The 144,179-nt window shown below is 43.1% G+C and overlaps 1 long non-coding RNA gene across 5 annotated transcripts; it reads left to right on the top strand.

Moving 5' to 3' along the window:
* The first annotated feature begins 48,193 nt into the window (after positions 1-48,193).
* On the top strand, positions 48,194-101,613 carry LOC128116497 (uncharacterized). 5 transcript variants are annotated; one of them, XR_008220483.1, is made up of 10 exons: positions 48,194-48,336; positions 69,343-69,518; positions 83,627-83,808; positions 84,534-84,757; positions 86,756-87,440; positions 87,602-87,906; positions 88,385-88,450; positions 88,612-88,753; positions 95,178-95,252; positions 96,778-101,613. It is a non-coding gene; the product is annotated as an uncharacterized LOC128116497 (long non-coding RNA). The 5 variants fall into 5 exon arrangements; XR_008220480.1 differs by having other exon boundaries at positions 86,756-87,906; positions 97,108-101,613; XR_008220482.1 differs by having other exon boundaries at positions 86,756-87,906; positions 97,068-101,613.
* Positions 101,614-144,179: the final 42,566 nt, after the last annotated feature.

Here is a 144,179-nt window from a genome sequence, read left to right as displayed (position 1 = left end):
CAAATGAGTCTGTCAGATATGCTAAGCCTATAGGCTGAAGATGATGCCCCAACACTGTGGAGAAACCTCAGGTGACTGTCCAGGCAGCTGGCTGTTTCTGTCAACTCACAAATTTTTTGGAAGTTGCTTCCAAACATTTCTTAAAACTGAATTTTGGTTTTTGGTCCAGTGTACCAAAACACATAGCTTTCACTGTGTGTTTTCACACAGCTAGAATCTAGTTTCCAGACCATTACAGCTTGTTCTTATTTGTCCCCACACTGCCTCCCCTTTCCTTTCTCCCCACAAATAATCCCTCCTTAGGCTTTCATGTTACACATATTCTATTACCTTCATATTCTTTCTCTCCCTTCCTTCCAGACCTTTATCTCCTCTTATAGTCTCCTTCTACTCTATACTTACACACACACATATACATTCACATATATATTCACACAATACACATATACATTCACACAATACACATATACATTCACACACACATACATTCACACAATATACATTCACACAATACACATACATTGACAAATACACATATACATTCACACTCATACATACACACATATACATTTACACAATATACATTCACACACATATACATTCACACACATATATTCACACAGTACACATATACATTTATACAATACACATATACATTCACACACATACATACACACATGTATACATTCATACACACATACATACACATATACATTCACACACATATACATACATACAATACACATATACATTCAAACAATACACATATACATTCACACACATATATACACACACATATATACACACATATACATTCACACACATATATACACACATATACATACACATATATACATTCACACAATACACATAAACATTCACACACATATGAATCCAGATTGACATGCCAGATGACATGTGATGTTTGTCTTTTTTGAGTCTAGGTTATTTTGTTTAACACACTGTTCTCCATCTTCATCTATTTTCCGGGGAACATCACAATTTCATTCTTCTTTACAGCTGAATAAAACTCAGTGTGTATATTTACACCACATTTTATCCGTGTGTCTGTTGACGGCCGTCTAAGCTGGGTTCCAATCCTTGCTGTTGTGAATAGTGCAGCAGCCGTAAACACGGAGATGTAAGTATCTCGGTGGGATATGACGTAGCGTCCTTTGTGTATGTACCCAGGAGTGGTAAAGCTGGGTCGCACGGTGGTTATATCGGCTGTATTAGTTTACATTCTTATCACCAGTGTTAGGAGGATCCTTTCTCCACATCCTTGCCAGCATTTGTTGTCACTATCGTGTTTTCAAGAGAAGCAAGATTCCTTTCACTCAGGTCAAAGCTATAGTGCAGGTTAGAGGAATGCGCTGTGAAGCATTGCCAGAAGTTTCTCCAGTCCAGTCCAGCCCCGAGGTCAGGATGAATCTCTCCCACCCAAGGTCCCCCAGCTGCTTATAAAATAATTACTCAGAGGCTTAATATTAATTGCAAATTGTATGGCCTATGGCTCAGGCTCATTATTAACTAGCTCTTATAACTTAACCCAGCCCATTTCTATCAATCTACGTTTTGCCTTGTGGCTTCGTGGCATTACCTGTTCTATTACATCTTGCTTCCTGCTGGCGGGGGCTCGCAGCCTCCCCTGACTCCGCCCTTCTTCTTTCTGTATCCCTGCTTGGATTTCCTGCCTGCCTCTAAGCTGCCTTGACATAGGCCAAAGTAGCTTATTTATTAGCCAATGGGAGCAACTTATGTTCACAGTGTACAGAAAGACATCCCACAACAGTGAAGATTGACAGTAGGCCACGTAAGTGAGAGTCCTCAGTGGTGTCTTTGGTTTTCTTGATGACTGCCATGCTGACTGGGGTGAGATGAAATCTCTGTGTCACTTTAATGTGCGTATCTCTGATATAGAAGCCTGGCACTAGGTCTGCATTCCTCAGAGGCAGAGGCATTTCTGTTGTGCACTCTACTGTATCCCTAGTGGTCACTACTGGATGCAAAAAAGTTGCTGCTGTGAAAAACAAGGCTATGAACAAGGTTAAACGAAATGGATGAACTTGCTGTCTGGGATGAGATTGTATGCCACAGGACAGCCTGAGAGGTGTTTACATACCCCAAATGAAGCAAAGTTCATGTTACTAAGCGATTCCTAGTCTTGCCTTCTCACAGGTGTGGTAGATCACTTGCCTCATATGTGAGGCCTGGGTTCTGTACTCAGCAGCAAACACACACACACACACACACACACACACACACACACACACACACACACACACAGAGACATACACACAGACACACACACACAGGCACATACACACATACATACAGAGACACACACACTCACACAGGCACACACACACAAAAAACACACACACAGACACACACACACTCACACACAAAACACACAACACACAAAGACATGGGGGTTTTCAAGGATTTCATTGAGGTCTAACTGGCAAGACAAACCCCAAATCAACACACTTGGGAGCTGTAGGCAAAGAACAGCACTGATTTCCATGGCTTTCCCTAAGGGCAGGCCTCGACCTTAGTAACTTTGTGCAGTAACACACTTGTTTCTTACAACAGCCTGGACCTGGCTAGGACCTGGATAGTCCTGTATTCACTACAGAGGATTTTTTACCTGCTCTGCCCTGCTCATAAACATGTAACACCGGGGACTTTGAAAGATGAAGTGGTGAGGGCGGGTGAGATGGCACCAGGCCTGATGCCCTCAGTTCAATCTATGGATCCATGTGGTGAAAAGAAACACTCAACCCCCTTAGGTTGTCCTCTGATCTCTACTTGCATGCCATGGCACGTGTCTCTCCACCACCATGCACAATTTTAAAACAAGTTGCGGTAATGAGAAGTCAACTAACTTTCTGACAGTTACCCAGCTGGCAAGTCCCCCCTTTTGGGTTCAGGTCAGGAATCCTGAGCAGCAGGAGGCCTCACCCACCCCAGCCTTCACCCTAGTTCAGCCTCATTGTCCCAGGAGGGGTCTGGGCTCCACTTGGAGAGAAAGACTCTGACAGACGCACAGTGGAAGTCCTCAGAAGAAAAGGAAGGAGAAACAACGGACCAAAGGGATTAAGGCTGAGAGGTGTTGGATCGTGGTATGAGCAGCTGCATGGGGTTGGTGACCTGGCAGCCTGTGGCAGAGATAACTGGTGAATTTACAGAGCTGGTTGGCTGTGGCTTCCTCCAAAAGTCTTATCTGAACTGAATCACAGAACAGCTGCCCGAATGGTGCCTGGGTGATCAGTCAGTGCAAAGTGGGGGTTGGGGGGTGGGAGGGATGGCAGGTGAGTAGTCATGCCTGGGAGGACAACCTTGAAACAAGAAGCCAAGTCCTGTGAGGGGCATATGTTAGCTTTTCATCCTGAATAGAGCTCCACCATTCACTCCTTTTTGCCCTTTGGTAGATGAACCCCACATCGTAGATGCTCATACTGGGCACATGTTCGTCAGTTTTATGATGATTCCCAAAGCCACAGATTCTCAATGAAGTCTGGAGCTACCCTGACACTGTCACATTTACAGAATCTCTTGGTGTTTGTCAGACTGTTCATGTGCTTCTGTTGCCTGACAAAGTGTTCTGGTATTCACGGGACAACAGTGAGAACAGGAATGCCTGCTACCATCCTGCACCATAACACAAATTGATAAACTGTCTTTTTTTTTTTTTTTTTTTTTTTGGTTTTTCGAGACAGGGTTTCTCTGTGTAGCTTTGCGCCTTTCCTGGAACTCACTTGGTAGCCCAGGCTGGCCTCGAACTCACAGAGATCCGCCTGGCTCTGCCTCCCGAGTGCTGGGATTAAAGGCGTGCGCCACCACCGCCTGGCGTTGATAAACTGTCTTAATAATAATAATAATAATAATGATAATAATAATAATAATAATAATAATAATAATAATAATAATAATAATAATAAAGCCCAGAGCCAGATATTGGGGTGAAAGCTGAAAGATCAGAGAAACAGAACAAGCCACAACCAACCTCACCTTGCCAACTCCTCAGCTGATCCTGTTTCCATGAATCCTCAGACTGAAAGCCTCTGAGTCCTCACCCCTGAGGGTCTCAGTGGAACTGCTGCTTAGCTCCTGTCTCCTCACGCCTTATACACTGTTCTCCACCCAGTCATGACACTTCCTGGGATTAAAGGTGTGTGTGCTTCCCAAGCAAAGGCATGAGATCTCAAGTGCTGGGATTAAAGGCATGTGCCACCAGGTCAGGCTCTGTTCCCAGTGTGGCCTTGGACTCACAGAGATCCAGACGGATCTCTGCCTCCTAAGTGATAGGATTAAGGGTATGTGCCACCACTGTTTGGCCTCTATGTCTAATCTAGTGGCTGGCTCTGTCCTCTGATCCCCAGAGGTTTATTAGGGTACACAATATATCACCACATTTAGGGTACACAATATATTACCACACACACTATCCTCATAATGCTGTTGTCTCCAGCTGGATGGATGCTGTCTCACTGGAGGCTGCAGTGGCTCCAGTTTTTCTGAGAATGACCTCAAACAAGGTTCTTTGTCCAGCTCTGCATTACAAATTGGACATAATGAATAGTATGTAGGGATGTGATGAGAATGGAGTGACATCATGTTCAAATTCCAGGACAGAGCCAGGTACCTACTTAACCCTCAAGAACACCTTGCTTTTTCTCTCTCCACCTCTTGTGTCTGCTCTCCTGTTCATCTTTTCCTTTCCTTCTCCCCTCTCATCTTCTTCCTCCATATCCCCTTTATCTTTCTTTCCTCCTTTCTTTCTACTCCCACTCTCCTGATTATGAATACAGTTTCAGATTGTACGTTTTTAGAGAGCATTTGCTCAACATTGCTCTAGTGTCTATCCTAATTTTTGCAATTCTAGGCATGACACTTATCAGTCAGGTTTCAGCAAAGAGGGATGGCATTTCATATTTAGATAAAGAGAAGAGTCCAGGGACTGAAGAGATGGCTCAGCAGTTGAGAGCACTGTCTGCTCTTCCAGAGAACCCAAGTTCAATTCCCAGAAACAACATGGAAGCTCACACCTGTCTTTGACTCCAGTTCCAGGGCTTCTGACATCCTCACACAGATGTACATGGAAGCGGAACACCAATGAACATAAAACAAAAATAAAATATAAAAACAAGAAGAGTCCATAGAAAAGGGACAATTATGAAGATTGTGGAGCATACAGGGAAGCCACAAGGGATATAGCAAAATTCTGAACCTAGCTGTAGGTGTCATTAATACTCAAAGGTCTGAGGAGGCAAGGACAGTTTATCAGTTCACTTTTGATGTGATAACTGGAAGTCTCAATAGTTCAGTGGCTTGTGGTAACATTTAATACTTGTACAGGGTCTATGAGAGCTACAGATCGGCGGTTTACCCGTGGCCTTGACATTTCTATACATGTCTTCTCATTTGAAAACTGAGCTGATATTGGTCTCTTCTACGGCATGCTTTTCTCATGCTGGACAGCAGTAAAAAGAAGGATGGAATTAACGCATACAGAAGGCATTAAAAACTTCTGCTTCGATGAGATGGAAATCACCTACACTCGCACTCCATGGACCAAAGTAAGTCACACGGCCAAGTACAAAGTCAGTGAAGTGGTTGTTGTACTTTGCAGAGAAATACTTGTGACCAGCTGATGCTGTCTCTCACAGCAGGACTGGGCACTGGAACTGAGGCAGGGAGGATGGTGCTGCCAGTCAGTGCACACTCAGCCACAGAGCACAAGGAGCCCATCCCTTTGCTCTAGCCACTTCTGATCTCTTTGCCCTTTGTTCCAATCCCACTAGAAGCCAAATGCGTGGGAGATTATTCTGTGATCCTTCAACGCCAGTTTCCTGGGACAAGAAACAGGATGGAAAAGGGCAGTGAATTCATTGCACAGGCACATAGAAGATGACTTGGTTGTTGTCTGAGCCATAATAAAGCTATTAAAGCTGCAAAAAAAAAAAAAAAGCACTATAAAGCATTTCTTAAAAAGCAGCAACTCTTCATTCCTAAATGACCAAGGCAAAATTCCAGGCTGACTGTTCATAAAGTTAAAATGGGGGAAAAATTAAGATGGCAATAAATCTTCCATGAGATCACACTATAAATCTAGGGAGAAACCCGTTCGGGTGACATAAGGCGTAACCTTTAACAGCTAATAGTCTTGAAACTGTTTGTGTCTGACCGTGCCGAGTCCCTAAGTGGACTCCATTCCAACATTGTCATTTATCTTGTGATATTTACTTTATTGTGGTAGGTTCCAGTGGTTTCTTTCTTTTTTTTTCCAGTGAGTCTGTGATAAAATAAACTCACTAGAGTAAGATGAATTCTGTCTTATTAACAAGTTTCACTTAGAAGGGAATGAGGCTGAGCTGGCCCAGCATGGGACAGGGGGGTTTGCATTTTTCATTGGGTATACCAGATGGTCTTCTGCTGCATGTATTCCTGTGGTGTTACAGCCAATATGATAGAAAAGGTCTGAATTCTGAAAGATTCTTGAGCAGAATAGTAGTAGAAGGAAAACAAAGGTCTCTACGATATCCCATACCTTGCTAATATCTTTTTGTTTCTTAAACTCTTTCCCTGTTCTTGAAGGGCATGATATCAAATTCTCTTGGCTGTCCAAGTACCTTAGACTGTGGGATCTGGAGTTTCTATCAAGACTGCCTCTGTTGGATAGAAGAACATACAATATCTTCTCCCTATATTTTTGCTTCCCCAAAGTAGGTACAGAATTCTTCCTTTGCCCACACTAGACATACAAGAGAAGTTAGTCTGAATGCTGGAGACATCCATGAATCTGTTTCCATTCTTTCTCTGCTTCTTCCCACATGAACTGGAAGCTTCCTGAAGGTACTACTCTATGTAGTTATTGTATTAGAGAAGTTTAAGGATAAGAGGGCCATCCTTAGCTTTGGCTTGAGGTTTTCTTTGCAGGTTTCATCATTTATGTTACAGAGGAGAGAAGCTTGGGAGCTTCATGTTGCATACAAGTCTACTCCAGAAGCCCTACTTCATGGGACTATTAGGGGGTGGATTTATACTTTGAGAGAAGCTATCTATCTATCTATCTATCTATCTATCTATCTATCTATCTATCTATCCATCCATCTATCATCTATCTCTATCTACCATCTATCTATATCTATTTATCCATTATCTATCTATATCTATCTGTATCTATTTATCTATCATTTACCTGTGTCTATCTGTATCTACTTATCTATCATCTAGCTATCTATATCTATCATCTATCTGCATCTATCTATTTATCTACTATTGCTGCCTGGGGGACCAGCCTCCAGACAGCCCAGGGCTCAAAAGGAATCCATGGCATCAGTGCATACTAAGACTTTTTTATAAAAGGGGGCTAGGGAAAAAGACACTCACACAATCTCTTGGTGGTTTTCTTCAGACCTTTTTTTCCTTTCAATTATTCTTTTGCATTCTCTACTTCGTATTTTCCTGGTGATTTCCTTCTCTCGTTATTGATGTTTTCCTTCTAACTCTGTCTTTATTCTTGATGCTTCCCTTCTAGTTCCTTCTAACTCTCTCATTCTCTATGTTTTTCCTTCTAACACTCTCATTCCTGATATTTCCCTTCTAATATTTTAACTCTCTCATTCTTGTTGTTTTCCTTCTCACTCATTTTAACTCTGTCATTCTCAATGTTTTCCTTCTAACTCTCGTTCTTGATGTTTTCTTTCTAGTCCATTGTAATTCTCTCTAATTCTATCTCCATTCTTTTCCCTACAGCCTGTATACCCCAGAAAAATCTTTCAGGCAATACAAAAATTGCAATGTAGTTACACTCTGCCACTCAAGCGAACAACTACAATGAATACAAAACAAACAACAAAAAATAGCATGCTTTCCATATCCGTTACATGATTAAACATTTTATGTATTACAGGTAAAGAACAAATTATCCTAAGAACCCACATACATTCATACACAAACAACTTGTTACAGATTAACTGTGTGGACAAGCAAGGTATTCTTCTCAGTCCAGTCTTTTACTGGCAGGCTGCATTTTGCAGTTACAAAAAAGGGCTAATTGTTTTATTACTTTTCTTGAAAAGTAATCTCATAAGGAATCTCAAACCTAGACTTTTATGTATGAAAAAGAATCAGTCAGCTTTACTGTCTTTGGGGTGTATACCCACTCATCAATACTTTGTTATATCAGGAGGTTGAGGGCAAAAATGGGCACAAGGAATTATCACCTTTGATCATCAACCACATCTAGCAATGAAAGTACTTCAGTTATCAACAATTGGGCTGCTTTGTATTTTTGACTCTAACCTAATGAATCTATAACTCAGCTATGTGTCTTTGTGAACTTTAGATTGTTTCCTGGGGTTATTCATCTTAAAACTATTATCAAAGCATCTGATCTAACCTGAAGTTATTTTAAGGCTTTCTTTTAGCTAATGATGCACACCCAAACCTATGACTGCATCTTTCAGCATTAAGAGAATTAGAGCCAGCCTGGCTCCTGGGGACTCAATTGTTTTCCTTAATCATTAACCTGAACTTCAATCTATGCAGCTCCTTAGGTAAAACTCATAGGCCCTAGCTGTATAACATTTCCTTGTGTTTATTTTTATTCATCAAAACTCTGTATAAGCTAGCATTATTATTATCAATTAGTATATCTTAGGGTGGAATCATTTTCATAACAATGCACAGGTTAAAATGCCCAGTAGAACAGGATGTTTCCATGAGATAGACGCACTACATTACAGGCAGTGGGGATCTCCCACACCCAATCATACCATGCCAGATACCAGAGAAAGATAGCAGCAGCAAATATGTAAAGGCACAGCAGAAGCAAAAAGACATTCTGGGGTCTGTGGTCTTAGGGCCTTGCCTGTCTGAGATTAACCCATCAGTGAGTTTCCACCTGGTGGGCTGACACTTTGAACTTCAATTGCCACCTGCTGCTCCTCTAACATGACCACCAGTAATCTCTCTATCATCTGTTTGTCTGTCTGTTTGTTTATATATCCATTTATCTACCTATCATCCACCTTCTACACTATATTTAACACTTGTTCATTTGATACTTTCTTAGACAAGAACCCTAGAGAAGCTGAGTGGTGGTGGCAAACACTTTTAATCCCAGCTCTTGGGAGGCAGAGGCAGGTGTATCTCTTTGAGTTCAAGGCCAGCCTGGTCTACAGAGTGAGTTTCAGGACAGTCAGAGCTGTTACACAGGGAAACCCTGTCTTGAAAAACAAAACAAAACAAACAAACAAGAACCCCAGGAGGAGAGGGGAGGAAGACTGGGCACCAAGCTTTATTCTAACCCCAAGGCATCTCCTTAGGCTTGGTATCATTTCCTCTGCCCACAGATGTCATTCCTGCACAGATATCATGGTGAACATACTAGCTTCATTCTTGCCATCCATTCAACTCTGGGGTGAAATTTAATACCCTCGAGTACCTGTTTTTCATTATCAAACAGGATTTAGTTCCAGCTAACATTCACTGTTTTTACTACTTTTAATCAAGAAGGGACTTTGGCACTCCTAATATCCTTGTATGCTGGGGGAATGGGCTGGGCCTTCCAGAACAACCCCCAGAGCAACACCATAGAATCATCTCGCTGGGAAGCTGCCATTTCTGCTGCTGTCATGGAGCCACGGAAGGGTTACAGGGGCTGGTAGTCCAGGGAGGAGGAATGGGCCATAGTATCTATTGCCTCAGAACTGTGCTACAGCTTCCAAATCCACACCTGCAGACCTAAACCTTCTACTGTTCCTAGTGCTTCCAGGAAGAGAGCACTGGACAGGAGGACTGCACTCTTCTTAGAGTGAGGTGAAAGTCCTGTGAAGAGCGGCAGCATCAGAACACCATGCCATGAAGTTTATACCTTCATTATGCTTTCCAAATCTTATGTCTTTGCTTGGCCAACCTCAATCATATTTAAATTTTAACTCCAAGAGGCTTGGGAAACTACCATTGTGATTTTTTCTGATTTTTGCCATTTGGGAAGATATGCTGAGATGGATGGCATGCTAGGAGAGTGGTGGTTTTTACTAGGAACCTACACGTAATGATATATTTAAACTTACACTCAGGCTGTAGGTGTATGTGAGTGTACATATACATATATGTGTGGGCTCATAATGGTTTGCAAGCCAATACTAATCTGTTGTGTACAATAAACAGTATTTTTTCTTTTGAGACAAGGTTTCACTGTGTAGCTCTGGCTGGCCCAGAACTCACCATGTTGACCAGGATGATTTAAAACTCAGAGATATACCTGCCCCTGACCGCTGGGATTAAAGGTGAATATCGCCATACCCAGCTAAAACACTATTTTTATACCCCATTTCATTCACCGAATTTCATTCAATCCTTTCCCATTTTATTAGTCTACAAAGCTAGATGTGATCATGGACTTTTAGATCTCTGATATGATTGCAACACCAAATTGACAAACCGTCCACCAGAGGAAAGGTGACTGCTGGGCCCTGGTGAACCATATCCACTCTACACAGTCATCTCTGGAAAGGTCTTTGTACATTGCAGGGTTCTACAAGATGCTGCTGTTCAGAATCCTCTTTCTCCCACTCTCACACATTGTTTTGAATCATTATTATATGTGGATTATTTGTTTGAAATGTCACTGTTCTCAAGAAGCATCCATGATTTTCACACATGTCTCTTTCCATTGACTCTTTATTCTAATTCAGTATTCTGGACTTGGGGAATGTCAGGAGTGTTGATCACACTTGAGAAGAGGCCAGCAGCCCCTTCTCACAAAGGGCCCCTCTTTCTTACTTTCAGGTTGGTGGTTGGGCTGGGCTCTTAATTGGAACTCCTGACACCTGTAGCTGGAAGACGTTTGAATTGCGAATCTTTTCTTTTCTTTTCTTTTTTTTTTTGGTATGAATTGCAAATTTTATTGAGAATTTCATACAGGCATATAATGTTTTGACCAGAGCCACCACATTCTTTCCTCTTCAATTCCTTCTTATCTTTCCCAACTTTTCCCTCTCAACTTTGTGTGCTCTCTTTCTCCCTCCCTCCCTTTCCCTCCACCCCAAATCGATACAGTCCACTTAGTGCCGCCTGTGGGGCACAGGTGTGGGGCAATCTACTGACGACTTGGTAAGCTCTCAGGGGTTGTTATCTCTGAAGAGAACGTCTTTCTCCATGAGCGGCCATCATTGCCAATGGCTTCTCAGCTATGGATGGGGCTTGATGACCACCTCCTTTACCTATGCTGGGATTTTAGATGGCTTGATCTTGTGCATGCAGTCACAGCCACTGTGAATTCATGCATGCGATAGCCCTGTCATGTCTAGCAAGTAATATTTCACTGTAGACCTCCACTATTTATGGCTCTTGGACTCTTTCTGCTTCCGTCTTCCTCAGTTATCTCTGAGCCTTGAGGGGAAGGGGTGCAATATAGATGTCCCATTGCAAGTCTGTTCATCACGGGGGCTTTCTCCCTCTACCAGGACACACTAAGGTTGCACATTTTCTAATTCACATCCTATGGTGTGTCTGACAACAGCAGAGAGCAGGAATAATGACAGGCTTTACTGAACACTTATCACAAACAGGACACAGCAGTAGGTGTTTTGCAGAGTCTCTTGTTAATTGCCACCGTCGTCCATGCTGCGGGAATTACTATCTGCACTTTGCAGGCAAGGAACAGGAGGACCAGAAACTCTAAATGATTCAGTGTTGTATATTCTGGTGTCAGGGCATAGGAGTCGTAGGGAAGGTACCCAGAGAAGCAGGGTATGCTTCTAATATCCTTTACATCCTGCTTCCCAGAGAAAACATTTGAAACTGCCTGGATTATAGCATCGAATAAAATGAGACTTGAATTAACTTGAATATTGCACAACATACATGTTTTTAGAGAGAAAAAGCATTGCTAGTTCTTTTTTTATAGCAATAAAACTACTGTCCTATGGATGGCAGATGAGCTATCTCTTCCATTTCTGCCCCACTGCCTTCTCCATGAGCACTCTCTTCTTTCATTCCTGCAGATATGTTTTTTTCCCCTAAGCATCTGTGCTAGAGACTGCCAGTTACCCCCAACTATCGAGCCCTTTTCTTCTCATGGCAATAGGAACCTTGATTTTTTTTTCCAATTAAGCACATTGCTATCAGTTCAGACTCCATTCTCCAGCCTTTTTCAAGAGAGATAACCCTGAGACTGTATTCTGGGTAATGAAACAGAGGGAAATAGAAGTCTTGGCGAAAATAGAGGCAGCACGCTCTGGGGGTGTGTGTGGCCTCTTCGGTTCACTTTAGGGTCTGGAACAGGAATGGTGGCAGGAGCCCAGGCAGTCATCTTAGGCCCGAGAGTGGAGTGGAAAAAGGCAAACGGAACCTGGGTCATGTGTGACTTCATGATAGTCTCCACATAGTCTACAGACATATTTATTTATTAGGAGAAAATATTATCTAAAGTTTTAATGTTACTTTGGATGTTCTGTCTCATGCTATCCTGCTGTACTCAAATAATATGACCCTTCACTGGTTCTGCAGGGATTTCGACCTGACTTGACAGGTATCAGACTCTGAGGTCTTTGTGAAGTGCATGTACTGAGTGCCTTAGGGATTACAGATGAACACACAGACGTCACTGGGTGCCTTGGAGAAGAAATCACATCACTCTGGTAACTAGGAACTGGTAAAAAGCAAATTTTATGGAGAAGTTGACAAACTGGAAAGGGACAGATCTTGCATAATAACCTGGGTTCCTATTTACCAGAGTGATGTGATTTCTTGACCAAGGCACCCAGTGATGTCTGTGTGTTCATCTGTAATCCCTGAAAAGCAGAAAACAGAAGAGAACTGCTGTGGGATGTTCTGTATGGCAAATATGTTGCTCTGATTGGTCAATAAATAAAACACTGATTGGCCAGAGTAGTCAGGCAGGAGGAAGGATAGGTGGGACGAGGAGGAGAATAAAGCTGGGAAGTGGAAGGCTGAGTCAGAGAGACACTGCCAGTCACCATGATGAGAAACAGCATGTGAAGATGCCGGTAAGCCACGAGCCACGTGGCAAGGTATAGATTTATAGAAATGGATTAATTTAAGATACAAGAACAGTTAGCAAGAAGCCTGCCACGGCCATACAGTTTGTAAGCAATATAAGTCTCTGTGTTTACTTGGTTGGGTCTGAGCGGCTGTGGGACTGGCGGGTGACAGAGATTTGTCCTGACTGTGGGCCAGGCAGGAAAACTCTAGCTACAGAGAACAGAATATATAAGGACATCCTTAGGGGAAATGCCTGCATCAGGGAAGACCAAGAAAGAACAGCAATATCTAGAAGCTGCTGACAGATGATGACACAGGTCTGATCTCCATTGCAGGAGAGACGGAAGAAGGGTTGGGTGGAGTGACGGATGTGAGGACATAAAGATGCATAGAACCTGGTGTTAATTCCAGTGTAGATCACAGTGAAGTGAGTTTTTGGATTCCTGAGCAGAAAACCAAATCCTTTGAAACAAGGCAATCAAGGTGAGTGGAGTGAAAAAAGAACATGCCCTTTCAGAGGCCCTACGATGAGCATCTAACTCATCTATCTGTAGGGCTCCGGGAATGCTTTCTGGGGGAAGCCGTAGTAGAGTTCTAAAGGGGAAAACAGAAGTTCACCAGTTAAGGATTCAAGAGCTCGAAGGAAAACAGCGCTGCATATGAGGTTAAATTGTAGACAGTTTGTGGCACCCCCGAGACCTCTTCAGAGAGTCATAGGGTCTCATTCTCTCGTGGGTTTAAGGTTTAAAATGGAGTTTTCTGAATGTTATATGAAGTGTGATACCACAGATTAAATGCAGAGCCTGATGAAAATCTAGCTGTCTGCTGTCTAGCCAGACATTTCAGAGACTGGCAAAGATGTAAAACAATGCTACTCTTTTATACCATTCATTTATTTTAGTTTGGAAACTATAGCTACCTTTCACGATCTATAGGCTATTGATTTAACATGTGTTAGGTTTATTATTGCTAGTTTAAAATTAAAAAAAATTAAATTTCTAACATGGTAAAAAAATGATAGTTATAATTCAAATAAACAATAGCTTCTTGGATTTCTCAGTACTTTTTTTGAGACTATAAAGCATTGCCATTATATACTAAAAGGGAGACTTTGATGTGTGATTAAGGACTGTGAGGTTGGAGGATGATCCTTGATTATATGGATGGGCCTATGGTAATCCCAAGGGTTTTTATAAGAGGGAGACCCGGTAAAAATCTGAGAAGAGACAGTCTGAGAGATGCAGTCTGAGTGACGTGCTTTGGGGACGCAGGATGGTCTAGGTAAGGGATGCACAGGTGGCACTGAAAAGCTGAAAAAAAGCCAAGAAGCCAAATGCTCCCTGTAGCTTCACCAAAGAACATAGGTAGTCTTGTGGACACCTTGGGTTTAGCACATAAGACCTGTGTCCAGACTTTTGGTCTCCAGAACTCCAAAATAATGAATTTGTGTTTTTTTTTAAAGTCTACAAGCTTGTAGTAATTTGTTATAGTGGAAACTAAACTCAGACTGGTGTTGAATTTCTCTCAAGGATGTGTATGTACCAACCCTTTCACGAAATCTGCTGGATGAGGGTTTTTATATTGCATGGATTTATCAAATATGATAAAGACAAAAAGACAGCCCATTCAGAGCCTTGTGTGTGCCCCAAATGTTACTCTACGGTTCTCAGAGTTGCTTGAATCTCTCTTTTAAACTTACTTCATTTTATAAGAGGGATTATCACTAGGATCATTAGTAGACTAACTTATGCATTTATTTAACAATTATTTGTTGAACACCTAGTGTACCACCAGTCCAGTCTTGTTCTAGTTCCTGAGGATAGCGTCATGTCATATTGTGATGAAGCTCTGTGAAGGAACCAAGTCTAATGGTGAAGGATGATTCAGGATGGTATTGTCACCAAGGTGGCCAAGGAGCATCTTTCTGAGCAGCTAACATTTATATCAAGACCTTTAAGGCTGACAAGGAATTGGGTAGCTGAAAGCCAGAGAGAGCTGGCATCAGTATTTTTGGTAGAGGGAACATCAATTAAAAACAAAGTATAATGATAGAGCTGGAAAGGAGGCTAACATGCCTAGAGTGAGATGTCAGAGCTTAGATGATACAAAGACAGAACAAGAAGTATGGATTCTGAGTGTTGTGAGGTTGTGAGAAGCCTTTGGGATTTTCGTGTGTGTGTGTGTATGTGTGTGTGTGTGTGAGAGAGAGAGAGAGAGAGAGAGAGAGAGAGAGAGAGAGAGAGAGAGAGAGAGAGAGAGAGAGAGAGAGAGAAAGAGAGAGAAAGAGAGAGAGAGAGAGGATTTGAATTTTGTTTAAAAATATCAGCCTGGATGCTTGGTGGAAAATGGATCACAGGAAGGCAGGAATGGGAGCAGGGAGACCCATTCGACTTGTTTATTATAGTCTAGGGAGATATAACGATGGTCAGGATTAGGAGAGTAACCAGAGAGATGGACATAAATCACACAGCTCATGATGTTCTTTGGAGAACGTGCTGATGGGTCTAGGAGACAAATTGGATGTGTGCATGAAAAGACCAGGGGGCAGTGAGAGAAAGATCGGGTGTGTGCATTGGGGTTCCTTTTACTGGGATTGAAGAGGGACAGATTTTTGGAAGCAGAACAGGAAACGCTGATCTTCCACTTGGAAATGTTGAGTTTAAAACTGTCTCCATGTCTCCAAGAGATGTAAGCAGAGATGCTGCCATTGAATAAATGACTCTCCAACTCAGAGGAAGCCAGGGCTACAGAATACATTCAGGAGTTACAAAGACACTGAGGCCATTAGAGTCAGGCTAAGAGGGTGGCACCCTTCTACCCATAGGAGATCACCCATCAGTGATGGTGTGATCAAAGAGGTGAGGCTGGAACAGGGTTGGGTGAGCCTATACTTAACAGTTCATGAGCGGCCATGTTGAAAACAGGCTAGGCAATGTGCTGGTGTTTGGCAAAGATTGCCTTCTTCACCATCTACTCTCATTTTGTCCCCTACTATTGTTGATTGTGTCTCTGCTTTGCTCCTCAGACTTGACCACAATTGGGAAATCTGTCCTGCACGTCTCCAGTGTTCCTACCTGTGGACTCAGTCACACCAAGAGAGTGTCTCCTGTAACTGAGTTTTGATACTTGACAGCTGCTCCCCGGGACTCACTGTGAGGAGAAGCAAGGAAGCCAGTTATGGGAAAGAGTGGGGTATTTGGCTAGGAGGAAGCCTTCTTGTCTTACCTGATGGGATAATTGGCACTGAACTTGCCTCCATGCAGATGGATAGCCAGAAACCTTGATGCTGTCACCGGTCTTTGGGGCTGGCTGCTGTCTCCTGAGTGGTTAGCTCTGGCACTAAGCCAATGATTCTCAGCCTTCCTAATGCTGCGACCTTTTAATACAGTTCCTCATGTTGTGGTGACCTCCAATCATAAAATTATTTCATGGCTACTTCCTAAATGTGATTTTGCTACTGTTACAAATCCTAATGTAAACATCTGATTTGCAGGATATCTGATATGTGACCCACAAAGGGGTCATGACCCACAGGTTGAGAACTGCTTAGTGACTAAGCTTATAAAGAAAGAAAGGATCACCCTTTGGTGGCTTGTTGTGACAGATCAAATAGGAAGGACATTTGTCTTTCCTTATCTTACCTCAAGTTTCTACTCGCCAATCAAGATGGCATCTATGTCTGCAAATAAGTGACTTGAATCTCTACAGATGACATATGGAGCAAGTGCCCTTGAAATCCAGTTGAGATGAACACTGCAAATGAGCTTGGCAATTTATAGTTCCCAAAGATCAACATGTAAAGTATGATGACAGATGTTTGATACAGCAGAAGTGTCATGTACTTATGTTAAAGGATGTTAGAGAAGAGCAGTTGACACTTTGGGACATACCTAAAGGTAGAAAGTTGCTGGTAAAAAAAAAAAAAATAGTGGACTTTCTCTATCATCCTTTCTTTTCCCATATAGCACTGTAAAATATTTATATTTGTGTGCATTCAATTTTAATGGGAGACAAGCGTTCTGTAATTTAGATCAAGGACTTCTGAATTCTGTACGCTTTCCTTCTAGCAAATCCCGGACTCATCTATAGAAGAGTTGTGTGTCCTAGCCTTTCTATCTCTTGCAAATCGATGACCTTGAAGAAGTCATTAGCTTTGCTGAGTCTCAGTTAAACAATGTGAAGGGTTGATGAGGTGGATGCTAAAGTAAACAGATATTCCAGAATGCTGCAAAGATTCTGTAAAATTTGCATACACAAATGACTCACTGGAAGTAGTTAGGAAAATGGAACCACCTGGAAGGCTTAGAGATCACACTATTCTGGATCGTCACACAGAATAATCTACTAATGAGTTCATTTTGTTTGCAGGCTATAAGCCATCTTTACAGACAGCAAATTAGGAGATGCTTTCAAATCAATTCTTCCAATTGAAATAACAGAGAAACAGCAAACTTTGCAAAAAGTTGGGAGCTATTTCTACAGCTATGTCCAGAGTTAGCTAGGGATTTATTTTCTTGCGTCCTTTGGGCTGTCACATGGAATGACACATTTGGAACACCGGGTGCCACTGCGCCTGAGGTAAGAAGCTAGGCAGATCTTGGTCCCCATAAGGTTCATAGACTGATGGGAGACCCACACAGGAGAGAATATTTGTAAAGTGTGGGATGTGCTGCCAAAGGAGGAAAGAGGAGGAGGAGGAGGAGGAAGAGGAGGAGGAGGAGGAGGACACTATTACTGATGTGTTAATAAGTGTGCCAAGGGTGGCATTTTATTCTGCTGGGCTGCAGGGCAAAATGCCACAATCTGGGGGCGTAAGCACCAGATAGTTACTCCATCACGTGTCTAGAGGCTAGAAGCATTAGGTCAGTTTGCAAGAAGATTCAGTTTCTGCTGAGGTCTCCATTTTTGGCTTTTAGATGATGATTCTTATGTCCTCATATTGGTCCCCTGACATCTTTTCTTTTAAGGGCGCTAATCCCATCCTGGGGCCCCACCGTCCTGGCATCACCTATCACTAGTTACCTCCCTGTGGGAGGCCAGCTGGGAGACGGGCTCCCACATTTTACCCCAGGGTACTCTTGAGGAGTGAGGGATTTCTTGAGGAGTCTGGGTACTCTTGAGGAGTGAGATTTAGATAGGATATCGGGGAAAGAAACAGAAACACTGGATCCTTATCCACCAGTCCCTTCTGTCTCTTCTAAAGGGCTATTTATAGGAATGCCAAGGGGTGGAGGAAAAAACCTCCCCCTAGCTCAGCCAAGTGTAGACCCTTCCAAACACCTGGTAACCATGCACATGGTCAAGCAATCCCCCATGCAGCTCTGCTGGGTAAAGCAAGCTCAGATCTCACTCAGAAACCTTTGTGGGCTTGCACACCCCCCGAAGACTCTACCCCCAAATCCCATCACATCAGGGACCAGAGATTCAATTATGAAATTTTGGGAAGGTCCAATACAGTATACGACAGAAGGCTTCTGAAGGAAGTGGAGTTGAAGTTCAGGCCAACTGAAGTTCACTGAGGGGAGTAGATTGATTGTGGAGAGGGTTTGGAGCAGGAAGCAAGAACTATTCTGAGAATTCTAGATCACTACTGATTTTCGTCTCCGTAGGCTTTCAAAGTAGGATGTTCTTACCATGTGGGAGTTTCCTTCTTCTAGACTTTCTGATGAGGCTCTGTCTGTCCCTCTGCACTCAGGCTGCTGTTCTCTTCTACTGGCTTCTCCCTCCCTGGAACCCGGTTAGTCTCAGTGGCCTTCCTCCCATGGCAGTTCGGAGCCTCCTCGGTGAGTTCATTTCAGCCCATCATTTCTCATGGTCACCTACGCACAACTCTTCATCTCATAAAGATCCGGGTCTTTTCTTTTTCACATACAGTTTTCAGTGCCACCCAATAGTGGAGCTACACTGACTGCTCATTAAACATTTTCCTTTCAATAAACCACCACAGAACGGAATGGCTTAAAACAACAGTTTTATCCAATTCTTGGGCTGTTAGGGAGGCTCCTGGGGACCGGGCAAGATGATCTTTGGTGAACTCTTTCAGGTGAATCAGGACAAGAGGGAGGCTGACTGGCCTCCTTCACACAACTGACTGTTAGAAGAGTATACAAACAAATGGTGTTTTTCCTCAGTGTGCCCGGCCTTCCATGATGCTGCCTCAGGTTACCTCTCAATACTGTCTCCATTTTCCTGAAGAAGGCAGGAACCGTCTTTGCCCAGAGTCACTTATTTTTACTGAATGAAGAAATGGGGAATTCTGACGCAGCTGTCTTGTTATGGTGCTGTCTTGTTATGGTTTGAATCTGAAACTCCTCCCCTTGCCCCACCCTCAGCTTGGGTTTTGAATGCTAGGCCCTCGGTTTGTGTTACCATGTTTAAGGATATGGAGCCTTTAGGAGGCGGCTGGCAGAGGGTCACTATGGGGACACCTTTGAAGGTTGAAGCCTTCCCTGGCACCATCAGTGAATTGTCTGAGGATTTGAGCATATGGCTTCATCTCTCTGTGCTTCAGATTCCTCTTCAAATGGTGACAATAACAGCTTCCTTGTTGGCTTTATAGTGTGGATGGCTGGAGCTGACACTCTGGATGGTACACGAGTGCAGAATATTGATGCGGTTCTCCTGGTGCCCACTTCCTGCAGCGTTAAGTGAGTACAGCACACTGAGAGCACCCTTAGCAAGTGGTGCATCTTGGGTAATGCTCCCTTTAGAATGGCCACACTTTCCCCTTAGGCTTTACAGCTCCTGCCCCCAATACTCATTCTGATTGTTTTGTAGCCAGGCTGGCCTTAAGCTGGTGATCCTCCTGCCTCAGCATTGAGCACTGAGATTGTAGGAGTACACAACCAGAACCTGCAATATGTGTGTGTGTGTGCTTGTGCTTGTGTGTGTGTGTGTGTGTGTGTGTGTGTGCGCGCACACACGCGCACGCGCGCACACATGTATTTCTGGGCATCAAAACCAGTTCCTTGTGCTTTCTAGCTACTCATACATCCCTCGCCCTCCTACCCTAAGTTCCACGTAAACTTCTTCAGCTGAGGTTTGTAAGTTCACATGTGAGAGAGAGAATCTCTCAGACCTGCTTTTCACTTCCACACTCCCTCTCCTGACCCAATGCTCTCCGGGATTTTCTGTGAGGAATGTTAGGAGCTCTCATGCATGTCCAGGCACCCTTTACCCCCTGATAAGGGGCACCTGTGGGAGACCAGCTGAGTCATATTAGAGCATGGTGAAGTTACAGTGCCACAGAAAGGGTGTTCTGATTTCTCTGCTCTATAAAACACCCCATATAAACTATAAAACGAAATATTTACATTTTACATACCTACAAGTACTGGGTTGATCGAGTGAAGTGATTTGGTAGATTTCCAAGTCCACAAGGCTTGCAGGATTCTGGTTTTGCTTCACCTGGTGCAAGCCGATACTCTGGCTTCCAGACGAGTACATTTTCATGACTGGGTCATTACCACAGGGGTCTGGAGGCCATCCCGGGGCTGGGAGAACTTAAAGAGAGGCTGTGTTGGCACTCCCGGTGAGAGACCACTCACTCAAGTTCTTGATAGCCAGAACGGGGAGTGTATGTAATTACTATATATGTATATATAATATACATATATGTGTGTAATTAATTTTCCTGATTTTATGAAAGGAAGTTTTAAGGTCATATAACTTCTAACGCTTTCTACTCATAGCTAGTGAGTTTGGGGAGCGGGTATGAAGACAGAACAAACACCCTGTCAAAGCTGAATCCTAAAGCAAGAGTTGTAGATTGGAAAAGGGGGAAAGAAAGGGAGATAGAAAGAAAGAAAGAAAGAAAGGAAGGAAGGAAGGAAGGAAGGAAGGAAGGAAGGAAGGAAGGAGAAAGGTCTGATTTAACCATCCAACAGGTAATTCAAACACCCACAAATGATAATTTACAGTTTGAAAGAACTTCATTTCAAAATCACAGGTTTCCAATGAGGTGGCTGTGTCTGACATATTATAACCTCTGGTAAAGTGGAGAATGTAGCTTTGGCCATGCTACCCTACTAAGACAATGTCTTCGTTAGCTTTCTTTTGCGGTGGTAAAACACCATGACTAAAAGGCAATTTGGGCAGGAAAGGATTTATTTCATCTTCTAGTTTGTAGTCCATCACCCAGGGAAGTCAGGCCAGGGACTCAGGACAGGAGTCTTGGAGGCGAGAGCTGATTCAGAGGCCACGGTGGAGTACTGTTTACTGGCTTGATCCTCATGACTCCTTCCTTCCTTCCTTCCTTCCTTCCTTCCTTCCTTCCTTCCTTCCTTCCTTCCTTCCTTCCTTCCTTCCCTTCCTTCCTTTCCTTCCTTCTGTCCTTCCTTCCCTCCCCTCTCTCTCCCTCCACCCTCTTTTCTCTTGAAACAGGGTCCTACTCTGTGGCTCTGGCTGTCCTGAAGCTCACTATGTAGATCAGGCTGCCCTTGAACTCACAGAGATCCATCTGCCTCTGCCTCCCAAATGCTGAGATCCAAGGTGTGCACTACTATGTCTAGCTTTGGGGTGTGTTGTTGTTTGTTTTTACTCTTTTGGGGGGCCCACCACCCAGCTCCCAAATAAATCACACACGGAGGTTTATTCTTAATTATGACTGCCTGGCCTTAGCTTAACTTGTTCCTTGCCAGCTTTCCTTAACTTAAATTATCCCATCTATCTTTTGCCTCTGGGCTTTTCCTTTTCTATTCCTGTATACCTTTCTTTGTTTCTTACTCCGTGGCTTGCTGTGTAGCTGGGTGGCTGACCCCTAGTGTCCTCCTCCTTCTCTGGCTACCTCTCCCTCCTCCTAGATTTCTCTTATATATTCTTTCTATCTGCCAGCCCCGCCTATCCTTTCTCCTGTCTTGCTATTGGCCGTTCAGTTCGTTATTAGACCATCAGGTGTTTTAGACAGGCACAGTAACATAGCTTCACAGAGTTAAACAAATGCAACGTAAGCAAAAGTAACACAGCTTAAAATAATATTCCCCAACAGTGTGGATTTCAACTGTCTGTACTAGGGAGCTGGGTGGTCTTGGAGTCCTCCGTTTTGGTCCAGTTGTTTCTATTGCACAGTGGGCAACCATGTTGAAAGAGGACAGACAGACTCCTCCTTGTCAGGCTTGTGTGTTTGTGCACTCGGTTTCTTGGTTTTTCCCTACACCTGGTGGAATGATTGGCCCGAGTAGACAGATGCCTTACTGTCAGGAGGCTTGACTTTCGTGCTTATCTGGCAGAAAGGACACTGCTATATCTCAGATACACCAAAAGCCCAAGTGTGAAAGACTTGACCTCCAGCCGCTGGCATATTAGAGGTGATGAATAATTTACGAAGCATCACATGCCTACGATCCAGCACTCCATAGATGCAGCACCACCTGCATGTTCAACGCTAGCTTGGCCTCACAGAAAGTCTTCATCTCAAGAAAAATAAAATAAAATAAAAATAGGCTCGGTAGGAGGGAGTAGGTCAAAGGTGGCATGCTCTTGAAGGGGATATAGGAACCCTGCGTTCTTTTCTCTCTTATTTATTGTGACATCCATAGTTCTCTGGCATATGCCCCCATCATAATATGCTGTGCTATGGCAACAGGGCCGAGTGACTATGATTGAAGCCCCTGAAGACATGACCCGCAATGAACCTGCCCTCCTAATAAGTCGATGGCCTGTGGTATTCAGTCACAATAACGGCAAGCCGACCGACACAGCTTGGTCTTTGGTGGCTAATGAAGGATCCTGATTAGGACTGATGAGGGTTCATGGCAGAATCTTTGTCTTAGGGTGTGTCTTGGTCTCAGCCCTGAACCACGACGATATTTCATCAAGACACACAACTTTACCTTGAATGACGTCGGTGCTTTGACTGAGTCACCGTAGTGGAAATGACATGGATACTTTTAGATGCAAATCTTCCCTGGCCTGTTTCCATCTTCATCCGCATGGAGGAAAGAAGACTCCCTTGGAACCACCCTGTGGGAAAAAGCCCAATCCATGTGCGGTGACTTGGAGGGAGCAGGCACCAAATAAGAGGTCCGAGGTGTGGGAGGGGCAGACACCTTAGTGAAGGAGCTATCTTGGAGAGACAGCACCACCACTATCAAGGCTTTAACTCCCTCCAGCCGGAGGCTTCATCTGCACTGACGGCCCTAAGTTCAAATTTTCCAGTCAACCCATATAACCACAAGAGAGAGGATAAGTAATTTGATTTAATTAAAATGGAGCGCGCGCTCGTGCGTGTGCGTGTGCGTGTGCGTGTGCGTGTGTGTGGTGTGTGTGTGTGTGTGTGTGTGTGTGTGTGTGTGTGTGTGTGTGTGTGTGTGTATGTGTGTGTGTGTGTGTATTTACCTGGGACCTGGGATCTGGAAATTTGGAATTAGGTACCCGAGCTTGTGTAGCAAGCAGTTTTTCCCACTGAGCCATCTCCCCAGCCCCCTACCCTGTCATATTGAACACTAAGTTCTGGACGGCTGTCTGAACCATGATACCCGAAATTCCCCCTCCCCTCCCCCCGTTTCCCCTCCCTTCCCGTCTTCTCTCCTCCCCTCCCCGACAAAACCAAACACTCCATGTTTCCAGCTGAATGCTCTTTTGCCTCTTGCAACTTTATGACCAGGAACTGGAACCGTAGGGGAAACAAAAACTACGGAACACGATTTGAGTTTCATTAAAATGAGACCCTGGCCCGCATTTCTCACCAGAAACTTGGATTCTGTTCCTTTACTTTGTATTTTTGCCTGTTCTACTTGTACACAAGATGCATGGAAACATAAATTACATTATTTAGTCATGTGTTCAGTTGCTAAGTATGGCCGCCAGTGACTGACACAGTCCAGTTTTGAGTCATGGGGTGGGGGGGTGGGGGGTCAAAGACAGGACCGGCACATGGTGCCAAGGAAGACATATGGGGTAATGCTATGGGGAAAATATCAGGTCCTCCAGAGGGAATGATACTTCTAAGATCCATTTCCAAAGCTGTAAGCAGAAGAAATATCCAGAGGACCCGCCTGTGTGAGTTCACCGTGCCACACTTGGCAAGTGGCATGCTCATTGTGAGTTTCCACTATGGCCTCTGAAGATGGGGTGGAACATGAGATGGTACTTCAGTTGGATTCTGGCCACAGGAACAGCCGTGGAAGCAAAACAGATCTAGTGAGGGATTACCATTGGGAGCTGTGACGCCATTGTCTTCTCTCCGCACGCTCGCTTCCAGGCGCTCTCTGGATTATTTGCCCATTCCTCACTGCCTTTCATCATTTGCTAGTAGTCTCCTTCATACCCCGTGCTCTCCTTAATTAGACTATGAATTTCTTGAGGGTCTTGTTCTTCTCTTTTATTCCTCGTACTCATGATCACTTAAGAGCTGACGCATATGGAGCTAAACTGGGTGGATAACAAAAACCTAGAAATGAAAACATCCAGATGTTGAGAAAAAGTCTTGGAGATATTTTGTAATTGGTAGAGCTATTTTAGTATGTGCCAGGCAAAGAATAAGCTTCTCTCTTTGTTTCTTTGTTTTATTTTCTTCTCTCTCTCTCTCTCTCTCTCTCTCTCTCTCTCTCTCTCTCTCTCTCTCTCTCTCTCTCTCTGCCGGACTCCATCCCTCTGTCCCTCTGTCCCTCCCTCCCTTCCTTTCTTTTTTTGAACCAGGGTCCAGGTAGCCTCAGCTGGTCTCAAACTCACTATACATCCAAGGATGACCTTGAACTTCTGATCCTCCTGAGGGCTGTTATGCCTGGTTTATCTGGTCCTAGGAATGAAACCCAGAGCTTTGTGCCTATTAGGCAACCACTCTGCTGACTGACCTGTATTCTCATTCTCTTTTTTTGGGGGGCGGGGGCGGGAGGAGAGAATTTAATATGTAGCCTGGCTTCAAATTACAGATCCTTCTACTTTTGACTCCCAAGTTCTGAGGTTTAAGACCTGTGCCCTTGTGTTCATCACAGGTGAAGCATTCTAGTCTTTGGCTTACATAATTCTCACAGCTTGACAAGGTAGGGTAACATCATTCTTGTTTCATAGCTGGAAAAGCTGAGTCCTAGAGGGGAAATTATCCCGGTCATCATCATACAGCCAGTGAAGGGCTAGGCTTAGGTTTTGAACCTGTGAGACTGCACTTCTGAGATTCACACTCCCCTGTCTCATCTTTATAGTCACTCTGCTGATTTAATGGGGTCTGTGCAGCTTTTGTGTGTCTGTTTTCCCAATTACCCCATCTATCCCTATACATCCATGCTCGAAAGCTTATATTCATGGACTTCAAATCAGCCATTTCTCCTATCTGGTCCCTAACTTAGTGTGGATAGCATATCCAAAAATGTGGAACCAATATGTGTGTCTCTTTCTGGTAAAGTGAGAGGCACAAGCCTGTCAGCCTCTGTTACTTACAAGAGCTCCATATTAAATTACAATTTCGGATTGAAATTGGAAAAAGTCCTTTTCAGTACCCAGATTTTGATGTGGAAATGAGGAAAGGTGGGCAGTAACTGATACTCTACAGTTTCCTTCCATAGAAAATGATGTGTAAGAGCAGTCACATGGCCAGAGAAGGGGCCCTGTGCTGAAGTCTGTAAAGGAGACTGTTAAATTCTGTAGTCGAGCTAGCACTGGGAACTAGAATTATACATACCTTCTTAAAATTGGACTATTTAAATCTCAAAATTCTACCTCCAGTACTGCTTCATTCATATTTCCATCTTCAGCCGTTGTAGCAATCCGCCTCTACTGCTTCTTCCATGGGTCATGGTTGGAAGAACCCAGTAGATGACAATGTCACACCATCTTGTTTTCCAACCAGGGCCCATTAGTTGACTCATCTGTCCTAGTTAGCAATGACTGTCAACCTGATACAATCTAAAGTCTCAACTGAATAACTGTATCAGTTGGGTGGGCATGTCTGGGAGGGACTGTCTTGATTGTTAATTCATGCAGGAAGGTCCAGTCCATTGGGGGAGGCACCATCCTTAGGCAGTGGTCCTGGGATGTAGAAGAAACAGCTAAACATGAGTCTGAAAAATAAAAAAAAGCCAGTGAGGAAGCCAGTAAGCAGCATTCCTTCATGGTTTCTGTCACTTCTTGAAAAGTCAGGGCTCCTGCGCTGACTTCCCTCAGAGATGGAGTGTGACCTGGAACTGTAAGCTGAAACAAACTCTTCCCTCACCTGAGTTGCTTTGATCACGGTGTCTATTACAGCAACAGAAAGAAAATAAAAACACTCTGTATCCTTTTTTGGGAGAGGAAAACTCATACAGTAAAAAAAAAAAAAATTCTGGCTGGGTGGAGATGTCATATATGAACAGGATGTGTTTGCTTGCTTGGGCTATCCCAGGGCAAGGAGCTAGTGTGGTAGGCTTCAGTGTGAGGTCTCTTCCCTTCCATGCAGCCCCTGTTGGGTTGTGCTCTCAAGAGACTTCTATTCTGGGATTGGGGTGAAGCTCTTCTGATGTGTCTTCTTATAGAAGATGCTGGTCATATTGGGTTAGGAGCTCATACTTATGATCTCATACAACTTTAATGACTTCCTCGATTCCTTTCTGTTTCCTAAGGCAACCCCATTGGAGACCAGAGCTTCAGCAGAAGGAGGAGCATCATCAGAAACCAGGTATAATCGACGTTGTTTTAGCAACCACACTAAGAACATTGGGGCTTATTGTGTCACAAACACCTTGCCAAGCACTAATGTCTGTTCACACCTGTAACCTACATTGAGGCAACCTCAGTTGTTATCCCCCGTTTGCCTAAGAAGGAGCCTGGTACCCAGAGAAGTCAGGAAACTAGGCCAGAGTCACATAGTTAGGAAATGACAGTACCCAAATCCAAGCTGGCCCCAAGGCTGTGATGCCAGGATCTCTCTAAGTACTCAGAATTATTCATAGGTACATAAACAAAAAGTGACGCACTCACATGCAGCTTTTGGGTTACTGAAAATTTAAAAGTTCTCTCCTTCTCTTTCTCTCTCCCTTCTCCGCTCTTCCCCTCTCTCCATCTCTCCCTCTCTTTCCTAGTCTCTCTCCCTCTATCTCCCATTTTCTTTCTCTCTCTTATTATCTCCCCCCTACACACACACACACACACACACACACACACACACACACACACACACACATGTCCCTGGCCATTTATTTGTATCTGAAAATTGCATTTTAAAGTACCTTTGGTGGAAGTAGAACAAATTGAAGGGCAATTTGAAGCTGCTGAAATTATGTATGTGTGCGTTTATACATACTGAGCCCACAATTCTGTTTGTGGGAATTCACTTTACAAAGCTGTAAAATTACCCCCAAGACATCAGTGCAAAGATGATTGTGGCAATATAATTTGAAATTGTCAAAAACTTGGAATAAATATAAATGTTAATTAGCAGGGCAGAGGTGAAAGAAAATGGCAATTTCTATGATGAAATGAGGCACATTCCTACGCACTGATACAGATGTACTACAAATAAATACTAAGGAGTTGTATTAGCTCACTTTGATGTCCCCTAGATTGGGTAGGGTCAGGATTAAACAACACAAGTTTATTTTATTACAGTTCTGAAGGCTGAAAGTCCAAGATCCAGGTGCCTTGGGTAGGACAGCTTCCTCCAAGCCTCTCTTGGTTTGCAAATGGCTGCATTCCTGCTACTTTCGCCTAGGCTGTCCCTGTGTGCGTGTGCACCTTGGGGGCTTTGTGTGTCTTTTTCTAATAAAGACACTGGTCAGATGGGATGAGAGCCTGCCCTCACAATCCTAGTGTCCTATATTTCCAAATGTAGCCATACTGCAGAATTCTGGGGGTCAAGACTTCCTCATAAGAATGTTAGGAGCAACACAGTTCAATCCATAACATAGATGAAGACAAAACATGGGTTATCTAGAGACTAGCACCATCATTCATGGGTAATTTAAAAAGATACACGAAGGCTAAGCTATGCATTGAAATACTTCTACCAGGCTCTCCAAGGGACTCTAAACATTTTTACTTTTAGGGAAACAAGGAGAAGTGTTGAGTATAGTTGGTGATACACTCCCATCATAGTCTGGAACATTCTGCACTTACTATTTGGCTCACATGGGTACGTTCCCTTTTCTTTCACTGTTCCAGTGTGAGCAAAGGCTGTCTGGGCAGTGTGGGTGATGGATCATTTTAATTTTTGCCGGATGGAAAATTTCATAGACATTATTAAAGTGAAAATATATCTTAAATAAATGAGAAGAAAATCAAGGGGTGGTGGTGGTAGGAAGCATGTATCTAGAGGAGATTTACTGGATGCAGTTAACTCTTTGTTAGTATTTTCACCATGGTGTGGTTTATGGATGTCTTGGGGATGGTGCGGGGAAGAGGGCAGTGAGAAGCTCCATGGTCTTTGATATCATCCCAATTTTAGCATCATCTTATTTGCAAAGATTAACCTTGGCCAGGAAGGTGTCATATGTTCTCTTTATTGGAAATAGTCCAAAATGGGGGGTGAAAATCCTTCAATCGGTTCTGACTATCTACAGTTCGTTGATCTGCTGTAGAGATTAAACATGCCAGTTTAGTAATCCCAGCCTACCTCCTATTGAGGGTGGGCTTTCGGGTCACATTCTCAGGCCAGCAGCTGTGTTCTCTCAGTGTCAAAGAACTTTTCACATCTGTTTAAAGGAAACGTGATAAAGAAGTAGAGTCTACTTACTGTAGAGGGAAACCACACACCTTTCTCCCAAGTGAAATCCTGGACTTCTGTTGTTGTTGTTGTTTTTACATCCCTTGCTTCTCAGGATTGACATGCTACTGCTTCCCTCTAGCATCCCGGGAAGAAACATTTGCAGGCTTTGACTTAAGGAGACAGCCAGGGAATCGATGTGCCAATGGCTTGCCATGTATTGAAAGGATTGTACACTTGCTTCTCACATGATATTCAGCCCATGACGTGAGCATTGTTATTCCTTGCTCTTGAGAGGTTAGGAGCAAGGTCAGAGTCAGTCGCTGGGGCAGGTGCAAGTAGGGCCCACCACGAGGCCTTTGAGTCTGGAAGCACGTTCACCCCATCTTGGCTAACACTATGTGGACAAAACTCTGAAGGGCCCTCCAGCTGCCAGGCTCTGGAGCTCTGCAAGATGGGGCAGGACGGCTTGCCAAATCTCTGGTTTCCTTTGGAAACAGAACCGACAAAGACCCTTGGCTGGGCCCGGGGGAAACCAGTTAGGCTAAGAGCTGTGCAGTTAGAGAATCTGCTGCCAGGCCTTGCTTTTGTAAATGAGGACTATGATGCCCAGAAGAGAGCAGTGAATTGAGTTCTCAGTCTCTCTCTCTCTCTCTCTCTCTCTCTCTCTCTCTCTCTCTCTCTCTCTCTCTCTCTCCCCTCCTCCTCCTCCTCCTCCGTGTTAATTTCAAAATGAAGTACGGAGTCTGCAGTGCAGGCAGCTCCCCTTTGGACTCTCTGTGGACAGTGTGACTGAACCCTTGTTTGTCCATTGACTTTAGTTTATCCTGTGGCTGTCTTTCAGGTTCTAAAATTTGACATTAAAAAATCAAATTTATTATTATTATTATTATTATTATTACTATTATTATTTGTGAGGGGGTCTTATTCAAACTGGCCTTCCTCATGGCATGTTGACAAGGATGACCTTGAACTTCTGATGTTCCCATCTTCACCTTCAACTCCCGGGTACGGGACAGCAGGTGGGCGTCACCGTGCTTGTATTTTACCTGGTGCTGGGTTTCAGATTCAGGGACTCCTTCTTGCTAGGCAAATGAGCTTCATTCTCTCAACCACAAACTAACATTTTTTTTTTTACAGATATATACACGCATAAGACTTGTACATATTATTTGGTACTGTGTCATGTTTGATATATATCTATATCTATATCTATATATATATAAAATGTTGTATAATCTTTTAGTCAGGCTAAATATATTTGATTCCTGTGCTGGATAGTTTTCTGTCAACTTGACAAAAGCTAAAGTCATCAGAGAGGAGGGAACCTAGATTAAGGAAATGCCTCCATAATATCAGACTGTAGGCAAGCCTATAGGGCATTTTCTTAATTAATTAGTGGTTAATGGGGGAGGGCCCAGCTCACTGTGGATGGCGCCATCCCTGGGCTGGTGGTCCTGGGTTCTATAAAGAAGCAGGCTGAGCAAGCCATGAGGAGAAAGCTAGTAAGCAGCACCTCTCCATGCCTCTGCATCAGCTCCTGCCTCCAGATTTCGGCCCCGTTGTGAATTCCTGTCCTGACTTCCTTCAATGATGGTACAGTGTGGACGTGTAAGCCAAATAAACCTTTTCCTCCCTAAGTTGCTTTTGGTTATGGTGTTTCATTGCCCCGATAGAAACCCTATCAAAGACACTTCCTCAAAAATTTATCTTGAGCTGGAAAAATGGCCCAGCCATTTAGAGCACTGGCTATTTGATTTTTAAAAATTGCTCTTTGAGTTCCTGAAAGTAGTTTCATCAAAAGCAATTAGATGAAGTTTGGTTTGGGATTAGAACAGAATTTCCAATGATTTCTGAAATGGCCCTAAACATACTTTTGCCATTTTGTTTCATGTATTTATGCAAAGTAATGTTCTCAGTACAGGCAATTGGAAATTAAAATATCAACCAACTCTGCACAACACTCAAGACCATGCACCTTGCATCATCCCATTTTCAGCCAAAATCTCTTTATTTTTATGTAAAAAGAAGCTGATTCATCTCATTAGTCTATAAACTTACTTTTGTCTTTGCAAAGGGGTGAAATAGTGTGTATGCCAAAGATTTCTTTAACAAGATATTCATTTATTGTTTATTATCAATAAATGTTTGATTTGGTGTCTAGTTTCTGTACCTATATATTTGGATTGTGCAAAAATGTCTTAGTTTCAAACTAGTTGCAAGTAGAAAGGGGTAAGGGAGTCCTTCCCTAACTCACCATGTGCTTCTTTCTGTCTCTTCACATAGACTGTTCGATCACCCACATTTGTTTTTTTCTTACTATGTCAAAAGACTCTTTGCTCTCCTTGGATTTCTAATATAAATAGAATTAGCAAGTCAAAAAGCCAACCAACCAACCAACCAACCAACCATCCAACCAATCAAGCAAACAAACAAATAAACCACAAAGGTGTCTTCACAACACTCCTGAGGACCTTCTCCACCAACCTATTTCCTGGCCTGGCTGTGGCTTCTGTGTTTGTCTCAGCAGGCCCTTCGCCCATGGTGGCTGCTGCTCCTCCTGCCGATGCTCTTATTTTGAAGGTAACTTACTGGAGCCAGGAAACTGGTTGCTGTGTATGCAGAGCAGGCCACCTCTTCCCAAACTCCGGGAAACATTTGGAGCACAGATTGCAAAGCACCTGAATTTGAAATGTTTATTTCTTGGCTGGCTTTTATTTTCTTCCAACTATCAAAGGAACTCTGGCTCAAGTTGATGCATTAATCACTTGTCTAATTTCATTTCTTAAATCCCAGTTATTTTTAAATGATAAGTAACATGATTTGCTGCCCTTTTGGAGTTTTAGAAACCTGCTCAGAATTTAGAGTGGTTCTACTTCTTTGTTAGCAGTCTTTAGATGCTTTTTCGTTTGCCTTTTGTGATGATTAAATGCTTGTGTTTCTTCTCTCTGAGATGCATGTCCCTTATTGGTGCAGTTCACACACTCTGGGCTGTTGAATTGAGGTGCTACTTGATTGCAGTAAACTGCAATGCAGTTGGTGTTCTGTAGATAAGTGAGCTAAGAGGACCCTGGCCCATCCTGATTGTTATGCAATAGGCTTCCTTTCCATCCTGAGGCCCTACCCTAGTAAACCCGGCTGATATGGTCACTGACTCAACTCTTCCATGGCTCAGTCTTTGTTGGCTACAGTGCCAGTACTGAGCTGTGAGACACTGACCACAAGGGACACATACACATGTGTGCATGTATGTATGAGCTACTGATTCAAGTCTTCATCATTTCCTGCAGTGTGAGCAATTAAAAGCATAGGCAGGGCCAAGTCCCTTTAAGGGTTGGTGTGTATTCATTGTCGTGTGTGTGTGTGTGTGTGTGTGTGTGTGTGTGTGTGTGTGTGTGACATAGACAAGCTAGTGTCACTGTGTGAGTGTGACTGGTAAGTTAGGTGGCATGAACAGATGTTAATGTTTTAACCCTCCAGTACCCCAGAATGTGAGTATACTTGGAGATAGGGCTTTTAAAAAGGTTTAAATTAAAAATACAGTCATTACTGGTGAATCCAATCTTATAAAAATCTTTTAAAAAGAAGAAAACAGAGGATATGAGTGTGTGCATTTGAATGTACACAACTCTGTCTGTCTGTCTCTGTCTCTCTCACACACACACATACGAGAGAGAGAGAGAGAGAGAGAGAGAGAGAGAGAGAGAGAGAGAGAAAGACATTCAGACAGAGACAGACAGAAATAGATGAGAGAAAGACAGATAGGTAGGTAGATAGGTAGATGAGAGAGCATTCATGTGCATAGGAAGAAATGGGGAGAAGGTGGCCTTCTGCAAGCTTAGGGTAGAGGCCTCAGATGAAACTAAAGTTGCTGAGCCCTTGTTTCCAGACTTTGGGCTCCAGACTATGGTCCTTGTTGATGTGGTCCTGATAAACTAATGTAGTGAAGCGCAAGGTCACCTTCTGAACATTTTTGTTGAGATGGCCAAGGGAGATATTGCACTAATTTTCTTATCCCGTAATTTCCCTCCCTGTAAATAGACTTTCTGCTTTTGATTCTTGATTGTTGTGACCCTCCATGTCATGACTCAGTAACTCTCTGCTTTATGCGCCAGATAGTTTTATGCCAACTTGACACAAGCTCAAGTCATCTGAGAGGAGGGAAGATCAATTAAGAAAATGCCTTCATAAGATCAGGATGTAGGGCATTTTCTTAATTAGTGATTGATGGGTCAGACCCAACCCCATAGTGGGTGGTGCCATCCCTGGGATGGTGGTCCTGGGTTCTATAAGAAAGCAAGCCGAGCAAGCCATAGGGAACAAGCCAGTATGTAGCTCTTCCATGGCCTCCACATCAGCTCCTGTCTTCATAGCTTTTGAGGATGAACTGTTATATGGAACTGTCAGTGAAATAAATTCTTTCCTCCCCAAGATGATTTTGGTCATGGTGTTTCATCACAACAATAGTAACCATAACTAAGACACTCTTCTAGCCTAAAGTAAGCATGGGTAGATGCCCCTCAACTTGCAACAGGGCTATAATATGCTAAGCCCAAGTTGAAAATATTGTAAGCTGAACACACCTAAGCTCCTGAACAGCCCATTTTAGCAGCATAGGCTGCTGTTCTGTCAAAACTTCCTCTTCCAGTGGTGGGGATGACCGGAGCTGTAGCTACCACTCCCTTCCATCCCAAGAGAGGATGGCATTGTGAACTGCTACCTGGAAAGGGCTCAACATGCATGTATGGTTTCTTCTGATTGTCATTTCCTCACCGTCAGAAATATGAACAATCGGAAGGCCACAAGTCAAGCCATTGTAAGCCAGGGACCAACTGTAGACTGAGGAGTGGAATGCGGAGTGTGGAGACCAGGACTCTGTTATTCAAAGGCTGGTCTTCTACACTGTGTGAAGAGGAAGAGGACACCACTGTCAGCAGCCAAGTGTTGTGCTGTGAGCTCTGCAAGTATGGTTTCTTTTTTATCTTTACCACAAGCATGCATGCTGTATTATATCAACCCTATCTCACAGATGGGAAAACTGAGGACGTGGGAATTACCTCAATTCCAGAAAGCTGGCCTGCCGGCAAATTTCAGCTCCAGCTGAGTGAGCCCTGTGTGCTAGGGCTCTGCTTGCCCTCTCCACTTTACACAGTCCAGGGTCCTTCCATCTAGGGAATGAATGGTTTGGTCCATAGTGAAGATGGGTTTTCTCCTATCAACTAACACAATCAAGATAGTCCCTCAAAGACATTCTCAGAGGTTTGCTTCTTAGGTGTCACATTCACAGCATTATCACACTACTCTTTCTTTCTTCCATCATTCCTTTTTTTAAATTGAAAATAGATTCTTCTCTCATACAATACATCCCAAATCAATGCCCTCTCTGGCTTGCATTGCAGTGTACAAACATGGTGCACAGACAAAACATTCAGAAAAATAAAATAAAAATAAAACTTAAAAAACAAGATATCCTGACCACAATTTCCCTTTCCTCCACTCCTCCCAGCTCCCCTCTGCCTCTCCTTTCCACTACATCCACTTCCCCTCCATTTCCCTTCAGATAACAGCCAAGCACAACAAAACAGGATCCAACACAACAAGGTAAAAGCCCTCATATCGAGGCTGGAGAAGGCAACCAAAGAGGAGAAAAGAGTCCCAAGAGCAGGCAAAAGAGACAGAGACACACCGGCTCCCACTGTTAGGAGTCCCACAAGAACACCAAGCTAACAGCCATCACATATATGTACAGGGCCTGGTGCAGACCCATGCAGGTCCCTTGTTTTCTCCTTCAGTCTCTGTGAGTCCGTTTGAGCCCTGCTTGGTTGATTCAGTGGGCCGTGTTTTCCTGGTGTCCTCCATGCCTTCTGACTCCTCCAATCTTTCCTCACCCTCTTGGGTGGTGTTCCCCAGTCTCCAAGGGAAGTGACCTGATGGAGACCTTCAATTTAGACTCTCTCTGCATAATGTCTAGCTGTGGGTCTCTACACCTGCTCCTATTTGCTGCTGGAAGAAGCCCCTCTGATGATGACTGGACAAGGCACTGATCTATGAGTATAGCAGAATATCATTAGGAATCATTTAATTGATAATTTTTTGCCAGTCATGTTTGGTTATACCCTAGGTCTCTGGGTTATCCAGTCTCTGGTTCTTGGCCATCTAGGCAATGTCTGGCATGGATTCCCTTTCATGGTATGGGTTTATTTCATGGAGAGAATTTAACTTAAACAGTTTCAGGTAACTAGATGTTCATTGCATTTTTTTTTTTTTTTTTTTTTTGCGACAGAGTCTCATGTATCCCAGATTTGACTCAAATTCTCTATTTAGCCAACTAGAACTATTGATCTTCCTGCCTTCACTATGGTATACACTATGGCCAGTTCATGCAGTGCTGGGGATTGAACCTAAGTCTTCTTGCATGCTAGACAAACACTCTACTAACTGAGCTATAATCTCCAGCCCTTACTGCATTTTCATTCTTGATAGAGAAAAAAAATGCCATCAAATTTAAAAACAGTTACCTGTAACAATGCTCTTCTTTCTCTAAATACTCAACGTCTTACCAGCCACTGGTAGGGTGAAAACTGAGAAGACAGTTTTGATTTCAATTGACTAGGAAAAATGGAGGCAGAGGCCATCTGTAGTTGAAAAATTGCCTACCATAGTGGAGTCTTAGCATCTCTGAGAGCTAAACATATTCTTTTTGTTCCTTTTTGCTTGGGAAGCACACTGTGGTAACCATCAAGTTGAGTTTCCTAACTCTAAAGAGCCTGTTTCCCGCTGGCCTTTGGAGCTTCTCTTGGTGGCATGATAGTGGAAAAGGCTGAAGTCAAAGCATGGTACTCCTGACTGCTGCTGGCAAGCAGATGCTCTCCAGGGGAACTGGTGATGGTTTCATAAACACATCCGGTGATCCGTGTCTAGGGAGCAGCGTCAGACTGGCACAATAGCCTGGCTGCTTCTTACAAGCCATGGACTCCTTCTTCCTCTTCTTCTTTGAAAATTTAACTTCTTTATTGATTCTTTGGGAGTTTCACATCATGCACCCCAATTCTGCTCACCTCCCGGTCCCTCCCTATTCTCCCCTTACCCCTGCAGCACCCTCCATGAAAGAAAATTTAAAAAAATTAAACACAAAGGAAAAAAAGCAAGCAACCAAGTGAGCAAACAAAAATAAGAAACTAAACCAACCAAGCAAACAAATCAAAAAACAAAGCAAAACAAAACAAAACAAAACCCCAAAACAAAAAACAAGCCTATTTGCTTCTTATCTTTTTCACCTCTTCAACACCTCTTCATTCATCCTGGTGGTATTGGGAGCCTCAGTGTGTCATATAGTGTATTCTTTTGGTGGACTCGATCTCAGTCTACCCTTTGTCCTCACAGGTGAGTGGTGGAGAGCCCAGGCCCCTTGGCTGGGGTCTGTTCCTTCCTCCTCAGTTTTTGACTGTTGTAGAATATTATTTTAAGATGTGTTACATTTGTTTATGCTCTGGATCATTTGTTTTAATGATGCAAAGATGTGTTGCATTCTTTTATGTTGCATTTGTTTAACTCTGTGAAGCTGTGTTACTTTGCTTGTCTAAAACACCTGATTGGTCTCATAAAGAGCTGAACGGCCAATAGCAAGGCAGGAGAAAGGTTAGGCAGGGCTGGCAGGCAGAGAGTATATATAGAGGGAGAAATCTGGGAGGAGAAGGAGGAAAAGAGAAAGACAGATCAAGGAGTGAGAGAGGAGGGAGAGGCAAGGGGCCACCCACCCAGCTACACAGTAAAAGAGTGAAAGTAAGAATTACAAAAGTAAAAGGAAGGTAAAAGCCCAGAGGCAAAAGGTAGACAGGATAATTTAAGTTAGGAAAAGCTGGCATGAAACAAACCAAGCTTGGCATTTGTAAGTCTCCATGTGTGATTTATTTGGGATCTGGGTGGTGGGTCCCCCAAAACAGTAAAGAGCAAAAACAACAACAACACTTGACTGAGCATAGGATAGTGGAGGGGGTTTCCAGTGCAAAGGTACTGAGAGGGATTTTTTGAGCGAAGGGACAGACAAGGAGTGAGCAGTCCTCCTGAGGTTCTGTTTGTAAACACTTCTAATTCAAGTCTTCAGCTAGTGAGATAGGAACTTGTCACCAAGTCTGATGACCTGAGTTTTGTTCTCTGCAACCCACATGGTAGAAGGAGAGAAGTAGTTTCAATAAATTGTCTTCTGACTTCCACAAGCACAGGCACCCCAAAGCCCCCACACACATACACATTAATTATTTGAAAGAAAAAGTGTTAGTTTGCTCTAGAAGAGGCATGTAATCCACCAGCTACCCTCCCTCCTGAGCTATCTGGGAAAGCAACGCTATCAGTTTCTCTCCTAAGAGCCTTGGAGAGGTCAGCCTAGCATTCTATCTGACGTATAAATTATCATACATCTCTCTATAAATATATATGTATATATATAAATATACATGTATATATATATATATATATATGAGAACATACATACAAATACATACATTTAGTGATGCTGAGGTGGAGCTGTGGGATGGTAAGTTCCTGGTTAACCTAGGCTGCATATCAATATCCTGTCACAAAAAAAAAAGAGGGATAAATCCACAAATAAATAAATGCAACATATCCATATAAGATTGCATATAAATACAAATATATATTATATATATTTTTAAAGTTCTCCCTGTACAAATCACCAGTGGGAACAGATTTACTAAGAGAAATGGCAATAGAAACAGAAGTCATAACAGCCAACAATAATTAGAGGGTGGCCCTGGACACAATAACAACTCTTGCCCAATGCCTTTCACTGTCCTGGCTGGACTCCCTGGTTCCTGGCCTGAGGCCTGTGCCCATGACTACTGTGGTCCTTGCAGTAAGTGCTGGGCCTGCTCCCTGCTGCTGCCAAGGGCCTTGCCTGGAGTCCTGGGCACGCACCCCACAGTGGCAGCAGAGCTTTAAATAAACACAGCCCAGGGGAAGAGAGGGAAATAAGGAGCCTGTGTTCTCACACACACAACAAGGCTCCTTGTGGCTGCAGCCTGGGAGCTCCCCTTCCAGCTGTCCCAAACATTTTCTCTTCCAAGGAAGCACTTTACAGATGATACCTTGGACAACAGCAACGATTCTGAGTCACCAGCCACACAGCAAGAATTGGTTTGGGAAAGTCCCTGAGTGCTGGGTCAAGGCAGGCAGCAAGTTGGAGGCTGGGACAGGATGTTCCTGTGGTCTCAAGGTGTGATCTGGGCACAGCCAACCTTTCTCTCAGAAAGTGCTGGTGTGGGTGGTGGGCCTTGGCTGCTGGCCAGCCCTGAGGACCCACAGATTCTGAGCTCCAATGGTTAGCTGTGCTTCTGGACTCCCTCCCTCTTCTTTCTGCTCTTCTCTCTTTTCACACCACTGCTGAGTTTTGAACGTTTATGATGCACCAATACTCCACCGAACGAATAAGAGACTGCAAAGATGTAAAAAGAACTCTTTGGCTCTCTTTGGTGATCCAAGTCTGACTTTGTAACCTGGACTACAAGTAAAAGTTCTTGGTTCCCAATGTCCCTATCACAGATTAGGGGCAATGACCTCGGGCAAGTCACTGAACACTTTTTGAGTGTAGTTTCCTTATCTATAACACAAAGATGGCCATGGAAGGGTGTGTTAGACTTCCCATGACAAGCTAGTGTCAGGTGAGTCATTTGTTCACATGGTGGCAAAAACAAAACAAAACAAAAACAAAACAAAACAAAAACAAAACAAACCACTGTGAGTTCCATGAGAATTCTCGTGGGGAGGGGGCGTTAGACTCAAGCTAACGCTGAAAGCTTGTACAGGGAACATTAACAAAGGGAAAAAAACCTTGTGAATCCAACAGCCCCGATGTGATTGGCTGGAGGACGATGAGGCAGTTCTGGGTTAGCGAGTCCAGGAAGAACTGAGAGCAAAGGGCAGGCGATGTTGCAAAAGACAGACCTTAGGCATGGAAAACCGAGAGTCAAGAGAGGGTTCTCTTTGACAACACTGAGCATGACAAAGGGGACAGTGTCACAAGGGAGATCGTGATGCAGGTGTGTGGGCTTTGAGATGAGAAGAGGGCGTCCATTGGAAATGACTGGTGCTTGACCAAGAAGAAAACTGCCAAGTCCTGGGAGAAAGGTCATAAATGGCCTTTGATGTCAACTAGTTGCTAGGCTAGCAGTTCATGCCGAAGTCACAGGAGATTTGACAAGTGTGGAGAGAGAGAGAGAGAGAGAGAGAGAGAGAGAGAGAGAGAGAGAGAGAGAGAGAGAGAGAGACAAAGAGACAGAGAGACAGAGAGACAGAGAGACAGAGACAGAGAGACAGAGAGACAGAGAGACCGAGGCTTAGGCAGAAGGAATAAAAGAATAAAAGTGCTGGAGGTGGGAGTCGGACTAGGAGATCGGGCTGGGGAAGTGGATGGGCAAAGGTTCTTGGTGCTACCTTAAGGGAAAGGTGACCTGGGATGGTCACACAGTGTTTGGAAAACACATGCTCACCACACATTGCTGCTTGTGTTATTCACGCTTATGGAACTGTCTGATAGGGCATTTGGGAAAGTTTGGTCAAACTAGTTTTTTTTTTTTTTAAGTGAGTTTTTGATTTTTCTTTTAGTATTTATTTCTTTTATTATTTATTATTGTATTTGGAGAAAATTAGAGAATTAAAAACTCATCTTCCCTCCCTCTCTCCCTCCCTCCCTCCTTCCCTCCCTCCCTCCCTCCCTCCCTCCCTCCCTCCTTTCTTCTTTCTTTCTTTCTTTCTTTCTTTCTTTCTTTCTTTCTTTCTTTCTTTCTTTCTTTCTTTCTTTCTTTCTTACAAAGCCTTTGCCAGATGTATAGTCAATTTAGTATCATGACTAGTCCATTCACTGAACACTACTAGGTTGAAATTCAATACATAAAATACCTAAACTGTTTGGACAGGAGATACCACAGGTCACTTTGGCAATCTGAATGAAAGATGATCTCAGAAAATACACACAAAAATAGCACACAAATTTAGGTGCTGGTGTGGTAATGCCCCTTGTGGGTTCAGGCACCCAAGAGAAGACCTTTTGAATACAATTCAAGCTCCCCATTTTATATAGCCTTTCTGGCCCATTTTTCTGACTTGTAAAATGAATGCAATCCCTTCGAAATGAATTTGAGCTAACACAAATGAAATGCTTAGAAGAAAACATCAAAGTAAGTACTCAGTAATTGGCATTTGCTATGGTTATAAGGGTTATGTTATTACATGACATTTCCTTAAGTAATAAAGGTTATTCCCGGGACAAAGCCTTCTTTTTCCCTAAGTGATGACTCAGTCCACATTCACACACTTCCTTTCTGTTTCACTTCCTGTTAAGTTCTTCTAGGTAATTTTCTAGGGATTCCTAGGAGACCAACACTCTAGGCATGACTGGACACTCAGCAAGTGGAGCCAGGATTGTTAGTTCAAGGCCAGCCTGGGCTCTATAGTGAAACCATGTCTCAAACAAACAACAAACCAGAAACATACAAAAAAATAGAAAACTGACACAAAATCCTTATCGTCAAGAAATCTGTACTCACTGCCATGCAGTTCCCCTCAGCACTTCCAAAGATTTAACCAGGGAACAGTAGTAATGAATGGCGTTTGGAACAAGAGTTCTTCTGCTGATAAAATTCTAGAAGATTGCAGGTATGATACAGTTCACGCAATATGATGGTTTGTGTTTGGAATTAGACGCTGATATGAGTGGGATGAAATCGTATGTTGAATAGTGCCACCTACTATCCTATATTAAAAATTATTATTAGTGTATGTGTTGCTGTGTGTGTGTGTGTGTGTGTGTGTGTGTGTGTGTGTGTGTACACCTATGTCACAGCAGCAGGTTGAGGTCAGAGGACAACTCTGTGGAGTAACTTCTATTCTTCCAGATGTATGTAGGTTCCGGGGATCAAATTCAGGTTGCCAGCTTCCAAAGGCAAGCATCTTTTTTCTGCTGAGCCACCTTGCTGGTCTGTCTTCTACTATTCTTAACAATGGGGTTTATTAAACAAAGGAAAACTAAAAAGAGCATAGGGGCCTGTCAGTGCTCTGATAAGATTATGGTTTTAGTTTTACCATAGTCTTTGAAGGTATTTTTACTATTTGTTTAAATTGGATTGTGAACTATCAGAAGGCAGGCTATCTAACCCATTCAGTTTCTTACCTAATGCTAATAGGGATGAATGATTTCATTTAAAGGGTGAGGGACTGTTACTCCTTTTTTAAACCATTACATCAGGAAACATTTACACTGACCTCATCAAAGGTACAGTTCCAACGATCATCTGCTCCTTCATATATCTTCTAGTCGAGCTACAGAGATGGCTCCAACATTAAGAGTGCTCACTGTTCTTCCAGAGGACCTGAAGTTCAGTTCCCAGGATCCATGTCCAGAGGTTCTCAACTGCCTGTAACTCCAGCTGCAGATGACCTGATGCCCTTTTCTGGCCTCCCTGGGCACATGTGCTTATCCACATACCTACATACAGGCACACACATATACACATAATTAAAAATAAAAATCTTTTGAGAAAGATGCTACTAGTGACTCATTTATTAACATGTGACTTGTGTTGTCCTAGAAAGAATTAAGATAATATGAACTGTATCGAGCGACTCAAACATTTTACTCATTTAAATGACCATGCCAATTAGATTGAATTAGCGTGATGTTAATATCTCTTCTTTTAGGGGAGCTTTTGTTGCGGGTCAAATGGAAGAGAACTCCAAAACTTCACTTGCTTTTGCGACCTTAGCAGCTGAGAAGGGATTTCATCCCTTTAAAATTAAAATTTCTTTGAAATAATTTGATGTCCACCTGAGTCTGGCTATGCACTTTTTACGTTAGGGCAGAACAAGCTTCTGGACATAGAACCAACCTGGGCTTTGTTTCTGCATGGTATAAAGGGAAAACAGATTAAAAAACAAAACAAAGCAATATGATTCTATCTGGGTTAGTAGGAAAAGGAACCTTGAGGTAAACCATTTTTCATGAGCTCTGAAGACAAGGCACTCCATTCTACTGAGCAGGGAAGAGTGGGGGTATCTAGGACTCCAGCCAGACTGGCTCAGTAATCACTTTTCCGTGCCTTGCTGACATGTGGTCCATTCCACTCAGATGCACTGATTTTTCAGATCCCCAAACTCATGCACTTTCTAGACTGTTACCCCAGTTCCTCACAACACACCAAATACCTGCCCCTACTGAGTCTCACTCTGGGATACCACAGTCAGATAAAGCACCCCACTCCTCCCTGTCTCCTCCAGAAGGATTCCTCCACCTCCACTTGTTTTTTTTTTTTTGGAAACGGGGTTTCTCTGTGTAGCTTTGGAGCCTGTCCTGGAACTCGCTTTGTAGACCAGGCTGGCCTTGAACTCACAGAGATCCGCCTGCCTCTGCCTCCTGAGTGCTGGGATTAAAGGCATGGGCCACTACTACCTGGCATCCACCTCCACTTCTTCACGACTCAGGCCACTCAGGAAGCTAAGTGATTTATAGGCATTATCATAAGTAGTCTACATGGAGGTAATGTCATTAGCCTCATTTTATAGGTAGAAAAACAGACTTTGAATGACGAATTAATTTTCTCAGTATCAGACGGCAAAGATTTGAATGTCAGAGCCAGGAAGTCAGCTCACCCCTCGACGGTGCCAAAGCAGACTGCATGCGTCAAGCTCTTATTCACCATACTTTTCTGTTTTCTCTGTCCCACTACAGCCCCCTTTCTTTACTCCTTTGTTACTTAAATACATGTCTTTTTAGTTAAGTAGATTTTTTTTTAGTGCTTTTAGAGTTTTTAACCCATAGTTTTGTCTAGTTTCCCATGGTGCTCTGCAGCCCATTTTGCTTGAGGGCAAAACCCCTTCTGCATCCCTTTGGCTGTCAGAACAGCATCTTTCACCTAGTGGGTGCTTGATGAGTATTCCTAAAGAAGACATATTAAAATAGATTGCTCAGAACCAGACTGGCAAATTGATCCCCAAATCTAGGCAACCACAATTAGTCCACGTTATATTTTTTCTCTTTATGGATTATTATAGAATAGATGTTTTTGTCTTCTTTCAGAAGAAGTCTTCGTCTCTCATGTGTGGAGATGGGACCTTTGACAAGTAATTTGGGTTTCCAGGTCTTCAAAGTGAAGACTCCAGGAGAATTCTCTCGCTCTACCTCCTGACAGAAAGACACATCTGCTGTCTGTAAACCAGAATGAGTTTCTCACAGGAGGATGTTGGTCAGCATCTTGATTTTGAATTTCCAGCCTCCAAAACTGGAAGACAGTGAGTGTGTGCTGTTTAAGCCACCTAGTCTGTGGCATTTTGTTAGAGTAACCTGAGCTTACTGATATGCAAAGGGACAGTTTCATACTGCATCACGATACTTTGGTTGACGGTGGACCACATATACAACGGTAGAGCCAAAGAATATATTACTGCCTAGTGATGCCATAGCTGTCTTGGCTGTGAGTATACTCTGATATTTGCCCAATGATGCCATCACATAAGGAAACATTTCTCACTAAGTAATGAATGACTGTATATGAGAAATAAGCTGTCTTTGGAAAATTTATGGAGTGTTTAGGTGAAAGAAAAACATCGTGTGGGGAGGGGACCTGGAGAGAGAAGGGCTTGCGGAAGCTCTGATCGCACACCTAGAGCCCTAAAGCGAGTTTGCCTGGAGAGCTGGCTGAGTGTGCTGTGCTCCCAAAGCACACACAGCTTTGATATCTGACACTGACAGGCAATTAAAATCTATTTCAGTCTCAGCTAATCAGTAAGGGGATCGCAGCGCCATCTTCTCACCCGAGCAGTTATTTCAAAGTCCTCCTGATTGGAGCAGGAAGGCTCGCAAATGTTCTGCTCTCTTTTGCCTCTGTGGGTCCTTCTTGTTCCAGCCTTTGCTACACCGCCTCCTCTTTTCAGGTGGACGTCTTGAGGACTGCTAGCCTAGTGTGTGAACACAACGTCTCCCCCGGAAGACAGAAGTGCATTTAGGCAACTGCAGTTATAAGAGGGTAAAATGATTCTGGAAATTCTGAAAAAGGCTCCTGTTGAAGATGTGGGAGGGACCTTGGTTTTTAGGCTTTCTGAAGAATTAAAGGTTCCATGACACCCTAGATCAATGGTTCTCAACCTGCGGGTCGAGGCCCCTTTGACAAATTTTTGTCTCCAAAAATATTTACATTGCGATTCGTAACAGTAGCAAAATTACAGTTATGAAGTAGCAACAAAAATCATTTTATGGTTGAGGAGGTCACCACAGCATTAGGAGACGCATGAGAAGCTGTATTAAAGGGTCACAGCATTAGGAGGGTTGAGAACCACTTCTCTAGACTGACGTGGAAAGACAAAATGATAGGGGAGCCGTGAAATGAGCTGCTACAAGGTATGCTGTGGTGGCAGTCTTGAGAAGTGACAGCATGTCATGCTGAACCTTTGTTGCTGTTGTTGCAGTTGAAATAGTCCCGCCATGTAACCTAGGATATTCTCAAACTTGACTTACAGCTCAGGCTGGCTTTGAAATCACGATCCTCCCACCTGTACTGTACCTCCCAAACGCTGGATTATGGGTGTGTTACTATGTCTGGCCTTCCATCCAGGATTGGTAACATTACTGTAGTGACAGGAAATTCCCGAGCCCTTGCTGGGGACTGGTCCTCATTTCCTCGTTCTGACTCACCCGATTCCTCCATGTCGTAGATGAGGAGATTGAAGCAGCCATTGCTCAAACTACATGTTCAAGGCTATAGAGAACAAAGGGAGGGGCTGGCCTTGAGTCCCCACCGAGTGATCCTGGAGTGTGTGCTTTTATTTGTTCTTTCCTGAAGATGGGGTGTGTGTGTGTGTGTGGGGGGGGGGATTTGATGCAAGCTCCTCCCTACCTTCCATGCTACCCTGGGTGAGGCCCAAAACATAAAAGTTGCCAGTTACTGCAGAGTCATTATTTTATAGGAATGGCTATTTTTAAAAGCAGCAATTTTTTAACTCAAGCCCACATTTTGCATTTCCTTGATTGCCAAGCCCGTTCATATAGAAGGTACACCAATAATTTTGAGTGCAAAGGTGTTATGAGAGAAGGTTGCATGGTAAAATGAAAAGGAAATTGTAACATCGGTTCTCAGAGATCTGTGGTTTAGTTTATAGTGCAGGGGCAAAGAGCCCTCCAGTTTTTCTTATGTTGCATTTCCAGGTATGGCCAGTAGGGGGCGCTCTAGTCACTCAGGGGCTCAGAATAACAGTTCTAACTTAAAAGAATCTGTACAGCCTTTGCCACAGGAAGCATCAGGGAGGGGAAACCCTGCATCAGCATCCAACTGTCACCTGGAAGTGACATATCACTTCTGTTGACAGTTCATTGGCTCAAGCAAGTCATCTGGGCAAGCCTTATTTCAAAGATGTGGAGAGTCCTCAGCCTTGGAGAAGAGGCAGTGCCCGGACAGACTAAAAATGGATCCTTGTGATGTTGGTAGTCGACTTGACAGGATCTAGAGTCACCTAGGAGACAAGGTTTTAGGAACACCTGAAAGGGGTTGTCTAGTTTAGTCTCTGGCTGTGCCTATGAGGATTATCTTGATTAGGTTAACTGAGTGGGAAGATCCATCCTAAGCGTGGCTGGCACGGTGCTCTGGGCTTGGGTCCCGAGCATCAGCATTCATCTCTTTCTGCTTTCTGGCTGTGGACACAACGCAACCTTAAGCTCCTGCCATCACGACTTCACTGCCGTGAGGTTCTGATATGGAACCGGAAACCAAACCAACCCTTCCTGTCTTCTGTTCCTTCTGCCCCGGTACCACAGCACAGAGACAAACAAGTAATACGATCCCCATTTAGCAGTCGGTGATGAATGGTCAGTCATGCCACTGGTAGCTGTGACAGACACCCGAGGAATGCTCGCTCACAAGCTTGCCCCACAAGATGACTCCCTTCAGGGGAGAAGACAGAGCTTGCATCAGAACCGGCCAGAGAAAACATCATTATTTTAAAATAGTGCCACTCAAATTACTATCTGCTCATCAGACCATGCCAACCAAGGGCAGCTGTGTGGTTTCTCGAGCAGCAAACCCTCTTTCTGTTTCTGTCCAGGCTTGGCACAAACAAGCATTATGACTATTTTTCATGTCCAAAGAATGTCTATCTGCAAGAATATTCTATTCACAGTCCACAGTTCGTACAGTTTCATTAAGTGTCAACATTAGAAGCCAGTTTGTTTCTTTCCCCTGAAGTACCTGCCATCTTGTGTATAGCTTTCTCTCTTCCTAGTTTGGGTTAAGAGCTCTTTATATTGATAGCAAAGCTTGTATGTTACTGTTTGATTAATAAGTGCTTCTCTAATTAGGCTTCTTTAGAATTGGAAGCAAAACTACTTTTATACAATTTCTGGTCCTTCCTGGTTTGTCACGAAAGTAAGGACTCAATGGATTTGATGTCTTTCAAGTCTCTCCCCATTCGTCCTGCCTCCTGTCCCCACCCCTCCCCATTTCCCGCTGTCTTGTCTCTCCCATCTCATCTTCTCATCCCATTCTTCTAGTTTCTATCTTTGCCTTTCCTCTTCATTCCCCCCTTCTTTCTCACGTTCTTCTCTCTCCCCTCGCCCCCTCCTCTCCCTCCATCCCCTTCTCTGTCTTTCTCATTCCCACTTCACATGTCCCCAGCTCCACAGCCACCTTCTATCTGACCAGCTCAACTGTCTTATTCCCAAGGTCAAAGTCAAATACTGTTATTTCTGGTCCCTCTGTAACAGCTGATGTCTCTAGTATAGGCTTCGATGGTAGTCAGCACTTTCTCTTCAGAGCTCTTCAGATTTCTGGGATCATTTGTGCCATATCTTTCTCCAATAAAACTGTTGTCTCTGGGAAAGAATGTGTCAGGCATGCCTTGTTTTACCAGCGTGGCTACAAGTCCTCAGCTATGACGGGTGACTAACTAATATTTGGATATCTCTAGTCAGCACCACTTAATGATTTTTTTTATTATTTTGTGTATGTGGGTGTTTCGGCTGCATGTATGTGTATCACATGTGTGCAGTGCCTGTGGAGGCCAGATGAGGTGTTGGGTCCTCTGGAACTGGAGTTGCAGATGGTTGTGAGCCACCATGTGGATGCTGGGAGTTGAACCTGGGTCCTCTGGAGGAGCAGCCAATGCTCTTAACCACTGAGCCATCTCTCCAGTCCAGTCAGCAATGCGTTTAATCTTCCCTGACCTTATGTGGGGGAGACTTGGTCATTCTTTGTGGGACTGAGAGATGCAGGTTCACTTAGGTGGGAATCAACAGAAAAATTGAATAGAAGGCATAAACGTGTCCGCTCCTTCTACAGGGCCTGTGGAGGTCGGAATGCTTTGTGGATAGTGGTCAAGGGCCTAGGGAGGCCAATTTAAGTTTGATGTTTCCAAACTCTGAAGTTTGAAATTGATATTGAGGGAGCGGTGCATGAAGTGCAAAGAGGAAGAAACCCCATTTTTCTACCGGTTACGTATGGCCCCTTTCTGCTTGCCAACATGTCTGATATGATAGACTGAAAGTACCATTTTCTTGTTAAAACAAATACAGACCTCTTTCTAAGACCAGCTTTTGATACTTTATGAGTAGGGCTGGTGTATGTAACCGATCAAGACCAACATATGGTTTATTATGACATTTTGCTGATTAAAATAGTCTAGACATAAACTTGAGATTTCAGAAACGTTGAAGCTAAGTAAGAAATACATTTTAATGTACAGTAGATGTGTACTTAGTGCTAGGCCACCTGTGTCCCTACAGGAATTACGGGGCAGGAAGTCCTTTTGACTCGAGAAGTGTGTCTGAAAATTAAGGTTGTAAATTAACAACAGCTTGTCTATTAGATTATTTCAGCCATAAAGGACTCAGTATGTTTCAAAACGCTCGTGATTTTCAATACATTTCTGTGGCTTGATTTAATAAAGAGTGATGCTGGGAATGCCTTTGGCTCGAAGCTTTGCAAAGGCCCATTTTTAGAAAATCCCAGAGAATAAATAGTAGCTGCTATTTAGGCTGCGGTAGAACACACCTGTGGTAAGTGGAAAAAAAAAAAAGGAAAAGCTTGAGCCGCCCCTTGGCTCAGCCGGGCCTCTGGGTGGACACCAGGGGGAGTGTGTGGCTTTGGTGCCAAGGGGCCTGGGCCCTCCTCGGCTTCAGAACCTGGAGTACAGCTGGTACTCCGTCTGGCATTGTTTTCCTGGTGTGTAACTCATGAATAATGAGGCCTAATTAACACGAGGGGCGGCTGTGAGGATTAAATGGCTAATGTTTGGGACCAAGCACTTTGAAGTCCAGTCCATTATGAGGAGTTGTTGGGGCAATCCCGAGGCTCCTTTAGGTCTCCCTTTTGATTAGCTGTTCTTTCTGTCTGACCCTCTGAGGGACAGAAGAGGTGGGTGAAGCCAGGCAATGAGCTAGGAATCGGGAAGGGAGGAGGGTCAGGGGTCTCTGGTTGGCACACAGAGAAACAGATGGAAAAAAAGTGGGGAAGGAAGGAGGAGTGGGGAGAGGGGACCGGGAGGGAAGAGGGGGCCCAGGAAGAGAAGGGAGCAAGGTAGAAGCTGAGAGGGACGAGAAAAGAGAAGAAGGAGAGGCCAGAGAACGGAGTTCTGAGGTCTCTGAGGGCCTTACTTCCGGGTGGTCTTCAAGCTGTGGAAGTCCTGGCACTGCCTGGGACTGGAGCAGGACCAAGGTGGGCAGAATGGGGTTTTTTGTTTAGGTGGTTTTTGCCTTTCTTCTGCGGCCAGGCTATTGAGTTGGCGGGACCCATGGGGCCCATGGTGATCTGAAGCCTTTGATTCATGTTCTCCATCTCTCTCTCTCTCTCTCTCTCTCTCTGTTTGTGTATGTGTATATATATGTGTGTATATGTGTGTGAACTGTATTTACCATTTTTTTCCCTGAACTATTTTTTTCTTTTCTTCTTTCTTCTTTCTTTTTCCTTCCTTCCTTCCTTCCTTCCTTCCTTCCTTCCTTCCTTCCTTCCTTCCTTCCTTCCTTTCTCTCTTTCTTTCTTTTTAATTTCCCTGAACCATTTTAAGACTAGAACACTGGTGGGGTGGTCAGGAGAAGCTGGTTTAGTTTCTCGTTTGGTGGCTTTACTGCTGGACTCTGAATGGGGATCTTCACTGCTTTGGTTTCCTCATTTGAGCAATAAAGAGGCCTCGCCTTGCCCCAGGCCTGTATCTGACACCTTCTGCTGCCTGTGAAAGCACCATGAAACTGCGACTTACAACAGAAAGCATTTATTTCTCTCAGGGGTCTGTGGGTTGACATTTAGATCTGGACTCTCTTAGGTGGCTTTGCTGATACAACCTGGGCTACAATGACCCCAGCTAGGTGGGGTAGGTGGGGTCAGTCCCGTCTCATGATGGGATGGCTCTGCTTGTTCTCCAGTCAGGCAGTCCCGATACATGGAGTGGTCAAAGTTCCAAATGAGTGACGGTTGTAAAGTGTCTTGGGGCCTAGCTCTCAGGAGGCACCACCATCTTCTACACCAGCTCCAAATGTCACAGTAGGAAAACAGGCTGAAGTTCTTGGTGGAGGTAGCTGCCAGAGATTGAGGCCAATGTTTTCTCCAAATTGCCACACCGAGGGACAGTTCAAAGCCAGTAGACAGTCAACAGAAACTAGAACCAATGTGAGGCCACCTTCTGTTTTCTTTGGGTTCAGCACCGAGAGTCTGAGGTTACAAGTCCTAGCTATGGTTTTGGATTCATTATGTGACTTTAAATAAGATTCTCCACCTTTTGGTTGGTTCATCCTTGGGTGGGGCTTCTTTTGGTCAATGTGACTAGGAAAACAATCAGTTAGTTAATATGAATTTTTATAGAGAACTTTCGTGTATTGCAAGGCCCAGTAAACAAGGGACATTTGATAAGGAATTATAAAACACAATAATGAATACACATATATAATGTGCACTTAGGTCTCTTAAACTACTTTTGTAAGATAGAATTTTACTCATGGAAGAATTTTAGAAAAGATATATAAAGAGATAAAGAGAGAAGTCTTTTTTTTTTTTTTTTTTTTTTTTGGTTTTTTTTCAAGACAGGGTTTCTCTGTGTAGCTTTGCACCTTTCCTGGAACTCACTTTGTAGACCAGGCTGGCCTCAAACTCACAGAGATCTGCCTGCCTCTGCCTCCCGAGTGCTGGGATTAAAGGCGTGCGCCACCACCGCCCGGCTGAGAAGTCATGTTTTATTCCATCCCAAAGGTAACAATGTGTGACAGTGAATGTTTCAGTATAATTCTGTCAAGAATATTTTCTTTATTATCTCGGTGTGTGTGTGTGTGTGTGTGTGTGTGTGTGTATGGGTGGGTGAGTCTACTCCAAATGTAATGTCATCTAACACCAATTTTATAATGTGTTCTTTTATTTTAGTAAATACATTCTTATTGCCTATTTTTGTCAACTGTGCAGTATTCTGTTGCACATATATGCCACAGTTTATCGAACTTACCATTCATCAACAGTCTTTTAAGTATTTTTATGTTTCTAAATATTTTTAGTACTATTTTTTTTGAACATATTTTCAAATATTTCCTTATGATGTATTTTTTACAGAGGATGTTACCATGCCAAAGGTAACATCTGTTATTTGTGTGTGTGTGTGTATCAATGTGGGTACATGCATGTCACATTGGTTCTAGTTTCTGATACTGTAGGTGTGTTTTACAACTCTTTCTTTTATATCACATTATTTATTTATTTATTTATTTAGTGTGTGTGTGTGTGTGTGTGTGTGTGTGTGTGTATCAGTGTGGGTACATGCATGTCACAGTACACATATGGAAGTCAGGAGACAACTAGTGGGAGTCTGTTTCCTCTTTCTAACATGAATCCTGGGGCTCAAGCTGAGATTGTGGGACTGAATGGTTTGTGCCTTTACCCACAGGCTCAATTCATTAGCTCTATTTCGACAACTCCTGACTCCTTCTACTAAACCTCAATAAAAGTCCCACCCTTTTCTTGCATACGACTCACTGATAATAATGTCTACTTTCTTGGGTCCATCATGTTCAATACCCACTGAAAACCAGTCCTTAGTCCCTTTGTGATGGCTTTGTATCCGACTGAAAGTTTTAAAGCTCTCACACTGGAAAGACTTGTTAATTCTAATCCCATAGGTAAAGCTAGATGCTAGCACCTTCTCACTGTGTCCACTTAAAAGTACTGGTATTGAAAAAATGCAGCAGACGTGGTATTAAATCCGACAGATCAATCCCTCCTAAAGCTATTAAGCAGAACTGGGGTTCTGCTCTTCCAGGACCAGAAAGGGAGGGACAGCCACGATTTCCCAAAAGGAGCAAGACTGTTCTTGCAGTAGTAGCTCAGCCCATGGTCTTAACACACCATGCAAAATGAGTAGTGGAATCTTTGCTTAGTACTGGAGTCTTGAAATGAACCACAGTGAATGTGGAGCCAGCTTCTATCAGCAAGAGAAATGGTGGAAGATCCATTAGAGGCATCTGGAAGAAGTATAACGAATATGTTAACTCTATTAGCATTTTTGTGACTTCTTCACCAATTTTGTAAGCTCAGGCAAAGAGTGTTTCCTTCTGTGCCCTGAGTTCTCAACCTCTTTAGGTGGTAGACATCCCTTTAGCTTCACTTTCTCCTGGATCCTAATCCTTCTCCCGAAAAGGGGCTGGTTCTGAACTGATGCTGAATTTGACTGTACCCCTATTAAAGTAGAGGATTGCCAATTTCCTGATCATGCCCAAGAGACAGATCAGTATTTCATGATTTCATTTCTTCCACGGTATTTTACAGGGCAACACTCGTCAGCCTGGCTTCATCCCTTATTCTGTTACTGTCTAGAAGATTCACACTCACTCCATTTTTCCTGCTCAGTTTACCTCTTGAGACACAGCAGACACCCACTGAGTATAAACTGGGGCAGGTGACGTGACTTTGGCTTGAGTTCAGCACTCCGATGGATAATCTAAAATCACAACAGTTATCCAGTTGACCGTGTTTGGGGCTCACTCTTACTTTCCCCCAGAAACCTTCCAAAGTTGATACTAGATGTGTGTGCTCTTGAGACCTTTTGTTGTCCCTCACTTTGGGTTCTTGTGGTTCCCCATGGTATTCACTGGGACACAGAGACTTGAGTTACCACTTTGCTAAGAATCTCTTTGTTTTTGTCCTTCTTCGCTAGAGAATTTTTTAATGGAAAATGTAGAAAGCCAGAACCACAGAGCTTCATCTTTCCAATCCTTTATTACTGTCCCTCCTATTTAGCAGCATTAAATTGCCATTACTTCTTTTTGCTTGTTTTTTTTTTTCCTTGAATATGATGAAAAGACCCTTTTTGTTTTCCTGGACATTGTTTCTAGGTATAGCTCATTCTGGCTGTGTGCTCTGATTGTGTTAATATAATCAGTAACAGCAATACAAAACGATGTGTCAGTTTCAATGTTGACAGTGTCTTTATAGGTTCTTAACACAAAGATCAGTTCTGTCAAAGAACTATCAAAATTGAAAATGCAATGCAAGACTTGAATACAGACCTATAGGACATGGGAAGAAAACAGGGCAAAAGTCTGGTTAAAGTGTTTTCAAAATAAGTGTTGTGGTTTGGGCATGTCCCCTATAACTTCATGGAATTAATTTTCAATTCCATTGGCTTCTGGTATTTGGAGGTGTTATCCTTGGAGGTAACTAGGACTCAATGAGGTCATGAGGGTGGGACTACCATAGTCAGTATCTTTAGAAGGAGGAGGAGGAGAATAAAAATAGAGATCAGTCTTTGCCTGTTCTTGTGTGACCTTGCTATGTGATGACGTATGCCATGTTATAACACAGCCAGCGGCCCTCATCAGAGGCCTAAACCTGGATACTTGCCTTCTCAGCTGCCAGAACCATGAACTGGATGAACTTCTATTGCTTATAAGCTAACCAGTCTACAGTGTTTTGTTATGATAACATGAAATTGAGTAATTTAGTAAGGGTAATTTTATTTATTAAAATAGCTAGGAAATAGATTTTTATTTTTGAGGAGAATTTAGAAACTATAGCTTTTTTCAGAATCTTCCAATCAAGCCTTCTTCCAAATATTCTTTCCTGGCCTTTTACTTTAGATACATTTTCTCTTCTCTACTACTCAGTCTAAATCTATGGTATAACCTCTATCTACTTTGTTTCATGTTATTTTTTTCTTTTCTGAACATTGTTCTAGAAACTTTGGCGTATTGTTAGTTGTGTGAGGCAGGGATGAGTTTTGGCTCGTCCATGTTTTTACCCAAAACTCCCAATGTTGTGCCTTACCTGCAGGAGACACTTGATCAGACCTTGCTGAATGAACAAATGGTGCTGGAAGGGAAGGATTACTTTAAAGGAGAACTTCTCCCCTTCTCTAAATCCTAACTAGTTATATATAGTGGGCAGAGTATATCACGAAAGAAATGTTAAGGCTCTCCTCAGTGTCAGGTGTGGGATATGTTCTTATGAGCTATTAGCTAGGGAGGCCCCAGAAGCCCCCCCCCCAAACAATATACACACTTGCCATTCCTTTGGATTGTCCACCAGAGCTAGCTGATAAGACAATATTGCTGATACCTTGATTGCACAGTACAGAGAAATCACACTGGAACTGAATTGGAAGTTTTATTCCTGATGGCTAGCTTTCTTAGTACTGAAAGGTAATATGAAGGCTGGTGGGAGAGAAGAGATATCAATGGTCTTACCCAGGTATGAACCTACTAACTACAATACCAACTTGCCACTGGTGCCACAGTGGTATGAATATTATGGAGCTAACCAACCACTCTCCAATTAGATATAAATTTTGTGCCACCAGAGGGAATCCATGACTTGTAAACATTGTCAAAACTCAGTGAAACTTACTACTGTTGTTTAGCTTAAGTTTTCCTGGGGTCAAGCTGCCTTCTAACTAGTTACGTTTATATTCATACACAAATGCTACTCTTATCCTTAATCCGAGATGCTTCCTTTTACAGTGAACAGGGGTGAATGCAGAAAAGTATGGCTGCTCAAGGTGCTGAGAATAAGTGATGGCCCTAAATAGAACATTTGTACTAACTCCTCAAAGGCGCAGGCAATATCTCAGAAGAGAGAGAAGAAAGAACATGAGAGCCGAAACATACGGAAGAATGCTATCTTCTGGGCATGGCACAACCAGTGCAACCGTGATCTCACACCATCTGCAACTACCTTCAGTGAGTCTGCATACCATTGGGCCAATCACCAGTCAATCACAGACTGAGGAGGGGCTCACAGTGCCCTATCCCTTACTTCTGAACTACTAGCTACCGATAGATTCTTGGGGAAGAGATGACACTGTCTTCAGTTACATACCCACTGATGAGCCTACCAGGCTCCAATAGCTAGTTCCAAATGCATAGTCACACAGATGGCCCTGGTTAAACTCAGAGACTCAAAAACAAAACAAAAACCCAAAAGTGTGGAAAGAGACTTGTAGGGAGAAGGAGGGGTAAAAGGAGTTGGAGGGGTTTCCGAGAGTGTGGAGGATGATGGTAATCAGAATGTACTCACATGAAATTGCCAAAGAACAATTTTTAATAGCGTTAAAAAAGAGAGAAAAGAAAGGCTCTTTGGAGAGCCTAGAGCTTGGAAATCTCAACCCCCCTCTCTGTTGTTTTTTTGACCACTGCAGTTGATTCAATCTATGTCACACATGAAAATGAGGCATGATCTAGTGCTGTGTGAGGAACACCTGGTAAAACAAAACATTGGCTTTGTCCTCAAAAGGCCCACAGTCTTGCAGAGAGCCCAGGTATTTGGTAAAGTGCTGCTGGCCATCATGGTATGGCTGAGGCAAGATCTTTGAGGCTTAGAGGCAGAGCAGAGGAAGGTCTGGCTGAGGTGGTTAGAAAGGTGGTGGTAGTGGTTCTGGAGAATCCTACTTCTTGTATTTGTGGTGTTTTGCAGATGGATGAAGGACTAGAGGTCGTGTGGTCTGTGAAAAACTCTTTCCAGATAGTAAAGCAAAGGAAGGCACCATTAAGAAATCTGGGTGGGAGTTTTCAAATTGTGTTTCCCTAAATTTAGAAATTTAACTTCTGTGCATGGATACAATCCACTCCCTCCCCTCCATATTGCACTCTAAGAAATTAGTAAAAATCAGGTTGTTCACTTTTTCTAGGACCCAAGGTATTCAATTCTTGTAGCACAAGCTGACATATCATTTAGTAATTGTAGTGATCTGAATGAGAAATGTCCCTCATTGGTCTGGAATATTTGAACACTTGGTCCCCAGTTGATGGAACTGTTTGGGGAGGCTTAGGAGGTGTGGTCTTCCTGAAGGAAGTATGCCACTAGGGGCAGGCTTTGAGAGCAAAAGGCCTCCCCCTACTTCCAATTCGCATGTTCTGCTCCCTGCTTAGGGTTCCAGATGTTGATTGGTGTCAGGCTAGAAAGGACATGGGCTCTGTCAGAACCATCACTTTCCTCTCTGCAACTGGTATGAACTTCAGTGCTTTTACAAAGAAAAAAGTAAAAATTTCTCAACCATAACAGCACTTTATCAGCTGATTATCTATTGCAGAGATAAAACACAGTATCCAAGGCAACTTATAGAAGAAAGGTTTTATTTGGATTTACATACAGTTCCAGAAGGATGAAGGTCCAGCATGGTGGAAAAGCAGCAGGAATAGAGAATTTAAGTTTAGTCTCTGTGACGTTCATTTGTCACCAAAAATACCTATCATGAAAACATTTTCAGTGTCAACATGAGTTTGATGGAAGAGCTTATTTCACCTAATTTATGACCACCTAATTTATGCAAAATATGCGTATTTTAATTTTATTATAATGTTTAAAAGGAAAACGTACAAAATGTAAAAATACACATGGTTCTCAAAGGTTCCTGCAAACACATTCTATAAACTACAAGGAGCCAGGGGTTTGTACAAGAGACACTTTGGACAAAGTTGTTTAAAATTCCTCTTTTAATACTAAATATTACTTGTTTCTCCCTAAGGGATGGTGGGTGATAGTAAAAGAAAAGACAAAAAGAAATCATGAAAAAGAGAAGGAACACAAGGAAGCGCATGCTCACTGTCTGTAGGGAGCAGAGGGAGTCCAGTGAGTGAAATCTTTCGTGAATGTGTATTGCTAACACGGGTACAGACATGCCAAGGACTCCAAGGTCTTGGGCCCATGGGAAACTGGCAAAGCCATTATTACCCACATGCATCAGTCTCTGAAAGGTGAAGCCTTCCTGTGTCCAAGTACAAGTGTTTACAGATGATTTATCAGTGTGTACAAAAACTAGCAACTGCAGCTTCCTCCTCCTTCTGGATGTTTATGGCCTGAGACTACTTGCCCACAGACACCTCCGACCCAGACCAGCGAGTCCCTCCTCCTGTGCTCTACACAATAAACACACTGAGGTTCCTGTTTGAGGTGGTAGTAGGGGCTGCTCCATCACAGCGACACCTGATAAGATCCCAGCTCTTCTGTACATGTATCTGTGTGTATACAGATGGGTTTCTTTGCTGTTCCTAGTGAGGGATCTAGGACCCAAGCTGTGTGGGATGCAGTAACTGTCTTGCTAAGCTACTGAGACAATTAGTGATGACTCTGGTTTAACTGATTGTCTAACTTGCTTTATGAGAAAGCTAAAGAGCCTAAAATCCAGCACAGGACTGTGGTTGATCTTTATATCCTTCCTTTGTTGCGTGTGAGAAATGGTAATTTTTCTGTCTGTGGGGGTAAGCCTTATGACACAATTTAAAAAGCTCTCAATGACTTCCCATTTTAGGAGTCAGAATATGAAATAAATTCTTTCACTAGAGATCTTCCAGTGCTGTGTACAGGATAGCTAGTCAACGAATGAGTATTGCTTGACTGTGGACAAGTGTGTGGAATGGTGGAAAACTAGAATTCTACATGACTCTGAGTCACTCAAGGCATAGCTAGTGGGAGCGAACCAGAGGGAAGAGAGCAAGCCTGTGTATAGGAGTCCTTTCCTTAGGTGTCCTTCAGATATAATGTGAGTGCTCTAAGATTATTGATGACTCTTGAGCAAAAAGTCCCAAATACTCAAGGACTCAACAAGAGACAATGTAGGACCTTCCCAGCAGCATCACCTTTCATCTCTGGTCTGTTAATTTCATTCTCTTCCAAAGCAATTTCTATTTTAAAATAATTTACCAGTTCAAATATTTTGTGCTTCCCACATACAAGCATGGCTCTAAGTTCTTTAGGCATCTGCTGAGGCTGGTGTCATATTTAACCCATCTTACAGAGGTTAAATGAATTGTCCAGGGTGAGTTCGGGTTTAACTTTCAGCTCATTTGGCTCCAAAGTCCGTCTATCACTCAGGTTTAGCAAGCCTGGCTTCCAAGACCATTTCTACTCTTCCCTGTGCCCTGGGAGTCTGTCAATCTATTTACTACATGGTTATTATTTATCTCCTCATATTTCATGTTCTCAACCAGACCCCAAGAAGCCGGTGACATTATCTTTTCTCTTCTAGTGGATTTTGTCCCCAGGACACATGCTCAAATACAAAGGCAGTAAACAGTTTACAAAACTTATTGCTTTTGATTACACTGATATCAAAGTCTATGTCCTCAAAAACCAGATAGCCTAAAGCATGAATATAATAACGCACCTTGATTTTAGGGAAGGTATAAAAAGAAGAAGTGATGGATTTCTCACCTTCTTTCTGATCTGTTGTCATAGCAACAACATCCCTTTTTCCTTGACCATTCTTGTTCCTAATTGAATGATTTCTGCGAAGAATGTCCTATTGAAAAAGTCCCGTTTACAGGGCATCTTCTCAGGATCCAGTTGCTGAGGGGCTGCTGGGTCTGTGAGCTACAATGGATAATTTCACTGTCTGATCTTCTGTAATGTTTGCATGTTGGGATCAGGAAACCAGCAGTTAAAAGATGTTTGCCTTTGAGACCCTGTTAGAGAATTCATAGTTGGTTTGGGATGTTACCTGCCAAGTTTGAGTTCCCCAAGCGTTTTATACCTGAGGTAAGTCTCTGAAAACAGGGATTGGGTAATTGAAGCACTGGCCTGATGTTATCTATGATGTAGGCAGACAGGCCTTGCTGTGGGAGCAGGAAAACTCCTAGGGTGCAGGGAAGAAGGCATGGAGTACTGGAATCGTGAAGAGTTTAAAGAAACGTTTATCTAGTACTATCTGTGTACATACTCTTAATTGTATGTAGTGGTTGTGTGGAGCAGTTTCCAATTTTTAAAAAATCATTTGGACTTCTTTTAAAAGTTTTCATCTGAAAATTATACCATTCAAAAATAAAACTCAGAAATCTTTTTGCCAAAGCAGCCACACAAAGCTGTGATTGATGAAGGACCCACAACCTATATTTGGGTCACAATATTTAATTCTAGAGCTTTATTTTTATTTTTTAATAAAGTGTTTTAACCTCTTTTCCTTTCTCATAGGTCAGTTTCCCCCCTCACACCCTCCTTACTAAATTATATCTTAGGCTTTAAAATAGCTTCAAAGCTCAAGCCTCTTAAAAATAGCCCATCTTCTCTAAAGGTGGGCTGTTCAAGTCTATTTCAGGCTTTGAGGTGGGACACACCTCTGTGACAAGGACAGATGTCCAACTGACTATGCAATGCCAGCCCTTCCTTTTGTCCTTTCACAGACGTCCACTAGGACCTTAGACTCTGCTGCCCATCCTTACTGTGAAAAATATGCATCACTTGAGTACAGAAGGAGGTGCTCACTGCCAGGCAGAATGTGGTGTTCCCCACGTCTGCATATTTTTTATAGTCCCAGTGTGTTTTGCTTCCTCAATGACATCTCTATGACAGACACTTGCCTTTCTCCCCGGGGACTGTCAAGCAGGTTGGTTGTCTTCTGCCCTGCTTCTTGCCCCTAAGTGCTCCCGTGTTGCTGGCCTCCCCAGTGCCCACTGGAACGTACTTTTTGAGCCAGGCTAGCAGAAGCTCCAGCCGCCACCTCAGGCCTGGCTGCTAGCCAGAGGGGCTGAAGCAGAACGCTGCAGACACCAGGTTTCCTGGCAGTCACTTCACACAGAGGGAAGGCCAGTAACCACCAGCCTCCAAATGAGACCGTCCACACAAACAAACAAATAAAAAAAATGCCAAATACAAACACAAATGAAAGAAGACCGTCCACACAAACAAACAAATAAAAAAAATGCCAAATACAAACACAAATGAAAGAAACCACACACACTCAGAGAGACACAAAGCACAAACTCAAGCATGCTGTTGCCTGAGCCTCTCATCAGCTGTGGGCTTGGTGTCCCACTCAAAGCTGATGTGGTGGCAGGCAGTTTGGAGATTCCTGTGGTCTGGACACACACCCTCCTCATCACCAAGATGTGCCTGGAAAAAAGCAGTCATGGTCCAGGCTTCTGATTTATTCCTTGATAAACTAGTCTTTCCTTCCCCAGGCTGAACTTGCTCTCCCAGATCACAGAGAACCAGCCTTATTCCTATCCACTAACTCCTTTTGTGAATTAGGTCATTCCTTCTGTGGCCGTGGAGTCTCCCAGCTCCCTGTCCCTGTTGTTGTGCATAATAAGCTCTTTAAAATGCCTCCTCTTAATTGCCAATACCACAATGATTCCTTCTCAGACTTTCCTGGGCTATGCCAAGTGTCACCATGGGGAGGTGTGTGTCACAGGCAAATTGCAGAAGTCCTTAAACAACAGTTTTTATTTTATTTTTTTTTTATTTCATGACAACACAAAAAACTGATGTAGAAAATAATAATGATATACCATCTCTCTTCAGTCCAGCTCCCCACCCATATGTATTTTTTTTTCTTGCTTAACATTGCACATCTATTTGCAAGCCTGTCCTGAATTCTCTGGAAGCCTCTGGAGGCTGCCTCCATTGGCTAGACCTAATGATACATCCCCAGTCTCTGTCGCGTCAACACCCTTCTTTAAATTCATGCTACTTGCTTTCTCCTGGTAGGCGTAGTTCACATTTCATAGAGGGGGAGAGGTGGAAACTTGAGTGAGTGAATAGCAACCCGAATAATGTCTTTCTTTGCTCTGTCCATCTTATTAAAGTAAGGAATCTTAAGAGCTGCAAGATGCAAGATGCATGCTAAGCCCCGGCATGTTGGTGGTGCATAAGAAACTCTCAAAAATTGGCCCCTCCTGATTGCTTAGGCTATGGTCTGTTTGCCTGTCTATTATAGGAAAGAATGCTATTTATAATCTTCTAGGGTCTCCAAGAGAGGTAGATGTTGCTAATAGAGAGGGCCTTCTTTGCTGTTCGTGTTGTACGCCTGGCTGAATATGTATACTTGGGTTCTGCCACAGAGTTCTAAAAGGCAGGAAAGCTATCTAGGACTAGGCTGGGTAACATTAGAATAGATAGACATGTATAGTGTGGTCTAACCAGAGAGACTTGGGAGAAGTGGCATGTTAAATGCATGAAGTTGTGGGTTTGGGAGCCTGAGCGATAACTCCCCTACTAAACCTCACATTCCCTTTCCTCCCATCAATATTGTAATAAAGTGGACATCTGCTCGTGCCCTTGGAGGGAGCAGGTTACTTGGCCAGATATGAAGGAGCTGAATGAGGGCATACTGGTTGGGTTCACCTGAGCAGAACTGATTTTTCTCCCATCCCTTACTTCCTGCCTCTCACTCCTGTTCAGATCCCTCATAACCCCGATCTTTTGTTTTCTTTGATGACTTGGAGATTCCGGGTCATTGCATTAGGTGATCTTTGCATTATATGCTTTCTAAGGGGAGTATAAGCTAGGATTTCAGGGCATTCGGGCTCGAGCATGGTGGGTAACTATAGCTGTGCTTTTTCACTGGAGGGTGTTGATCGAAAAGAAAGAAGAGGCAGGAGAGCAGAAATGCAGTAGCAGTGTTTACTTTTAAGCGCTTTGGACGGTCTCGCAGGGAAGATGGTCAAGTCAACAGCCATGGGCTAATTTGTCCTAAAATGAGGTTGGGTTTAGGACGACGCAGCAGCTCAGGAGTGTGAAGCATTATTCATCGGAGAGGGGAAGTATTTCAGGCAAGCGGGAAGATGAGAGGGTGACCTTTTATGATCGTCCCAATATGTGTCTCTGGCTCCATTTCACTCTCCTTGGACAGGAGAGGTGTTTGCCTCAGGGCTGAGTGCAGGCATTGGGATGGTGTTTGCCTGTGACTCTGTACAGTTCCAGAGAAGAACCAGCTATGTGCAAGCGAGGGATGAGGAAGCCCAAAGAAGGGCAGAAATGAAAGATGATCTCCAAATCTACTAATCCCGTCTCAGGCGTTAACCTTAGCCCTATCTCGGTGACTTCGCCACCACCACCTCTGTCTGCTGCCCAGACGGAGCCAGAACGCCATGAACGCTGGGCTGGCACCGGGGAAACAGGGGTCAAAACAGAGGCCCTCTTACCGAGAGCTGAGTTAGCTTGGGTTGGTCACTTCAGCTCTCAGACTTCAATAACATAGTCTACATGCAAATGTTTATGGCTCATAGATGAACACACCTGATACAAGCAACTTATTGCGGGGGGAGGTCTATTTCGGCTCACAGTTTGAAGGCATTAGTATATCAGAAAAGTTAGGGTGACTCTGTATACGACAGCAGAAGCTTGCCGATGGCTCCCTCCCCACTCCCCCCCCCCTGTCTCTGTCTCTCTGTCTCTCTCTGTCTCTCTGTCCCTCTCTCTGTCTCTGTCTGTCTGTCTGTCTGTCTGTCTCTCTCTGTCTCTCTCTCTCTCTGTCTCTCTCTCTCTCTGTCTCTCTCTCTCTCTCTCTCTCTCTCTCTGTCTCTCTCTCTCTCTCTCCCTGGCATGGTACCATCTAGGAAGCAGAGAGCTTGTTAGAACCATGATGTATTATGCAATCTCAGGGCCTGCCACTCCTCCCCATCATCTGCTTTCTCCATCTTCTAAACGTTTCACTGTCTCCCAAACAGTACGACCAGCTCAGGGCTGAGTGTTCAAACACACAAGCCTTTTGGGGGAGACATTTCGCATGGAAGCCACAGCAAATATCACATAAGCCACAATAAAATTATAGGTTTTAAACTGTGTTGATATGAAAGATAAAAAATTACTTTTATAACTTTGCCACTGAAAATATCAATAAATAATTTTTGGAGCTTGATTAAAGCTAGAAACCAACAGTCTTTCCCCTCAAAAAGAAAGAATTCTTGGTCAATGCTAGAAAATTGCTATCTTTGAATTTTTTAAAATGAAGTGTGTCTTAAAAGAGCATGCTAATTGCGATGGGCTGCAACTCAGAATAAAGCATACTTTGAATGAGAGAAATTGCTCAAATGCACTACAGTCACAAACTCTCCCCCATGTAAACAACCCCTGGCTTCAGAGCAGCATGTTGGCGGGATCACAAAAAGCATCTTAATTTATTTTCTTTTACAGAGACATCATTAATGAACATGTTGGAACTGGGTTTTATTCCACCTGGTCCAATGTCAACCCTATGCAGTGAATTTTGTATTTGATGGATCATTTCTTTGGGTTCAGAACCACAGGCATAGTGATGAAACGGAAGTATCACTTTTGGAGCCACAATTGATGCTTTCAGAAGACTGGCCTGGGGATGCGCAAATCTCCCCCTGTCCCAACCCCCACTCCCCCACCCCCCTCCCCGCCCCGGGATGGGGTGGCAAGAAGATGATACACGTTTGAGAGCAGACAACTCTTTTACTGTTTGAGTTCACTTGTTGGAGCTAAACCAGGTCCTTCCTTTTCCAGGCTTGTTTGTATGTATTCCCTGTCTCAATTCATATTCTCTTCATAAGCCACCTCTCAGCTGCATACTCCACATCCAACCTACACTGCCACGGGCGTCCAAGGCCCACTGTGAATGCTACCGAACACATGTTCCTTTCCACACACCTCAGATCGACCCAGAGAGCCACAGTCCCTGTCATTCCTCAATCAGCTTTCCCTTTGGAGAAAGTAATTTCTACTGTTACCTCCACTCCTTAGCCGAGTCCTCTGCTTGGGATGTCTATCTGCTGTTTCCTCCTTAAATTCTACTCATCATTTGGACCACAGCTACAATGCCATCACCTCCCCTGAACACTTCTCTGTGTCAACACTGAGGATTAAATACTTCTTTCTGGATCTTGTTCTTTACATGTCACAGACCAACCAGGAGTTATTCCCCTCCTTATTCACGGTTACTTTATAGACTTCTTGGGGATCAGGACATGAAGCTTTTTGAGACCAAGGAAATTCACAGGACAACACTTCATTTTAAGGCACACAAATCTTATTCTGCCCCATCCCCATTCTTTATACATATTGAGAGTGTGTGTAGTGGGGTAAGGATAAAGAAATGAAGTGGGACTTTCATTCTGAGACTTACACAGATATTATTAAATGCTGTGGGATAATGCTTTTGTACACTGGTTTAATAAAATGCTGATTGGCCAGTAGCCAGGCAGGAAGTATAGGCGGGATAAGCAGACAAGGAGAATTCTGGGAAGAGGAAGGCTGAGTCAAGAGACGCCAGCCAGCGTCCAGGGAGCAGCATGTAATGAATGGCACACAGGTAAAGCCATGAAAAAAATGTGCTGACCTATAGATGAACAGAAATGGGCTGAGTTTAAGTGTAAGAGCTAGTCAATAGTTAGCCTGAGCTAATGGCTGAGCAGTTTTAATTAATATAAGCCTCTGTGTGTTTGCTTGGGTCTGAACGGTTGCAGGACCAGGCGGGACACAAGAATTTTATAAGTGGCTGTGGGACCTTGGTGCAAGGCTAGCACAGGAAAACTTTCAAGTACAATTAAATGTATAGCTTGATTAATTTTACCTATATATGCACACATGTATATATAGGTAGCCTACATACCCATTCATATTCTCAACACCCAAATCAAGATACACAAAACACTAGCAGATTCCCTTGAGCTTCCCTTAGTAATTAGCCCACAAGCTCATACCTGGATGTCCAGCATTTCAAGTTCTAGGTTAGTTTCACCCAATTTTTTAAAAAAGGATTTATTCATTTTTATTTTATATCTATGGGTATTTTTGCTTCTGTGTATGTCTGTTCACTATGTGTGTGCCTGGTGCCTTCAGAGACTAGAAGAGGGTAGTGGATTCCCTAGAACTGGTTATATGAGTGGTTGTGAGCCACCATATGAGTGCTGAGAGACAGCTCAGTGGTTAAGAGCACTGGCTCTCTTCCAGAGGACCCATGTTTGATTCCTAGCACTCATATGCTTCACATGGCTTCACCTGTTTTTAAACTTCACATAGCAGAATTGTATATTATACATTTTTGTGTGTGTTTTTTTTTTTTTTTCCGAGACAGGGTTTCTCTGTGTAGCTTTGTGCCTTTTCCTGGAACTCACTTGGTAGCCCAGGCTGGCCTCGAACTCACAGAGATCCGCCTGGCTCTGCCTCCCGAGTGCTGGGATTAAAGGCGTGCGCCACCACCGCCCGGCTGCATTTTTGTGTTTTTAATGTTTTTCACTCAACAATTTGTCAGATTCTTTTCTTATGTTGATCAATGGATCAGTGGGCTTTATTTTGTTTTATTACTGAATATGACTGTAACAGTTTATTTGTATTTTTGACTATTTGATGGACATTTGGGTTGTTGTGACTATGGATGCCCCGTACATGTATGTCTTTTGATGAACATGAAGGGAATAGATCCAGGGAACAGGGGTTGGGTCAGGACTCTTGAATACATTTAGTTTTAGTATGTGTTATAAAACACTTTCCCGAGTGGTTGTTCCGATTCAGACACAAAACAAGATTCAGATCACAAAACAAGATTTCTGGCTTCTCCGCATCCGTGCTGACTCTTGCTGTGGTCAGTGTTTTACATCCTACACACTGTGCTCAACATGACATGGTATTTCATTGAGATTATTGTGGCTTGAATCAACTTCCCCCACGATGACTAATGAAGCTGAACATCTTTCATGTGCATTTGGGCTATTTTGACATTCTTTGTGAATATCCTGTGCCTTTTTGAGTATTAGATTTTGAGCTACAGTAGCCAGGTATATCTATCTGTCTAGTCCAAGATCTATTTACCATCATTCAGATGACATCTTCATTCAGATAACTTATTTAATAAAATGCATTATTCCATCTATAGCAAACATATTCGGTTTATTACATATAAACATCCTCAGGGATGATGAGGGCTGGGTACAAGCTTCTGATCATTTCTTATTGTGAATCTAGTGAAAGTTCTTAGCCAATAGACACTCCTCTAAGAGCTACATCTAGCCTGTTACAGGTTTAGAGTTCTTTTCTTTGGGGGTCCAGCTCTATAGACCTTCTCTGTATATTTTAAGGTATATAGACCAGGTTTACTTTTTTAATGGATTTATTTATTGCTACTTTGTGGCAAGCCTTTAGTCTGCCGCCATTTTTTTCTCCAGAGCAGCCTTTTCATTGAAGCTTGCTGTTTATCGCTTCTCTTCTCCTGTCATACTGTCTCTTGTTTTTCATATTTTGCTCAAACAAGAGCTATGGGAGAGGAACTTATTTTGCCAGAACATATTTGTGCTAAACTGAGTCATAGGTAATGATGTCATTTTCCTGTGAGATAGAAAGTTGAATTCTATAATTTTTTTTCTTGCAATATTTAAAAAAACAAAAAACAAAAAACCTCCCTAGCTATAGCTGGTCAAAGATTTTTCTCTTCAGCTGTTTGACTTTCAACATCATGTGAGCTATTGCCTTGTAGTGCTATTGCTTAGTAAGAGATGATTTCCTCTGAGCTGGGGTATCAATAGCACGGGGCATTATCTGTAGCGGCATTTTCTTGCATGCTCTGAGAGAGTATCAGGGCCAGCCATGCACCGCTGTGTTTATAATATAACAAAGCTCCTGTGCTCCAAATATGCAGGTTCTGCAGATTGTCATTGGCCTGGTAGTTCTCAACTGGAGCTAACTTGCAGTTAAGACGTGTCTCTAGACAGCTTTTCTTGGAGTTCTTCTATATTATCTAAAAGGAGGCATCTGGTCTACACAGTCAAGGACATCCATGTGTATTACAGAAAGAGTTTTTTTATAGGTTCTCTGGGAGAATCTGAAAGGAGCCATCTACAAGGTCAATGACATCCACGTGTATTACAGTAGGGGTTTCTTATGGGATCTCTGAGAGAGGGGCTTGAAGGAACAGGACTAGTGAGGTGATGTGGAAGGAAGAGTTCATATGCAGGAGAAATGCTGCTGTGACAGATGTTTGTAGGAATCAGCAGAGACACCCCAAGGATGAAAGGACACTGTACAAGCCACAGTGAGCTGCTTTACTGTATAGTGTCAGTGAATTCACTTTTCTTCAACATAGCTTTCCTACATGTAAAATGGAATCTTTCTCTTTCTTTGTATTTATTCTTTGTGTCTTTCACATCATTCATCTCCATCCCACTCATTACCCCAGCTCCATCCCTTTGTATCCACCCTCTGCCCTTGGAACCTCCCCCCTCCAAAATAAAATAAAATAAGATTTAAGGGGAAAAAAAGAAGAAAAAAAAAAGAAAGGAAAAATCAGTCTTGTCATGGAAGCTGCAGTGTGACACAGTGAGTCATGCAGCAAACCCTTTTGTCCATGTATCTTTACTTGCATGTGTTCATTGCAAAGAGTCATTGGTCTGGTTCCAGGCCTCTGGTTTCTGCTACACTATTGATGTTGGGCCCTCACTGGAACTCCTCTTGGATATCCTGTTGTTACCTTGTGTTGTGGAGATCCTGCAGCTTTGGGTTTGTGGACCAGTTCCTACACATGCCCCAGCAAATCACAGATGGGGTGGATGTTGGGGTGGGCCAACTAATAAACCCTGGTTCTGGGTCCAGGTAGTTGTAGGGTTGGTCAGTCTGCTTGCTCTCCCTTGTCTTCACCACCAGGGTGAATTCTCCGGTATTACCCTGGCTAGTTCACCCCTTACAGCGGCGATGAGCAAGGGACGGGGCCAGTTCTCCTGCTTTCCATCCTCAGGGTCCTTTCTCCCACATCTACACCTTCAGGGCCAGCTCCATTGTGCTGCCCAGGTGTGGTGTTGTTGGGGCCACTCTCCCGAGTGCTGCAGCTGATAAGGGGCAAGGACAGCTCTCCTGCTCTTAGGACCACAGGGCCAACTCTCCTGCATGCCTCAGGGGTTGATAGGCAGAGATGGGGGTGGGGGAGGGCTTCTCCGTCCCCCCCCTCCCCCATGCCACTGCATGACTGATGAGTAATGGGGACAGCTTTCTCATGCTTACAATGTCAGGGCTGGCTCACCCACACACCTCCGCCAGTAGGGTTGCTCTATTGGGCTGCCCAGGTGAGGCAGCCGCTGGTGGGCAGGGGCAGCTCTCCTTCTCAATTCGCCTCAGGCGTTGATGGTGGTGGTGGTGGGGGAGGGCATCTCTCTTCCGCCCATGTGGTCCTGACAGATGAGTAATGGGGACAGCTCAAAATGGAGTCTCTCTAAAAAACTTTTTTTCCATTTATTTGTTTGTTTGTTTTGTGTGACTGTACCTCGCTCTCTTTGTCTCTTTGTGTGTGAGACATATGTGCATGCGCATGCATGCATGCATGCACACAAGGTTGCACACACACTCTTGTGTTCATTCCACAGCACGTGTGTGGAGGTCAAAGGACAACTCAGGGTGTTGGTCATCTCCCTCCGCCATGTGGGGCTCGGGGATTGAACTCCTATCATCAGACTCGGCACAGGGCAGGTGCTTTTACTCACAGAGTAAATCATCAGCTATCTGACCTCAGACAGTCTTTCGTTTGCTTGAGACCCAACTAGAATGAGACATGAAAGTGCCTGAAATAATTTAACAGACTAACCAGACATGTTCTAGTTGTTATAATAAGTGTTGTTGGAGTGTGGTGGAAAGTGCGTTTTGGAGACAAATTGTTCACTTTATAATAGCCCGGGGCCGTTGCTTGTAAAGGTAAAATCTGGCTGATGACCTTTATTTGTAGAGTTCTATATTATTCTGCAAACAATGGCAAAGAGGTTCAGGTATGTGCATATGATGAGACTCCTCTGCTTCCAAAGAGACCTACTTCGAGTATACTCACACCTATATGCCTCCTTTCTGTCCCTGCCATCTCACTTCCTCTCTCTGCCCAGCTACATCACTTTCTCTTCCTGCCCAGCTATGTCACTTCCTGTCTTTCTGTACAGCCCTCCAGACCTTTATGGTTAACTAGTGTTGGAATTTAAGGTGTGTGCCACCACACCTGGTTCTGTTCCCAGTGTGGTCTTGAACTCACAGAGATCTGGATGGATACCTGCCTCCCAAATGCTAGGACAAAAGGTGTATGCTACCATTGCCTGACTTCTATGTTTAATACAGTGCCTGGCTTTTTTCCTCTGATCCTCAGATAAGCTTTACAAGGGTGCACAATATATTGGGGGACACAAAATATCACCACACACAAGAACTAGTTTGATCCTCAGAATGCACAAGGCTGGACATGGTGGCACAGGCTTATAATCCCAGCAATGGGGAGGTGGAGACAGGCAGCTCATTAGAGCCCAACAGTCAGACAGCCTAGCCTGCTACATGAGTTCCAGGCCAGTGCTATATAAACTAACAATGATTAAAGAGAAAGAGGCCATGAATTTGAAAGATAGCAAGGTGGGGGTACGTTAGAAGCTTTTGGGGGAAGAAAAGAGATGGAGCAATTATATAACTGTGATCATCTCAGAAATAAAACCAATTATTTAAATAGGACAATGACACCAGAGGAATGATGCCCAAGGTTTCCTTCTGACTTCCACTTTCACACACAAACACATGTGCATGTACATATGTGTCTATGTATGCACAAACAAGCACACACATGCATACACATATTCATATCAACCAATTTAATGAATAAAGTGGTTTTATATCTAAGATGCAAACCAAAATCAAACCAAAAGAAACAAAAAAGTGTCCCAAGCCATTCTAGGTCATTCTTTCCTCTTCCAGGATTGGCTAAGCTTCTAAGTTTGGTGCCAGTAGGCCCAGAACAAAGCACATTGTTCGCCAGGTTGACTGAGCCAGTTCAGAGTTCTGACCTGTAAATGATCAGAGTTAATACAATCCTTTGGTTCCTTTAATGTTTGTGATTACTTATCTGTGACAGTGCTTCAGACCAGTGGATCCCAAGTGGACATGTGTCAACAAATGTTTCCAGTTTTGCTAATGTGTCTTAGCCTAAAAAATTAAGGAAGAGAGTGAGCATTGCTTACAACTCTGTACTTGGGTAGCACTGCACACCTAGGTGCAGTCATTGAACACTTATTATGTGCAGTCTTGGTTCACAGGTCATCACATCTGTAGTTGCTGCACCATGAGTGAAAGTGGGAACTCCTCGGTGCAGATGCTAACAGTAGTGGTCAGGGGTCTGCTTCCAGGGTATTGATACATTGTATCGATTAGCTATATTTTGTAAATTTTATAAAGCCGTACTCACATGTACTTCTTAAAAAGGATTTGTGTATATATATATATATTTGTCAATCTTATATGTCATCTTGGCAATGCTATAGTGGTAGATATTCGGCCAAACACCAGTAGAGGTCTTCCCTATGAAGGTATTTTATTTTGTTGTTTTTATGTTTTGAGAAAGAGTCTCTGTATATAACTCAGGCTGACCTTGAACTTGGCAGTCCTCCTGCTTCTACCTCCCTAATGCTGGGTTTATAGGTGTATCACACCATGCCTACCCTGTGCTTTAGATGTGATTACTATTTACATGATTAAACTCTGAGTAAAGCACATTGCCTTCTATCCTGTGGATAGGTGGATGGATGGCTTTCATCAAATCAACTGAAGACCTCAAAGGCAAAGACTGAAAGAATGCTGATTCGAGATTGGCACAACAATTCCATGAGCGTTTACAACTTTCTTCCTTGCAGAATTCACCCTGCACACTGCAGCATCAACCTTTGCTGAAGTTTCGGGTTGCCGTTTGCTCTGTGAGTTTTAGACTTGCTAGCACACACATTGTATACAAAATTTAAGACTCTCTCTCTCTCTCTCTCTCTCTCTCTCTCTCTCTGGTTTTACTTCTTTGGAAAATACAACAGGGATTTAATATTTTTCACTGATGTGATGACTGTCTGCATTTTGTACTGCATAGAATTTCAATTACAGTATTACAAATTTCTTAAGTTATCAAACAAAGGTAAGTTGCTTGTTTAAATTTTTATGTACTTCTGAGTACTCCAAGGTGATATGAAGTGACCTTCACTGGGGCACTAAGTAAAAGACATGTGTTTTATGTGTCTTAGTCTGTTGCCTCTGCTTTAACAGAACACTGGCTGAGAGGTTTATAAAGAATAGAAATGTCCTACTTGCCGTTCTGTAAGCTGGAACCCAAGAGCAGAGAGCCACAGGGTTGACATCTGTGAAGGTACCGCCATTTTCTAAGATGATGTAACTTCCCATGATTGTAGCTGGAGTTATCTCCAGTCCCGCCTGGGCCCACAGCCACTCAGACCCAAATAAACACACAGATGCTTTTATTATTTAAACTGTTTGGCCTAATGTCTCAGGCTTCTTGCTATCTAGTTCTTATATCTTAAATTAACCCATTTCTATAAGTTGCCACGTGCACGTGCCTTGTGGCTTACTAGTACTTCACATCTTGCTTCTCATGGCGGTGGTGGTTGGCAGCATCTCCTGACTCAGCCTTCCACTTCCCAGAATTCTCTTCTCTCTTATCCCACCTATACGATACTTCCTGCCTGGCTACTGGCCAATCAGCATTTTACTCATCAATCAATCAGAGCAACACATTCACAGTATACAGAAAATCCCCAGCACTTAAGGAGATGCTGCCGCCATGAGAAGTAAGATGTAAAGTACTGGTAAGCCACAAGCCACGTGACAACTTATAGATTAATTAAAAATGGGTTAATTTAAGATCTAAGAACTAGATAACAAAAATCCTGAGCCACTAGGCCAAGCAGTTTAAATAATATAAACGTCTATGTGTTTATTTGGGTCTGAGTGGCTGCGGGCCTGAGCGGGACTGGAGAAAACTGCAGGTACACATGATCAAAGGCAGAAGGGCAAGAAAGGGGCCACCTCTGAGTGTCTTTTGTAAGGCTGTAATAAGGAGAGAACCTTCATCACAATCTTCCTCTAGAGCCCCACCTTTCAATGGCTCTACAGTGGAGGTTAAATTTCAATCTGATTTTAGTAATAAGTTAGTGCTATGATTTATGACTCACTCATACCATAGCACTAGCTCATTATATAAATGTGAGGTGTTGAAAAGAAATAAAAAATAACAATATTTCAAAGTTAATTCTTGCTATGGCCTTGAATTCACCATGTAGCCAAAGCTAGTCTTGAACTCTGGGTCTTTGTGCCTTCACTTCCCAAGTGCTGGCATTATGATCATGTGCAACAACACCAGGCTGGATAAACAACTTTAAAAGTATGGGTTTAGAAACGAGATGGTGCTTTATGTATTTCTCTCTCCAAAAATATGAATCAGTATGTCTTAGTTACTATTCTATTGCTGTGAGGAGACAGACACCATGATCAAAGCAACTTGTAACATAAAATGTTTAATTAGGGCTTTGCTTAAAGTTTCAGAGGGTTAGTCCATGACCACTATGATGCAGAGGGTGGCCACAGGCAGGCAGGCATGGCACTGGAGCAGCAGCTGAGAGCACACATCTGATCTGAAAGCTACAGAGAGTCATGGATCAAGAGCCCACCTGTAGTGATGCACCTCCTCCGTGAAGTCCACCTCTCATCCTTCCCAAACAGTCTACCAACTGGAAACCAAAGATTCAAATATGTGAGTCTATGGGACCCATTCTCATTCAAACCACCACACTGTGCCTCCCATTCACAAAAACTTTTAACACCTTAAAACATATGGAGATAGAATTTCCTAACCTGCTGGGAAGTCCATTGAGAAAATTTAAGGTATACTATCTCCCAATTATTTTGCAACAAAAATGAATGGCAAAAAAAAGGTGGAAGGTATCAGCTAACCAGAACCTTTGCATAATTAAGACATAGCAAACAGGCAGGACACTCTAAGTCCAGCTACTATTGTGTTTCCATGACTGGAGAGTACACATCAGTGGGGGAACCCTTTAATTCTGAATGCAAATAAACAGAACCGGAAAATGCACTCAGTTGAATTAGGCTATGACTGAGACTCTTTCAAAGTCATGCTAGGTACTCATTACGTTTGCACTGACTAAGATATTTTTCACAACAGAGTTAAGTATTTTGCTCTGGATTAATATACAATGTGTTAAGATGATAGCTCTCAATTGAATTTCTCTGTTTGGTCCTATTTTATGAAGCTGTGCACGAAGGGCATTGTGTGTAAATAAATGTGACCGTGCTGAGGGTGTGTGTTCAAAGGGTCTCAGAGCCGTGCTCAGTGGGAGAGAACCTGCCTCCTTTGCATGGAGCCCTGAGTTCAATCCCCAGCACCGCAGAAAAGAAGACTCAGAGTAATTAGAAAGGTTTGGAGCTCACAATTAGATTCTTAAAGGTAAATGACTGAAGTGTGCCCCCATGTGGTGGGGGGAAAAGCCACAGCCACTAGCCACAATCTTCAGGGCAGTACCAAAGAACAGGAAGTAAAGAAATAATCCAAGCACGTTGGAAAACTTCTGGGGCATCGAGGGACGCTAAGGGCAACTGTGCCAAGTGGCATCTGTCCAGGATGCTAATGCCCCTCTTCTTACAGAAATATCAAGGGACCGAGAGAGGAGGAGGGAAGGAGGCTAACTTGGAAGCCTATCAGGAAATACAGGAAATTTAATTTTAAAATTAGAAAAAGTTTTCATTTAATGGGATTAAGGAGAGCATTGGGTAAGTACTGTTTAAAAATGTAAAACTGCATAGAATGGCAGCCTGCCAGCCATCTATAGCAAGCCCTCTCTCCTCCCCATTATCTGGAATGGTTCTTTGTGTTTAACTTTTCCTCTCTGAAATACTAAACTTGTTGGCTGGTTGATCCATTTTAGCACATGCTTGCAAATGGAAGAGATACAACATGACGGTGTGTTTATTATTTTTTCCTTTAGACTGTAACTTGGTTGAAACTATTGTGGCCTGGCTTAGGGTTGGAGTAAAGGATTCCCTTTCTCAGTTGACCAGAGTGGTCCTTAAATTAAAAAAAAAGGACTAAGAGGCTCAAACCAGATAGGAACAGAACAAACACAAAAATTTCTATTGCCAAAATACTGCCCATAAACAGACTTGGTCAGGCAGGTGTGTGTGGTGTGGCTTTTAGAGGCACACAGGGAGAGATGAGGCCTTCAAAGAGTACATTGTGTTTGGTTGCTCAATTCTCCTTCCTCTTGGCAAAAGCTTGATTATTATGTAGGGGTGGAGATGAGGGCTATGAAGAGATTAGGCAGGGAACACCCCACAGCAGAATTCACCTTCAGAACCTCTGTGAATTTAAACAAAACTGAAGCAAGAGAGGTGGCTTTGAATACATGACTTACCACTTGGCACACGGCAGTTTTTAAGTCCAAATTTGCAACTCTTCAAGGTTTATTTTTCTCAACCTATCTTGGGCTCTTCCCTTAGTGGGGACTGGGTAAGGGGCGGCTGAACTCTGAATCCCAGAAGAATATGGAAGTTGCTGTCCCTGACTGGAGGTTTAAGAAAGTGTGTATGACATCTCTTTATGTCCCGGAGGAAAAGGAGTCTGTCTTTGAAATGCAATAACCTCCAGAATACAGTCCATCGGTATCCTCAGCACGTTGTTTCCAGGACTCCTCCCTCTGGTACAGATCCTGTTTGCAGATACCAAACCCACTGGTGATACAAACGTCGCAGCGACTGTGTAGAATATCCAGACAGACTCTCGTAGAATGTATTATCTCTGGATTACTTGCAATATCGAGCACAATGTGAATGCTGTGTGAATAGTTGTTAGGCTGTGATTTTAGAGAAAAGGAAAAGGAAAAAAGATAGTCACACTCAGGAGATTTGTGTTTTTTGGGGGTTTTAAAAAATATTTTTCATTTGAGGCTGTTTGGATCCATGGATACAGAGGGCCAGTTACACCCACAGAATCTGACCACTTCGCAAATATTTATTATCTCTGTGTGGGAGCCACCATCTCTGTTTCCTGGCCTTTTCTAGTGTTCTCTCTGCTCTCACCTTTATCCTGTCTGTTCTAAGCACACAGTCACAGTAACCATTTGCTACGTTAGATCATGTCCCTCCATCTTCAATGGCATATCATTTTACCCAGATGAAAAGTCCAAATCCCTCCAAAGGCCTAAGGATTCCTCAATGCTGGTGTTGGGCATACACCCCATCTCCCTTGCTCACTTACGCCTAGCTCTGCATCTCTTTGCGTTTCATCAAGACGCCCACGTGCAGCCTTTACTTCTTCTTTTTCTACCCCCTCTGTCTGAAATATTCTTCCGTCAGAGAGCTTTATAGATTCCTTCATGCCTCTTGCCCTCTGCTGTCCAGATTATCAGATGGAGTGTGGAAATATCCTGCAGTCTTTCCCTTAGAAGACTTTTCACTACCTACCATGCACAAGGGTTTATCTTTCCTTCAGAGATGTGCATCAGAGAAGCTGTCCCCACCTGCTGCGACTGTACTGCTAGTTCTCAACACCAGTTTGTTTTCTTCTAGCTTATGTAGAATGTACTTGAATTTCATAAAGTTAATTTTTCTTTAATTGGGGCAGTTGTATTGAGCCATTGAAGACTTTCTTGGTGGATTCTCAGAGTGGTTTTGGATGGCTGGGGTTTGGCTATTAGGATATTTGTGGTGGACTGAATTATAGTCTCCTAGGAAATCCTAGCCTGTAGACTTGACCCTCACTGTGATGGTATTTGGTGAGAGATATCTATCTATCTATCTATCTATCTATCTATCTATCTATCTATCTATCTATCTATCTATCTATCTATTGTGTTCATTGCCTGCGTGTTTATCTGTATGAAGGTGTCAGAAGCCCTGGAACGGGAGTTACAGACAGTTGTTGAGCTGCCATGTGGGAGCTGGGAATTGAACCTGGGTCCTATGGAAGAGCGGTCAGTGCTCTTAGCTGCTGAGCCAGAGAGAGCTTGGTGATAGTTAAGGCTGAATTAAAGCATGATTTAATGCAATAGGACTGATGGCCTTACAGGAGATGAAAGTCTTTTTTTCTCTCTATGTATATACGGGAGAAAGGCCATATGAAACAGAGAGAGAAAGCAGCCGTACTCAAGTCAAGAAGTGTCCTCACCAGGAAATAAGTCTGTAGGCACCTTGGGCTTCCTGGTGTTTAGAATTACAAGAAATAAACCTCTGTTAAGCTCAGAAGTCTACTGTAATATTTTGTTATGGCAACATGAGCTACCATACAGAACAGCAGAACTATACAAAAAGGTCAACTTGTCCCAAGAAAGTGCTAGATGCTGTTTGGTCACCTGGTATTGTTTCTATACCATCTTTATAAACATATTGTTTAATGGCTGGATAGAATTATCAAATGGATTTTTCAGAAATAAGGATCGAACCCAGGGTCTTCCATATGCTAACCTAACAACCACTTTGCCACTGAGCCTTCTCTCTCTCTCTCTCTCTCTCTCTCTCGCTCTCTCGCTCTCTCCTCTCTCTCTCTGTCTATATATATATATATATACACACACACACACATATATATATATATATATAAATAAATATATGTATACATATTGACAGAGGGTCTCACAGAAATGTCCAAAGAAACCTTGAACTTGCAATCTTGCCTCAGTCACTCCAGTGGCCATGACTGCATATGTGTGCTGTTATTGCTCATGGCTAGAATTGGAGCAGTCCCTAAAGAAAAGATTTTGAAGAGATGAACTCCTTTGCCATCAATACATTAACTCACAGCTTCAAGAATAATCCTTTATTGAAGGTACTGGTGTGGGAATGCCATGTTCGTCAGCTTTCCATTACTGTAGCAAAATATCAAAGATAATTAACTTAAATAGAGGAATGGTTTATTTTGGCTGATGGTTTTGGAAGTTTCAGTGCATGTCTGGCTGTCCTTGTGACTTTCTGGCTGATGGCAAGGCAGTGCATTCTACCTGGAATGTGTGATGGATGGTAGGTAGGAAATGGTACCTAGGAAATAACCAAGAGGAAGGAAGAGGTGGGGTAGAGGGTGGGCTAATATATCCCTTTTGAAGATAATGTTTCAGTGACCTACCTTTGTTCCATTATGTCCAACCCTTTTCAAGGTTCCATCACCTCCCCATATTGTGAAGATCGAGCCTTCGACACAGAGACCATTGGTGGGCACTTGCTGACGCCACAGCACTGTGTGGCCCACTTTGTGTTTCAGCCTGGATAGAGGCTGTTAAGTTGAGTGATTAACAAAAGAGAAATGTTTCTCTTTGTGTTTTCAAATCCATGAGCTTTAAGAGAGGCTTCCCAAGCCACGGGTGGTGCCTGTGCTTCTCCTGACGTCCATCGTCTCTGAACACAGCCTGAGGTTATATGCTGCTGCAAAGATAATTTTGACTTTTTAGATGATTGTAACTTGAAACCAAAACCATTTCCCAGTGGGAAGCAGTCCGTAGCCAAAGTAGCTTCTTTGGCAGTCCAGGATTCAGGTTTTGGTAGTCAGGGACTTTCTACCAAGGTCCTTGCAGGAACTTCCTATGTCCTGCTGAAACTTGGTTGCACTGGGAGAGTGTTGTGAATGTCCATTCCTGTCATCATGGCTTCTCATTGCTGCTCTCTATCAACTTGATGAAATGCTTAAAACAACCAAGAGGTACTCTGTAGTCAGAAGTTTTAAAGGTCTGGAGGTCTGTACAGAAGTGACAGAGCTGGGAAGGAAGAGGAAGTTACAGCTAGGTGGGAAATTGAAGAGAGAGACAGGGAGAAGAAAGAAAGGAGAGAGATGCTGCGAGCCTCTGCCAGGAGAAGCAAGATGTGAAAGTACTGGTAAGCCACGATGCCACGTGGCAACTTATAGATAAACAGAAATAGGTTAAGTTCTTAGAGCTGGCTAGCGAGAAGCTTGAGCCATAGGCCATCCAGTTTGTAAATAATATAAGCCTCTGTGTGTTTACTTGGGACTAACCAACTTCTGGATGCAAGTGGGAGAGATTTAGGGACAGAGGAAAACTTCTGACTATAGTACTCAGGAGATGTTGTCCTGAGGAAGGATTGGTCGACAGTTGCAGTTTCTCCTGCTGGTTGAGAGAAATAATTTCTGTATCTGACTTCACACCATTGCACAACTTGGTAGAGCCCTACCTTCATAGACCAGCTCTCATTTGCTTTCCCAGTCTCTTTATAACCATCATCCCAAAGGAACCGGGCATTAAAAGCTGTAAGAAAACATTAATGTTTGTGGCAAGGAATTCTTTCATTGAACAACTATAATAACTAGAAAATTCAGTGGTGGCACATGCTTTTAATCCCAGCACTCAGGAGACAGAGGCAGGCAGACTCTGAGTTTGAGGCTAGCTTGGTCTACAAAGCAAGTTTTAGGACAGCTAGGGCTACACAGAGAAACCCTGTCTCAAACAAACAACACCCCCCCCCCCAAAAAAAAAAGAAAGAAAAAGAAAAGAAAATTCCTTACAATAGGCTGCCTTCCTATTCATTCTAATTTCTGGTTTGAAGCCACTGAATGAATCTAGAATTTCTTCTTTACAGGCAACTTCTGGATTATGTAAAACACATACTCTCTCTCTCTCTCTCTCTCTCTCTCTCTCTCTCTCTCTCTCTCTCTCTCCCTTTTGTAGCTAGAGTTTTCCTGCCTGGCCCACAGTCAGGACAAATCTTTGTCACCTGGCAGTCCCTCAGCCGCTCAGACCCAACCAAGTAAACACAGAGACTTATATTGCTTACAAACTGTATGGCTGTACCAGGCTTCTTGCTAACTGTTCTTACAGCTTAAATTAATCCATTTCCATTAATCTATACCTTGCCACATGGCTCGTGGTTTACCGGCATCTTCACATGCTGTTTGTCATCATGGCAGCTGGCAGTGTCTCTCTGACTCAGCCTTCCACTTCCCAGCTTTATTCTCCTCCTTGTCCTGCCTATCCTCTCTCTCTCTCTCTCTCTCTCTCTCTCTCTCTCTCTCTCTCTCTCTTAAGGAATCCTCATATTTCTTTAGTTCACCTGAAAAGAGGATTCAGGGTGGGGCTACGTCTGTTGTCAGGGATGGTGTCTTAAGACCCAGTGAAGCCAGCCATGCTCGAGTCACCCAAAGACCAGTGACTAACATGATAAAATTCAAAAGCCAAGACCGTTCATTAGGAAGGAGCTGCTGCCAGCAAGCTGCTTTAGAAGCAGGCTGAAATAGAAAGATTTCATAGCCACTTAGGATGATAGCAAAGATTGGGAGTGAGTTAAATTAAAAAAAAAGAGAGAGAGAGAGAGGGAGAGGGACTGGTTGAAGACACAGAGTGAGAGTCCGACTTTCGGGACCCGGGCAGAGGGGGATTTCTGCAGTCTTGGCAAAGCAGGGCAGCTAGAGAGAAGCTTCACCTTTGTTAGCTGCCTGGCCTGCTTTGTAATGGAAAACAGACATCATCTATGGTAATATGGAGAGATGCTGTGGTTCCCACTGTCCTAATCTCTGCCCAAAGAACAGCTTTGAGCCTAAGTCACTTTGAGTCACAACTAATACACAGCCTACAAAAAGGAAAATTTTGTCTTCTGCCAATAACTCCTGCAAAATACTGTAACACAGACAGGCAGTTTATCGTTGCACGGCTAGATGGCATTTTTATCGGCAGATTCCCATTGGCTACCTCTTTCCAACCTTACCTATGTCATAAATAAAGGTCCCAGAGGGCTGTGGCCTGAGGAGATAAAGAACGATTACCTTTCCATTTTATTTATTTATTTATTTATTTATTTATTTATTTATTTATTTATTTATTTATTTTTGGTTTTTCGAGACAGGGTTTCTCTGTGTAGCTTTGCGCCTTTTCCTGGAACTCACTTGGTAGCCCAGGCTGGCCTCGAACTCACAGAGATCCACCTGGCTCTGCCTCCCGAGTGCTGGGATTAAAGGCGTGCGCCACCACCGCCCGGCTACCTTTCCATTTTAAATAAAGTTTTCTCCTGGTTGAAGCCTCATGCCTGAGTTCAGTTCAGTTTTCTGTAGGCCATGGCTGACAGGATAAGGCTAGGACTGGGTCTCCTCTCAGTGTCCATTTGCTGGGGTTGCCATTGCTCAGGTCAGGGGCTAAGGAACAAGTTTGGAATTATACCATGTGGCGCCTGATGCTATTCTGAGCAGGCAGGCGGTCCCAAACTCCAGCTCTGCCCGTTCGTCTTCCTGCCAGTGGACTGGTGGTGGTGGGCAGATTTTCTAATCTCTCGAGGTCTGAGCTGACTTGTTTGTAGGACAGAGGCAGGCATGCCTTCCATGATTTAACTGAGATGGTATGTCTTCAGTGGGTTTGGGCTGAAATAACACATTATCACAGGTTTTATGGCTTAGAGGGAAATTTATTGTTCAAAGCTCTGGAGCATAGAAGCCCAAGATTAGGGAGCCAGCAGGGTTGGGTTCTGGAAGGGACCTTTGCTGTGCTACCAAGGGCTAGCTTCTCCCAGTATCCTTCCATGGTGTGAAGAGAGCATTTATTAAGACAGTAATCCCATCCATGGGCTCTACCCTCATGACTTAATTACCTCCTGATAATGTGAAGGTTCAGTCCCCAGTGGAGTTCTGGGGAAGTGACCACAACATGAGGATACTGACAGAATCTATGACAGATTCTTTTTTTTTTTTTTAAATAATTTATTTAAGTTTATCTTATGTACATTGGTGTGAAGGTGTCGGATTCCCTGGGAATTGGAGTCACAGACAGTTGTGAGCTGCTATGTGGGTGCTGGGACTTGAACTCAGGTCCTCAGGTCTGGAGGAGCAGCCAGTGCTCTTAACCTCTGAGACACCTCTCCAGCCCCATCTGTGACGGCTTCTTATAACTGAATGGACCACTGGAAGGTGGTGAAAGCTGGAAGGTGGGGTCCGACTGGAGGAAGAGGGCTGTTAAGCGCTTGCTTTTAAATGATGTCTCTTGTCCTTAGCTTCTTCCTCTGTCCCCGCTCCTCTCATGTGCCAACTGTAACGAAGTCACCATCCTCTTTCACAACATATGACATGATATTTCTGCCTGGCTACCTAGAAGCAATGGCTTCAACATCCCACAGATCAGAACATCTAACACACAAGGAAAAACTTTTCCTTTTGAGGTGGCTATGCTCCTGTATTTTGTCACAACAACAGAAAGCTATCTAACATACATAGACCTAATCTCCTAAAGCACTGTGGGTGGGGGCAGAGCCTAGGATTTCAACATGAATTTGGGGAAAGACATATTAAGTTTATTGTAGGAGCTTTCAGGATATTTGGCAGAGAATCCATGCTTTATATTTTAACGTTTTGTAAATTCTACTGTCGTCAGTTGTATTCAACAGGGGATGTTTGCTCGATATTCTCAGTGGCTGTGTTAGTCAGGGTTCTCCAGAGAAATAGAACTGATAGAAGGAATATATGTTGGAGGGAGATTTATTAGATTGGCTTATATAGTATAGTCTGGGTAGTCTGACAATGATTGTTTCACACCAGAGAGCACTGAGAACCCAGTAGTTCCTCAGTCCATGGGAATGAGAGTCTCAGCAGTACCAATGGCATTGAAGGCCTGGAGAGCCACTGGTCTTCAGTCCACACTGGACATCTGAAGGAGCTGGTTTCTGGTGTCAGTGGGAGAATGCAGAAGCAATAGTGGCAGGGGCAGAGTATATGAGCCTGTCAACAAGAGTGGAAGCAAGCAGGCCAGTTTCCTTCTTCTCCTTCCTGTAATCTGGGCCGCCACAGGAAGGTGTTACCGATGACATTGAGGGTGAGATTTCACACTTCAGACAACCTGATCAGGAAAGTCCCCCACAGTAATGCCCAGTGGCTTACCTTTTAGTTAATTACAGAACCAGTCAACTCAATAGTCAAGAGTAAACATTACGGTGGCCACCAGCAGTGGAGAAAGCTGGCCATCTATTGGTCAAAGATGTTTTCCATTACGTTGTGAGGAGTATTTGTCAAGAAGGCGGGACCAGGCAAACACACAGATTGAGCTCTCTGTCTACTTTGCATGTTAGTAGTGGCATCCTAAAAGAATTCTAAATCACCTCAGGAAGTGGATTCAGTATAGACAACCGATTTCTCTCTCTCTCTAATTCTCACAAAAATCTCCTAATGCTATTACTGTTATTCATTTCCCAGGAGAAGGAATCTCACTCAGTGAAGTTAACTCACTCAGAAGATTTGTAGGTAGAAACTAACTGAGTTTGCATGTAAAACCAAGTCTGTCTAAATTCCCTTAAACCCGGTAGAGAGGGCCTATGGCAAGGGTAACACTTGTGTTTTGCAGAAACTTTCCCTTGGAAGGCAGAGATCCCTTGGGGAAAATCACAACCAATGCTGAGTCTCAAGGGAACCAGACAGTAAGGACCTGAGATGGGGATCCAAGATGATGCAAAGAGGCAGGCCAGGGCCAGCCTAGCATGTCATCAAGACAGCTTTGGAAGTGTGTGTGTGTTTAGGGGGGGTGGCCTGAATGCTGTCGATGGCTGTCTGCTTCAACAGAGAGAACTAACAGACATGAGGTCCAGAATTGTGGCTGTCCTGGGGGACATGAATCTGTCACCTGCAAGAGCCTGCAAGTCTATAAATTAAACCCAGCCTACAGTGGGTGCCCAATAAACATTTGTCACAGGAATGCATGGATGGTTTCAAATATTTACTCTAATGTTTACCCAGCTTTGACTTGGAGCAGCTGTTGGCACTAGAGAAGGGTCCAGTGTGGACCACTCTCCTTATTAGTACTGTTGAGAAGGATCAGCCGGGAGGCTGTCTTAGAAATGAGTTGTGGGCAGGTTGTTCACTGTGGCTTTTAAGGTTAGGTTTGTAGAGTAGGCCCGAAGAATGTTTATTTCTTTCTGTTGAATCCTTCTTCTGCACAGTAGAAAACCCAAAACCCAAACTGAAGGCAATCCTTAAACACAGTGTACAAATTTAAATCTCTAAATGGATCCAGAAGTTGCTTTCTTTTTAACCAAAACTGGAAATGATTTCATCAAATTGGAGAACAGAATACAGAAAACAGCAGAACATGCTGAGATGTCTTTCTCCACAGAGGGATTCCGCATTTGAACAAGCTATAGTTCAGAAACCCAGATATGTCTAATTGCACAAAGAAGACTCAGATTCCATGTCCATGTCCAAGGCTCTCTTCCTCTAGGCTACTCAACGTTGGCCACCGTCTCCTACACAGCATTTGGTTTTCATGTCTCCTTGGCCTGTGAGCATTTCTTATTCATGCATCAGCCTTGTGGCTTTGGGGTGGGGTGGGTGGAGAGTGGTCGATGTGGGGGTAGGAAAGTTTGCTCATAGGGCAGGTGGGCAGGTTCGCATTTACCCTTCACGGGCAACTCTGAAGCTTGTCTTTAATCTTGTATCAAGACGCTCTTTCATTGGGGGAACTTTGGCACCTTCCTGCTCTATGATAAATGTATGATTTTAGGACCTTTTATGATCCCTCTTCTTGTGTTTGTTAGTAACAAAAGCCTTCTCTGTATTTTTTTTTTCTTCTTCTGTTCATCGAACAGACAATGTGAGAGCTTTTCAGAAGTTGTCCCAGGACATCATGAGGCGGGGCAGCCTGTCAGTGGTGTGGATTTAGCTAGAATATTAAGGAAGGGAAAAGCCTCAGCATTATTGCGGTCATTGCGGCGTTTTAAAACTTCACAGCTCAAGACAACGTGTTTTCCATTACTGTTTACCTCCTTGAAGGAAACGGTTGTTTCAGGGCGACATGGTGAGACCAGGCTCATTACGCACCACCGTGACAGCGCTCATATCTTGTAGAAATCTGAAATGCTTTAAACACACCCACATATTTCCATGGTGAGGGCTTCTCTGTGCCGGGGCTGCCAAGCTCTGCTGCGCATATGATGTGAGACTGATTATTTACCAGTGTGCTCTGTTGTTCACTGAGCCTAAGAATCGACCTTTCTTGGAGAGGTATGACAATATGTACGTGGGGAGACTGGAACCTATCCACGTCAAGCATTTTAGAGGTTTCTTTTTCCCCTTTTTCTACGAGAGTTGGACAAGGACTTACACTTTGTTCCCTGTTACTGGCATCCTTGGTCCCTCTGCCTGATGCACTTTTTTTGCAGAAGGAGATGGTGGGATTTGTGACTTGCTCTCACCATTAGTATTTACTTGCGTGCTGAGGTTTTCCCCTGGGAACACCTAGGGCCTCTACACGAGTTCTCCCTGTGACTTCAAAGATGCTCTCGATCAGTAGATAAGTTGTGATTTTGAGAAATTGATTCCCTATGATGGGGACTTGGAAAACGAGGACCATAGATAGCATCCTTTCTAGGTGAGCTCGGAGGTAGAGTCCTTAGCCTCTCACTGAGTACCCAGAATGATGGAGCTCCAGGCAATAGCTGACTTCACACACATCCTTGGCATTCCTCCCCTCCCCTCCCTTCCCATCCCCTCCCCTCCCCTCCCCTCTTCTCTACTTCTCTGATGACTGTTTCTAGGACCCCGCCCCCGCTCCCTCGGCGCTGCCAATTGCTGTACACACATTTGTACCTGATGACTGATTTCACAAGGAATCCAGAAAACCCCAGGACAGGGCTTAAATTTCTCTTTTTTGATTGCTTTATTTTATTTTTTCTGGACCAGTGTTTTGCCTGTACGCTATGTATCTGTACCATATGCGTGTCTGGTGCCTTCTGAAGAGGGCCTCAGATTTGATGGGACTGCAGTCGCCGATGGTTGGGAGACATCATGTGGGTGCTGAGAAACAAAGCCAGGTCCTCTGCAAGAACAAGGGGCTCTTAACTACTGGGCCGTCTTCCCAGTCCCCAAGACAGGGTTTTGAACTAGTAGAATGCACGTGAGTTGTACTGATGCGCCCTAGTATGCTACGAAGAAAACTTATTGCCTCTCTTTCTTTCTTTTTAAAATGGACTTTATGTTTCAAGCAGTTTTAGATTCTTAGCAAAATTAAGTAGAGGACAAGGAATTCCTGTATCCCTCCCACAGGAGTACCATCCCTCCCACGGTCAGCATCCGGCAGGAGAAGAAGCCACAGGGACTTCTCTTTGTCACCCACCGTCCACAGCCTGAGAGTTTATTCTGGGAGATGTGTCACTGTGGATTTTGACCAAAGCTGAATGACATGTTTCTACCCTCCACTTTGCTTTTTCCGTAAGGAAGAATTCCAGGTTCGTTATTTATTTATTTTCAAATCCAGGATGAATATTTAAATCTCGCCCCTTTAGCCTCTGATCCCCAGCTGAGCCACTCTGCAGCGCCTGGTGGTAATTCGCCACATGTCATCTGCCCTGGTACTGAAGGGAAAGACATCCCTAGTCAGGTTGTCAGGGGCGGTTCTGCATCCCTAACTTCTCAGCCATTGTCGTCTGTCTCAGGAGCGCTCGTGGAGGCAGGCTATGTAAATATTATCTATTATTATTACTGATAATTCCTGGCAGCTGTAACGGTGACAAAGTTAGCTTGCCCCATGTCCCAGATGGGAGCCTCCTCGGCCTCTGTTCTTCACGGCGGTGTGAACTGCTGTGAACTTGACTTGTCAAACTGCATCTCCGTGCCCAGGACTAAAATCCCTGTTGCCCAGAGATGCTGCGCGCTGTGCGAAGCAGTCCTCATTTGCACTTCCGAGAAGTCCCCCTCCGAACCCGCCCCGCGCCACTCCATCCACCTTTTTTCTTTCTAAAAAATGTAGGGTGGAATGATCAGCCGTAGTTCTTGGTGGGAGGTCCCCTGTGTTCTGCCCTAGATTTTCAAGCCGGCTGTCAGGCCAGGTGGGGGCTGTAGTGTTATTTTAGTGGTGTGGCTGTTGTTTTTAGTTAGCAATTTTCTTCCTTTTCTTTTTCTTCCTCCCCGCTTCCCTCTCTCCCTTTCTTGTTCCTCTTTTCTGTGCTCACAGCTGCGTAGCTTCAAAGACTCTACTTCCTCCCTGCTGGGCTGCAAGCGGAGAATTATCACCCTGGGAACAGCGAGGGTCTGAAACGCAGGAGCTGAGCCGGCCCCGTGTAGCTGAAGGGACCTTGCTGAATCTCTCTAAAAGTCATTTGTTCCTGTTCTGGAGATCGTCTGTCAGTATTGGGAGCATTACTGAGCCACAGACGTCGCTTTCATTCCTTCATAAAGGTCCTAATTATTTTATTAAATTAAATTAAATTAATGACTACATTTTGAGAAAGGGTCTTACGTACCCAGCCTGGCCTCAGACTCAGTACATAGTTGAGGATGATCTTGAACCTCCAATCTTTGTGTCTCCACCTCCCAAATGCTAGGGTTATAGGTTTATGCTTATAAATGTCTGGCTTATGTGGTGCTGGGGATCAAAACCCGGGGTGTCCAGCATGCTAGACAAGCACTTCAATTGAACTGCACCCCTAGCCCTGACACCCCCAGCCAGGGTTTCTCTGCTGGATATATCACCATCACATTTTCCTGTTGCTAACAAGGAGACGTCAGCTCCATGTCTAGTACTATGCCAAGTACCAGTGAGTGCTCCGGAAGCTTTTATTAACTGAACAAGCAAAACCAGAGCTACAAGGAGTCCTAGCTATCTATCACATGGCCCGTGTGCTCTAGCCTTGGATGAGAAAATATCTAGCCAAAAACCCTTAAGGAAGTGCCTGGAAATAGTAACAAGCATGCCATCTCCCTTCTGGTGGACAAGGGGTCAACATGCTGATAGATGTATGTCTTGGGGGAACCTAGACAAGTTACTTTCCTAATGTGGTGTCTCAGGTCCCAATCTGCCAGCTTCAGGGGATTTTAATGGGTTTGGTTTCAGGAGAGATCCAGGACTCTCCCATTTGTATTTCGGTGCAATTTCTACTTAATAAGCTCTCGCTATCTAGCTAAGCGTTCCATCAACTGGTATATGAATTTGCTGCTGATGGCTGGGAGTTCCATTTTTATTGCCTGCTACCCCCTCAGAACAGGGACCATGAGTTCTATGCAAATGCTGACTCTCATGAGTTGTGCAGTTGGAGAAGTGGTCAACAGGTAGGAGCTACAGGCACAAAGGGCTTTTAAAAGGGGGCATGGTGGTGCTGGATGTGTAAAAACTGGAGATATGGCTTCAGTAAGGCCACTTTTTTGGATTGAGGTGGATTTTGTGATTCATATTAAGGACCAGGTGCCAAGGCTTAGAATGCCACTTAGAGAAGAAAAATGCATTAGCTATTGCTTTAGTCTGTCAGGACAGACAGACAAGTAGTAACAAGATTGCCATTCCCTTAGGTCAGTCGCATGCTGAGGACTTAGTTCAATTTTAGGACTTCATCCTACCCAGGTGTATTTATTTCCTCCTCTATATTGATTCCCTTTTATGAAATGCCGATGCAAGCTTTAAACATACCGTACTATCCAAGGTGGGCTGCCAAATTAGTTTTGGAAAGAGTTCAACAAACTTGACCTGGTTAAGACGGACCTTTTCAGATCTTTACTCTGGTGACGCTTCGTGAATTTCCAAGCTCAATGATTCTCTGTTGAATAGTCCAAGCTCTGAGACCATGGAGTACTTCTTGGCAGAGCATTCAGGGGGATTCTTGTTCCGAGAAGCCTATCTTGGAAACAATCTTTTGATGTTCTCCCAGAGTTCGGCCATTTGTGATTTGAATGTCTCATTGGTTTCTCTGGCTGAAATGCTCCTGCCTGGAGAGTTGGATTCTCATGGAAACTTCTCTGTCATATTTGGCTTTCTCATTTATCGGAATGAGCTGTTCCATCATAGTTATCACTTGGCACTCTAGTTTTAGATCTGTTCAAACACTGTTTGGAAGTTGAAGAATTATATCCCTAAGTAGGTCAAATAACTTAATCATAATCAAATTATTATTTTATTATTTTTATGTTTTGACCTTGGTGAATACCAGAGTTATGCTGTCTTCAATTTCTTCTCTGATGTCTCACAGAGCATCTTCCAGGGAAATGAATCTTCTCTTGTTGGGACAGAGCAGGAGTGGCCCAGAGGCCTAAGTGTGACAATTCAATACCTGGGTGCTATTCCTATGAACTTTTTGATGCCTAAGCAATACAGAAATGGAAAGGAAATGCCAGAAAGGAAGAGGGAGATGACAGAAATGCCGGGATTCTCAGAACTGGCACCTATTTTTTTTTTTTTTTCCACAGCCCAGCTGCTGGGACTTGTCGACCAGGGAAGATTTCACCCATGGTGGAAAATGCAAGGTTGAAACAGGAGTCCTGCTGCTCTCCAGCGCAGTGGGAGGTCCTCCTGGGTGCTCTTCTTTCCTGGCAGAAAGAGGAAGTGCTAGAGAAATGGCCTTTGAGTTCTGCTATCAGCAGTGGGGAGGCTGTGGTGAGTTTGAGTTTGGTTTTAAAAGGAGTGATTAGCATCTCTCTAAGAAGGTCAGAGAGAAAGCTGCTTGGGGGCTGTGGAGAGGGATGAGGGACAGATTTGACATAGCTGTCATTACCTCCCAAGGAGGCCCAAAGGGCTTGGAAAATCATCAAAGCAGGAATTCCCAAAGTGCATGGTCAGGAAATTCTTGAAAACAAAGTTTTGTTTGCAGAAGTAGGTTGCAGGACGCCATTGACGGAGCAGTAAAACTTGGGTTTCCAGGAGTTTGTTATAAGCAGGGTGGTACGGAACCAGAACGACGTATCAATAAAAGAGAAGGGCCCCAGATGTGAGAAACACAATTGATACGCGGGCCCTGTGTTGGATGAATGTACCTTACACAGTTAGTCAGTTCCCTGGAAGAGCTCTAGAACTCACCTCGTGCCTCACAGGAACTAGGGACATGATAAACATCCGGTGAATGAAAACCTTTAAGTCTGATGTTGCAACTTCCTGGTAAGTTACCTAAAGCCTGCTAGCCCCCACTTTTCCCTCTTCACCTCTGTGTCTATTACTAGAAATTTGGTAATTCCCTAGAACACCCTATTTCTGTTCAAGACCAAAATCTGGCAGCCGTAAGGGCTTTGCAATGATGAAGACAAACTTGTTTTTTTCAGGGCTGTTGAGAACAATGGTGAGACCACAATGGCCTCTTCTGTGTGGTGAGTAGGGAAGGACCCTGTTGGCTGAACTTACAGCATCTGTTTGATAAACCAGTTACTGGAGTCGGCCCAGCCAGATGCCCGGCGGGAAAACGCATCTCTGATGTGGTTTTGAGCACATTCTGTTTTGTTTTGTTTTTTTCTCCCCTCATGGCGTTTCCTTCTCTGAGTTCTTATGACTCCTTCTTTGCACTCCTCTCACATCGCTTCGACTGGGAAAGAAGAGCAAAGCGCTCAGAGCTAGGATTCCTCGGTTCAGGGTGGGTTGCTGCTGGCTTGCTGATGGGTGTCTGTCCAGTGTCGTTGGCTACACTAGCTTTAGGTTAGAGTGGATGAGGTGGGATGATAATCATCTTATCTCACAGTGGTTTTCCAAGAACGAAGCAAGATAATAAAGAAGAGAATACTTATCAAATCATAAGGCAACTTGCAAATACTGCTTATTATGGTGGTAGTAGTACCACATATTCCTATATTGTTCATACCTGGAAAGCAGAAAGCTGTAGAAGATCATTCTTATCAGTCCCAGAATCTAGCGAGGTGACTAACATTAACAACGCCATTGAATGTAGTAATAGAGATAATAAATTAACCAGGAATAACCTCCCTTTCCCAGTTCAAAAAAAAAAAAAATCATAGCCATAAGGAAGGGACCTTAGGCGATTAGGAGGATGGGGGCTTGCGGGGTGTAGGAGATGTCAGAGGTCTTCGTCAGGTCACTGCCATTCCTTCCTGCAGGAGTAACCAGGGAAGGAAGTACTTACTGGCAGCTTTGTTGGCAGGACTCTGGAGAGGCTGACTTCTGTGAGTGACCACGGTTGGCATGCAAACTGCTTTTGAAAAACATCACTGGTTTCAGAAATCTTGTCCCTAGCTGACAAATGAGAGGAATAACTTGAGCGATCAGAAGAAGCAACGTTTTTTTTTTTTTTTTTTTGCAATGGACTTATTTTGTTTTTACCAAGATGGTCTTGGTAGCCCAGACTAGGCTGAAACAGCTGTACAGCCAGTGCTGACCCTCCATCCTCCTGCTACTACCTCCCAAGGGCTGAGATGATAGATGTCTACCACCGTGCCTGGCCATGGGCATTTGAAGGCAAATTACAGGTTCGTTTCCTAAGGGCAGATGCTTTAATTCCACCCAGCAGCAATCAGGGTGACACAGGGAGCGTGGAGGCAGCCTTATTCCTGTGGCTGAGTTCTAGATCTACTACTGTAGGATCGAATATGCATTTGGGAAACCTGATTGTCTTAGGAAAGCATTGATACGGCTGCGAGTTCCTTTTCCAGTTTTAATGAGGGTCAGTGTGATCTATGAAAGAATCAGTTGCTTAAGTGTTTCTCTTTCTGCTTTGCAAGACAACTCAGGGAGGGTTAATCTCTGATGACAGTCACTCCCTGAAGCTCTGCACTAGGCGTCACCAGGCCTCATTAAAGACTGCACGGACTGTCTGCTGACCGGTCCTTTTCTTTACCCGGAGTCTTGTTTCTGTATCTGCTGTATTATTCTTTGTGTCTGAGTTTGGCATGTCTGCCTGGGAGTTCTCTCGTTGTGGGTTTGGGTGTGGCGGGGAAGACAAAGATGAACATCCTCCTGGCTGCCTCCCAGCTGCCTGCTTTCTTCCAGGGCGGCCCCAGAACACCTGTGGGAAAGTCACCGGCAGACTAGACGGGGGAGAGGGAGGGAATCGGGTCTGTCTCAACACCTCGGGCCTTTGCTGCCCTCTCCACGCTGTACCCAATTATCTCACAAGATAGTAATACTCATTTATGGCTCTCGAAGTCTCCACCTTCCCTTGATATTATTTCACAGTATTGGCAAATGGCGTCTGCTTTCTCGAGCATGTTTGTCTAAGCTAACGTCTTCCACCTGTGGTGAGCGGTGAGCCCGCAGCCACAGGGATTATCTCTGAGCTGACTGTTTTTATCATAATGGGCACCTTGAGGACAATGAGGGAATTTATGTGTGGGTACATCCATGGGCCCTAGCCCTAGCTGCACAACTGCACGTGGTGGTTGCTCAATAAAGATTTGGGGCAACGGGAAATTGAATAATGCCAGGTTTATACGTATGCCAGGAAAGTACAAAATGGAGGTCATAAATCATGAGCATGTTCATTAAAGACCCAGCTGGAAACTCAGAGTGATCACGTGAGTGTAGGCCTACTGACATCAGCTTTGACAAAGTCAATCATTTCTGCTTAAATTTTGATTATCATTTCAATTGGTTGCAAGTGGAGGCTTGGGATTTGTAACTTCTATGAAAGGAAGGACCCGAGCAGCCTAACCCAGGTTGTGAAAAGCCATGTCTTTGGGAGACCCAGAAGGCTGCCTGAGAGTCATTGTGAAGCTGTGGAATTGAGTTGGGCAATCTTTTCCATAGTTTCTTTGCTGGCTCACTAATTCCCTCATCATCTGTGTATTTCCCTCTAATAAATCTTCTCATTATGTTGTGTACGCATAGTTCTTTTAATTTCAGACTAGCTCAATTACTCCTTAGAACATTGTATAATTTCTATTGTGAATTGTTATTGCTTTGAGAGGCAGACTGGAACTCATTTGCCTGCCTGTCTCCTCGAAGGTAATGCCACCCTGTCAACACACCAATAATTCATGACCTAAGGTTTTAAATTAGTATTTTTTTCTTTTTCACTAAATGAAGGTCATCATTCGGAGCCTCTCTCTCTCTCTCTCTCTCTCTCTCTCTCTCTCTCTCTCTCTCTCTCTCTTTCTCTGGTCCTCTCCTTGACCATACTTTGTAGACTCCGCTCTTCTTACAAAAGAGTGTAAGGACAGCTGTAGGAAAAGGAAAATTCTGCTAATTTCAAGTCTTCTCTCTGTTTAGAGATGGTGCTGCCCGGGTAAGTCAAAATGCCGTGCTTACAGTGACGGCCAAAGATATTTCAGAAACAACGAACTATCTATACCAACTAATGCAAAAGAAACAATCATCATTATTATGCTAAGCTTTTGATCAGCTTGACATGTGATTTAGACCAGTTTGCCTTTTTATAACATACTATTTTATTCTTTGAGAATTTCATGTAATATCTTTTGATCACCTCCACCTCCCACTCCTTTCTTAACCCCTCCCAGATCCACCCTTACCTCCCCTCATTCTTCAAACTTTGTGTTTTCCTCCTTTTTCCCTCTAAAACTAAATGTGTCCAACTGGTGTTGGCCATGCGCTCATAGGTATGGGGCTGTCTACTTTAAGACCACACCCTTAAAGAAAACTGACTTGCCCTCTCCTGGCAGCCATTAACTGGCAATATCTCCTTAGTAAGAGTGGGGGCTCCTGAGCCCCGGTCTCTCTGAACTAGAATCTTATTCTGGTCTTTCAGACAACCACGGCTGCTGTGAGTTCCAGTGCAGTGGTTCCTGCCTGCCGTGTCTAGAAGAAACTGTTTTGCTTTGTTCTTCCACATTGTTGGGCTTTTCCATCTTTCCAGGCTTTTTTTCTGGCATGGTCTCTGAGCCCTGGGGTTGGTGGGTGGGTAGTACCAATTAGTGGCTGAGCACTCATAGACACTTAGCCTCTGTATTCTGACCACTTGTGGGGTTTTTGCCTACTGCACAAAGACACTTCTCTGGTGAGGACTGAGGGCTGCGTTGACCTATGGTTATACAGATACAAATTTTAGAGGGTAGTTTGATACTATGCTCTTTTACTAAAATAATCATAGTAGGTCCGCCCATTGGGGCTTGTGAGCTACCCAACCTTGGATTCATGGCCAGGCCTGTGAAATGGGCCTTACGTCCAATCAGAAAGCAGTGAGTTACTTCCATAGTATTTGTAGACTACTGTACCCATGAGCACACCTTGCCATGATGTCGATGTGTTGATTTTAGCCTGTACTAACTGAACGTCTACTACAACCGCAGGGAGTTCACTTGGAACTAAGTACACATGTAAGCTCAGTGTCAAAAAAAATCATCAGAAGCCTGTCAAGTATGAAGGTTTCTACATTCACCACTTAGTGCAGACTGAAGAGAATCCAGACTTCAGATCCAATGTATAACACAGGCACACTATTTCCTCACACTTTGATTATTATTATTATTATTAGTGTTTACTTGTTCCATGTTGGTGTTCTGATAGTGCCATTAGTGCTCACCAAACTGTTTGCAAGAATTTAGTCAAATGTAGTCAACCTCAACTGAATTGTTCCTTTATCTAAAGGCTACTTCCTTCTGTGCAGGAATTCCTGAATAAAAACCATTTAAATCATTTTCAGTTAGAGATAGAGAAAACAAAAAAAGAAAACATTTGAGCTCTAACTGTGCCGTTGTCAGATTCAACAAGAACTGTTTTTGCATTTGTCTGTTCTTATGAAGCTCCATCTTTCTTCACCACTTGTGTGAGTTTCTTTTTTCTCAGCCTCAGCTCAAAGCTCCCTTATTTTCATTAGCCTTCCTTAACTGACCCAGGCTCTTTTCCAAACACCTAAAACACTGATTTGTCTGACCATATTTTGACATGTAGTTTGTCCTTTTTTAAATGTCTCATCCATGTTCAGGATGAGGCCATATTACCTAGCCTTTGGTGGCCTTTGAACATCTAACCCAGTACCTCTCCCATGGCAAGTACCTAATAAGGAGTTCCTATTTGCTAATGGCTGTTGTTTTACCCCACTTAGAAGTGTTAGCTGCTCGCATTAATTAACGCCCAAGGCAAGACATGTGAGAATTGCTTGTGCTGATCTAAGAAAAATAAAAACCAAAGCAAACCCTTGAAATCTGAGAGCCTGAAACCACATCTTGATAAGGAAAAGAACACTTTTATGAGCTCAGCCTTCATTCAGGGTTTTGGCTTCTTCTTCCTGAATTGGCTCTGCACCACACCACAACAAAACTTGTTTACTTCCTAGGACCCTGGGCTGGGGGCAAGATGCCACCCATGCCTGCCTTTGTCATTGTTCATGTTGGGCAATTGAACCTGCTCCAAATAAAATGTCATTTTCAAAGAAGTTAAAAACAAAATGACCACCAGAAAGAAATTCTGTTTTGAGTAGTGAATATCTCTCTATTTTTTTGTTTGGTTTTCACATCCAGATTGGCAAAATTGCTGCGTTATTGGTACTTGGCTGTTCACTATGCAGCATCTAATTGGAACAATTAAAATGATTCAGAAAAGCTAGGGTTATGAAGTTGAAGCTTGGATTTTCCTGGGAACCATTGAAGATTCTTGGCAGTTTCTATGAAACAGGCCTAGGCCATATGTAGGCAAATAACCATGCATTAAACAAATTTCAAATCTCCATGTAATCTCTCTTGGCCATCTTTTTCCTTTTGTTTTCAAGGACAGAAAAAGAGATAGCACATGCCACCATGCATCAATCACGTCCAGGGATGAGATAATGTGCATCAAAGTCCAGCACCCTGGATATGTGGAGTTTAAGGCAACATCTTCCCCAACTTCCTCCCTGTCTCCCTGACTATCTGAGATACTTTTTTCTTGTTCAGACAGATCATATGATTTTATAAGTGCTGTTCTAAATCCCTTATTTGACAACAAAGAACCGTTTGTTAGTGTGGTAGGTAGAGAAAACAAAAGGTAAGGATAGTTGTCCCTTATAGTACCAGATCTTGCGAGCATATACTGACTTACAGAACCCTTTTGGAGTTAGGAATCAATAGAGAATTCTCATATTGTTCCCTTTCCAAGAGAGGAGAAAAGCTGTCCTAGCATCAGAACCCTTGGAATTTGTTTGTGGCCACAGAGATAATCCTTTTCATAGGAAGAATGAACTAACAACTCCCAACTCTAAGCGTATTATCTCTTACTGAATTCCCCCCTTCTCCAGTTATGCATTCTAGTTATTGAGAAACCATTTGGCTTTTACAGTGACTCTCTCTTGTGCCATTGTGTTTCAGACTTTAAGGTTGTTAAATTGAATTAAGTCTGGCCTAATGCTTCAAAGTTCTTGTCTGAAGGAGACTTGGGTTAGTTACCGAGCTCGTCGATGCTATGGAAGGAAGATCTCAGATCAGGTTAAACTGTGTATGTTTGCCCACAAATCCATATTTGCATTTGCATCTTAGCCAGTCTTCAGTTCTTGGAAAGCATTTTTCGCACATGCTGAGCCTTGGTGGGAAAATATAAACTCCTGGCTTTGAAGGGTGCCATGTATGCAAATGTAAAAACGTGGTAGGATAAAATATACTTCTCTACTGGGCCAGCTTGGGCCTCCCAAACCTCCCCTTTCAGTCGGCATCTACTGCTTTCACCGTTCGGAAAACTGTAAGCGAAGGGTGAGCGGTACCTGGATAATTTGTGTTGTGTAGAGACATGTGATTTGTGCCTTCCATACCGTTGATCAGTCACGTGCCTTTTGTAAGGTCTTTGCAAAGTCAGTGCCATGTTCATTCTGCCTGTCAGGAAGCAGCTTGGGCGTTTCCAGTGAGATGCTTTCGTGGTGGTACCAGGCCTTAAGGGTTCTTCCAAGGGCAAATGACCAAATCTAAATTGGGCAGTGAGTGGTGGAGGTGGTTTGGGGTAACCTTATTTATGGAAAGCATGGAAAGTTGAAAATAACTGCTATTAATAGGTGCAACCTAGTCAGGCATTTTGTATGAAAAAAAAATCACACAGAAACTTTGAGTTTTGGCCAGTTCTCTTGGGAAGTCCTCACAAGTATCTGTAACTCATGGGTGTAACCATGGAAAATCCTAGTAAAATAATGAAATATCACAAATGCTCATTTTTTTTTTTTTTTTTTTGTAACAAAACTGTTCAATGAAACTAGAGACCCAATTCGGAGATGATAGGGGAATGTTTTCATTTTAGCAGAACATTTTGGGCCATTGACTTGGATACATCTTAAAGTGTCTGTTTATTAGGACTTCCAGTGTTGTGTTTGATTTCTTTTCAAAGCTGAGCTGTGAAGGCTGATGTAGGCACTAAAACCCAGAGAACCATGTTACCCGTTCATTTTGCCAGGGACCGACATGTATCGGGTGGAGTTTATTTTCCAGAGACAGAGCTCAGTGCAGGGGCCTAACATTGTGCCTGGCATGCAGTAGGCACTCACTGTCACCTGCACAGTTAGAAATCACCCTTGCCATCTCTGAGCATGGACTCTGAAAAGAAAACAGACACGAAGCAGCTGCTGATAGCTGCTGTGACATTGTGTTTACAGTGAGTCAGACTAAGTTTTACTGGTTCCGAGAAGACAGACATCAAGATGACTGAGGCAGTGGGAAGGCCTGGGGAAGCAGGGTGGACCTGAACTAGACAGAACAGAGGTTGGGGAGGGCCTGGACAAAGAGAAGGAGAGTGAGGGGGCTGAGGTTAGAAATTTACGTGGCCTGATAAAGGGAACTAGCTGAAATGGCAGTAGCTGGAGTTGGAATGCCACCCACTTAAGAAAATGCTTTTCTTGTGCTTAGTGGGAAACATCTGCCCACTTTTAGCTCAACTGTGACAGAGTGAAATTGATTTTGGGGGGAACATTGCTTTGGCTAGTGGTCTATAGCATGCTGCAGCATGGATGGCTGGGGACAGACTAGGAACATGGACTTTCTCCAGGTGCTGCAGGAACCCAGGAAGACGGAGAGCAACAGACCCAGGAGGCCACAGCTGGAAACAAAAGCGAGGACTCAGGTGAGAGCATCCTTGGGAGGGAGAGCACACAGACTGGTGTGGTAGATGAAGATGTTGGGCGCAAAGGAGATGTGGGGGGTTTCTGAGTAACAAGTAGGGAAGGGAGCTCTTGGGTTTGAAGGAAAGCCCACCAGTTCACGCAGGAGGGTGGCATTTCTGACCCAGCGTTGTAAATGTAGTTACTGAAACACTGCCCAATCACTCTTCCACAATTTTCTCTTGCTTTGAGCAATTGCTGGGTTTAGCCATTTACTCAGCAAGAAAAACAGCTGAGTCATTTTCTGAGGGAGCCATCTACCTAGATAATTACTTTGAGGATGGAAACTATAAACAGAGCTCTCATGCATGCTGGTTAAGCTGCTGAAATATTTGCTACTCAGTGGTAGCCAAACATTCCTTTGCCTAGCAACAGCTTTGGTGGGGCCACCACACTTACAAAGGAGCCAGGTCTTCTCTGTGCTTTCCTGCCAATCCCTGAAGCTTAGCAGTTCACTGTGTGTGTCAGAAATTCTTTAAGAACTGCTTACTATTGGCCACCTAGAACGTCGGTTCTCAACCTGTGGGTTGCGACCCCTTTGTTGGTCGAACAATCCTTTCACAGGGGTTGCCATTGGAAAGCACAGATATTTGCATTGTATTCATAACAGTAGCAAAGTTACAGTTATGAGGTAGCAACGAAAGTAATTTTATGGTTGGGGGGGTCATCACAACACGAGGAATTGTGTTAAAGGGTTGCAGCACTGGGAAGACAGAGATCCACTGCTCTAGAATCTTTTTCATTTCCACCATAGAGTGACTAAGCTTTGCAGCTGACAGGTCCATCTGACTTTTGACATAGGCTCCGTATGTACTATCGTCTCTAAAGAGTCAAGCTGTGTCTTTCTTGGTTAGTCACACAGCATACCTTTAGTCTCTGCCTAGGAAAGTGGGCTTTGTTTTTCCCTGGCACGGATTTGCCCAAGGACAATGCTTTAAATGAGTGACTTTTCAAATGAAGGTGAGATATTAGAGGGGGGTTCTCTGTATAGACGTCTTAGATCATCTGGCCATTGCCTGTTTACTATAGTTGATTTCCAAGTTCAGTTTAGACTGTTTCCATCTGTGGACAGAATGCTGCTCCTTCAGGTAGCACTATTGCAAAACATTGGCTTCGGAGCACCAGTTCTCTATTTTAATTTGTAAGGGCACGTGTTGTAGGCCCATAGTATAGAGTAGGATATCATACCAGATTCCTGTTCAGAACTTAATTATTATACACAAGACTCCAGCAGAGCAATTTCAAAGTCTTTTTTGAAGGGCTGAATATTCCGCTTTTTTTTTTGTACCCACAGCTGCCAATTCTTATGTTTTTTAGTGGTCTTCCATTCTCCATTTGCTGAAGATATAAAACCACATCTCAGAATGCATGTAGAAATACTATAAAAAGCATCCATGATTAATAGAACATTTTCAACATTAACTGTCTTAACCAATTCTATTAAAAGAAAACTTAAAGAATATTCCCCCCCTTTTTTCTTCTTCCAAGTTCTAGGGGTGTTCCAAATATGGAAGCCTTCTGTCAGATTCCCCATGAATCCACGGGAGACCGTGATTGTCACATAAAAAGACAGAGATTTCTCCTTCTTACCTCCCACATTGTTGTTTTAACCATTTTACAACTAAGCTATGGTGAAGACCTTGGTCCACTTATGAAAACGGATCCGTCCCTCTCGTCTAAGACTGTGTCCATTGCAAAAACGGCAGGTTCAAAGTGAGGGCATCTTTGTTGCTCCGTTGACTTATTTTTGGGTTTCTCCCCTCTCTGTGACTCCTCAGTGTCTCACGAGTTCCTCCTCTCCCTGCCGACCCTTCACAGACTCCATCTCACTCACGACACACGGACATGGCATCCCTACGAAGGCGGTGATGATCAGGTTTCAAAGGACAATGCAGCACGCTGAGGAGAAACCATCTCCAGAAAGCAAGGACCCCTAAGACTCGCAAGATAAAAGGACCTTATTTTCTTGGCAAGCTCCGTAGATGTTCTGCAATGACGGATGATATGACTGTTATCTTGACACCGTACTCTCCCATGTTGAAACTGTTTATGAGAACCAAACATCATATGAAGAACAGATTGCCAGACGCTAAGTAAATCATTGTAAAGGGTGGTGAGTCAAGTATTGCCAGTTTTACCCACATTGTCATTGTTATGATGTAACACATTCCTTAAGACTGATATTGTCTCCAAATTTGGGCACAAAAGCCTCCTCTTGATCAGTTGGCTGAGAGCCTCTCCCTCCTGATATGTCCCACTTAGACACAGCTGCAGAGACCCACGCATCCAGATTTGGACAGACACCCAACCTGAGTTAAGCACAAAGAACAACCCAGAAAAGATAGAATATTTTAAAAGGTGTGCGGAGATTACACAAACTGTAAATTTCAACCCTTGCTCAAGCAATAAACCCTGTAATCCTCTAAGCTCTGCTAGCCATGATTAATAAACAGTGGGTGTGCTAAGCATATGGAAAAATCATCCCATCTGGACCATTTAAAACTAGGACATAGACTTTATCTTTGTTTATTTCATCCTTAGCTAAAAGGCTTATTATGAATTGCAATAATCCAAGAAGCCAACCATGGAGGACAGACAAACTCTTTAGATAAAACCAAAAAAGCAAGCTCTGTAACTGAGGACCAGATGTATTTTTGGGTTTAGCTCTTGTACATATTTAGCCGAGCTTTTCAAGTGGGGAAGATTTGCATGTTTGTTTTGCAATACTAATGAATATGTTTTTGATTTACATTTTAGAAAATGGAAACTTTTATCTTCTTGGGGCTTTGTAACTTAATGACTTCCAGAGGGTAGCTTCATGTCCTCTTTTAACCCTTCACCATGAGAAACATATCTCGTTCAGAGGCCCAGCGCTGGGTCTTGCCGAATGAACCCCCCCTAAGATAATGTGATTCTGTCTTTGCTGCTGGGATGGTAAGGGTGAAAGAGCATATGACTTTCAATCTAGTGAAAACATATGTAAATGGCAAATTATTTTTAAACTGGCTTTAATGTGAATCTTGGGGGTATAAAAATGACTTCACAGATGATCTTTATATTAGACAAGCAAGCAGAGCTCTTTGGGATAAACGTTTGCTTTGGGAGGTAGAATCTTCAGTATTGCTTCAACTTCCTCAGCGATAAAGATTGTTGGAAGAGCAAAATGTCACAGTATTTTTAAAAATTACTCCAGAAGATATCCGTAGGGTCAGATCTTCCTTCCTTTCAACTTCTTTGAAGATGTTACGTGGGAAAAAAAAATCAGTAAACACATTTTACCCCCAGGACTTCCTTTCTTTGTAATTTGGGTTGGACAGGGACCTTATCAGAAATGGAAAAATTTATCCTTGAGGGGTAAGAGTGTTTTAGAAGAAGATATAATGAGAGCTGTGAACTCTCATTCTATGACAAATGGTCTGAAGAGATTGCCTTTCTTCTAAACTCTTCTAGTGGTTTTAAAAAGCAGCATGCGGCAGACTAGAAAGACACCTTTAGAACCTGTGTTGGGGCCATGAAATCTCTGAAATGCTTAGCTTTCTGGGACAAATGGAGGTGTTAGGTCACATGGAGCATGAAACCATGGGGGAACATTTTACATTGGTTCCACAGTTGTGAGTTGTGCTGAGGCTCATTGAAATTGTACTGGTGAGGACCATGTAGTTCCCTGATAAGGAACCTAGTGGCATTTTTATGGTGTCACATCTGAGAGGCATCTGACCAGGAGACCCTAAGCCCACTTCTTCTCATGGGAAATCGTTTTACCCCTGGAGACTATTTCTCCCACTCAGCGTCTGTTAATAACTAGTTTAAACTTTCCAGACAGTTTTATAGTGTTGTATTAAAATTAGATACATATTTGCTGAGAGTTCTTGGATAGCAAGCGTTTTCTAACACAATTTCTTCAAAACAAGAAAGGTGGAAATGTGGTGTAATAATTCCTTATTTTCCCTTTGAAAGCCCTCCAAAGCTTTCAGTTCTAGTCTATTTTAAGGCTCTACAGAAAACTACCTATATGTCTTTAAAAACTAGATACCTTTCTTATTATTCTGAATTCCAGACTAGAAACATGCTTCTTTCAGTATGACCTTAATTTCTTATCTTAAATTATTTATTCATGATTTACTTGTTAATTTATCCTCCTATGTAATGAAGAGGAAGGGAACAATTAACTAACTGATTCTCTAAACATTGCATGCCAGGGATTTAGTACTAGTTATTTGATTATCTTAGAAGAAAGTACACACAGGTCTTACAGAGGAAAGCTGAAGTGTTGAGAACTGCCCCAGCCTGTGGAAGAGCTAACATTCAAACTCCAGTCCATCTGCTTTCTCAAATAATTTTCTGTGTCCACTGTTTCCCAATCATCAATCTAAAGCCTTTTGGATGGGGCTTCAGGACTACTCCAGGTATCTGGAAATCCTACGGGGCACGAAAAAGTCATTTTGGGTAAGCCGTAGGAGCACGCGGTAAGAGGGTGGAGAACAGAAGAACAATAGTGGCCTTGGCCTCTCCTTTCTAACTGGTGCACAGATTCTTTGGAAACTCTGAGGAGTCTTAAGGATGTTTACCTAGGAAACCACATACACAGCTAACAAACACTTGCTTCAATTTTTAGTAACTTGAATGTGTGATGAAGCTGATTGGGTTGATGGGGTTCTGCTGTGAGTCTGCCCCCAATCTCCAATGTCCTAAAGTGTGGTCCGTGCCTAGCAGCAGCAGCAGCAGCAGCAGCAGCAGCAGCAGCAGCAGCAGTTTCTGCACGTTCTTAGAAGAGAGAGTCTCTGGTCCCCATCAGATCTGGGACATGAAATAAAATGCTAGACGTTAAGGATGTTCTTTGGGTCATCTAGCGTTATTCCTCAGACATTCTTGAATGACTGACTACCCATTGCTTTTTAGAACACCTCAAGGGAAACAAAGTCTTCTGAAGTGAGTCCCCTGCTCTTGGTCAGTCCCCTAGTCAAGTTCTTTTATAAATGGAAATGAAATCTGCCTCCCTCCCTTGTTATGGCTCCCATTTCTGCCCTGTCAGCTGACAGTTTGAAGCTTCTTCCCTGTTTGAGAGTCAGCCCTGAATATTTCCTTGTTCTGTAGACACGGGAATTACAGTCGACAATGTAGAGTCAAACTTGGGCTAGTTACACATGTAGCAAATTCTTGAATGTGTACATTAAAATCCTCCAATATCCCTGAAATATGGCATTACATAAGCTCTCAGTCAATCATGACATTGTGAAGGGAAGAGGGGAGGTCAAATATTTGGCTGAAAGAGCTCACATTATTAAGATTATATTAAGGATTCAATTTTGTGCAAGCCTTCCTGTAAGTTTCCCTTTTCCATCCCCCTGTCTCACATCACGCCTCTCTCCTGCTAGCTTGAATTGTCAGCACACCTGTACCTTTTTAATGGTTATGGTTAAACCCCAGTGCCAGCTGGAGAGAAAGGTCACGTTTCATGGTGGGTGTAACTGGAGAATAGTGTTTCTTAGGAGTAGAGGTGGCAGCGCCTTTTGGGAAAGCTTGAGAACATAGGCTTATTCAAAAGCCACTTACCTTGGGTACTGAATTATCTTAGAAAAAAAATACTTGATCAGGCCTCCATTGTTATTGTGGCTCTCCCTCATATAGTCAGGGATTGAGTGAGTGGTCAGAACAAGACAGGTCGCCAAACAGAGGTAGGATCTGAACTGCAAGCAAAGGAAAGCTGCAGGTAATTGGATCTAGTATGTAATATGAGGTTTATTACACGCTTTCACACCTCTTCTCTGTATGAATGGATGGATGGTTTCCCTTGTCTAGTGGCCACGAATCATCTTTCTTAATGGAAACCACGTTTGCTGTCAGAGTAATTAAAAAGTAACTCCTATTTCTATAGTTTCTATAGCAAGCCTGTTACCAAAGTGACCTGGTGATGGAATGCAGACATTGGTGAGTACCCCCACAGTCTTTCAAACTTCAGAGTGCCTTTCAAGGGAAAGTCACGATGTATAGACCAACAGTACTTAAACTGTAGAATCACCCTGGCTTCAAAAGAGATAGGGGGACATCGGAAAGATGGAAAGTGCTTAGCGCTTGAGTTTAAAAATTTTTCGTTTCATTTGTAGAAACACAAAAATATCCAAGATCTAATCTTAAACTAAAACTTGGCTCTAAGAGACATGTGCAATAAATTAACAGATTAAAGTTGTTTACACCTTTGGCACTCTAAATCTCATATTTCTGCTTTAAATAGCTTTCCTGGCAATTACATACTAGAATTTTTCAATATATAATAATTCTAAAAGTTGCATGGTGGATAACATTTTGGGGGGTTGTCAATACCATTCCTTTCTCAGCCTCAGCCCCTAAAATGATTATTGATGATAATAACCATCATTCTTATTTAGGCTTGACTTCATTTCATGTGAATAAATCCAGAATCTGGTCAAACCACTTCCCATGTCTTTTGAGGTACCTGTATTTGACACGACTTTGATGCTTTGAAATGACATCTCTTGAAATGAAATCAACACATTAACACAGATACTTACGTAGGCCTCAGTGAATTAGGTGCCTACTGCAGATGCAGAGTAAGATGTTCTGTGGACTTTTCTGGGGCTCGGCAGCCACAGGAGAAATTTAGGATGACACTCAATTAGTATTGCAGAAGGACATCAGAGTGAGAGAGAGAGAGAGAGAGAGAGAGAGAGAGAGAGAGAGAGAGAGAGAGAGAGAGAGAGAGAGCTGTGAATCCCAAGAACAGAAAAAATAGCATTATGCACTAAATCTACACATTTGAGGTGGAACAAAAGCCAAGGGCTTCATCTCTGTGGCCCAGAGGATCGCACACAAGCTGCCAACTCCTGCTCTGGTTTCCTCCTCTGCTCCTTCTTGTCTCCCAGTTTTCCTACTTCAGGCTCACTCTGGGAACTGTCTGCCGATAGTCTGCTCCTCGCCATCCCATCTTTCTGTCTTACTTGTTTTACAGACATTTCCCTTGATTCCTTCTCATCACCACTTAAAATATGACGTTCGTGAGGACTCCACTTCTTCCTGGGACAGTTTCACTCTGTAGCTCAGACTGGCCTAGAGCTCATGGTAATGCTCCTGCCCTGCCCTCCCAGTTATTAGTACTAAGAGTGTGAACTACTGTGCCTGACTTGTAAGTTACTTCAGAGCCACCTCACTCAGAAATCTCACCTCTGGGGTTTCTATTTATCATCCATTTTTACCTCATTCCGTAGCATTTTGCTCATTTTAGTATACTAGATTTGCCTCAATTATTATTATTATTATTTTTTTGGTTTCTCCGTCTCAGATGTGTACCTCTTGAAAGCAGCGACTTGTCTGTTTGATTCATTGCTATATCACTCGAATATCCTTAGATAATTCAGTGTTCACTTTTTTTTTTTCTAAATACGTGAATTCTATAAAACTTAGCTAAGATAAAGCCTACTGGGGCCCCATGAGGGTCTCATCACCTTGTCCATGCCTCCTTCAAGGGCAAAGTTTTCAAAGCCCACCTCCTTCTTTGAATTTCTCCTTTCCTTCGCTTCCCCTGGAGACAGTTCAAAGAAATGCACGGAAAACTAAGTGATTGCTCTCCCTGAGTTAAGGAGGAAGATGGGAAGGCGAGAGGAGGGAGACACCGGGTTAGAGTAGCCAAGAGGGACAGAGGTGGCAGAGAGAGAGAGCCCGACTGAAGAAAGACGTTCACTTCTCTGGAAACTGGATTGCCTGTGTGAGCGCCTGTTAGAAGCTCACCCCAAGACCTCTCATGACGGAGTCCACTTCTCTGTGAGCTGCAGGACTCTCCTGCTCTCACGAGCCTTTTCTGGCAATTGTGAACTGAGCTCCTTCATGAGTGCCGGGGGAAGGGGAGGAGGCGTAATTCATTTTGATAAAACACTCTGAGATGCTTGCCTGAGAGGTGCTAAATATGCAAACTGTTAGGTTTTATTTTTAAAGTGTGCAAGCTATATATTTTCCCCATTAAATGCGCACTTTCCTGCTATCCTCTCTTTGGCCTGAAAAAAAAAATAATACAACCCTAATCGTATATTATTCAATTACTAGAATATACTTGAAATATTAAAAAATCAATTTTCCTTTGTTAATACGAACAAGTGCCTCTGGTCACTTAAAAGATAATGTTGGCTACAGTGACTTCCGTGTCTTCACAGGCAATGTCAGTACCAACCAGTCTTTGGCCACCATACCTGAACCAGTTGTGGAGATATGGAGATATAGGCATGGGATTTCTGTCTGTCTGTCTGCCTGCCTGCCTCTCCCTGCTTAATCCTTCCTTCCTCGCCTGACCCCCAAAGTGCTTGGCATTTTCCAATGTTATGAATGTTTATTTCTTTACTTTCCTTATATTATTTTAATAAAATAATTCTTTATTGGCAGGACAGTCAGTCCGTCTTCGGAACCCCATTTCCTCCTCCCTATAGAGAGATCTCTCCCCTTTCTAATGCAGACCATTGTCTCTGGATGATTTTCTTGCTTAGTCTTCATTTGAATCATCTCTGCTCATGAGGAGGAAACTGTGGACCTTAATGTTCTGACAGTCCTCCTGCCTCAACCTCCTGAGTGCAAAGGTGTGTTGAGTCTGAGCTTTTGTCTTGTGACATTTTCTATGTGGGGATCTTGGGTGAGTTGTGTAGTCAACTTGATTCCATCTGCTGCTCACTAGCAATACTATGACATGCTACACAGGCTTGCAGAGGAGGAAATGACTAAAGACCCCTGGGTAAACAAAGTACACCAGGCAATAAGGTATCTGGGCAACTGTGTGTATCTCAATAAGAAGTTGTTGTGCCGGGCAGTGGTGGCACACGCCTTCAATACCAGCACTTAGGAGACAGAGCCAGGTGGATCTTTGTGAGTTCGAGGCCAGCCTGGGCTACAGAGTGAGTTCCAAGAAAGGTGCAAAGCTACACAGAGAAACCCTGTCTTGAAAAAACCAAAAAAAAAAAAAAAATAACCAAAAAAAAAAAAACCCCTCCCAAAAAAAAGCTGTTGTATAGATCCCAGCACTGAATTTGGGCTTTGAGTGTGTGATTTATGGAAGGGATTGCTCTATATTAGACACTTTCAGAAAGCAGAGACAATCTTATGTGTAGAAACTCAGTAAATGGACACTGGTGTGGGTGGAAAGCTGGAGTCAATAAATAGGCAGTTTTCATTCATTGTAGGCACCAGAAGGATGTGCTATAGCTTTAGAGTAGCACCATGGATGATCTTACTTTTGTCTCGGCTTGGACAAAGTTATGAAGTGGCTTGGCTTTGTCTCAGTCTATCATGGTTTCAGCCACCTGGCCTGAGGTTGGTGTTCTGTTAGATGGTGTATGTCTTACAGAATACAGCAAGACTGTACTGTGAATGCCAGGCCAGCTTCAGAAGCTGGGGAATGATTTTTTGTTTTCTCATTCTTTTAAAAAACATAAATCCTTGGCACAACATCTAGGCCCTGAGGACTCAGTACATTGTGGTATTCTTTTTTCATCATGAAAATCTAAATTACGCACTCAGTCATCTCAATTCCAGAATAAATAATACCAGTTTCTTCGGCTGAGCCTCTGGGTACTGGAGGGCAATAAAGACAAGCATGGTTCTTTCAACTTCATGCCAGCGCCCCGCTAAACACTTTACACAGATGATATGTATAAAAATGATCTGATCAGGGAGGGAATTTTATGTTGGCAACCCACCTACAAGGGAACTGACTTCAGAGAGGTTAAGAAGGTCTCCTGTCACACACAGGAGAATCACTGAGGAGAGGGTGGAACCAGTCCAGAAGTCGCTTCGGAGCCTAGTTCCTTACTCATTCCTCGGTGCTCCCTTGTTTCCTGCGGTATTGTGGGAACTCTAATCCAGAGTCTCTCCAGCATCCATTACACTTCTTATTCTTCTTCTGAATTGCATCTAATGTTGTATTCCTTGCATGTATTTTATAAAAACCCTTTTACAGTATCCATTAGCTGATAGTGGCAGAGCGTGCAGCTTTAATTCAGCTAGATTGTGCCTTCAGCATTAACTGCAGGACAAGTCTGGTGTAGGTTTAAATGGGAAGTTTTAAAATCTTCTCTTTGGACTAGAGGAGAACAGTGATCCTAGATTGTGAATTCCAAACACATTATGTTCCCATGCTACTTTTAAAAACCGAATTTACAATGTTCAAGCATAATAGTTTTTGGAGAGTTAACAGGATGGTAATACAAAACAATATGCACCAGCCTCAAACTGGCATTTGCTTGGACTGATTATAATGTTGCTGTATCAACACTCCGCTGATGAGAATTCAGGTTTCTGGCATCCACAGTTACATGCGTTGTGTCTGCCTTTTACAGCCTTTGGAGGAAATGGAGATCTCGGCTGTGAACAGAGTTAGAAGAAGAGAATTAAAATAATTTGAGGATCGACTTGATGCCAGGGACTGTCCTAATTGCATATCTGTGAGCTCAGTTCTTCATTGTAACAACCCGGGAAAGGAGAGTGTGAATTGTTCGTTGTTTACGCTGCCCTCAGTCCACCCTGGGTTACTGTGTTATTCTCTTTATCATGGTTTTTCTTGTTCTGAGTTTTGCTTTTTTATGGTAAGTCCAAAACTGCACTTTTTTTTTTTTTTTATGGATAGCAAAATGGCTCAGTGGGTAAAGGTGCCTGACTGTGTGAGTTCGAGTCCTGTTACCCTCATGGTGCGGGAACGGACTGACTCCTGCAGGCTGTCTTGTGGCATTCACATGCACTTTGTGGCATACATACATACATACATACATACATACATACATACATACATACCAAAGACAAATCTTTAAAAAGGACATTTTAAAAATCAGAGTCAAACCCCATCATCTCCCTGCTTAAAACTCACCTTGGCTTTCCATGCCAGTCACTCCAATGCACTTGGGAGGAAATCTCGGTCCCTTGGTATGACTCGCGTGTCCATCAGATCTGGCCCTGTCTGGTCTCTAACGCCATCTTAACCATTCTCCAGTGTGATCACCAAAAGCACATTTGTTATTTGTTTTTTTTTCCTTTTCTTTCCATTTCAGATGTGTCCTCACCTCAAGATTTTTATACTTGCCGATTTCTAGGCCTAGAAACTTCCACTGTCTGATTCTTTCTTCACCTGACTTATTGCTATTGAGCTTTGAACACCAATGCAGTTTTCTCAGGGAAATCTCCTTGGAACATAGAAATACCTGTAGTGGTCCCTTCCCTACGGTAGCAGTCATTATCCAGCACACCGTGTTCTTTTGTATGACATTTTTCACCCTTTGAAATTGCACTCCTTGTTCCCATTTTCACATGGTAGAGAGCACGATTCCAGTTGTGGAAGAGTGGTCAATGATAAGATCTTGTCTGGGTGATGGTGATCCTTATGTCAACTTGACCAGATCTGAAATCAGCTAAGTGATATGTGGCTGGCCACATCTGTGAGGGGTTTTCTTGATCAGAATACTTGAAGTGAGACAACCCACCCTAAATGTGGGCAGCACTTTCTGGTGGTAGCCCAGATAAAAATTGGTAGGAGAGGGAAGACACTTTGCCTATTGCCTTTCTGCCTTCTGCTGGTAAGTCTACCTGCCCTGGTGCTGCTGCGGCAGCTACTACAATGCTTGACTGATATTAGAGCACAGCTCCTTTATCGCTTCAATAGCTCCCGAAGAGCAGTGGCTCTCTAGGAATCCTCCAGGCCTTTAGCACCAGATTGGGACTGACAGGCAACTAGGCTGGTAGACTGGGAAGCAACTGGGTTCTCAGTCACTCCAATGTGAAGACAGCCCAGACCGTATCATGCAAACTGACCTAGCACAGCCCTTTTCAATACGCATTCATTCTATGTATTCTGTTGCTCTAGAATAGTTGTTCTCAACATTCCTGATGCTGTGACCCTTGGATACAGTTCTTCATGTTGTGGTGACCCCCACCCCCAACCATAAAGTTATTCCATTGGTACTTCATAACTATACTTTTGCTACTATTATGAATCATGTAAATATCTGATATTCGGCCCCCATGAAAGGAGTCGTGACCCACAGATTGAGAACTGCTGCTCTAGAACATTCAAATAGATACTTTATCACCAAATCTAGTACACTGTTACATAAGTGAATATGCAGTTTTACGGTCGACAAAATGGCACAACCACAAGGATAACCATCAAAATGGCAACTAACCATTTTCTTCCTTTATTTTTGGGTATGACTATGTTTGTGCCTGTTTATCTGTGTGCCAATACACATGTATATATGTGTTTGTGAAGGTCAGAGGACACCTTGGATATTGTTTCCCAGGTACTGTCCACTTTTTTTTTGAGACATCATTTTATTGGCCTAGAGCTTGCCTATAGACTGGCTGACTGGCCAGCAAGCCCCAGGGATCCCCACCAGTCTGTCTTCCCAGCATTGGGAATACAAGCGTGCACCACCACACTTTACAACTATAGTTTATTAAGTGACTTCAGTGGGACAGGCACCAAGCAACAGACTTTAAAAACAGTCTCATTTTATTTCACTTTTGAAACATCCCCAAGGAACACCCCAGGTATGTACAGCCTTCTTCTCAGAGAAGGATGTGGAAGGATAAGGCTGCCACATGGTCAAGTGCATTCAAGGATCTATCCTATAGTGTCTGATTACCACATCCTCACTGTGCATGCATATGTGCGTGCGCATGTGTGCATGAGTGTATATAGGACTAACTTATATTAGAAAAGGAGATAAAATTCTACTTTTGATATGATGGAAAGCCCAGGAAGGGCCCACACAGATGGTCCTGGTCACACAGATGAGCTGAGGCAGGATTGTGGTGCAGCAAGGTTCTGCTCTTGGTAGCAGGCTGACAGCACTAGAAATCTGTCCACTGTTTTGCCAAAAGCCGGTGCCATCCTTGTTCATCATTTACTTTCCATTGACACACAATAATTATGCATGTATTTATGGAGTACAATGTAAGATTTCAGAGCATGTACCTTTAGCGTAATGACAACTCAGGGTATTTAACATGTCCACCACTTTAAGCATTTATCATCTCTTTGTGGGGAGAACATTGGAAGTCCTGCCTTCTGGTTATTTTGAAACACACAGCATCATTGTTGTACTTACTCTATTATGCGATACAACACCAGAATTTGCTCTTAGCTGTAATCTTGTACCATTGGCCCATCTCTGCCTATCTCACCTTCTATGCTAACATCCCAATATCCAGACAATGGCTATTTAGTTATCTACTTTACGATATCCATCTTTTCGGGTTTTCTCTGTGCAGTTTTGGTGTCTGTCCTGGATCTCACTCTGTAGACCAGGCTGCCCTCGAACTCACAGAGATCCACCAACCTCTGCCTCCTGAGTGCTGGGATTAAAGGCGTGTGCCACCACCGCCCTACGATATCCATCTTTAAAGACTGAAAATGAGTAAGATCATGAAGTATCTGGGTTTCTTTTTGTATCTGCTTTATTTCAATTAACATGGTTTCCTCCAGCTTCACCCATGTTGCTGTAAATGACAGGACTTCATTTTTTTTTTTTTTTTTTTTATGGCTGAATAGCATTTCCCAGTGTTATACACATCACATTTTCTTTAGTTTATCTGTGGAAAGACACTTGAGTTTGCTATGGTGAATACTATTGATACTCATGCAAGCGTGGGCACAGTGGTTTCTGTTTTCTTTGGATAAACAGTGGTGGGGTTGCTGCATCAGACAATGAAGGGATATGTTTGAATTTCCTAGGATGACTGTCTCAGAAGTTCTTCCTAAAAAGGCACAGATACCCAGCTTGCCTTTTTTGGGAAAGTGGAACTATTTCAAGGTTCCCAGGGGGGAAAAATGATTGCTGGCCAGTTCAGCTTGGTGCAGTCTGGTACACTTAAAGTACTTGTTTCTATCAGGGGCTGTAGACAGATTTTCTTTGGGCCACCTGCCCACAAAAAAATGACATGCAGACTTATTAATGGTGAAAGCTTGGCTTTATCTTAGGCTTGTCCCATTGGCTCTTACACCTTAAATAACCCATATCTTTTAATCTATGTTCTTTTACATGACTCAGTTACCTTTACTCTGACTGCCCATCCTACTTCCTCAGCATCTGGCTGGCGACTCCCCCTTTCTTCTTCCTAGAGCTCTCTGTCCCCAGGAATCTTGCCTAATCTCTTCCTGCTTAGCAAATGGCCATTCAGCTCTTTATTAAACCAATCACAGTGGCACATCTTCACACAGTGTAAAGGAATATTCAGCAACATTTCCCCCTTTTTGTCTAAGCAAAAAAGAAAGGTTTTAACTCTAACACAGTAAAACTATATACAATAAAAAAAAATTATCAGGTAAAAATTACATTTACAATGTCCAGTCCATTTGTATTTGGTAAATTTGTATCAATATACAAAAATCTATACCAATGTAAAATATTTGAGACTAGTGGTTGTTCAAAAGTATACCCAACAATCCACCCTTTTATCTCATAATTTCTATACTATATCCCTCCTTTCTCCTTGAGAAAGAGATCCCCAAATCTAATCTCCTTTGTTTAGCTTTTCTTCCTGACCATGACCAATAACAACTTGCAACCAACCCACCCCAAATGATGACAAACATCCATAAACTACCGAATGACCAAAACCCATCCACCCGACTTCTTGGGAATGTGGGCATTGTGTTCTCTAGATTAATTCCTGCTGTCTGGGGTGACAACATCTTTAGGGGACCCTGAGAAAATTTGGCTGATGATCAAGTCCTGGGAGAGCTAGCCATAACATTTGTTGTCTTGTTTCTGTGCAATGGGAAAGTGCAAAGCTTATCCATAGTCCTGGCTAGATTAGTCTGTGAGTCTGGACCATCTCAGCCAGCAGCCTTGAGGCTGTTCTGGATGCAGAACTCTGAGAAAACTACAACAGAGGTACTCTGAGAGGCTGGATCACCTGGGTCACCCGTTTTCATTGGTGTCTGGTCCCCTTGCTCTGAAAACAGACAAACTTTCAAAGTTAACGTACATATCTGCAGTAACACAAGTATGGGCTGTGTATGGTACACAAGCTAGCCAAAGATAATTTTTTGTTTTATGCTTGAGCAGGTAAAATATTCATCACCTGTCTTGTAGTTTTTCTGGGTTTGTTTCTTTATGTCTGTAGCCAGAATTTGCAAGGGGTCTCCCCAAGTCAAATCCAATCCTCTTTAACCTTGAATGAATCCACAGGCTTTTGTTTTCTGTGGAAACAAAAGCATAAGCTCTTCCCCAAAGCAATACATTTTCTGACTTGCATTTTAAAGTTAAGGCATTCCTAAAGTACCTAGGCTGGTTTAATTCAGCAGTCCCCTCCACAATACAATGTCTTTCAGCAGTTGTCATTCTCTGTTCATTAGTATTCAAAAAATTTAAAATTAACAAAACATCATGTAAGGTTCAAACTCCTTGTGTTATAATATTTTCCATCCTTATGTGGCTTATTTTGTATATTACTTTACTCTCTTTTAAACTTTTTAAAAATGACTGTCTATGCCCATTTTCTTTTCTTTTTTAAGCCTACACACATTTTAAAACATATTGTACCTTTTGAGAGGTTTTATGTGTCCGGACCTGGCTTTGCTAAGCATCTGAGTGTTCTCTGACCTTGTGAGACAAATCTTAAACCGCTGTGTCTGCAGCCACCGTGGCTCAGCTTAGCGCATGGCGCTGGCTGCTGGCTCCAGCTTGAAGGCAACATTCGGTAGCCATTTCTCTGTACGTAGCAATGTCCCTGTACCCAAGAGACTACAGTCACCAGGAAGCCAAGTTTAACTCTGTGTTCTCAACCTTTTTTTAAAATGTTTTCTCAGACATTGTGTGGATATGTGTGGCTAGATATTGGGTGCCACATGTAGATGGAGTTTTCTGTGGGCTGCCAGCTCACAAAAAAAATGACACAAAGACTTATTATTAATTATGAAAGCTTGGCCTTAGCTTAGGCTTGTCCCACTAGCACTTATAACTTAAATTAATTCATATCTTTTTTAATAAAAACAATTTATTTAAGTTTATCTTATGTGCATTGGTGTGAAGGTGTCAGACCCCCTGGAACTGGGGTTACAGACAGTTGTAAGCTGCCATGTGGGTGCTGGGAATTGAACTCAGGTCCTCTGGATGAGCAGCCAGTGCTCTTAACCTCTGAGCCATTTCTCCAGCCCTATTAGATTAACCCATATCTTTTAATTTATGTTTTTTTGTTTTTACACGGCTCAGTTACCTCTCCTTTGTACTTCCCATCCTGTTTCCTTAATGTCTGGCTGGTGACTCCCTCTTTCTTCTTCCTAGAGCTCTCTGTCCCCAGAAATCATGCCTAACCTCTTCTTGCTTAGCTAATGGCCATTCAGCTCTTTATTAAGCCAATCACAGTGGCGCATCTTCACACAGTGTAAAGGAATATTCCTCAACAAGTGGCCTCTTTCTCAACCCCAAGACCTAGTTGCATCCCACCCTGTGAGCTGAGACTGGCCTGGATTTGAACCTAAGTGGAAAACTCTGCGCTTCTCCATGGGTGGCTTCATTGCCATCCTTCTGATCTTCTGATGGTGCAGATCTCATGAAAGGAAGTTGGATTCCTGGTCAAAAAAAAAATACCTTGGAAAGCATGACCTGCTGGGAAGTGAAAGACACAGGTGGGGAATGTTGGGAGAAACCGCTTGTTAGTGATTAGGTTCTCTGTGTGTCATTGTGTTGCCACACTTGTAAAATCAAAGAAGCTAAGCTTTAGACCTGGTGTGCATATGTGCAGTCCCAGCACTTGGGGGCAATGGTAGGGGGACTGGTCCAAATCTAAAGCCAGCCTGATCATCTCACTAGATGCAGAAAAGGCATTTGACAAAATCCAACACCCCTTCATAATAAAGGTCTTGGAGCGGTCAGGAATACAGGGAACATACCTAAACATAATAAAGACAATTTACAGCAAGCCAACAGCCAACATCAAATTAAATGGAGAGAAACTCAAAGCAATTCCACTAAAATCAGTAACGAGACAAGGCTGTCCGCTCTCCCCATACTTATTCAATATAGTACTTGAAGTTCTAGCCAAAGCAATAAGACAACACAACACAAGGAGATTAAGGGGATACAAATTAGAAAGGAAGAAGTCAAGCTTTCCCTATTTGCAGATGACATGATAGTATACTTGAGTGACCCCAAAGATTCCACCAAGGAACTGATACAACTTATAAACACCTTCAGCAACATAGCAGGATACAAGATCAACTCAAAAAAATCAGTAGCCCTCCTATATACAATGGACAAAGAAGCTGAGAAGGAAATCAGAGATACATCACCCTTTACAATAGCCACAAATGACATAAAATACCTTGGGGTAACACTAACCAAGCAAGTGAAGGACCTATATGACAAGAACTTTAAGTCCCTGAAAAAAGAAATTGAAGAAGATGTCAGAAAATGGAAAGATCTCCCATGCTCATGGATAGGCAGGATTAACATAGTAAAAATGGCAATCTTACCAAAAGCAATCTACAGATTCAATGCAATTCCCATCAAAATACCAACACAATTCTTCACAGACCTGGAAAGAATAATACTCAACTTCATATGGAAAAACAAAAAAACCCAGGATAGCCAAAAGAATCCTGTACAATAAAACAACCTCTGGAGGCATCACAATCCCTGACCTCAAGCTCTACTGTAGAGCTACAGTAATAAAAACAGCTTGGTACTGGCATAAAAACTGACATGTGGACCAATGGAATGGAATTGAAGACCCTGACATTAATCTGCACACCTATGAACATATAATTTTTGACAAAGAAGCCAAAAGTGCAAAATGGAAAAAAGAAAGCATCTTCAACAAATGATGCTGGCGTAACTGGATATCAACGTGTAGAAGGCTGCAAATAGATCCATATCTGTCACTGTGCAGAAAACTTAAGTCCAAGTGGATCAAAGACCTCAATATAAATCCAGTTACTCTGAACCTGATATAAGAGAAAGTAGGAAGTAGTCTTTAACACATTGGCATAGGAGATCACTTCCTAAATAGAACACTAGTAGCACAGACACTGAGAGAAACAATCAATCAATGGGACCTCTTGAAACTGAGAAGCTTTTGTAGAGCAAAGGATACGGTCAACAAGGCAAAGCGACAACCTACAGAATGGGAAAAGGTCTTCACCAATCCCACATCTGACAGAGGGCTGATATCCAGAATATATAAAGAACCCAAGAAATTAGACATCAAAATGCCCAACAGTCCAATTAAGAAATGGGCTATAGAACTAAACAGAGAATTCTCAACAGAGGAAGCTCAAATGGCTGAAAGACATTTAAGGAATTGCTCAACATCCCTAATCATCAGGGAAAGGCAAATCAAAATGAATCTGAGATACCACCTTACACCTGTCAGAATGGCTAAGATCAAAAACACTGAAGACACCTTATGCTGTAGAGGATGTGGAGCTAGGGGAACTCTCCTCCATTGCTAGTGGGAATGCAAGCTTGTACAACCACTTTGGAAATCAATATGGTACTTTCTTAGAAAATTGGGAATCAATCTCCTCCAAGACCCAGCTATACCACTCTTGGGCATATACCCAAGGAATGCTCAATCATACCAAAAGGGCACTTGCTCAGCTATGTTCATAGCAGCATTGTTTGTAATAGCCAGAACCTGGAAACAACCTAGATGCCCTTCAACTGAAGAATGGATAAATAAAATGTGGTACATATGCACAATGGAATACTACTCAGCAGAGAAAAATAATGACATCATGAGATTTGCAGGCAAATGGATGGATCTAGAAAAAATCATCCTGAGTGAGGTAACCCAGACTCAGAAAGACAAACATGGTATGTACTCACTCATAGGAGGATTCTAGATGTAAAACAAAGATGACTAGACTGCTACTCACAACTCCAGGGAGGCTAAATGGAAAACAGGACCCCAAGAAAGACACAGGGATTGCCTAATGACAGAGAAATGGATGAGATCTACATGAACAACCTGGACATGAGTGGGGGTAATGAAGGGCAAGGGTTGAGGGAAAGAGAGCTTAGGGGAGCGGGAGATCCCAGCTGAATCAAAAACAGAGAGGGAGAACAAGGAATAGGAGACCATGATAAATGAAGACCACATGAGAATAGGAAGAAGCAAAGTGCTAGAGAGGCCCACAGAAATCCACAAAGATACCTCCACAATAGACTACTGGCAATGGTCAAGAGAAAGCCCGAACTGACCTACTCTGGTGATGGGATGGCCAAACACCCTAATTGTCGTGCTAGAAATCTCATCCAATGACTGTGGGAACCGGATGCAGAGATCCACAGCCAGGTCCCAGGTGGAGCTCCAGGAGTCCAAATGGTGAGAAAGAGGAGGGTTTGTATGAGCATGAATTGTTGAAACCAAAATTGGATAAAGCACAGGGACAAATAGCCAAACAAGTGGAAACATATGAACTATGAACCAATAACTGAGGAGCCCCCAACTGGATCAGGCCCTCTGGATAAGTGAGACAGTTGATTGGCTTGATCTGTTTGGGAGGCATCCAGGCAGTGGGACTGGGTCCTGTGCTCAGTGCATGAGCTGGCTGTTTGGGACCTGGGGCTTAATGCAGGGACACTTTGCTCAGCCTGGGAGGAGGGGACTGGACCTGCTGGACTGAATCTACCAAGTTGAACTCAATCCCCAGGGGAGTCTTTGCCCTGGAGGAGATGGGAATGGGGGGTAGGCTGGGGGGAAGGCGGGAGGGGGGGGAGGACAAGGGAATCCGTGGCTGATATGTAAAATTAAATTAAATTATAAAATAAAATAAATAAAAAAGTAAAAAAAATTGGGGGTAAGAGGAATCTTACGACTTAGGAATATTACGAGAAAAGACACCGAATCTACTAAGGAGCCAAAGTGGCTCGGCAGGAGGCTGGGTTTCTATTCTGGGTTCATCTTGGGGTGCAACCATTCATATAGCGATAAGCTTGGGACCATTCTGTGACTTGTTATGCCATTAAGATAGCTAAAATATCAACATCATACTAAATCTAGCCCAACAATTTTAGTCATATCATCATGACCTGTACTGTAGGAAAGTAAAATCTTCTCCCAGGGCAATTACCTCAGGAGCAGTAGGAACAATGTATACATCTTCTCAATTGCCGTTAGATTTCTATAAGTCCAATATACTTATAATAAGTCAAAAGTGACAGTGAAGAAAAAACCCAAAATAATAAAAAAAAAATCAAAGGACAGTTGTTACCTAATTTGCATGATTAGTTAAGAGTAGATTAGAGTTTAATGCTTATTTGTCCAATTGCAAAGCTTCTGTTATGGTCCCTGGACTTCGAACCATTTTCTGTGATCCATTTGTTTTTCCCCTTATACCTGTATATAACTTAAATAGTTAATTATCAGTTGATTGTTTTCTTCTGTGGGTTGTCTTATCTATACCTGTGTTTTCCAACATTGACTCTATAGTGACTATTTAGGTTGGATAATTCTGTTAGGGGTGGAGTCCTTTGAACTGAAGGATTCTTAGCAACATCCCTGGACTTGACCTAGTAGCTACAACTTATCATAATGCCCTAGTCATGAAAATGTTGTTTTTCACACATCGCTGAATGTTTGTGAGCCAAATATGCTGTGGTATTGACTAGACTTTTCCTGAATTCTCTAGCTGGGCTATTAGATGTAATACAAATGTGATTTCAGTCTTGTAAATCAGAGATGGACTTTCATGTTCTCAAATGAGAAGTACAAGCAATATTTCTGGAATACTGTGAAGGCAAGACTTAGGCTTAATTAACCAGCCAAGATGCCTGAGGTTTCAATCCAAGGGCCATAAGTCTGCAGCTTTGGATTAATCTGAAACAGGTTGAAAGTCAGGCACTTGCATTTACTTACTCAAGGACTTTGGCCTGTTGTGGAATGCTGTGGAATATTAATGTGGCAAAGATGTGTTGCATTCTTTTATGTTGCATTTGTCTAACTCTGTAAAGCTGTCTTCTGCTGCCTGTCTAAAACACCTGATTGGTCTAATAAAGAGCTGAATGGCCAATAGCTAGGCAGGAGAGAGAAATATGCGGGGCTGCGTGGCAGAGATATTAAACAGGAAGAGAAATCTAGGTTCCAGAGAGAAGAACAAGGAGCAAGGGAAAAGAGAAGGAGAGGAGGACATCAGGGACCAGCTACGCAGCCACACAGGCAGTCATGGAGTAAGAAGGAAAGAAAGATACCATAGAATAAAGAAAGGTAAAAAGCCCAGAGGCAAAACATAGTTAAAGAGAAACGGGATAATTTAAGTTAGAAAAGTTGGCTAGAAACAAGCTAAATTAAAGGCTGGCATTCATAAGTTAGAATATGTGGTGATACTGTGTTCCCCAAAATATTGTGCACCCCAATAAACTTATCTGGGGTCAGAGAACAGAACAGTCACTAGATAGAGAGGCCAGAAAATGGTGGCACACACGCCTTTAGTCCTATCACTTGGGAGGCCGAGATCCATTTGGATCTCTGTGAGTTCAAGGCCACACTGGAAACAGCCAGGCATGGTGACTCATGCCTTTAATCCCAGGAAGTGAGCCTTTAATCCCAGGAAGTAATGGCAGAAAGCAGAAAGGTATATAAGGCGTGAAAACTAGGAACTACCTGGTTAAGCTTTTAGGCTTTTGAGCAGCAGTTCAGCTGAGATTCATTTTGGATGAAGACCCAGAGGTTTCCAGTCTGAGGAAACAGGATCAGCTGAGAAGTTGGCAAGGTGAGGTGGCTGTGGCTTGTTCTGCTTCTCTGATCTTTCAGCATTCACCCCATGACCTGGCTCTGAGTTTTTATTAATATAACCTTTTAAGATTTGTGCTACAAGAATAAGACTCCATGTATTTATTTGGGAGGTGGGAGGTGGGTCCCCAAAGAGAAAAAAAAGCAGCTGCATTGGCTAATTCTCTCTCTCTCTCATAAAATACTCAATTAATATGGCTATTGCAAGAGTAGGGAACTGTTGCACCAAATGTGTAGTTAGTACTCAAATAGTAGTACTACTCAATGTTGTGTCAAACAGGCTGTTCATACTCAAACAGTAGTGCTCAGTGTGGTACCCACTACATTGTGAGCACTAAAGCAGTGATGAGTCTTACATAGTGTTTCATAAACATCAGACACAAATCTCTGTTATTCTGGATCTTGCTGTGCTGTCGACCACTTGAGAAAGTCAGATTTTCTGAATGTTTAAATCTTCCAAAGGGCCTTAGGATTTTGGCTGGTAATGGTAAGATTAGTTAGGGACAGTGTGTTATATTGACCAGAAATAGTGTGTGCAAATGTGTGCCTGGTGGGGATATGGACTTGCCAAACTGACCTTTTAAGTTGGCAGAAAACTCATAAATTAGGGTTTTGTCATACATTGAATAAAGGATCTTGCTGCTAATAAGCACCTATTAAAACTACAAGATTATATAACTTTTATGCCTCTCACAGGTTTAAAATGTGAACAGTCACACATCCATCCATCCATCCATCCATCCATCCATCCATCCATCCATCCATCATACATACATACATAAATACATATCCATGTGCAGGTAATGTTTGCTGAACACATTTGGTGGCCACACTGGCCTAAGAATTCTCTACTGGAGTTTCTCATTTAATCTGCACAAAAACTGTAGCAGGTTCTGTTAAACTCAACAGGACTAAGGTTGGATGAGCTTAGACCAGTTGTACAACATCACACAAATCGTAAGGAATTTCAGCCCAGATTTGCTAGACTTAAGGTTCTCGTTCTTCTTTTAACTAATTGTCCATCCATAGTTATATCACTTCTTCCTTTTTAAAATTCTAAGTATAAGCAACCATTTAAAAAAGATACAACATGTTCTATTCTAAACCTCACCCATCTTGACTATTTTGGTTTAACATTGAAATTTGTAACTGCTTATACCGGTTGAATTTGTATAGAAGTGATCCTGTATAATTTGTGTATATGTGTTTATCTTCATTTTCCAGAATGAGGCAGTTACTTACCAAGTAGCCACAGAATGGGTGTTTTCAGTCTGGTATTGGGTAGTGTATTGAAAGCATGTTAGCACTGAAACATGCCAGTTATATGGTAACATTTTTACGAACTTTTTCATGCTGAATTTAAAAGGTAAACTTTTGCATAGGAGCCAATGTATAAAACCAGTGGGCTGGAAGTCACAGCAGAGTGAAAGTGAAATCAAGTTCTTGACATCGCTGAGCTGTGAGAAATGTATTTGCAGAACCCAAGGACAGTGAACAAGGTTTGAAGACTGGATCAGTGAAGTGGGGCTTCAGCACAGAGATGGGGGGATGGAGAGTTCGAAGGCAGCCTGGTCTACATGGAAGGGCTCGTCTTAAGACCAATACAAGGCAAGAAAGAGAGAAGGGAGGAAGGAAGGATGGAAAGAGAGAAAAGGAGAGAAGGAAGGAAAGAAGGGAGGAGAAAAGGAAGTGAGGGAAGAAGGAAAGAGGAGAAAGCCATGACCACATACCGAGAGTAAACTTCAGTGAGTGTTTCCTATGTCATCACTTTCTCTTGGGTCTCTGCACACATGTCTGATGACAGGGACATACAGACAATGGTCATGTGCTGTCCCTTTCTCTGACAGACTTCTAGCTCTGTAATGGATACCTGTTCTACCTATGACCTTGAAGTACCATCCCTAGAGATGTAGTGGGTACCTGTTCTACCTATGACCTACAGATATTATAGGATGAAAGGGTAGATTATTGGATCTACTTTTAAAGAGCAACTTGTTTAAAATGTTTTACATTGCTATGGATTTTAGTTTATTTTGTTTATTGATACAAATTTAAAGTTAATTTTGTTATACTGTATATTTATTTCTACTCTCGATTAAAGTATTATGTTTATGTAACTCATTTAAATTGTAATGGATAATTAAGAAATACAGATTAATAATTAGTCTTCTATGACAATCAAACTTATAGTCATGTTAAGTTTTCTAGGTATACATAGATATAATTCAATTAGGTAGCTAATCTTTAAACACTTCAAAGACCTACAGAATATGGCATTTAAAATGTTTTAAAAATTTAGACTTTCTGGACAGTGAGACGTGTCTGCTCCTGGCAGCACCGATTTACTTCAAGAGGAGGATGGGCATTGAAGACTCTCTATATGGAGTTTATCTTCCTCTTGGCAAAAATAGCCATTTGGACAAGAAACTGTTCTTGCCTGGACTGCTTGATTGACTGGACGGACATGCAGGACCCATAGGAAGGTGACCACTGAACTTTGCTTGGCAAAATGGTCCTTCAGGTTCCTGTTTCACAGAGGAAACTGCCAGACATTCTACAGGACACAGAGAGAAGTGACTGAGAGACTCTAGGCCTGTGGGCTGAAGACAGATGCCCCAGCTTTACAGAGGAACTTTGGATAACTGTCCAGGCTGTCAGCTGTCTCTGTCTACTCTTTGTAGATTTGTCTACTCTTGCAAGACTTCTGAAAGTTGCTTGCATTCTTTTCTCATTTCTCAGGTAATATTATATCCTTCTGAGGTCTTTGATGTAGTTGAAAACTAGATATAATTTCCTTAGTTATAATAAAAGATAAGTTAGATAAGTTAAATACAAATAGACTAGATATTATAAATAGACTAGATAGTTTTGTAACTGTAATTCTTGCTTGATAATTGTTTTATTATATATAATTTTACTATGTGAAAGTTAAAACCTTCCTTTTTGAAAAAAAGAAAAGGGGAAGTGCTGTGGGATGTTCTATATGTTCTGAATGTGTTGCTCTGATTGGTTAATAAATAAAGTGCTGATTGGCCAGTAGCCACACAGGAAGTATAGGCAGGACAAAGAGAGAGGAGAATTCTGGGAACAAGAAGGCTGAGTCAGGGGATGCTGCCAGCCACCGCCATGAGAAACATGATGTAAGATACTGGTAAGCCACAAGCCATGTGGCAAGGTATAGATTTATAGAAATGGGTTAATTTAAGATAGAAGAACTAGATAGCAAGAAGCCTGCCACGGCCATACAGTTTATAAGTAATATAAGTCTCTGTGTATTTGCTTGGGTCCAAGCACCTGCGGGACTGGCAGGTGAGAGAGATTTGTCCTGACCTTGGGCCAGGCAGGACCAGGAAAACTTCAGCTACAATGACCTTGAAGTACTAGCCCCTAGGGCGTGGTCTTGGGGCTACCCTTAAGAACTGAGAGGCACATATGCCTGCTCTCTTCTCTCCCTCATGGGCTTGGATGGTATGGATTGACTCAGGCAGCAGGAGCAGTGTGGGACAGGACCTCAGCCTTTCAGGACCCTGTGACAATTCACCTATTCTGTTTAGTGAGTTGTCTTTTTCCAATTTATGTCCTAATAAATTTACACCCCTTAAGTAGACTGCCTTGGATTTCTCACTATATGATCATGACTCTTTTTTTTTTTTTTTTTTTTTTTTTTTTTTGGCTTTTCAAGACAAAGTTTCTCTGTGTAACAGCCCCGGCTGTCCTGGAACTCGCTTTGTAGACCAGGCTGGCCTCAAACTCACTGGGATCCATCTGCTTCTGCCTCTCAAGTGCTGGGATTAAAGGCATGTGCTACCACCACCCGGCTGGACTCCTGGTTCTTACACAATAAAAATCAGTCATCTCCATGATCACACTCGTGTCCCGGCGTGTGCCATTTTTTATCCTGAGCTGAAAGTCAATTTTGCCATTTTCCAAGATGTTTAAGGAACTCCCTTTGAAACTTTCTTTTCTAAGAAACTGTGCCTTTTTAGTTTATAGTCACACCTTAAATTAAAAACATTTTCTTAGCACTGGCTGTATGCCACACTAGATCTATACTGACGTCAGTGTTCCTTTAAAGAAACAAGATTTCAAGGCTGATTTTACTTCGTGCGTGCATGTATGTGTGTGTGTGTGTGTGTGTGTGTGTGTGTGTGTGTGTGTGTGTGTGACCAAGACCTTGTACCTTTGTGGAACATGGGTGTTACAAATGTAACACAGAACCCCAACAGACTCACTTGTGAGTGCAGGCTTGCATGGGTTGTGGACACTTCCCTGTCATCTTGCCTCTTAGGAGGCTGAGACATGGAGGTGCCACAGTGTGTGTACGCAATAGATCTTCTTAATGTACAGAAGGGCCAGTGCTTCAGTTTGGACACTGGATGTCCCCTAAAGGCTTAGTCCCCAGGGTCCCTAGGTCCCCACCCCACTGTGGAGAGTGGGGATGGAACTTTTAGGAGGCGGGGACATGCTGAGAAATCCTTACATGACTGTGTGTTCTTGAGATGATAGTGGGACCCAAGTCTCTCTTTTGTGTGCTGATCATGTGTCCTGCCATGTTCTGTCTGCTGTTGCCAGCTGACATCCCCAAGAGACACCTTAAAACAGAACTTTCCTATAATCACAGACGGGAGCCTCTAAAACTTTTTTGTTTATAAGTCAGTGTCACCAGGTGACTTGTTATAGACACAGTAAGTTCTCTAACACACTTGGATAACAAGTTGATAATCAGAGGCATCAGTCCCTGGAAAGCTGGTTCTGAGTGTCATTCTTGTTTGCTCCATGGCTTCAGAAATAACCTAGAACTATCCAAAACATGTCAATGCATTTGATCCCTAGATGCATCCTTATACACCAGCCAAAGCAACGATGATGGGTAAGTCAGAGGCAATTGATTAACAACATCAAATTGCTTCTCACCATGCAGTTCCTTGAAATGAAATGATGCTTCTGTCGTCCCCAAACAACAAACACCAACAACAGCTCAATGCAACCAAAACTCCAGAAATTATTTCTTGCTCAGGGAGGCTTTGCTGGTATGCTGTTAAAGCTTCATCCTTTCATTAGGAACACTTTTCTTCTTAGTACTTACTCCTAAGTACTTAGTACTTGACATAGCGCTAAAATACCATATAGCTGATTTTTTTTTTCATCTTGTTTATTGGCCATGACCCACAGTAGAGGTGAGACACAGAGTTTTGTCTCTTGATTTCTCCTATTTCTCTGCCACTTGAAAGAGTGCCTGGAACACGAATGTTTCTCAGTAGAGGATTGTCCAAAAACTGAGTGAGCAAGTTAGATCCATGTAGGACTCAGCCATAATGCCATTCAATAACCTGCCTTGCTGCGCAGATACTTGGTGTGCCAAGGCACAGTGGCACAGCATGGTACAGGCACACCAAACAGAGTCCCAAGAGCCAGAATCGGATTCTGCTTCTGCCCTTACACTGTGTGACCTGTGTAGGCTGTTGAATTCTCCATCCTGCTTCCACAACTGTGATGGGAAGATGATTCATAGCTGATTGTGATGGGAATGAAGTTATTAAAAACTCTGGCCAAAAGTATGTGCCTAATTAACATGAGCTGGATCTGAAGCAAAAAACCTTACAAGAGTACTAAAAGCTTCTCTCTTTTAGAAAACATTGATTTTAGTGAGGGATAAAAGCTAAAGGCACTGTGACATTTTTATTTTCCTGAGGGGGCCCTAAAACATTTTAGCAATTTCCCTTCTGGCAAATGCCAGAATAAAAACCGTCTGCTTGGCACACCCAGCAATCCCCTTTTCTGAAGCCCACGTCAGTATGCAGAGCCCCAGGGAATTCAGGGCAGTTTCATAGATGCCTGGGGACTGCAGGTGCTTGCTTGGTGAGGGAGGGATTTCACAACCTTCAGAGGCCAGGGAGATGTGAAACTGGATGTCGGGGGCACACGGACTGGGGTAGCCGTGAGTGGGTTCTGCAAAACTGTTCTTCAGCAAGTAGAGGCTAACGCTACCCTTAACAGAGGGCTTTTAGTGCCTCCCAGTGCGTCTATTGCTAAGAACTGAAAATAGAAACCCAAGTGAAATCAGTCAGATGTTGAAGATGTTCAAGGTATGAAATATCAAGGCTCGTAATGACCTGTATTTCAAAGGCATCGCTGCATTCACTTCTTTGTGGAATTCTACGGTTTGTTATAATTTATGAAACACGATTAAGGAGGGTTGTACTTGGTGGCAGATGCTATAAAACAAAGCATGGCAGTGGTGGGAAGAGTGGCCAGGGTGGAGGAGAAGCCGAGGGAGGGATTTTTGTTCGTGTGTGAGACATCTTCAAGAGCCCTTCTCACTCCAACCCGAGCGAGGGTTCCCTCCACTCAGTGACATTTGCTTGGATTCTACGGAGTGGGTGGCTCTAAACCATTGTCTTTCGGGGCTGTTGTCAAAGGAGAGCGGTGACAGTGGCCGAAGCGGCCCCTGGAAGGGGCCACCTGCACAGTCCTGCGAGCGTACACGCAGCGACACGCCAGAGATGCCCTATGTAAACGTGGCTCGAAGCAGAGCCAGAGCATCAGATCGCAAGTGTACCAAGGTGTGTTTTCAGAGATCTCTCTGCCTCCTGGCCTCGTGCCCTCCGCTTTCTAATTGTTGGGAGAAAAACAGCTGAGCAAGAAGGAAGGCGCTGTTCTGGAGCAACGTGTGGTTCCAATCGCCACAGAAGGAAGGGCTGATGATGACTTCTTTTGGGGGCTGTGAGCCTGCAAAGAGGGGGCCTAGGATTGCATTAGGATCCAGAGAGCTTTCTTTCTGCTCTCTTCTCACCATCTCACCCTTCGTCAAGTTTCTTGTGTTTTTGAGTTTTGCTTCCATCATACCTCTAGTAACACATATCAAAAGCATTTCGTGAAATAAAATGGAAAAAAAAATCACCATCTCTAAAAGACACCGAGGATAAAGCAAGCACAGTGGACAACACCACCCCAGACACCCTGTCTTTTTTTTTTAAAACTCACGGAGATCTTTTATCCATGTAAAATCATGGATGGGTCAGAGAGCTGGGGCTTGGGTCTTTGAAGCTACTGGGAAAGACACTGGAGCCTGGTTGGGACTGAGCTTCCAAGAAGAAAACAAGCAGTCTACAGAGTAGTGCAACCCCACACATAGCTCCACAGTCCATGATTACTCTGAGCATTTGTTGGTATCATCTGAAATACTTCTGTAGTGGTATATAATGAGTTTCTTTTTTCCCTGTGACTTGGATGTGGTTTTTCCTCTAACTGTTAGTGTATTAGAAGCCTGGCCCCCGTTGGTGATGTTGAGGTGGTGGGATATTTGAGGTCATTAAGTTATGGGGTATCATACTGAGAAGGGGTTTGCGCCCATCACACAGACTGTTAGTTATCCAAGAGGTATTATTACAGAAAGAGCAAGCTTCAATCCCATTATCTCCCTGCCTCCTGCTATATCATATGATCTTTCCATCTTGTATGTATTATTACCACCATGCCATGCCATGATCTATGTGGAAACTCCTCATCAGAGTTCCACAGATCCTGGTGCCATGCTCTTGAACTTCCAGAATGTGAGCTAAAATAGTCTCTTTTTACATGCACCCGACCCACCTGAGGTATTTTGTTCTAGGAACAGAAGAAGGCATCAATACAGAGTTGTAGTCTTTTTACATTGGATGAATAAAGTTTGCACACATGGACACATCTCTCTAGAGATACAATCTAAAAGAGGGAACGAGGTTCAGAATGATATTGACTAAATGTTGCAACGAGATGGACCTTCTGCAAAGTAATTGAAACAGTTCAACTGGTATTCAAACAGCAGCTCCTGTATGAACCTTAGCCCCAGTAACTATTCATCACTGAGATGATCAGTAAGTGATGAAGAAAAGGGCCATAGAAGAAAATTCTGGCTCTTTTCATACCTCTGGGTTGTGATGTAGGACAAGAAGATTAGACAACCTACAGAGTAGCTGTTTTCTTTAGGCTGGCGACTTCTACCAGGGCCATATTTACCTTGTCCAAACCTCACCGAGTATTGTAAGGCAAAATATGTGCATGTATCCTGCCATCAAGACGCGAATGTAACTGCTTTTTGAAGAGGTCCGAACAAGGCTACCGCTTAGATGTATGTGTACAGGGCATGCATACTGCGTCCCTATAGGGTAAAACTAAAACAGAGATGGAAGTCTGGCTGGTTTTAGATCACGTTTTCCTCACACAGGAGAGAGTGAGGGAAAGGGAAACACAGATACACTGTTGTCAGTGGTTTGATCTCTAGCTAGCTGGATATCGGGATAAATGTGTTTCATTACCTTGTTAGAGTAATCCAGCAATAAAATAAAATGGACTGAGGTAAAACGGAGCCACACTCTAAACAACGGCGACAAGAGGTGATGAACGGAGGATTAGTGCTACCCCGGTTCTGTAGACCTGATCACTATAAATGTAAAGGAAGAAACAAAGGAACAAACTCGAGGGTAACCAATGGGATGAATGGCTTAACAGACGAATGGAGAGATGCAGCTGAGGTTGTCTCTTCCAGCACATAGGTTTTCTTTTTTAAACTTTCTGTGTTGAAAACAATTCTTTCCATACAATGCATTTTGATGACGATTTTCCCTTCCACCAACTCCTTCGAGATCCTCCCCAGTTCCCTACCCACCCAACTTTATGTTCCTTTCCTCTTTCTTTAAAAACAACCCAAACCAAAAACCAATCAAACAGAAAAACAAACAAAATCCCCCAAGAAGCACATATATCCCCCACGTCACCCCCACAAAATCACAAAATATTTTTATTCTAGTGAAGGATCTGATAACCTTTGATGATGTGTATCATTCATTTAGAGTGACTGAGATCTAATTTATGGCAGTACGAGAATGAATTGCCACTAAATAATAGGGCAGTTTCAATTACTCTATTTTTTTTATTATAGTGTGTGTGTGTGTGTGTGTGTGTATGTGTGTGTGAGACTGTCTGTCTGTCTGTGCCTGTGAGTGCAGTGCCTAAGGAGGCCAGAAGAGAGGGCTAGATCCCCTGGACCTGGAGTTACAGGAGGATACCCAGTATGGGTGCTAGGAAATAAACTCTGGTCCTCTACAGTATATGCTGTCAAGCACTGAGCCATCTCTCCAGCCCCCTCAACTACTCTATAAAAAAACCCCAAATGCTGGCCAATTCTCAGCTCACCTCCCAGAATCCCAGGACGGCAGCTCCTAACAGCAGTGAGTGACAGCAGTGTGCCGCCACACTGTCTGAGAAGGAAGCAGCGGCGCTCTGTTTTCTTTGCGTATTAGTTTAGCACACTAGCTACTTCCTTAGCTTTTACAGACGGGCTTTTCAGAAAACTGATAGGGACTCAGATTTTATCTCTAGAGATTTATAGTCTTGTTAGGGTGACGCACCCAGGAGCAGCTCATTCCTGCCTTGAAGGGAAAACTATCAGAAGCCAGGAGAGATGGTGGATGATGGCAGCTTAAAGAAAAGGTGAGCAGCAAGGACAGGGAGGTGTTCACGGCGAATGTGGGGACAACATGGAAGATGCCTCAGTGGTCTGGGACTTACATCTGTTCCTATTGTCTCGGGTCAGGGTAACGACTTGACATTCATTTCTTCCAATAAGGTTGGTGCCATGAAGACCAATTTTAGAAAACCTAGAAAAGTCTGGTTCCCGATTTTTAAATATTGTTTTTAGGAAGTCTTGCTATGTAGCTCAGGCTGGCCTGGGAGTCACAGTCTTCCGCTTCTGCCTCCTGAGTGCTGGAATAACACGTGTGTAATCCCAGCTCTTTTCTGCTATGGCGTGCGTTCCTTTCCAGTTAGACTGACTCGTTACTGCTGTTTCTTCTTCTTCTTTGGGAGAGTTTTCTTCCATTTTCAGCTCAGTCCTAAGCACTAAATAGATCGTCTGTTAGCTGAGATTGGCTCTTGATACTTTTGATGTTCTTAAGAAAGTGGATCAACTTTGCATGGAGTTTAAAAGATGTTTTTTTTTTTTTTTCTGGCAAAATTTGAAGTACTTGGCTGAATTTTCTAATTTTAATATTTTGACACATTACACAAGCAAATAAAGGTCTCATTTTCATATGCAGAGTCTCTCTGTGTAGAAGTCTATTTGTCTGAATATAGACACACATATGTGTCTATCTATAAATGTACGTGTAACAACCGAACTGCATTCTGGCAAGTGGTAGCATGCTTAATATACTATAAGAGCACAGTCTCCATGCCAGTAAGTGCTTATTCTTGAACAAATCTATACAAACGGAATGGGTTTAGAGGTTAAAGAGCACTGGGCATGTGTGGGATGACCAGTGCAATCATGGCTCAGAGAGAAAAGAGCCCTAAGAATAAATACAGCAGCGATGGACATGGTCACCTGACCTTCATTGTTTACAGTCGGGACTGCCCAGCAGGCTTTGGTTTATTAACTCCCAGAAAGCTGTGGAGGAGGTTGGCTATCTGATGGAGCATCGCTGGGACTTCTCTACAAAGTGGAGAAGCTTCCATTTGCTCTAGTGCTCGCTTCTTTGTTGATTTTACCGAACCTTCTATTTATCTAATCTCTGTAGAATAGTTTCCATTTAAACAGGAAAAATAATCTTGGAGGATTTTACTCTCTGTTTAATCTTTCTCCCTCTCTTCCTTTCTTGTGAATGTTTCCCTATTTAAAACTCACCATGAGTCACCTTCATCAACTGTTTCTGACAAAAGCCTCTTCTGTATTCCAGTGGATCTTAATAAAACAAGCATGACAGGAATTGTCCACCATGCCAAAACCTTAACTAGTGTGACTCCACTTTTGGTGATAAGTGGTGGTTTTGTTTTGACATCTTTATAACACAGCTCTTAAGGAACACAAATTGCAAATGGCATGGTACTTTGGTAACTCCGAAGGAAGTTATTTTTCTACTCAGGAAAAAACCACTATTTTTTTTCTTTTTTTGAGGATGGAAAGATATACATTTATGTATATCTTGCTGATCTTTGTGAAAGGTTATTTTGAGGGAGGACTGTTATAGAAACTTCTGTCTGTGAGCACTTATTGACTAAGCAAGACTGGCGGGTTAGAAAACTTCAGGGTCCAACTTCAATGTCAGTCAGTCATTTTCCAGACTTACAGTGACTTCCACAGTGATCTGGTTAGATCAGCAGTAGGAGGGAGGTGGGCACTTGCCTATTCATCATGCTGGAGTGACTATGCCCCTGTACCCTGCCTCAGTGCTTTCTGAGCTTGAGGAAGTATTTCTTTCTGTATGGCTGAGTTTTCCTTCTCCAGATACTCTGCACGCTGCACTTTGCCCTCATAATGGGGGAAAAGGTCAGGTTGAGTATTTCCCAAATTTTAGTGCTTGTGTGTGTGTGTGTGTGTGTGTGTGTGTGTGTGTGTGTGTGTGCAAGTATGTACACTCATGTGTACATCTGTGGAGGCCAACGGTTGATGTTTGAAGTCTTTTTCTGTAATTCTTCACCTTAATTTTTTGAGACAATGTCTCTCACTGGTCCTGGAACTTGAGCTTCAGCTAGGTGGGGTCTACTTCTCTCCATCCACCCATTACTGGTATGCAGGCACATGCCCCATGCCCAGCTTCTATGAGAGTGTTAGGGATTAGAACTCAGGTCCTTACGCTTGCAGAGTAAGCACTTTACCCACTGAGCAATCCCTTCTTCTACTTAATGCATTTTAAAAACGTCTACGACTGATGGGGGCCTTGTAGGAAGTCAATGGATAATGGTGCCGATGAACAAATCAGCTTGCCCTCCGTCATGGGGCACACGGAGAACTAGTCGTTCCAAGGTCACCACGGGGTTATAGTGTGTAAGCCTAGAACTGCGGTGCAGACAGAAGTGGATCTGGGTCTGAGAAGGCTCGCCACAACTTGAAGCTTGCTGATGATAGCTTCCCAGAGAGCTCAAAGGTAGACGTGAGTTCTAGCCGCAGCTGCCTGGCTTTGCTCCTGAGTCCCTGAGAGTGGAAACAGCTTAGCTACTGCTCTCTCACGTGGGCAGATGGCTCAGGGTGAGGAAGGAGGCTTGGCACCGGTGAGATGTACAAGGAGAAGGTGATGAAGAAAGAGGACCACCGCATAGACTCGTGGGAGGGTGGGAAAAGATGACGAGGAGGAAAGGGGACAAATTGTCCACGTGTTCACACAGCAAGCATTCATTGTGTTCTTCCTGAAGTCCCAGGCTCAGGCAAATGCTGGGCCTTCAGAGGTAAAGGACACAGACAGAGCCCCGTGGGAGACTCAACGGTCGCTGCAAGTGGTAGAAATGAGGGAGCCTGACAGTGTTAAAGATGACAGCAGACTGTGGAGAGGGACTGGGTCAGTACTCTTCAGGGTGGTATGGAAGATGAGAGTCAGTGAGCGGATCAAGGCTGCTTTCCAAAAGAAATGGTGTGTCAGCTGACTTTAGCCGGAGACAGAGGAAAAATGATGATGGTTGTGTGAGGACAAGGATAAACCTTGAAAGATCATTTCAGGAGGACTGGAGTGGAGCACAGATCCAGGAGGGGCGGGAGAAACGAAATGCTTGAAGCCTGTGACAGAAGAAGGGGCTATAGAGTGGAGCTATGTGAGCGCGGAGATTCAAGAAAAGGGTAATAGGGAAGGAATAGTAAATACTGGGCTGGAATTAGAGAACTGGGCTGATTTTCAAATGGTGAGTGAATGGATCTATGGATTGTCTCACGAAACAAAAGCTGGAGCTTTGGTTCTTACTGTTGGCCACGTACTAGAATTTCCTGGGGAGAGTCCAAAAGGCCTGCACACCCTGTTTGCTTCAGAGATCTTCACCCATGTGACCTGGATAGAGTTTGGCCATAAGGTTTTTTAAAGGACATTTGACATCAAATCTATGGTTAAGATAGATTTATGCTTTAGTTTTGTCATAAATAAAATGAGAAAAATGACATTAAATTAAGATTAAGAGAAAAAAATCTTTAGAATAACAAGGGTGAAGTTGTGGTTCTTGAGTAGGAGTGATTTTGCTCCCAGGGGATATTTGGCAAAGAATGGAGAGAGTTTTGATGGGAGGAGGAGGTGTGACAGGTACCTAGTATGAATGCAGCTATATATCCTGCAAAGCTTGGGCCATCACCGCAGCAAAGACTGGGCAGGTTCACGACGTCAATAGTGCTGAGGCTGAGAAATGCTCGAGTAGCAGGTAAACACAAGGCTCCGAGCCAGATACCCTGGGTTCAAATCCCAACTCCACCACTCATTATAACCTTAAGGTATTTATATATGGATAATTACATATTTATATTTATATATATTTATCCATATATAAATGGATATATATATATATATCTCCACATGGAAACAGAGCTGTCCTGGGCAAGCTCCTTATCCTCACTCGGGGGGTCAGGAACAACTGCTCCAAACTGAGGTTTTGGGATTTCCCTTGCTTAGAGCATTGGGTTTGCAGTATTTGAAGAAAAGACTAAACAGAATTTGTAATAACCATGGTTTATTAGGAGCTCAGTGAATGACAGGCAATGTATTAAGTGATGTAAAGTGACACGTAAAGTGATTTTGTATATGATCTCACTGAGCCTTTGCAAGAAGCCAAACGGCATAAGTGTTAGTAATCCCATTTTAATATACACCTTCTACTTTTTGAGATAGGATCTTATGTATAAGTCCAGGCAGGCCTTGGGCTACACCACTGCTACTTCACCTTTGTTACTCTAAAGATTTTTTTTCTCTTACTCTCAATTTAATGTCATTTTTCTCATTTCATTTTTGATAAAGCTAAAGCACAAAGTTTAGCCTTACTCTATGTAGCCTAGGTTGGCTTTGAACTCCTGATCCTTCCACTTTCATCTCAAGAGTGCTGTGACTATAGGCATGCATCATCATGCCCACCTCATAATTCCATTTTACAGACACAACTTGAGGACGGAACAGTTGAGGACCTTGCTAAATTTTAAGTAAGAGCTGTAGCGGCAGAGTCTGCCTGGTTGCAAAGCCTGCACACTGGACATAATAATCTGAAAAACAAAAATATGTGCTAGCAAAGAAAACAGCAGGCAGGACATGATAGGCGCATCAGGTCTTCTGGCGCCTTCTGCCCTGGATTTTCGTCCTCTAGTCTAACTTTATGAGTTTTTAACTGGATCCTAAGTTTCCAGAGACATTGCCAATACACTGTCAGTCTTTGTGGGCAGTGGTCCCCAGACTCCTTTCATTGGATACTCATGAAATATTTTTGATCAGGTATCCTCACATATGGATATATATCTGTAGATTTTATATGTATTGTAAAATCTTAGTAAAAGTTAAACGCCAGTCAAGAAGATAAGATTAGATAATTTTTTTAAGTGTTCTAATGTTTTCTTTCTTTATGGTTGCCTGGCATGAGTGGAACGTTATGGAGACCAGAACTCTCAAGGTCCCTACTTTTAATGTAGGAGGGACCACTCCCATGGGCTTTGTCCCTTTATTTTTTACAAAGGGAAGGACACGTTTATTTATTTATTTTTATTTCTTTAAAAAGAATGATCAGTTTGGAAACTAAGAATAAAAACTCTAAGATCTGTCATTTCTTAACCCTATTAAAACCCAGCTGGCTTGGCTGGGTTGGAAACAGGATGCCAGAACTCTGTTCCCTTTCTGTATTTCCTCAACAAAGAGGGTGGATGTCGGGGTGTGTGGGGGGGGGGAGTTTGGGGGGACGACTACAGATGGCTGGCTCACCAGCTGCATCTTGGATAGATTTACTTCAAATCTGTCAGTTGTGTGTTCTGTGGATGTCTGGGGGGCCAAACTTTCTTGTCTTTTTTTTTTTCTCTTTTTTACTAGTTTTCTTTATTTCTGGTTTCTCTAGTGATCCTTCCAGAAGACATAGCATAGTCTTAATAATGAGTCAGAATAAGACTTTCTTGTGTGGTCCTTGGTTAGGAAAGGGTAGAAGGTCAAAGGAACGAGGAAGCCACCGTTCTTTTCTGGGCATCGAAAATTTTGGGTAGTGAGGAATAGTCTCCAACAAAGTCAAGCGGAATCATGGAGAAACCAGAAGTGCCAACAAGACTTTCTCTCACAGGGTCTCACTGCTTTGTCGGAAATTCCCTCTGTCCTGATTTCTAGCTACGTTCGAGACTTTTGAATCTTGCACCCTCACGTTCTATGAAGCAGCACAGGATAGAAATTTTGATTTCAGTTCTAAGAGAGCAGTTTTGTTGTTGTTGATGTTGCAACTGAAGAAATTTACTTGATAATTTTTCATTCTTGGGAAGTTAAGAATACATAAACAAAGCCTGAGGAGTAGCAAATTCTAAAGCAACTTATTAAAATGGAACTATACAAAGATGTTTATGCAATCAGCCGAGCAGTTAGAAAGAGCAGAATGATTAGTTCTCTGCATGTGCAGTCATCTTTTATATCTGAGGATGAAGAAACAGATGGTCTTGTTATCAGTTTGCATATTTGTCTGAAAAAAAAGCAGACACCACAGGTGTAAAATCCACATTTGATTCCACATGGCACACGCGTAAGAAAAAGCCTGGCGCTGGCTTCGTGATGATAGCTGTGGTAGAGCCTGACATCAATTCGCTATGCGCCAGGGTGCACTGAATCTTTGGGCAAGAACCCACCCCATTTTCAGTAACCACATTCCAAATTCATTTGCCCTGGACCTTGTTGATGTTGAACTTGGAGCGTGTCTGTCATGATTCTTTGGCTATATTCAAAATTAATTATCAAATAATTGCTATTGCCAGACACCATGCAAAGCACCTGCTCAGTAAAAAATGTTTTGATCAGGCACCCTGATTGGGCTTCAGTTCCAAATCGAAACAACACAGCAATATTAGCATTGCTTATTTCGTAAGTGGTGTTGAGTATTCAATAACTGTTTTCTGCAAAATCTCAGCATTACGTTTTGACACCCAAAGGAAGCTGTCACAGAATTCATGCCCAAATCATTATTACTTTTTGCCCATTGAGAACATGTGAAAGTTTGCTCTAAAGGATTGGAGAAATGGCTCAGGGGTTAAGAGTACTCGGTGCACTTGCAGAGAACCAGGGTCTGGTTCCTAGCATCCATGAGGTAGCTCACAACCAGAGTCTATAGCTCCAGTTTTAGGGCCTCTAATGCCCTCTTCTGGCCTCTGCAGATGCCAAGCATGCATATAGTGAACTTACATACTTGGAAGCAAACACTTATAAAAAGAAAGCTTGCTCTAGCACATAGGTTGAGTGAGTTGGGTCCTTTGATATTTACCACAAATTCCTGTATTCCACACAGCAGGTTGACTTTCAGAACTGGTCCCATTGCCTTGATATAGCGGAAACATCTTTGGCTTCTTTCAGTGGTACTGGCTGTCTTTTCTCAACCTTATGTTGCCCACATGGCCATCTTTTGGGCTCAGCAACGAACATCTTCATCTCTGGAACTCTCATCTCTTTTCATCCTTTCCTCCAGGTCCTTGTCCCTTTCTTCCCCTCAGCAATTCATTCCCAAGAGCTTAGCCCTGGTGCCGGCTTGCAGCCTTTGACTGTCTGCTCCTTGCTGGATGGATGGCTTCAGAACATTCTTCCTAGAGAGAAGAGGAAGGGGCAAGAGGAGTCCATATTGGCTATTCTCAGTCTATGAAACCCCCATGACAACCATATTGGCTGGATTATAATCTCACACATCTCTACAGTGCTCTAGTGCTAAAAGACTGTTAATTTCTTTCAGTTTTTCTGTTTGATATTGGTAGTTACATGGAAGGAAATGGAAGAGAAAACTGAATCTAGTCTCAAAAGTTGTGTGGTTACCTCAGTGTTAGGACACGGCAAATGTTTAATGAGTTATGGCTACTGCTCTTTTATTAGTTTAGTAGGGAGGCCTTTATGAAGTACCACAGTCCTAAAGCTAAACAGTAGACATTCATTTTCCCACAGTTTTGGAGGCTGAAGTCTGAGGTCATGGTGCCAGTAGAGACTGGTTCTGAGATTCTTTCCTGGGCTTCTAGGTCACTATTTTCTTGGCTCTCCCCTCTGTGTGTCAGTGTTAAAATACCCTCTTTGTGTAAGGACACAAGTCATATTAGATTCAAGTCTGGCCAGGAAAACATCTCTGTGGTAGAACCCTTGCCCTAATTTGCTTGATGACCCAGGTTCAATCTTTTTCATCTTGCTGTGGTAAAATATTGACGAGAGCAACTTCAGAGAGAAAGGGCTTATGTGAGTTCAGAGTTTAGAGAGTTTGAAGGTGGCAGGCCCTTAAAGGAGCTGGTCACAGCACACCCACACCAGGAAACTCAGAGGGGTGGATGCCTGCTGCTGCTCAGTTCCCTCTCTCTATTTACAAGGCTCATGATCACAGCCCCCAGGAATGGTGCCACCCACAGCAGGTGAGTCTTCCAATCTCAGTAAATGAAATCACCATCATCCCCTACAGGCACATCCAGAGGCCTGCCTCCCAGGAGTGGTCAGATTCTGTCAGACTGACAATTAACAGTAACCATCACAATCTTAATGCTGGAAAAATAATGTATTCTTAAATTAAATGATAACCTTAACAACATTATTTTCATTTATTAAACATTCTTCTTCAAATACAGCCACATTCTAAGGTACTTCAACACATAAATTTTGAGGACACAGGATCCTGACCCTATGTTATTGTTACCAAATGGTCTTGGTCTTATCTATTTAAAATATCACATTCAGGATGATGAGCACGTGTAACTTGCCTTAAGGTAGCACGTATATTCGCTTTGCTGGTGGATACACACCACCTTTGTTCTGTAGGGATCTGATGAAAGTTGCTCCTCTTTGGCTCAGTCCTGAGACCTGCTCAAGAACAAGGTATGAGAACCGAAGTGGCGGTACACACTTGTAATCTGGCACTCAGGAGGTAGAAACAAGAAGATCGGAAGTTCAGGGTCAGCCTAGGTTGCATGAGACACTGCTGGAGGAGGAGAAGGAAGAGGAGGAGGAGGAAGTCTGAAAGCTCTTGGCCTGATAGCTGTAAATTCATTGGAATTTCTACATTTATATTATAGCTATCTATAACATCTATATTTAATATCTATCTATCTATCTATCTATCTATCTATCTATCTATCTATCTGTCACCTATCTATCATCTATCTATCTATCTATCTATCGATCTATCTATCTATCTATCAGTCATCTATCCATCCACCCATCCACCCATCCATCCATCCATCCATCCATCCATCCATCCATCCATCCATCCATGTATCTATCTATCTATCTATCTATCTATCTATCTATCTATCTATCTATCTCTATAAATCTTTTTGAGTTAAAGTCTCACACTGTAGCCCAGGCTAACCTGGAGCTCACTGTATGGCACCTCATGGTAATTAATCATCTTGCCTTAACCATTTGAAAGCTGGGATTATAGACATGAGCACTTCTGCCTTGCTAAAAACTCCTGTCTTAATTTTTGGTATGTAGAAGTAGAAGTTACTGATGGAAAACATAAAGTGACTTACCTAGCTCACATGACCGGCAAGGAAGTCTGTGCCTCCACCATTCTGTTGGCATTCATTATGCACCTCACTTGTACACTGAGAATCAGGGAATGTTGATGGCTCACAGAGCTGCCCTCCTGAGTTGCTGTGTAGCTGCCTGGTGTATACCAGTTTCTGGAAACATTCTTAGCTTTCTTTATCAGCTTTCTAAAATATGTATATCTGGGACAATCTTTGGCTATGTCTACAGCTTCTTTAGTAGAGAAAAGTAAACACATAAATCTTGATTATTGCATGCACACATCTGCAAAGTTGTTTCTTACATACCATGGGTAGATGTTTTCAGGAAAGATTTTATAGAAAATTGCTCATAATTACAACTCAAATTCAAGCATCAGAGCACAATAATATCTAAGACTTGGGAACCGTGACTGCCCGTAGATTTGTTGGAAGGCAACTTTGCAAAATGGCTACCCATATCCAAGTTCAACTTACTGCACTATTTTACTTGGCAAATAAATTATATGTGTGCATTGTGCTTGGGGTGTTTGTAGATAAACATTGTCTAGTTTCCCACAATCTTTATCACTCCCTGTTATCTTATTCCAGCTAGATTTAAACATGCACATTACTACATCTTCAGCTTTGTTGACTCTGATAGGCATGTGGGGAAGCAAGATGAAAAGGCAGCAGGAACGCACAGAGAAAATAGGCAAAACTGCAAAGTACTTGTTCATGGATCTGGCCTGGAGCAAAGGTCTACAAAGACACCAGGGGTGTGACGGGAAAGGCAGAGTTAGGAGTCAGGAGGTGGGCAGTACTGTGGTTAAGTCTTATACCCTCGGTCTTTTGCCTACAGAATCCCATTTAACAAACATGCAAAGCTGTCACCAAGCAGGACTTCTTACACCATTTGCAGTGGAGGAAAAACAAGTGGAGAGGTTAAAGAGCAAGCCGAAGATCGTGAGTAGTGTCAGGAGAGCGAGGTCTGCTGCCCAGGGCTGTGTTGGTCTAAAGCCGACACTTTCGAGTTTTCTCATCACACCTGTTACAACACGAGCGGTTCTGGGCATCAAATCTGTTCTTGGAGAAAATAAAAATATTTCTCAGTCACATCCTTTTAAATCTAAACCGAAAGAAATCTTATCGGACACCATAGAAGGAAATATATATGTATTTGTAAGTTAAAACTACCTCTTTCACTGAATAAAGGATTACTGTTGGGGAAGTTAGAGTTATTTTTTGTTCATAAGAATATTAACTCATCAGATGCGGAAACGCAGGCCAAAGGCAGATTTAGGTCGGTCTAAGGGAGTGTACCTCATACAAGTAACAGTTCATAGTAGGCCAAAATTATAGATAGAACAATTTGTCATGATCCTAAAGACAAGTTCCGCAAGGCACTACAGGAGAGTCGTCTTCCTACTAAAGTCACTGAACAGCAATCCGGAGTGGAAACAATAACCTATGGTAGGTAGAACCTCAGTTACCACAGGGAGGGAGGGCGTATAAGAATTAAAGATGCATCACTGTAATGTGTAGAGTTTCATCTTAAAGTCAAGACAAGAGAAAGATGCTGAGGTAAGACTATTTTGATGATTGTGAGGAGATGGCTCATTTGGCAGATTGAACTTGGGGTGAGGACCCAAGTTCAATCCCCAGCACCCACGTGAAAAGGCCGGTGTAGTTGAGCACACCTAGTATTCTACCATCGGAGAGGTAGAGATAGGAGGACCACTGGGGTCCATCCCAGTGGGCTTGTTGTTGGCTTGTTCATCTAGCTGAGCCAGTAAGCCCCAGGGGTATGGAGAGACTCTCTCTCAAAGAATAAGGTGTAGAGTGATAGAGCGAAGACTCAATGTTGAATTTTGTCCTCTACACACACATGTGCACAAATATACATGCGCAGCTCCCCCTCCAAATACATACGTACAATACAGAAGTAGAATTAAAAAAACAGGCCCCAGTAATACAGCTATGGGGATGACAAAATGAACTCTGTCTGAAGTCATAAAGATAAGGGACTTCTTTTTATTGCGTGGTTAACAAGGCCCCATCCCGAAGGAAAATGTAAACAATTTGGACATAATTAAGAGCCTGTAAATGTAGTTCTTGGTAAAAGATAGTTAAAAGTCCACTTAGCATGTTTGGACATGTGCACTCCAGGAATGTGTGTTTCTAAGACATTGGTGACAACCGCAGTTAATGGTAATTGTTGGCCTCCAAGGACTCCTGTGAAAATCCATAAGAAGTGAAAAGTGGTAACAAATTTGTTTTACTGGAGGGATTTATAGTTGTATGGGAGCCCATGGGATGCCTGGTTTCCATAAGGCATTTCTTTGCAGAAGTTAAAGGACTTGCTCTGGAAAGCCCGTCAAATTGACTCTCCCTGCTCTTCAGCCTGTTCTGGTTTCTGAGAGGCATCAACAAAATCTCCTGCCCTTTGACCTCTCAATGAGTATGGCCAATGGGGGCAGGAGAAGAGAAGAGGACATGGTCAGGGTATGTTCTTCCTTGTCTGCCTTCCTGTGGGGCTGTGGGTTGTCCCTGGTTCTGTTTCTCTAGAGAATGGCATAGTTTCTGTGTGTGGCTAGGCAGAGGGAACTTTCTAGATGAGTTCATGGTGACGCTCATATGGCTACCCTTACATCGAGGAGGATATAGGCTGCTGGTAATTGCAGTAGACTTGCATCAATTCTTTCTGCATTTTTGTGTCTCATTCTTCTCTAAGACTCCCTTCAATGCTGTGCTGGTGCATCCTCTATTCCCTCACTGATTAATCACTGAACTTGAACTTGAACTTTGCACAGCAGCATGTCATGTCAGCCTACTTCTTATAGCTACACCGACAGTAAAGATTTTAAATTTGAATCAATTAGAGTAATAAAGGCATCACGATTAATACTATCCAAAAACCTGTATGGAAATTGCCTTGAAGGCGAGGAAAGGAAATCCATGTAGAGCTTGAACACGGAGTATGCAGAATAGATGGTCATAGTACAGCCTGCAGGGGACAGCAACCCAGTTTGCCTTGTGCCCTTCATGGCCCACTGTGGGCTTGGTTAAGGACAGTGTTAGTGTCGGGCTTCCAGAGTATGCATGGTACAAGGCAGAAGTTAAGGTTTTAGGTGAGGAAAGCTCTAATTAAGGCCAGCAGCTCATACTACTTCATATGAACCCTGACAAGCCCTTGTATATGAGAATGTCTTGTTTCAGAAATCATTTCCCTCTGGTCTTACACACAGAATGTCTTGCCTCCTTCCCTCAATTTAAATGGTTCATTTGCCCTTAGCTCACGGTACTAGGAGGGGGAGCCTTAGGAGGTGAGCAGCTAGTGGTTAGTGTCCTTTGGAAAGTTCTCCCGCCCTTCCTGCCTGTGACAGAACACAGGACACAATGAGCCAGTGAGTCCTTAGCAGGCGTCCAGTGTACTGCTGCTGTAAGCTTGTACCGCTTAAGAGAAGTCCCTTGCATCTGTGTCCATATGTGGCCAACATAGTCAACTCTCTGTTCAAGCTGCCCAATTGTGTGGCTTTACATTGTCATTTGTAACTTTTACTCAGTAAGGTTGATTATGCAAAACACTCTCTACAAAACGAGAGAACGGGTGGCTACGGCGTGAGGGGAATTAGTGGCTCTGTGAGGTGATGACTTCCGGAGGTGAACTAAGGATAGTTACTTCAAGTGCACATCCCAGCCTGGCTCATCCTGCAAGGGGTGAGCTGGCACAAACGTCGTCCTTTTCTCAATCCTTCTGGAGCCACAGAGTGCTTGAGAAACAGTGTGTTGTAAATACTTGCCTAGTCCTCGTCCCAGCACCAGGGTTAACACTTCTTCAATGCGTTAGTCTCCAGAGTGAGCCACATGCACTCACTGTTATTGCTACTGCCAGGCATCCTGGGCTCTGGGGGAAGACTCGGTTCTGCCCATTCCACTCCCATCGTCTCAAGGTATCCAGGTTATGTAGGCGTTCTGGTCCTATCTTTTATGTACTTGGCTTGTATAATTGAGAATCACTGAACAGAAAATATAATGTTCCCAAGTTAAAAAAGGAGCCATAAAAAAAAGAAAATAAATAAATTTTGAGTGTGCTGAGCAAGGCTGCTTCTCCAGGCTAAAATAAGGCTAATATATCAGGACTTTTTAACCTATTGAAATTAATTATTGCAGTGCATTGGCAAAAGGCAGCGGAGCAACTCCTGCATCAGTGCTTGGAGATGGCCTCAGTCACTAGTCTCCCTCTCCTCCCCTATTTGTCTTACAACAGGGAGGTGAACAGGCAGACATTAAAATACTAGGACTGTATCTGAAAGAATTGCCCTACCAAGTACCCGTAGGACTCTTGATTTCAATGCCTTCCCTATGAGACTAGTAGGACCCAGCTGTGAAAGCCTATTCCATCTCAGAATCACAAACTGTGTGAATAAAGCATTAACCTTGTGAACTGTAGGACCCCGTGATGTATGTATATCCCCCCAACCGTGGGAGAAGGCAGGGCATCAGAAGGCAGGGACTGCCAGCTATGGGTTAGGAATAGGTGGAGATCTGGCAGTCTCTTCCCAGAGGCAGAGCTTATCTTCACATCTTTCCGAGTTCAGCAAGCTTGGCAGAGCGCTGCTTCAAAACAAACAGCCCAGGAGCCCATATGCAGGCGGGGCTCTCCCTGTAATTCACCTCCCCCTGCCCTCCCCATAAGAAATTGCTTTTGCTTGATTCGGTAGCCCCTGCCGTCACACCACATTACGGAAAAAACACACTGTAGCTTCCTTGTCATAGCTCTAAATTGTCTCGATTAACAATTTAAGGAGAAATTTAAACTACAGCTTAACTCGAAGTTAAAACAAATAATAGCCTATTTATGATGTAAAGCCAAATAATCTGTCCTAGTGTGCCTTTGCCTTGTGGGAAGAAACAGCCATTCGAGGAGATTTTTGCAAAAATAGTAAATCCTACCTGAGGGAAATGGAAATCTACGGCTCTTTTTTAAAACCATTCTTCCCGTTTCCAAGGACCCGAAGGAGGGCAATGCTGGCCATGCCCTCAGCCCGCTGACCTGACGCAGGTGAGGGGAACAAACAGGACCTATGTGCGTTTTTGATGGAATCGGAGACTTTTCTCTTTTCCTCTGCCCTTAAACAATGCATGAGCCGAGTCATGGTTGAATGGATGCATTGCTCTGGTATTTTAATGTATTACAATTTACGGCAGTATTTACTTCAGTTCTTGGCTTGCTGACACTGAAATTATCTTAAACAGGAATTATAACATAAAATTAGATTAGATATACTTCAACAAGTTTATCTCTAACAATAAATATATACAAATTCTGCAATGAAGAACCCTGCAATTTTCAGCCAGTGCATAAAGTAATTACACATTCTGTGATGGTAACACATTCCTTTTTTTTTTTTTTAATTGTGCCACAAGCTGGTGAGGCACCTCTACCGAGCATGTTAATGCTAATTAGCAGATAAAGTGTAAATCCGAGGAAGCCTCAAATTCTGTCGCTCTGCCAGCTCTCCCTTGATTGGAAATTGCAGGCCGAATTTCCTCTCATTCCGGCATGGCCTATTCGGGCACGGTGTGAGATGTCTTTCCTCAGTGCATTTTAATCCATCAGCCCTCTTCATCGGAAGGCCTCACCGTTTGTTCTGAATTCGGCGGTCGCCCCCAGTTTCCTCCATAGCTGCCTTTCACAATCCATCACAGGAGGATTTCGATGGGGCAGAACAATAGGTGGGGATGCTGCTTCTTCCGTGCTTCCTCATCCCTGTCGGAGAGGCGTTTTTGTTTAGATGTTAATAAAGTGGCATTATGAAATATGTTCCTGAACCAGGAGGGAGGGAGGTGAGCTCTGAGCCGGCTTCAGTTCCCGTAGAGGCAGCCAGACACCTTGTGTTTAGGCGCTGCGCCTGCACCCAGGACTGTAGCTCAAAGGAGCATCCAGAGGCTTCCAGGTTCCTTGGTCCTGTAGTGTCCCTGAGCCTCAAGGGTGTGGTCAGCAACCCACCAGTTTCAGGTCTTATTTCTCTCTGTTGAACAGACCCAGGGTGAAGCTCCCAGCACCTTCCATAACCTCTTTGCCTCTTGACTTGTGGCCCAATCCTGCTTTTGAAGTTGCTAGGAGATCATTAACTGTGCAGTTTTTCTTTTGCCGTGAGCTGCAGGGCTAGATTTAATTTGAATTTATACTCTGGGCTTCACAGTGGAACATTTTTTAGTTTCAATAAATTAAGATGCAATTTATCAAATCACCGCCACACCTCTTTATCTTCAATTGCTTTTTCTTCTGTTGGTGTTTTGTTCATTTGTTTGTTTTGAGACAAGTTCTTGCTGTGTGACCAGGCTAGCCTTGAAATTGCTGTTCTTCTACCCCAGCCCTTTTGAGAGCCTGGGTGACAGGCTAGTGCCACCATACCCAGCCCCTACTGTCTCTTTGACTTGCCTCCCCATCCATCCCTCATCAAAGTCTCCCATCCCTCCCACACCTGTGTGTTCTTTGCTCTGTCCATGTTAATTACAAACGCCTGCTACATTGTTGACCAACGGTGTGGGCAGCTAGCAGAGTCACCAGCCTAGAATAGAAAGTTACGGTCTCCGGGACACTTGGGAATCAGCGCAAATGTCTTCCCTCTTCTTTCACCTTCTCAAGGGAATGGTGGAAAAGATCATTTGTTCTGGACATGCTTCAGTCTTTTGTGGCATTTGAAGAGATCAAATAATCCCTTACTTTTTGTCTCTATTAAAGTTCTAGCTTCACTATAGAAAATTTAAAAAGTATGGCTAAGTAAAAAGATGGAGAACTTCTCTCCAGAAAGAGTACCTGGTCCTATGTGATTGTCCTGGGACTCCACGACCAAGTATGCTTATGCTCTGGGCACATGAGTGCTAAGGCAGGAAGACACATCATATTTTCAGATAGGGGCCCATACTGTGTTTTCTGATTAGAAATCTTCTTTGTCCTCTACTAATATATCTTGGATATTTTTTCATATTATCATTTTTTACAGCATATTTTTCCTTTTCTTTGTTTTTCATGAGAAAAAAAAAGTGGTTTCTGTTTCATAATATCATGGTTAATATGTTCAAATGTATAGTAAATACATTTAAAAGTTTTTCTTTATTCTCAAAAATTTGAAACACATATACACAACGAACAATGAACCATGATCACATTTATCCCCAAATATCCCTCAACAACATGACCCCTCCCAACTTTTTTTTTTTAGATAACCAACTAATGGTGGTCATATAACATGAATGGATGTGAGCCGTTCACTAGAGAAGCGTTGTATACTGCTACCAACGGCCACACCCACAAAGATGAGTGATTCTTCCTCCCCCAACAACTATAAACTGCTAGTAGCTCTTCATTGGGACATGGAGACCATCCACCCCATCTCCGTCAGGATTTTGCCTGGCTTTGTCTTGTGCAGGTAGGTCCAGCTGCGGTAAGTTCATGATGGCACTAGCCATGCCGTGCCCAGAGGGTGGCATTTCAGAGCTCTCCACTCTACCCTTCCACTCTGCTCTTCTTTCTCTCTCCTCTTCTGTGCTGTTTCCCGAGCCTCGGTGGTGGGGGTTGAGAAAGAGGTCCGTTGAAGGCTGAGCATTTGGTCTCTTATTCCTAGCACTCTGACCAGTCATGCATCTCTCCATTGGCTGCTACCTACTGTAAAAAAAGAATCTTCTCTGACTAAGGTTGAGCAACCGTGTCTATGGGTATATATATTTAATTCGTTTTTTTCGAAATGTAAATATAACTATGTTATTTCCTCCCCCCACATTCCTTTTCTTACATCCAACCCCTCTCATGTCCTTCTCTTGAACCTTTTCAATTCATGGCCTCTTTTTCTTTATTATTGTCACACACACACACACACACACACACACACACACAAATACATAGATACATACATATAGTTCAGTGTGTTTAGTGGTACTCATCTGCATGTGATTTCAGGGTAGACCAATTGGTATTGGATAACCAGTTAAGGGGCTTATCCTTGAGGAAAACTACTTCTCTCTGTCCCAGCATTCCTTAGTGGCCTGTAGTTCTTTGTCTAGGGGTAGACCCCCCTCCCCTGTGAAGTTTTCCCTTTCTATGTTAGCGTGTCTATTGGTGTTGTCCCTGTTCAGGTATTGTTTAGGCAGCCATACTGTTGGACCTCACCATTTTTAATTGAGAGTATATCAGAATAGCAGGCCTGGGTTCTGGGGAGAAAGTGGAACAGCAATGTGATGCAGCATGACGTGATCCAAACCCTGAAAGCTCTGAGGACAAGCCACTAGACAAACCAATGCTGAGTGGAAGGGACCATTGCTCCTGTCTCAAGGCAAATTTGTTCTGTCTCTCGGAGACATGGTTTCTAACAAGCCAGAGATTCCATAACGTTTGCGTTTATTGTTGTGATATGACAATGATTTAATAACAAAGGTCCTACCTTGCCGTTTTTCCTCAGCTGGCACAAGAAAGCTGGCCCTGTGGGATGACAAACGTGTGAATGTGTTGGCATGTCGGGGAAAGGAGCACTCCACTGCTGCTTTAATACTTAGAGGGATTACTTGCCATCTCTTAAAACTGGTTACATTAAAACACCTTGTAAATTTACATTCTGAAAGAACAGCCCTTGCAAGAATGCCCCTTTGGTAATGGGCCAGCAACTGACTGGCAGGAATTTAAGTGACAATTGGAGCAGAGGAGTTGGGGCTGAAAGGATCATTTGGTTTAGGATGTGTGAGTAAAGAA

This window comes from Peromyscus californicus, unplaced genomic scaffold (genome assembly GCF_007827085.1).
Source record: "Peromyscus californicus insignis strain IS unplaced genomic scaffold, ASM782708v3 Scaffold_20__1_contigs__length_68692818, whole genome shotgun sequence".
NCBI classification, from domain to species: Eukaryota; Metazoa; Chordata; class Mammalia; order Rodentia; family Cricetidae; genus Peromyscus; species Peromyscus californicus.
Note: the sequence above shows the minus strand (reverse complement) of the source record. Positions and strands in the feature narration are given on the sequence as shown.